Here is a 117,354-nt window from a genome sequence, read left to right as displayed (position 1 = left end):
GCTATTTATTCTTAATGTATTCATTCCTTTATTTCCAGTACATTACGTAAAGGGTGGCATATTGTCTTATCCAAAACATTTAGAGACAAAAGTTTTTTAGGGTATAAGGAAGTATTGCGTCAATAGGGTTGTTTTGTGCAATAGCTTTCGTCATATGCTTCCCACATGTTTATGCATCTATTCTGTCAGATATTACTTAATTTCTTCGTGATTTTATTTTTGTACCCTAACTGGTGAGAAAGTTTTCTTGTTTGAACTTAATGTGACCTAGTTTTTTAGTTGCTATGAGCTCAACTACAGATAGGTGCTGCCCTCTAGAGGAACCCGGGAGAGTTTCATTACCAGGAAGATTCGCTCAAAACAAACACCATCGATGTTTCTTTCACTGTAAGAAAGCAGGCTTTTGGTTCAGTAATGCTTAATTTCTAAAAGCCAAAACAACACGCGGTGTTTCCCAATCAAATAATGCGTGATTTTAATGAACATTATCATTACTCACATTATTTATTAACATTCATGGGTCATTTTTCAAAAGTAGCACACTACAACCTGTAGAGTTCGCAAAAACGAAAAAGACAGTCTATTTTCATTAATTAGTAGAACCAAGTAAATACAACTGAAATTACTCTCAAATATGCATTTTTATAGCAGTAGCAGTGCAAACATCATGCATTGTTACTTTTGCAGAGGTGAGCATGACTGTGTTTTGGTCCTGGAGATCGTCCAGCAGCTGCAACATCAGAGATCATATACAAAAACATCCACAATTCACCCCTTGAAATCCATACTGCATATGTGAATGCTTGTTAAATCATTCATACATATGATCTTTTATGCTAGCCATGTTGTGAGTGTTACATAATGAAAATGTTATGCTACAGGGATTAAAAAAATAAATAAAATGTACTACAGTTTATTACAGCATGTAAAAACCTTGGCATGCCTGGCTGGGACGAGGTTATGGGCGTAACAACATACAGATAGGACATCTAGCAGGTCTATGCCTGCTAACTCCATTACAAAGTCGTCTCTCAGAACAGCCGTGAGTTCCTTTCCTCCAGGTTGATTTTAGGGTGTGTGAGGAGAACAATTCTGTGCTGTACGGCATGAGAGTTTGTCTAAAGTATATTTGCAAGGAGTTCGGCTTTCACAAGTTCACGTCTTGCTCAGCACGTGTGCTCACTTCTGAAGTTCCTGAGGCGTGCTGAACGTTTCGTACACGTTGGCGGCGAACTCTTTTACCTGGTCTATCAATAAGAGATCCTAAAAACAACAAAGCAAGCAAACATTGGTGTGTGGGCTGATGTTATACCACGTCCAAGTCAAAATGAGTCAATGCATATGAAGGTTCTCACCTGGACAAAGTGACTGGGTATTTCGCTGCATATTGAATGTATCTGTCCGTTGATGATGGGAATGATTTTAGCTAGCGGGAGGCTTACATGTGATAGTCTAGAAGAAAAAGAATGTGAAAAACAGCAGTGATTGTCTTTCCATCACCAATATTGTTCATAAAAGTTGAACATGCAGGCCTTGGGAAGGTGATGAAATTGCTTAAAGGGATAGTTCACACAAAAATAAAATTTGGTCATTAATTACTCACCCTCATGTCGTTCCAAACCTGTAAGACCTTTGTTCATCTTCTGAACACAAAGTAAGATATTTTTGATATCTCGTCACTTCATAAAATTAGGGTTGAACCACTGATGTCACATGGACTATTTTAATGATGTCCTTACTACCTTTCTGGGCTTGAACATGGTAGTTGTTTTGCAGTCTATCCAGGTTCAAAAATTTATTTTATAAATAAAAACATAAATTTAATTTATGTTTTGAAGATGAACAAAGGTCTTACGGGTTTGGAATGACATGTGGGTGAGTATTTAATGACAGAAGTTTTATTTTTGGGCAAACTATCCCTTTAAAATGTGGCTTAATTAACTGTTCATATACTTTTTGGTGTCACTGTATGTACCTTCCTGAAAAAAAGAAATGCATGTACACTGACCGGTCAGGTGTGCTGGAGAGGTTGGAGTCTCCCTGCGGGGGACGGAAAAACTCTGACATGTTGTCTAGGAATCGGATAAAGCCTCGGCTCAAGCAAGTACGGAGTACAGTAATGAAGTCTGGACTGAAAAACAAAGTTTAGATGTAATTAGTACCCAGCTATCCATGTATGTTTTTAAATTCTATTATAAATGTTCTTTAAATCCAGAATTGTGTTTTTTATTAAATAACTGATAAAATAATAGATTTCCTTTAAAAAGGAACTAAATGTATTCAAGTATTGAGTTAAAAAAAAAAATAAATAAAGAGTTTATGTAGGTGCCTTGATTTCCCCTCACCTTTCAAGCATATCTCTGGTTTCATTCAGCAGCTTTATTGTTGTGACATCATTCTCTGTGAGACCACAAGCCTAAAAAATATTATATACGGGAAAAAAAGTTAATTTAGATGTAATTTTTTCTTATAAAATTTATAAAATTAATTTATATAATTTATATAATTTTATATAATTAAGTAATACAATTACAGTAATATATAAAAATTATAGTACTATAATTATTGTAAAATTTTGTAATAAAATTATATTCTTATAAATGTTTTAATAAATATGTTATTTTGTGGAAAATGTAATACATTTTTTTCAGGATTTTTTTAAAGAAGCAGTTCAATCCAGATCTAAAATTTCCTAATAATTGACTCACCCTTATGTCATCTAAGATGTTCATGTCTGTCTTTCTTCAGTCAAAAAGAAAATGTTTTTCAAGGTAAAAAATTTCAGGATTTTTCTACATATAGTGGACTTTAATTAGGGTCAACAGGATGAAGGTGCAAATTGCAGTTACAATGCAGCTTCAAAGGGCTTTTTTAGTCATTTTCAAAAAACAAAAACACAAAAAAACCCCTAAAAAATTGCCATACTTTTCAACCACATAGGCTCATCTTGCACTAGCTCTATGTCCACGACCTCACACATTATGTAGTCACGTTGGAAAGGTCAAAACGCCCTTTACAAAAAAGGTAAAACAACGTCGGACGGTTTTGAAGTTGGAGGAGAAAATGAGATGGAGTTTTTCACCCTACTCAAAATGTAAGAACTGGAGTACACAGACGAAGAACTAACCACACGTGACCTTTTCAACATGATTATGTAATGCATGAAGTCATAGATGCACATCGGTATATACATTTTTTTTTTTTTTAAGAAAATGACCAATTGTTTTGCTAGATAAGACCCTTATTCCTCAACTGGGATCACGTAGAGCCCTTTAAAGCTGCACTGAAACTGCAATTTGGACCTTCAACCCGTTGATCCCCACTGAAGTCTGCTATATGGAGAAAAATCCCTGAATGTTTTCCTCAAAAACCTTAATTTCTTTTCAACTGAAGAAAGAAAGACATGAACATCTTAAATGACATGGGGGTGGGTACATTATCAGAAAAGTACAACAAACCAACCTGTGAGGCTAGTGTGTTCTCTTCATCAGGCATCATGTACCAAGAAAGACTTTTGTGTTTAGAGGACGCACTTCCCTCCTCCACTAACTGTCTGATCTGATTCAACTGTTGCTCTAACTCTTGTAGAGACAAACTCTGTTTCAGAGACACCCTGAGGAGACATGGACAACAGTTAGCTTTCCTGCTAAACATACAGGAAGACTGACACAACACCATAGCTGTAATAGCAAATAAAGCCACAAGTATGCGATGAGTAGATTAAAATTCATTCATCATTTAATCAATCACTCAACGTACGGTCCAAGAACTTCCTGGACGGCTTTCTTCACCACTGTTATCAGTTCAATGAGCCCTGACAAGACAAAAAAACCCCGAAGATCGTTATCAACTATAGGGTATGTGCCCTCTTAAACAGAGGATTAAACTTTAATACAGATTAGACGCTCTTATACAGATCTGAAACTGTTCTCACCTTCTCCAAGAAGGTGTTGGATACTTGACAGGTACTGTTGTTGAACATCAGGAGGGGCCAAGGGGGTCTAAAATAAGCAGTATATGAGAAATGAGGTACATTTACATGCTGTAACACAGCAACTTTAAAACTCCATACCGTTCCATTCTTTGTCACAGAGTTGTCCAGGTACAAGTAGCCACCAATTATGTTGAGCTGAACTCTGAGTAACACCACCAGCATGCAGGTGCTGTAAACCGCAACAATGCTGCGGGTAAAACCTGGAGGGTAGAAATCATGGTTTGAGAACAGAAATAGATGAGAGTTTGATTAAAATCAACTTGAACCCATTTTACTTGCGTAATGTGACATATTGTGAACCAGGACAACTAAAAATTGTAGGGCAGGAATCAGTTTGATTGTGAAATGTGGGTGTTTTTGATTATTGTCACAACAATGCCTTATTAACTATTTATAATTGCTCAACATTTTCCAATAACCAACATGACATCAGCATAGGAGAAAATTTGTTATATTTCCTTTACATTTAAATACAGTTCAAAAGTTCAGGGTTGGTACATTTTTTTTATGTTTTTGAAAGAACACAGTATTAAGAGTAATATAACTAAAATATTAAATTTTAAAACAACTGTTTTCTATTTTTAAATATTTTAAAATACAATTTATTCTTGTGATGGAAAAGCTGTATTTTTAGCAGCCGTTCCTCCAGTCTTCAGTATAACATGATCCTTCAGAAATCCTTCTAATATGCTGATATGGTGCTCAAGAATAATTTCTCATCAATGTTGAAAACTATGATTTATTCTTTCCAGGATTTGAGGCTTCTTCGATTATTAAAAAAAAAAAAAAAAATTTCAAAAAGCACTTATTTGAAAGAAATATTTTGTAATAATGAAAAAAAAAAACATCTGTAATAATATAAAAGCCTTAATTTTCTGCCTTTACATCCTTGCTGAATAAAATGATCAATTTCTTAAAAAAAAAAAAAAACTAACCCCAAACTTTTGAAACTTTTGTTTTTTATAGGAAAAACCACAATGAATTGTCATTGATTTGAAACACAACAAAGACTATAAGAAGCAAAGAAAAATTGTGCAGATTGTTACAGCTTGCACAGACAAAATGTATCCTTTACAACTGATTGAAAGTTCACAGTAACACAAGGAATCTGCATTAAAGGGTTATTTCACCCAAAAAATAAAATTCTATCATTTCTCACCCTCATGTTATTCCAAACCTGTAAGACCTTCGTTCATATTCAGAACACAAATTAAAATATTTTTGATGAAATCCAAGAGATTTCTGACCCTGCATAGACAGCAACACAGCTAGGACAACGATAAAATAGTCCATGTGACATCAGAGTTTCAACCTTAATTTTATAAAACTACGAGAATACATTTTGTGCGCAAAGAAAACAAAAATAATGCAGCAGGCCTCTAAAATTAAGGTTAAACCATTGATGTCACATGGACTATTTTAACAAGGTCCTTACTAACTTTCTGAGCCTTGAATGTTGTCTATGCAGAGTCAGAAAGCTCTCGAATTTCATAAAAAATATCTTAATTTGCGTTACGAAGATGAACAAAGATCTTACGAGTTTGGAATGACATGACAGAATTTTTATTTTTGGGTGAACGTTCCCTTTAAGAAAGTAAATGGGGTAGATTTTGATTTCATGTTGACTTTAATGCAATAAATCTGTAAAACTACAACAAAAAAACTTATTCAACTCACTAATAATCTTTAGATCCTCCCAGATTTCAAGTTTATTAGCTGGCCTGTGTAGAAAGACATGATCACTTACATCAGTTATGTTCTTTTATTCTATATGCAGATAATCATCTATAATTTACATGAATGACTCACTTAGTCTTGAGCAAAGCGGTGAGGCTCTCTGAGTTCAGGTGATGTATGATCGCCTCTCGGAGAGTGGGGAGCATTGATAACACTACAAAAAAAGACACAATTACATCCATCCGGCAAAAGAAAACATAACTGACATTTATATTTTTTACCTGTCATGTTACATGTCCTCTGGTTGCTTTCAAAATGAAACTGTCTCCGAGCTTGAGCGATGTATTCGGCTGCTTCTCGCTCCTGCATCTCCTGAAGTTTTCTTTGTGCATATTTACCAAGTAGATAGACACCTAGGCATGAAGATTGTGGATATATTACAATATAAACATATACGTTAAGAAAACACACATGCTGCAATATGCCAAATATATTCAGTAACATAAAATCTTTATGCAAGCTAAAAATACCAGGGTAAAGTCCATATCAACTTTCTTTGACTGTGCCAATAGAAAACTAGGTGACAGGTGAACTGAGATTGATTAGTTGGATGTAGAAATAAGATCTAATGCTTGGCAACACTGTAATAACATGGTAAACTACATATTATAGCATATTAAAACGGCATGTATTTTTATTCAGCTATTAAAACGAATAGTTAATGCACAGTCACACGCAGCTAACAATCTCCAAACTATAAGCATGCAGGTGGTCTAACCCACGTTACCTCCAACAAAAACCCCGGCGAAGATGAATTTCCTCTTATGGCGTTTGATGAAATTCCATGTAGAACTCAACATTTTAAAAACAGACTTGACACCGCAAAAAAACGAGCAAAACTAGATGCAAAAGCGTGTTTCTCACTAGCTAGCACTATGCTACATGGCAATAACTTCTCGTGTTAGCAGCAGACAGGCGAACTACAGATAACAGATCGCGTCGATCGAACGATTACGCGGTCGATAAACCGCCCTTAACGGTCCATCCATGATTACGGTCCCCCGTAAACACGTGTGAATGTAAGCAAAACACTAGTGTTTTCTGCTTTGTGCAGCTTTATTTAAACGGTTATAGATTTGTTAATGATACCGATGGAGATGGAAGCAGAGAGTGTTAAACCTGAGAAGAGCAATTTTCTGCAGCCGTTAGATAGTGAGATACAAAGATGGATGTCAAAGGCGTTTGACATGGTAAAACTTCTTTTTTGTTTACTGTTTTACCAGTATTTACAACGGTAACTGCCATTTCCCGTCAGTTACTGCAGCACTGCATTATTTTTAGTCTGAAATCTCAATAAAATAACACGACATGGCGTTTGAAACAGTCGAAAACCCGAGTACGTGTTTATTTATAATAATTAATAGACCATTTCGCTAGATGTAAATAACACTGGTCCAGAAGCACTTCCTGTTTTTTTGTTTTTTGTGTTTTATTTTATTTCACATATACAAATACATCTTAAACGTGCTAATGTAACATTTTCATCCAGTCAAATGTTATGTTGGATGTATTTTTTTTTTTGTGATGTTTATGTAAAGTTAAAAAAAAAAAAAGAAACAGGAAGTGTATCGGGACCAGTATGTTTACATCTGACGAAATGGTCTATATCTAATTTCTTGTAAGAATTTTGGTTGTTATGGTTGTCGTAGTAAATGTGTATGCAGGTGTGTGCCTGCATGGTTAAAGTGTTTTGAGAAAATATTAAACGTATGAATTACTTTTAAGGCACTTGAAGCCCTTGAGAACGGTGAGGTTCCAGTTGGCTGTCTGATGGTTTACAACAATGAGATTATTGGAAAAGGAAGAAATGAGGTGAATGAAACCAAAAATGTAAGTAACTTCACAATGTGCCTAAGTAATTAACAATGATTCTCTTTGTTGTTGTTATAGAGGGTTTGCACTTAAGTCACGTTTTTGGTCAGTTACCCGGATGCGCGGCCATATTGGCGATACTAGGATGTAAACAATAGCATGGATTGCATAGTTAATGTACTACTGAATACATGTTCTGCTAATTTATGTTGTCTGAACCATGAAAAACGTGTTGAAGATGCTAAATCATATAGAGAGGACTTAGTAAGCAGGAATATTTTGACAAACTAACATTAATAGGTAGTAAAGATACTTCTGAGCAGTATTAATTAAGATATTAGCCTAATATTTCACCTGCCTGACTGAAAATGATCAGAACAAACACAAATGTTGTCAAGATTCTTGCCCTGAAAATCCCGGTTTAGTTTGGCCAACCACAAACGCCTTTTGTTTCTCAGACATTTTTTGGCTTTCTTCTCCTTGATTTGTTATAACGTTTGCCAGTCTATAGTATGCCAAATGTTTTTCCTGGTCTGACCGATTAGTACAGCCCAAAACATGACAATAATTGACCACTTTCAGCAAGTTTTGTTCAGTTTGGTGGCATTGTTTACATTCAGTGCTGCCAGTATGGCCAATGAAGCGTTTTAAAATAATTTCTCATTTTAATAGTCTCCGGCTTCTTCATCTGCCATTGACTCATATATTACAGTTCCTGTTATGTTAAGAATGATTAATGGTTCTTCCTAGTAAAGCACAGAGAAACTCTGGAATAGATGAAACAGTCTCACGTCTGTGCCTGCTTTGCCCAAGGCTACACGGCATGCGGAAATGGTGGCACTGGATCAAGTGCTTAATTGGTGCTGTTGCAGAGAGAAGGACCCGAAGGAGGTGTGTGAACAGACCGTACTTTATGTGACAGTGGAGCCGTGTATCATGTGTGCAGCTGCTCTGCGCCTGCTTCGTATCCTTGATGCCAAAATGTGAATCACTGTTAGTTTTCAAAAAGTTTACACATGCAGTACCATTAATGGTTTTGAAAGAAGCCACTTATGTCTACCAAAGCTGGATTTATTAGCTAGATTTATTTGATAAAAAATACAGTAAAACAGTAATATTGTGTGATATATATTATAATTTAAAATATTTTTTTCCCTTTCAATTTTAAATATTTAAATTTTCTGTGTACACTACTAGTCAAAAGTTTTTGAAGAAGTCTCATCTGCTCACCAAGCCTGCATTTTTTTTTTAATCAAAAGTACAGCAAAAACAGTCAAATTTTGAAATATTTTTACTGTTTAAAATAACTGTTTTCTATTTAAATATATTTTAAAATGTAATTTATTTCTGTGATCAAAGCTAAATTTTCAGCATCATTACTCCAGTCTTCAGTGTCACATGATCCTTCAGAAATCATTCTAATATGCTGACTTGCTGTTTAAGAAACATTTATTATTATTATTATTATAATTATCAATATTTATTTCAGGTTTTTTTGATAAATAGAAAGATCCAACTATCAGCATTTATCTGAAATGAAAAGCTTTTATGACATTATACACTATACCATTCAAAAGTCAGTAATTTTTTATTTATTTTTTTTTTAGGAAAAAAAAAGTTTTATTTAACAAGGATGCTTTAAATTGATCAAAAGTGAGGATAAAGACATTTTTAATGTTACAAAAGATTTCTCTTTCAGATAAATGCTGTTCTTCTGAACTTTCTATTCATCCTAAACCTTCAACACAATAATAATAACAATAATAATAATAATAATAATAATAACAAAGATAATAATATTTTTTTTAGGATCAAATCAGAATATAATTATATTTTAAAATATATTCAAATAGAAAACCGTTATTTTAAATAGTAAAAATATTTCAGAATTTTTCAGTTTTTACTGTACTTTGGATCAAATAAATGCAGGGTTGGTGAGCAGAAGAAACTTCTTTAAAAACATTAAAAATCTTACTGTTCAAAGACTGGTATTGTACTTAATTTGTACCAATTTAAATTTTAAAGTTTACCACTGAATATCACATATATTATATTATATCATATTATATTATATATTATATCACATATATATTAACATATATTACATATATATGTATGTATATTATCACATATATTATATATTATATTAGGGTTAGGATATAATTTTTTAGCAGCCATTACTCTAGTGTCAGGTGATCCTTCAGAAATCATTCCAATATACTGATTTGGTGCTCAAAAAACATTTATTATTATTATCAATGTTAAAAACAGTTGTGCTGCCTAATATTTTTGTGGAAACCATTATAATTTTGTTTTCCATAATTCTTTTTTTTTTTAACAGAACAGAACATTAAAAATCAGTGTTTATTGTAAATAGAAATACATTCTAACATTATAAAGTTTTTACTGTCAGTTTTTGATCAGTTTGATGCATCCTTGATGTATAAAAGTGTTCATTTCTTAATACTTGTCACCAAACATTAGTGTATCTTTTGTGTAATCACAGCTGTTCCTACTCAAGTTTTTCTTGCAAATAGTAGATTTTCAATGAATTATTGCATTTACCCCATGTTTTTACTGTCTTGTAGTATTAAAATAATAATGTCAGCATTAAAAAGATACCTTAACATTTAGACAGACATACCTCTTGTTGTATATGGGTGCAAAAATGAGCGGTTTGGAGGCTGTGGCTCTGTCCTGGACGTCTCATCAGATCATTTACCACACACTGGAACTTCATTTAAGGTAAAAGAATTTCCCTCCAATTCCTCCAGTTTAATTTAAATTCCAGCTCATGATCCAGAAGCCAGTTCCTTACATTCTAAACAATTCTGTGTGGCTAGAATATTTTTCTTGTAGAAACATCCACATTCTCTAAATTGTAGTCCAGACCACATTGCATATTTTAGCTGTTGCACATGCTTATTTGCTTATTGCAGTGCATCGCTGGCTATAGAGCAGAAGAGGCTGTTGAAATGCTCAAGATGTTTTATAAACAAGAAAACCCAAATGGTAAGGGAGACCTGTTTAACATATGCATGCTAATGTTTTCATTGATTTGTTTCTGAAACTGTTTTTTTTCATCTCCCATTTTTTAGCTCCCAAACCTAAAGTGAGGAAAGATTTGATCAGTCCACCAGATGGCGCTGTAGTCATTCAGGTAAAACGAGGACCACAAGATGAGGAGAGAGAAACAATTGCTCCTTTGAGTTGAAATGGAAAATATTTGAAAATCGAGACATTTACAAGACCTTGTCAGTGCCTGGATCTCAAAGACTTTTGATTTTGCCATCTTTTGAGATCAGGGATTTAATCTACTATTTGAGGAACCACATTTGCTCATTATCTGGACCACATTGCTCGTAAACCTCCTTTCCTCCTCTTCTCTGTGGCTGGAGGCTGTGAGTTGTCTGTTAACAGTGTGGAGAAGCAAAAGACTGGGCCTGTTCTGCATTAAAGCGCAGGTTCTTCTCCAGCTCTTGCTTTCTTTGTGTCCTCATACAACCCACAGAACTGGTTCTGAACTCTCAATGATCTCAGTCTTGGGCTCGTGAGCAGATGCAGGACAGACCCAGGTGGAGTTTCCACTTACTTCATAGCCAGACTTTTTAAAGGGATAGTTAAAAATTCATTTGTCATTACTTTTTCACCCTACGTTTTTTTTTTCATCAAAGGAGCGCAAAAGGTATATTTTATGAAGAGTTTTGTTTTTACTATACATGTATGTATGTATGTATGTATGTGTGTGTATATATATATATATATATATATATATATATATATACTATTTTTTAGATCATTAAAATGAATGAAGACAGAGGCTGTCAATCTCTATAGGAAAAAACAAAAACCATAAAAGTATCATAAAACGGACAAATGAAATTAGTCTTGATGCTTTGTGTTCTTTTCTTTGAAGTTTTTAAAGGTCTTTCCTTAGGATTGGCTGTTTGTTTTATTTTTTTTTAATTTTTAAATATCTTTAAATTTTTATTTGTTTATTTATTTATTCATTCATTCATTTATTTTTTTATTTTTTTGGCAGTCTCTGGAAAATACTTACAAATTTGTCATTACCACAAAAGGTACATTTGCACAAGTAAAAAGTTTTTCAAAAATATATATATCCCTTTTTTTTTTTTTTTTTTTTTTTTTTTTTTTTTTTTTTTTTTAATTTATTAGATAAAGTGAATGAAGATGGATGCTGTCACGGTCTATAATTGGAAAATGTGTTCTTTCTTGAAGGTCTTTCAAGGTTTTCCTGTTTTTTAAAAAAATTATTTTATCTTGTATTTTATTTATTTATTTATTTTTGGCAATATATCACATGAACTAACATGGAAGATACTTAAAAAATTGTCATTACTTTCTCACCCTACGTTTTTTTTTCTTCAGTGGAGCACAAAAGGTACATTTAGTTTTTCAAAAATATATATCCCAGTTTTTATATAATTAAAGTGAATGAAGATGGAGGCTGTCAAGCTCTATAATAGAAAAAAACATAAAAGTATCATAAAACAGACTAATAAAATTAGTCTTGATGCATTGTGTTATTTCCTTTGAAGTTTTTGAAGGTCTTTCCTTAGGTTTGCCTGTTTTAATTTTAATTTAATTTATTTTTAGTATATTATTATTATTATTATTATTATTACTATTATTTAAATTTTTATTTGTATTTTATTTATTAATTTATGTTTGGCAGTATCTCACATGTACTAATATGGAAAATACTTAAATTTATATTTTAATTTAAATTTATATTTTATTTATATACTGTTTTTTTAGATAATTAAAATGAATGAAGATGGATGCTGTCAATCTCTATAATAGGGGAAAAAACAAAAGTATCATAAAACAGACTGATAAAATTAGTCTTGAAGCTTTTGTGTTCTTTCCTTTGAAGTTATTGAAGGTCTTTCCTTAGGTTTGCCTGTTTTCTTTTCTTTTTTTTTTTTTAATTAATTTTATTTTTTTAAGTTTTTATTTGTATTTTAATTATTTATTCATTTTTTTTTTTTGTATTTTATTTTTTTATTCAATCATTTTTTTTATTTTATTTATTTATTTATTTTTGGCAATATCTCGCGCATACTAACATGGAAAATACTTTAAAAAAAATTGTCATTACTTTTTCACCCTATGTTTTTTTTCTTCAGTGGAGTTTTTCAAAAATATAAATCCCTTTTTTCTTTTTTTTTTCTTTTTTTTTTTAGACAATTAAAGTGAATGAAAATGGAGGCTGTCAAGCTCTATAATAGAAAAAAACAAAAGTATCATAAAACAGACTAATAAAATTAGTCTTGATGCATTGTGTTATTTTGTGTTATAGTTTTTTTTAAGTTCTTTCCTTAGGTTTGCCTGTTTTTTTTTATTTAATTTATTTTTAGTTTATTCTTATTATTAAAATGAATGAAGATGGATGCTGTCAGTCTCTATAATAGGGGAAAAAAACAAAAAGGGGAAAAAGTCTTGATGCTTTGTGTTCTTTCCTTTGAAGTTTTTGAAGGTCTTGCAAGCCTTTCCACGTTTTTTATTAATATTTTTAATCCTATTTGAATCAGATTATCAGTTTTCATTCTCAGTGATTTTGTTATGTGGTTCTGTAGTTTTAATCTTTTTTTATTTTTTAACTTTATCTCTGTTTTTCGTTTTTATTCATTTCCAGTCAGAAACCTAAACTTATTTCAGTTAGTGACCAAGGCAGCATTTCTAATTTTCATTTCGTTTAGTCTTAACATGTAATATTTATAATTTAGTTTTAGTTTTAGTTAACGATACTAATCGTGATCCGCGCACTTCCACTTGTCGTGCAAGTATTCATGTCATGTTGCGTTTCTGGTTATTAAAGTATAACGTAGCTCGTAATAGTTCCTAAACCTCACATTATTAAATTGCCATGTAATGTGTTATTAGTGGCTGGAAGTGGGTTTTCTGTGGGTGCGTATGAAAGAGAAATCAAGCGGTTTTGGAAGTAGATGTGAGGCGTCTGAGATGTTTAGGTCTGTCGTTTTTCAAGGCCTGTCGTCTTACATGGTTATGGCTTCTGCTGGCCATATCATATTTGAAAAATGTCCTCGGTCAGTTACTGCTCTGTTATTGTCATTGTAAGCAGAGAACCTATGCGTTTTATTGTTTCGTGATGAATGATCAGACATTGAGCGCTCACAGCTGGCTTTTTTAATAAGAGTCTTCTATCCTGATGTTGAAATGAAAGGAGCTGTCATTAATAAATAAAAATAATCATTTGGATTCATTGTGTAAATAGTACAGTCTTAGTAACCGGCTCAAAACAACAGAGAGATGATCGCACACCTGGTAAGCATTTGACAGGTGTTATGCCCTGGCAGCATTACGCCATGAGTCAGTGCGAATAAAGAACATCGTAAAACAAGCTGCAACCACCTACGCTGTCCCTGTTCGCATGGGCTGAGAAAAATATTTGGTCTCTAACTCTTTATCCATAGACGGTATTTCATAAAGCTTCATTCAGCTTTAATAGAGTGAATCGAAGTGTCGAATTCATGTGAGGGACTGGTATATTTCGTAATAGGTTTTCCAATGTTAATATTTTGTCTGAGGTGAAAATCGTTGGTTTGTATAATCCCCCAGAGGGCTTGGGAAAGCTCACAAAGATGGTTAGGACACAAGGTGTTTTATTCAAGTAAGCAAGTGGTTATTTTTAAACATGAGGAGGTGTGACTTCATTATTTACAGACGAAAAGTACATGAAAGTTTGAGGCTTCTAGTTTACTTCAGTCTGAAAGTCAACACGTATTTCTGTTTGTCACTTGTTTTGCTTCATCAGTAGGCTTTTGATTTGGGAAACAGGACACAAATGTTGGGAATTGACAGGATTGTGAAAAGCAAGTTTTGCATAATCAAATGTGAATTTGTTTAATAGCTAAATAGCTATTGGCTAATATTATTCAATTGTCTGCATGGCCCAGGTCACATTAATGGAAAAAAAAAAATCATTTCAGAGAAAAAGAAAGTCATTGCATTTTAATTCGATAAAGTTACTATAATTTAATTGTAATTAAATTAAGTATTGTTCATTAGTTCATGTTAACTAAAGAGCCTTTTTGAATTTGAAGATCAGGGTAAATTTAACTTATTTTGTCTTCTGGGGAACAGGTAAGTATCTTCTGCTTCTGAAGGGCAGTACTAAATGGAAAAAAAAGATGATATTTAGGCAAAATAAGAAAAAAATATGCATCTTCATTCTGTTCAAAAGTTTACACCACTGGCTTTTAATGCACTGTTTTTTTCCTTCTAAAGCATCAGTGAGTGTTTGAACCTTCTGTAATAGTTGCATATGAGTCCTTCAGTTGTCCTCAGTGGGAAAAGATGGTTCTGAAAATCATACAGTCATTGTTGGAAAGGGTTCAAATACACAAAAATGCAAAACCAAAGAATTTGTGGGACCTGAAGGATTTTTCTGAAAAAGGCAGGCAGTTTAACTGTTTAGGACAAACAAGGGGCTCATGAACAACTATCAAAAAAAAGTGTTACCAATTTATCATTCCAAGTCTTTTATGCTCACAAACGTTGCATTTATTTGACCAAAAATATGGTAAAAATAGTTATATTTGTGTCTGCGCCAGTAGCCTTGTGAGCAGTGTGCCGACATATGGTGCAGTTGCACCTCGGGTGTCCCAAGAACGAATCCCACTCCCACTCACTTCCTGTCTAATCTCCACTGTCCTGTCAAAGAAAAATGGAAAAATGTGCAAAAAAAAGTAGTATTTGTAGTTTTTTAAAAATATATATATATATTTTTTTCAGGATACTTTGTTGAATAGAAAGTTCAAAAGAACAACATTTTTATATGAAATAGAAATCTTTAGCAAAATCATAAGTGTCTTTACAATTATAAAAAGTTACTGACCCCCAGACCCCCAATGCTAATACGGTTTTAACATTTCAAGTGGTATAAAGGAAAGAAGTACACTCAAAAAAGAAAATCCTGTCATCATTTACTAACCAGTATGACTTTCTACTGTGAAACACAATAGATTTATTTTTTTTATTTATTTATTTTTTTTTGTTTAAATGTCTGTGTTTTTGTTCAGGCTAAGAAATGTCGTCTGCTGTTGTTTTAGACCCCTTCTGACATAGAAACAGTTGAAACATTCTTCACAATATATTCTTTTGTGCTCCACAGAATAAAGTCATACTAGTTTGGAACGACATGAGGGTGAGTAAATGATGACAGAATTGTTCCTTTAACAATGAACAATAAAAATACATACAAATAAAAATGTACAGTTTCTTAAAATTGTTGTTCATTGTATATTTAGGAAGAAGGGTCTTATATAGCAAAACGATCTGTCTTTTTTAAAAAAAATGTTATATACTTTTTAAGCCCAAAAGCTGGTGTAGCACAGGTTCTGGGATGCACGTTCACAACACTATGTACTATTGAATCACGTCAAAAGACCACGCGGAAGGCAGGAGGTACTAGAGACCCAGTGTTTACAAAGCGAACGGGCAAAGACTAAGAAAGTGCAAGTAAGTTTGTAAACGCTGTTTACAAACAAAAAGGTACAACCATGTCCTCCTCTTAAGTTGTAGGAGAAAATAAGATGCAGTTTTTCGCCATACTCAGTACACAGACGATGAACTTAGACGTGATTCGTAGTAGTGATGGGAAGTTCTGATCATTTTACCAACTCGGACCTTTGAGTCGGTCAGCTAAATCAGATCTTTTTTCAAGTCATTTCGTTCATTTTAGCAAAATATAATTAAAATGTTACGTGTTACTTCCCTAACACATCTACTGCTTACACAAACGTTGATCACACTACAAACAAGACAAAACTATAATGCTATATAAAAACAGAAAAGATTAATTCATTGTTTACCCGGGTCTTAAGTCTATGATTAGCTCACCTCACCTCTTATCTGACAAGTTTTCGGGTTTGAGTCGTTCGTTCATCATGCGACAGCCCCGAGACTCGACAAACCCGAAGACTCAAAACAGATGAACTAATTCCAGTACAGAACATAATAGGATGTTGCGCATGCGTGACTGAACGAATCACTCCCCGAGTCGACTCGTTCTTCCTGAATCACATTAAAGATTCGTTCAAAATGAAAGACTCGTTACTAATTCGTAGCATTGTGGATGCGCATCCCAGAGCCTGTGCCACACAAGCTTTTGCGCTTAAAAAGCATACAAATTTTTATTTTCCGAAAAAAAATGACAGATCATTTTGCTAGATAAGACCCTTCTTCCTCGGCTGGGATCGTTTAGAGCCCTTTGAAGCTGGATTTAAACTGCATTTTGGAAGTTCAAAATCGAGGCACCAATGAAGTCCATTATATGGAGTAAAATCCTGAAATGCTTTCCTCAAAAACCATAATTTCTTTACGAGGGAAGACAGAAAGACATGAACATATTGGATGTCAAGGGGGTGAGTAAATTATTTGTTGTTCTGGAAGTGGAGTTCTCCTTTAACTAATGTTAACAGATGAAACTACATTAAAAAGTGTTACCACAATAACACCAATAAATTGTTCACAAGACCAGGAATGTGCATTAATAAAGTAAATGAAGCTTAGATGATATGATCCAAAGTGTTAATAGGTGGCATGTAATCATTTATGGACTGTCATTGAGCTGTCCTTCAAATCTGCTATACTCACCTCATTTACATCTTTTTTATTTATTTATTTTTTTTTTTTTTTAGTAAAGTTCGTTAATACACATTAGGGAACCGTTAACTTTGGTACTTATACATGCAAGAGAGGCAGCGTTAATGAGGAAACTATGAAGTGTCGTTTTTGAAATTAACACTCTGACAGAGAATTTAAACACACACACACACACACACACACTTTCACTCGTTCTCAACATGCCTCCGAACACACAGCGCCCAGACTAAACTGTCAACAAAAGTATTGTCGTAATATTTATGAGAATTGAAATGAAATTCGATTGCCAGTCAGCGCTGAAGGTATCCTACATCTATTTTTCGACAATTCCTCTGAGAATAAAACGCATGATGAGGTGTGAACATGAAGCAGGAGAGTATTTTGACAGTTTTGTCTGAAATTTAGATGTGATAATACAAGGTTTCTCACTATCGGTTGTCTTTAAACAGCCCGAGAGGCTTTGCTCCTCAGGTTTCCGCTTTTATCGCATGGCATTTCGCTGTTGTGTTGTGCCAAATTCTTTTTCTTGGCTATTTGGGACACACATTCTGGACTTGGAGTTGAAAATTGGACTTTAAGAGGATGAGGCTCAGCAGAGCCTGGTTATTTGGACTTGTCCATCAAAAGGTGATTGCAATTCCTTGTTGAGCGAACTCCTTTTCCTCAGGCCTGAAATGTGTGTGTTTCTCATTAAAAGAATGTCCAGCTCTGCACAAAGGAATTGTTATGTTTGGGCAACATCTGTGTCTTAAAAGGCGAGGGCGAAAAGGCCAGAGAAAATATAGGACAAACATTAAATCATAAGTACAACAATTTTTCCTTGGTAATTGAACGGTTGGCTCTACATTTCCCACAGAATTGTGGTGCATCTGCGTATGTGCGAGCGTAACGAGAGAAAGAAAATCGCTGAGTGAAGACTGTAGGTTTCAGTTTGCTCTTCCTTCGGTCTGGGTTCCTTCGTAAAAAAAGACAATGAGAAAATGTTTTCGAACTTTATTAATAAAAGAAGAAAAAAACCCAACATATTAGTAAATTAAACCAAAAGGGCTAGACATATCCATAAGATAAGAAACATTACATCCCTTTGAGGAAAAAACAAACAAACATTTAAATACGAGGTAACACTTTAAAATAAAGTTCCATTTGTTAACATTAGTTTTATTTTAATATTTAATTAAATATTTTAAAATAAAAAGTAATTTAACATTAATGAACTAACAAAAATGAACAATTTTATTTACATTTACAAAGATTGATAAATGCTTTAAAAACTATTCTGATCATTGTTAGTTCATGTTAGGTAATGTTAACTTACGAGAACTTACTATAAAGTGTTACCAAATAGGGAAAGGTCAGTTTCTCTTCTGACAATGTTTGGATTTCTTGCGGCGATCTGCTTATCTTATAAACTTTTATGGCTTCGGAAAACACCATAAACAGCTCATCTAAGCAAATTATCTTGTGCTCATTGTCATTTGCCATATGCTACTGTGTTGCTTCTTTGTTTTACTGAGCAAAGAATGACAAATTCCCTCATAAATCATCCCTGTGTACATAAATAACACCTGATGTGAGTTATATATGTATTGTGGTTTGTTAAACTGGCTTTGGACACACGAATACAGCATGTGTGTAGTACACAGCATTCAATGCTCACAAAATGCTTGAGGTACTTTGTAACATTCATAACATAAATTAAAAACATTAATTATTTAATTTAATGTTCAAGCCAATACAGGTCTGTGCTTTATTTAATTAAGGGCCAGTAATGATGATAAGATGAATGTCTCAGGAGACCAAGATAAGTATATAATATTGGTTTGAACTCCAAAGTCCAAGTGATTTCAATTAAGAAGAAGAGAAATGAGGCGGGATAGCATTTGTGGTGGTCTTCAGTCGGTTTTGGTCTTGTCTGATTCCAGAGAGCCTAGAAGAAGAAAAAAAAAAGTATTTTTTAAATGTTGATTATGTGGATAGCATTAGGTATACACAATATACAGTGCCTTGCGAAAGTATTCATACCCCTTTATTTTTTCATGTTTATGCTGCAGCCTTATGTTAAACTGCTTTAAATTACTTTTTCCCCCACATCAATTTACACTCCATACACTATAATGACAAAGCACAAAACAGATTTGTATCAACTTTGCAAATTTATTAGAAATAACAAACTGAAATGATTCCATTGTGTAAGTATTCATACCCCTTCATTGTTTTATGTTGCAGCCTTATGTTAAATTGGTTTAAATTACTTTTTTCCGCATCAATCCACTCTCCATACACCATAATTACAAAGCACAAAACAGGTTTGTAACAACTTTGCAAATGTATTAAAAATAAAACACTGAAATAAATACACTGCATAAGTATTCATACCTTTAACTCAGTACTTAGTTGAAGCACCTTTACAGCCTCAAGTCTTTTTGGGTATGATGCAACAAGCTGCACATCTGCATTTGGCAGTTATCTGCCATTCTTCACCTCACCTGTTCAACTCTCAAGCTCTGTCAGCTTGGATGGGGGCTGGCAGATATTTTCAGGTTTCTCTAGAAATATTTGACTGCGTTCAAGCCAAGGCTCTGGCTGGGCCACTCAAGGACATTCACAGAGTTGTCTATAAGCCACTCTTGCTGTGTGCTTAGGGTCACTGTCATTGGAAGGTGAACCTTCTGCCCAGTCTGAGGTCCTGAATGCTCTGTACTAGGTTTTCATTCAGGTTATCTCTATATTATGCTGCGTTGAGCTTTCCTTTTACTCTGACGAGTCCCTCAAGCCCTGCCGGTGAAAAACAGCCGCATGTGATGAGCAGTGCCTGGTTCCCTTCAAACATGATGTTTGGAATTGAGGTTCATCAGACCAGAGAAAGTGGGTTTTTATGTGTCTTCACTGAGGAGAGGTTTGAGTTTGGTCCCACCGCCATAAAGACCGGACTGGTAGAGTGTTGCAGTGATGTGTGTCTTTCTGTAAGTTACTTCCATCTGCATACACTGCCCTCCAAAAGTTTGGAAACGCCTTAGAAAAGTGGGGTTTTGGACAATATTGGCATGAATCCTTTTTAATTTGTGATAATTTTGCACTGATAAGGGACAACACAAACTACGAAAACATATTTTATTACATTAACTGTTTATACATAGAAAAAGCTTACATTTTCGATTAATCAAAATATCCACCATTAGCAGCTATTTCAGCTTCAGCTTCTTGGTCACCAGTCAAACCAAAGCCCTTCTCCATCAATTGCTCAGTTTGGCCAGGAGGCCAGCTCTAGGAAGAGTCCTGTTCAAAGCATCTTCCATTATGGATAATGGAGGCTACATGCTTCTGTGAACCTTCAATGCAGCAGATTTTTTTCTGAACTCTTCCCCAGATGTGTGCCTTGACACAAGCATGTCTCTGACCTCAGGGCTAAGTTTTTGCTCTGATATGCATTTTCAGCTCTTAGACCTTTTATTGAGAGTCGTGTGCCTTTTAAAATCAGACTTATTCAGCCACAGTTTAACTCAACTCGAAGTGTAGTAACATCTACAAGTGCTCCTGAGCTCAATTTGAAGTGTCCCAGAAAAGGGTATGAATACTTATGCAATGGAATCATTTCAGTTTTTTATTTCTAATAAATTTGCAAAGTTGTTACAAACCTGTTTTGTGCTTTGTAATTATGCTGTACTGAGTGTGGACTGATGTGGAAAAAGTAATTTAAACCAATTTAACATAAGGCTGCAACATAAAACGTGAAAACAATGAAGGGGTATGAATACTTTCGCAAGGCGATATATTGGCTATAGATATTTAGTATATTTTGGTGATATTATGGATATTTTGGCTGATATGAATAATCAATTTTTTTTTGACCTAAACTGTTATTATGGATATTTCAGCAATATTACATAAGCAAAAGAGCTGGCTCATGCGATAAATCCCAGCCTCGTGTTCATATGCGTTCTGTTCGCGAATCATCAAGTAAACAACTCGCACACGTTGATATAACCACATTGTTACATGAAAATAAGACTTAAAATAGCATGAAAACATGATCTGTTGGAGTTTTTAGTGCGTAATCAGCTTGGTGACATTTAAAGTAAATCTCAGTGTCTGTGACCAGTATTTACTGAGCTTTGATGATTGCTCTGAAAAATTTGTAAATAGTTAAAAGTTAACTATAAAATAATAAAATGTATTGTTTAAATTGTTATTTTTTGGAATAAATGTAAAATTCATTTAAACATGAACTTGATAAGATTCATACTTTGCTTTAATAAATAGAATATTGATTACATTGTTAATGTAAAAATATAAAAAAAATAATTAAATTGTTTATTTATTTTTTTAATAGTGTAAGCAATGTTTATTTAATCAAAAAATCATTTCAGAACACCATTGCATATGACTGGTGTGTGGTTACATTCTTGTTTGCCACTTCAGCATAATTTGTCAGATGCTGATCATTTAAAAATATATTATGCATTCTGCAATATCAGTATTTTCCAGTTTCTTTAGTATTTTTCTTTGATATTTCCACATTCTGGATACTGCAGTGCCTGCATATTCAAGATCTGTGATCTCTTGGCAACTGATTGTGCATTTCAACAAGCTCTTCGAACCATGAGTCAGAGTGAAGAACAGCAAAGCATTAGTGACAAAAGTGTTCATGGTTTGTTTAGCTGGAGGGGTTGTCGGAGATTACAATAATGCTGCTTTGGACATAAGAGGGAGATCTTGTACTGAGGATGAAGGGACATAGATCAGCTCCATAGGAGAAAGCCCGAGGTGTGTGTGTGCTGCTTCAGTGATTTGCAGGTCAGTGTCAAACAGGTGGGAGGAAGAGAAGCCTTCGCCGTCTGCTGCTCTCAGACTGCTCACGGGCTCCGTTCCCATCTGCTGCGCGCTGCCTTTGGCGGCACTACACCCACGATGCACTGCTCCCAGTCTATAGCGCTAACAGGTGGAGGAGTGTGCGTGGGCGCATCAGGAAGCTAAGCGGGATGTATATGTACCTGAGGGGAAGCGTATAATGCCTGTAGCCGTTATCCCGGCGTGGGTTGGGGAGCAAGAAAATTTGTAGCTAGACATGATAAACATACAAACTCACTCATGTAGCCAGTCAATGGTGGATAATACACACAATCAGAAAAACAATCCCGAAAATCATTTATTTCAAACCTGTATGACTTTCTTTTATTGATATGTTTAAAGATATTCGTCAGGTTTTTGTCCTTAAAGGAGAAGTCCACTTCCAGAACAATAATTTACAGATAATGTACTCACCCCCTTGTCATCCAAGATGTTTATGTCTTTCTTTCTTCAGTCGTAATGAAATTATGTTTTTTGAGGAAAATGTTTCAGGTTTTTTCTTTATATAATGGACTAATATGGTGCCCCGAGTTTGAACTTACAAAATGCAGTTTAAATGTGGCTTCAAATGATTCCAAATGCGGTTGTAAACGATCCCAGCCGAGGAAGAAGCTTATCTAGCGAAACTATAGGTTATTTTCATTTTAAAAATGCAATTTCTAACACTCGGTTTTTCCTGCTTTGCCTACACTTTGTGTATTCTGGTTCAAGACAGTTGGGGTATCTCGGAAAACTGCCATTGTATTTTCTCCCTCAACTTCAAAAATCATTTCACAATCATCCTACATCGCTGCAACACGCAAAGAAGATCAAACACCCTTAACAAAAAAGGTAAAACAGTGATATAGGACAATTTTGAAGTTGAGGGAGAACATGAGATGGGAGTTTTTCGACATACTCTAACTGTCATGAACCAGAACAAAAACAGTCCAGGCAGAGTAAGATGAGCGTTTGACATTAAAAAGTATATAAATTGTTTTATTTAATGAAAATAACCTATCGTTTCATTAGATAAGACCCTTATTCCTCAGTTGGGATCGTTTACAACCGCATCTGGGATCATTTGAAGCTGCATTTAAACTGCATTTTGGAAATTCAAACTCAGGGCACCATATCAGTCCATTATATAGAGAAAAATCCTGAAATGTTTTCTTTAAAAAACATAATTTCTTTACGACTGAAGAACGAAAGACAAGAGCATCTTGGATTACAAGGGGTACATTATCTGTAAATTTTTGTTCTTTAAGTGGACTTCTCCTTTAAAATGGTCATGTGAGCAGGATTAATTTCTTACACATCTCACCCCACTCCTCCATTGCTAATTTCAAAACATCATTTGTGACCCTGGACCACAAAACTAGTCATAAGTAACACAGGTACGTTTGTAGCAATAGCCAAAAACACACTGTATGGGTCAAAATGATTGATTTTTCTGTTATGCCAAATATCATTAGGATATTAAGTAAAGATTGTGTTCCAAGATATTTAGTAAATTTCCTACCATAATTACATATATCAAAACTTATCAAAACATATTTGATTAGTAATATGCATTGCTAAGAACTTCATTTGGACAACTTTAAAGGCAATTTTCTCAATATTAAAATTTTTTTTGCACCAGATTACAGATTTTGAACTTGTAAAATGCAGTCTTCAAAGGGCTCTAAACGATCCTATCAGCAGAAGAAGGGTCTTATCTAGCAAACAATCCATCATTTATTTCAAAAAATAAAAATCTGTATACTTTTTGAGCACAAAAAATTGTGTAGCACTAGCTCTGGGATGCGCGTCCACGACGCTAAGTTCATCGTCTGTGTACTCCGGCTCAAAAAGGTAGGATATGGTGAAAAACTCCATCTCATTTTCTCCTACAACTTCAGAATCGTCGGACATTGTTGTACCTTTTTGTTTGTAAACAGCGTTTGACTTTTTACTTCCACTTCCTTAGTCTTTGCACGTTCGTTTTGTAAACACTGGGTCTGTAGGTCCGCTTACGTCGCGTGTGACCTTTCGACGTGTTCCGCAGTACGCAGCATCGTGGACGCGCATCCCAGAGCTTTGTGCTTAAAAAGTATACAAATTTTTATTTTTAGAAAAAAAAAAAAATTACAGATCATTTCGCTAGATTAGACCCTTCTTCCTCGGCTGGGATCGTTTAGAGCCCTCTGAAGCTGCATTTAAACTGCATTTTGCAAGTTCAAAATCGGGGCACCATCAAGTCCATTATATGAAAAAAACCCCATAATTTCTTTACGACTGAAGACAAAGACATGAACATCTTGGATGGAAAGGGGGTGAGTAAATTATTTGTGAATTGTTCTTCTGGAAGTGGACTTCCTCTTTAACAGAATTTTCATTTTTGAGTGAGCTATCCCTTTAAGAGGATATTTTCAACAATCCTGGTAACCGATTTTGGGTCCCATCGACTTCCATAGTGTTTTTCTCTGCACAAGTCAACGGGACTCAAACTGTTTAGTTACCAATGTTCTTTAAAACATCTTCTTTTGTGTTCCAGAGAAGAAAGAAACTCGTAGAGGTTTGGAAGGTCATGAGGGGGAGTAAATGATGACAGAATTTTCATTTTTGGCTGAACTACTACCCCTTGAACTTACTCTTTGAGGAATCCCAGATGTAGTTGTTCAGGATTTCTCCCAAGACGTAGTAGACGCTGATGAGAGCCGTGAGGCAGATGAAGAAGAGAATTCTGGCCGTGGGCCCGATGTGCTCCAGCAACGGATAAACCCACACCCCCGTCATGCTGTGCACCCAGCACATCCTATGAGAGCGAGACAGAGAAAATCTGTTACCTCTGCACCCGTGATCTGTCTAATGTGTTTGTCCTTCTGTCTGCTAAATCCAGCGTTTGAAAGGCTGCAGAAGCAGTCACCACACTGTCAATGTGTCTACCATTCACGTCTGTGAATGCGAGACACTGCTCTTTTTGTTACGATGCGGTGCTGCTTAAATTCTTTTTTGCTGGAGCAATTTTAATGCAGTCACATGGTTATAATCTACGGTCTGACAGTCCGTTTATGTAATGGATTGCGCCTGTTTAATCTACTCCCGCACACATAACCTTCGCTTTAATATTTGATGAATATTAAAGAAGGCCCATCTACCTACTTTTCAAACGGCTTGTTTTCTCTCACACTCGTGAGTGTCCTGTGAAATGGTGTGTATAAAAGCTGTCTCTGGAAGGTAATCCTCATGTAAAGCTGCCTATGGATTTAACAACTGCAGGCGCGTCTTATTCCCTGACTAAATAAAATGCGATGCCTAAATCAGCTTAATTTAGGGAAGGGAAATAAGACAGAGAGGTGTGTGCTGATAATCTTATACTTAAGGTGGTTTTGACAGAGGCCTCCTCCATGCTGTCAGGCTAGTTTAGTTTGGCTCCAAGGACTTTCTTCATTTTGCCAATTAATCTGTTATATGCAAGACTAAATAAATCCTTGGCTGATTATTTTGCAAAGGTTTCTGGGGCACCGAAACTGGGATTCTATCTTCAAAAGGCACTTTCCATGAACTGGGTACGTAACAGGGCTTGAAACTCTTAAAATGTCTGTTTTCCCCCAACAAATAGTGCTTGTCAACCTCGGGAGGTCAAACTAAATGTTATACGAGCTGTTTTATTTTCTATTTATTTTATATGAGGTTTGCAGTTTTCCAACGTTGTTGCCAATTTGAGACTAATTGGATCTAAATAGTCTGAAAACTCTTATTTGTGTAAATGTGTTATTTTCTAAAAAGTATTAAAATAAAAATTTATTTTAATCTCAATTATATGTAATAATTATAATAATTATTATTATTATTTGAGATTAATCAGATCTAAATAATTTTTGTGTAAATGTGTTGTTTTCTAAAAATGACTACCTATTATTATTATTATTATTATTATTAATCTCAATTATATTTAATAATAATAATAATAATAATAATAATTATTATTATTATTATTTGAGACTAACTGAATCTAAATAGTTTGAAAACTGTGTAAAAATTATTAACAATAATAATAATAGTTATTATTATTATTATTTGCGATGAATTGGATCTTAATAGTTTTTGTGTAAATGTGTTTTCTAAAAATGACTACCTACTATTATTATTAGTAGTAGTAGTGATCTCAATTATATATGTTAATAATAACAATAATAATAATAATTATTATTATTATTACTATTATTTGAGACTAATTTAATCTAAATTGTTTGAAAACTCTGTGTAAATGTTGTTTTCTAAAAATTATTAATAATAATTAATAATAATTACTATTATTAATAATAATTATTAGATTTACTACTACTACTACTACTACTACTAATAATTATTATTATTACTAATTTAAGAGTAATTGGGTCTAAATAGTTTGAAAACCCTTATTTGTGTTATTTTCTATTTTCTATTTAATATTAATAATAATAATAATGATGATGATGATGATGATGATGATGATTATATTATTATCATTTGAGACTAATTGGGTCTAAATGATTTGAAAACCCTTATTTGTGTAAATGTTTTTTTTCTAAAAATTATTACCAATAATAATTATTATTAATCTCAATTATTATATTTAATAATAATACCAATATTATTATTATTATTATTATTATTATTATTATTATAGACTAATTGGGTCTAAATAGTTTGAAAACCCTTATCTGTGTAAATGTTATTTTCTAAAAATTATTACCAATTATTATAATTATTCTAAATTATTGTATTTAAGAATAATAATAATAATAATGATAGTAATGGTGATGATTGTTGTTGTTCTTTATTATTATTATTGTTATTATTATTATTTGAGACTAACTGGATCTAAATAGTTTGAAAACTATTATTTGTGTAAATTTGTTATTTTCCAAAAATAATTGGCAATAATTATTATTAATCTCAATTGTTATATTTATCATCATCGTCATCATCATCATCATCATTATTATTATTATTATTATTTGAGGCTAATCTATTTTCAAGACTCTAATTTGTGTGAATGTTATTTTCTAAAAAAATTACCTATTATTATTTTTATTATTATTTAATCTCAATTATTATATTTCTTAATAATAATAATAATAATAATACATTTAAAAAACCTGATTTGTTGGTTTTTTTTTTTTTTTTTTTTGGTAGTGTTTATTAGCAAAAAGTAGTAGTAATAGGCATTATTATTATTATTTATTAGTTATTATAATGCAATATATTTAATAATCATTAAAATAATGATAATAGTAATTGTTTTGTTTTTTAACTACACCAGAATGTCTAACAGGCTCACAGATTGAGCTTAGTAGTTATTGCTAAACTTATATTTTTCTATAAAGTCTTCGTTTTAAAGTGAAGAACACATTTCTTGTGCTCAAAACTGCCTCCTTTCGCTAGGTTTGTTTCATGTTAGTCGATAGTTTACATGGGATTTTTGCCTCTAATGCTTTTACAATGTAATAGGAGACCAAAGTTTACCCTATTCGTGGAAAGTGCCAGAATGCAAGCTAATTAATTACAGCGCAGAAAGACACAAGGGAACGACTTGGAGGTCAGGACGATCAGGTGACCAGATGGAATCTGTCTTTTGACTGACACTGTGCAAGAACAATGCAAAGCCAATTTCCCCCGACCGGCATACCTACAGGGAGCCCTTTGTAAATGAGCCCAGTGTGATATTAAAAATGACTGTGCTGAAAAGAGACATTTACCACACAACATATCCCACAGCAAACATGCACACTGCGAAGAGTCCACAGGTCCTGCTGGGATATCGATGGTGTGTTGTTCTCATCTCAATTATGATGAAAGGAAGAACTGTTGTGTGCTGAAAAGAACAGAAATAGATCACAGTTAGCTTTACAAATGACTCTAAAGCATAAAAAGTTCGCCGCAGTGTCGCCAAATTTCAATGCGCTGCCTCTTGCAAAGCTGAATTTTCCAGGAAGTGTTCCGTTTACTGACTAAATGTGGTTTCACTGTTGATTGATGGGTCGTAAATCTGATATACTTTTACGCTACGCACTGTATCTCTATTTGTTGCAGAATTAAGCAAGTGATGTGTGGCAAAAAACTGGCCATGAATTGTGTGATATATGCAAAACAGATGTCAAACAGCTTGATTAACTCATCGTTCCACTCTTCTGACCACCTGCGTTAGGACCAAGAATAGAACGGTTACACAACTTCAAGCAAATTACTCATTAAACAAGAAACGGGTGTGGATTGAAGCCGAGTGTTTGACAAACAAGTTGACATAGTTTCATGCGCCTGAAAGGATGGAGGCTTTCTAGACTAGCCAGGCCTGGGCGGGGGACTCGTCTGTCATGTGAGTGACGAGAATGGGTGAGCTATCATTATTATAAACATTACTACCACTATGCAAGCCAATATAAACACTTCAGGTCATGGATAGTAATATAAAGATAGTTTACTGGGGGGTTTTAATGTAGAGCTGAACATCTGTTTCATTTTTATGAGAGTGCTACCATGTGCAGTGTGCATGAGAAAATATTTAGGCTGACGGTTTGTTAAAAGTTGCAGTGAACGATGACATAATGCACATTAGGTCAGTATTAAAGGCTAATAATTTTAAAGCAGACATTCATTGTGTACTTAAAGTCATCATTTACTCACCTTCATGCTGTTTCAAACCTGTTTGTCTGTCTGACTTCTGTAGAGCACGAAAGAAGATATTTTGAAGAATGCTGGTAACCAGTTTTGCGTCACGTGGACTTCCATTTTTGACCATAAAAGGCCTGTTTCTGCCTCCGAATAAATTTTTTAAAAAAGGTAACCGCAAGTTTTTATCTCGCCATTTTGACTTTTTTCTCACAATTGCAAGTTAATTTCTTGCTAAATTACAATTGCAAGTTATAAAGTCAGAATGGCAAAATAAAAACATTTGAATTATGACTTTTTATCTTGCAATTCTGACTTTTTCTCGCAATTCCAATTTTATATCTTGCGATTCTGACTTTTTTCTTGCAAATTCTCACTTTTTTTTTTTCTCAGAATTGCATAATATAAACTCATTCTGCGAAATGAAGTCAGAATAGTGAAATAGAAACTTGCAATTCTGACTTTTCCTCAGAATTTCATGATATAAACGGGCAATTGTGAGTTAAAGTCAGATTTGCGAGATAGAAACTTGCATTTGCGAGAAAAAAGTCAGACCTTTTAAAATACAAACTCGGAATTATGAGCAAATGTCAGAGTTGCGAATTTTTATCTCGCAATTCCAAGTTTATATCTTTTTCAGAACTGCATAATATAAACTCGCAATTCTGTGAAATGAAGTCAGAATTGCAAGATAGAAACGTGCAATTCTGACTTTTTCTCAGAATTAAATGAAAAAACTCGCAATTGTGAGTTATAAAGTAAGAATTCCAGGATATGCTCGCAATTCTGACTTTTTTTTTCTCAGAATTTGTCAGAAAAAAGTCAGAATTATGAATTTTTAACTCACTTCTGACTTTTTCTCAGAATTTCATGATATAAACTGGCAATTATGAGTTAAAGTCAGATTTGCGAGATACAGACCCACAATTGCAAGTTGTAAAGTCAGAATTATGATAGAAACTTGCATTTGCGAGAAAAAAAAATCAGACTCGGAATTACGAGAAAATGTCAGAGTTCCAGGTTTATATCTTGCAATTCTTACTTTTTTTGGATTTTTAATTCCAGGATATACTCGCAATTCTGAAAAATTATTATTATTTTATTTATTTATTTTTTTTTTTTGCAGAATTGAGATATAAACTCAGAATAAACTGTCAGAATTTTTTGTTTTCAATTCTGACTTTTTCTTGCAATGCCAAGTTTATATCTTGCAATTCTAACTTTTTTCCTCACAGTTCTGACTTTTTCTCAGAATTTCATGATATAAACTGGCAATTGCGAGTTAAAGTCAGATTTGTAAGATACAAACTCACAATTCTGAGAAATTAAGTCAGAATTGTCAGATATAAACTCGCATTCGTAAGAAAAAGTCAGAATTCTTAATTTTTATCTTGCAATTCCAAGTTTATATCTTGCAATATGTTCTTAGAATTGTGAGATGTAAATCGCAATTGTGAGTTACAAAGTCAGAACTGCGAAATATAAACTCACTATTGTGAGACATAAACTTGCAATTCAGACTTTTTTTTCTCAGAATTGCATGACAAACTCACAATTGCAAGTAAATAAAGTCAGCATTGTGAGATACTAACCCGCACTTGCAAGAAAAAGTCACAATTCTGAGTTCACTCTCGTAACTGACTTTTTTCTCTGAATTGTTAGATATAAACTCAGAATTGCGATTTAAAAAGTCCAGTTCTGAGGAGGAAAAATACCAATATGTTCTCAGAATTGCAAGTTTTATGTCTCACAATTCTGACATAATATCTTGCAATTGCATTAAATAAAGTCTGAATTGTGAAATATAAGCAATTCTGGAAAAAAGGCACAACTGTGTCTTTATTTCTCAATTCTTGACTTTATTTCTCAGAATTGTGACTTTCTTTCTCTGAATAGCTCATTTAAATCCTGGAATTCTGAGTTTTTTTTCTCACAACTGCAAGTTTATATGACGCAGTAGTGACTTTATAGTGAGTTTATATCACCATTCTGAGGAAAAAAGTCAGAATTGTGAGTTTGTATAACACAATTAATAGAAAATAAGTCACAATTACCTTTATTTTCCTCCCATTTTTGCTTTGGAAAAAAAAGGAAAATGCAACTTTAATCTTACTTTTTTTTTTCTTGCAATTCGGAGTGTACATCTCATAATTCTAGATTTTTTTGGGGCTATTCTGAGATATAAACTTTTTTCTTGCAATTCTGTCTTTTTTCGTCAGAACAAAAAATGAACAACGTTGTTGTGACTTTTCTGAATTTCTGAGAAAAAAAATCTGTAAAAAAGTGTGAATTGTGAAATATAAACTCAGAACTGCGAGGAAAAAGTCAAACTTATGAGATAAAGAGTATTAGCTTTACCTTTTCAATTTTTTAATACTGTGGTGGAAACACACTGTTTGGTATTTATGGACCAATGGAAGTCAATAGGAACCGAAATAGTTTGGTTACCAACATTCTTCAAAACGGCTTCTTTTGTGTCCCACACAAGAAACAAAGTCGTACGAGTTTAGAATGACCTGAGGGTGAGTAACTGGTGACAGTATTTGTTATTTTTTGGGAGGACAATCCCATGGGGCTCCTTTCATTGCATGTTCACTTCTTCTGTTAGTCACCAGATGGCACCCTTCTTACACAGAGACAGTCAAAAGTCTCATCCCCTGCTGATCTTGCCTCATTTGACCCCACGTCTGTGGTGGTAACGGCATCCAAAGGATGACTTATGAGCCTTACCGAAATTACATGACATGTTGATATTCTGATATGCTTTTAACATGCCACCACAGCTCTTACTGAAGCCCCTTTTGCAACACATAATCATATTTCCACACTAAATAAAAAACAGACCACGTTTACTGGGCTTTCCCTAGGTACGAGCGTGCCAACCCGCTCGAAGCTCGGATGCTGGGTGTTTAAGGCCGTCTCATCAGATCGGCAGGTCTGAACTTGTCTCTGACAAGTGAAGAGTGAGATGTACAGTCAGTGAGAAAGCAGCTCTCCGTGCATGTGTGTCATTCTGTGACTGAACCTATGATGTGCTAGTTACCATATGAGTCACGGTAATGCTAACTAAACAGATACTGTAATGTTCAAGAAAAGCGGTCAATGTCAATCAAAAGTCATAGAGGAAGGTTAATCAGCTCTGATTCACTCTGACCCAGTTTTCAGCACATACAGATATCCACATAGAGTATGATAAGCACCTCACTGTAAAAGTCAAAGCTGTGTGATGCACTGATGTGTTTTTGAGTCTTGATTACTAAATGTCCCATATACAGTCAATACATTCATGTGAGTGTCAATGTATGTAGTCAAAATAATCATCTATCACTTCCTCCTTGTAAACCTAAGGATTGTTTGGTGCCTGTCACCATCACTGAGGTTTGTGTGTAAAGCATTGCGGGCTGCATGCATTCAACTGAAACTTTTTCTGCAAGCAATGCCTTTGCCTTGCAATATGTTGTCTTCAAAGGTTCGCTTCAGATAAAAGCGTCTGCCAAATGCATAAATGAAAATGTAAATACTGCAGAGCTGTTTGTCATTTGTAAGAATGGTAAGGAAACATGCTTTACGAATGAATCATTTATAAAACAACAAATAGACACATAGTAATAACGGAATATGCTGAGGACAACAATTAAGACTTAAAATATGTATATGTAAAGACTCATTTATATATATATATATACTACAGTTCAAAAATGTATACTTTATTAATACTTTTTTCAACAAGGATGTATTAAATGATTAAATTAACCGAAATGTATTATTTCCAAAAAATGTTGCTTTTTGATTCATCAAAGAATTCTGAAAAGATTGCATCATGTTTTCTACTAAATTAATTAATTAATTAATAATTAATTCATTAAGAGCGACTCTTTTCGACATTTAGAATAAGAAATATTTATATATATTTTTATGAGATTCTGTATGTAACACACACACACACTAATAAGAATCTATTAAAAAAATAAATTATATAAATAATAAATATATAATATATAAATAATAAATACATTATAGTACACCTAAAAATACAATGCTAATAAAATAAACAAAATAGTGAATAAAGTCTGATACTATTATATTTTAAAATAAAAAGAGTATTAAATTAAAAAAATTGCATAAATAATCAATAAATAATATATAAATAATAATTAAATTATAGCACACTTAAAAATAAAATGCTAATAAATAATAAACTAAATCAAAATAATGAAAAAAGGGTGATAATACAATTATATTTTAAAATAAAAATGATATAAATAATTATAATAAATAAATACTATATAGAGTGCATTTAAAAAAAATACAATGCTAATAAATAATAATAATAAACAAAATAATGAATAAAGTATGATAATACAATTATATTTTTAAATAAAATTGAGAATTAAATAAATATAATAAATAAATACTATATAAATTAGAGTGCATTTAAAAAAATACAATGCTACAAAAAAAAAACAAAATAGTGAATAAAGTCTGTTACTGTTATATTTTAAAATAAAAAATGAGTATTAAAGAGTATTAACTTAAAAAAATTACATATAATAAATAAATAATATTTAAATAATGAATTATAGCACACTTAAAAATAAAATGCTAATAAATAATAATAAACAAAATAATGAAAAGGGTGATAATACAATTATATTTTAAAATAAAAATGAGAATTAAATAAATTATATAAATAATTATAATAAATAAATACTATATAAATTATAGTATATTTTAAAAAATACAATGCTAATAAATAATAATAAACAAAAATATAGCTGCAAGCAGCAATTGCGGGGCCAAGCACAAAAGAGGCAGAATGAGGAGTTAAGCACGGCAAGGAGCAGCAGACCGACTACAACAGTGAGTAACTTAAGCCATTTTAGGATAATATCAGTTGAAATGGCTGAAAAATCATAAATACAACCAATCGTAATAAAATTTAATGGCTTATCACTTTTGACCAACAGGTGGTGCTGTTTTCAAATTGATGTGACGTGTTCTGTGTGAAATGACAATGACACACACAAAGTTTGCCGTCATTATGTCAAAGCTTTGCAGAGATACAGCCTCAGATGTAGTTTGGCATCTTTCCAGCAAATTTGTTGATGCGCTAAACGAGAACGGTTTCGTATATCGACACGAAATTCATAACTTTTTGCCAGCATAGTCTGAAGATGATCTGAGTCAAATTTGGTGAAGATCGGACTAACAGTCTGGGAGGAGTTCGAAAAAGTAGGTTTTGTACATTAATCAAAATGGCGGACAGGAAGTTTGGCCAATTTCGGCATAATGGGTATCAATGTTCTCGACTTGGCCCAAGGAATCTATTGGCATCAGTTTCATTCCAATAGGCTAATGTAAACAGAAGTTATTAGCATTTTTGTAAATTTCATTATTAATGTTTAGTGAAGGGCATATTACTTCTGACCCATAGGTGGCACTGTTACCAAATTGATGTGGCTTGGTCAGAGTGTGGTGACAATAGCACATATAAAATTTGGTGTCAATATGTCAAAGCTTTGCAGAGATACAGACTCGGATGCAATTTGGCATCTTTCCAGTAAATTCGTTGATGCGCTAAACGAAAACGGTTTCGTGTATCGACACGAAATCCATAACTTTTGGTCAGCATGGTCTGAAGATGATCTGAGTCAAATTTGGTGAAAATTGGACTAACGGTCTAGGAGGAGTTCGAAAAAGTAGGTTTTCAACATGAATCAAAATGGCGGACAGGAAGTTCAGCCAAAATTGGCAAAATTGGTATCGGTGTTCTCAGCATGACCGAAGGAATCTATCAAAATCAGTTTCATTTCAATAGGCTAATGTACGCAAAAGTTATTAGCATTTTTTGAAATTTCGTTATAACTTTTGACCACAAGGTGGCGCTGGCCCCAAAATTTTTATGTACATTCCGGGCATGGTGCCGAACATTTTTGTAATTAATGTCGAAACGATACGCTAATCCGTTCTCAAGATACAGCATTTTAAAGCTAAATTAAAAATGGCCGACACCCAAAATGGCTGACATGGGAAAATTGGATATGGTTCGACTCGGCATGATTCACCGAATCTAAAGAGACTGGTTTCATGATTTTTGGCCCAACTATTCAGAAGTTATAAGCAAAAAGACCCATTTTTCATATCTCCTGACCACTAGGTGGCACTGTGCTGAAACACTGCAGGTAATCTCAGGTCATGCTTGTTATAAAACACACCAAGTTTGGCCTCAATATGACAAACCGTTGCGGAGATATAGCCTTACAACCATTTTTGCGTGCTTTTCGTAGAATTTATTCGCGCGTCATTCGAAAACGTTTTGACTAATCAACTTGAATTCCATAACTTTTTGCCAGCATGGTCTGAAGATGATCTGAGCCAATTTTGGTGAAAATCAGACAAACCGTCTAGGACGAGTTCGAAAAAGTAGGTTTTACAAATAAAAATTTATAGAAAAAAAACTAAACCTTACAATTTTTGAATTTTGGACTTCATTCGACTCGGCATGAGCCAAGGATTCAGAGGAAAAAAGAATTTTGATTCTGTGCCTTACGGTTCAAAAGTTATTAGCATGAAATTATTGAAAGTTTGGACAGGTGGTGGCGCTAGAGAGTTTGAGTTAGAGACTCCAAACTTGCTATGGTTAATGTTGGGACTGTCCTCTATCAGTGTGCAAAATTATACAACTTTCCCGCAAGCGGTTCTATGGGCTGCCATAGACTTGCGGCGGAAGAAGAAGAAGAAGAAGAAGAAGAAGAAGAAGAAGAAGCGGAATAATAATAACGCCAACGGATACAATAGGTGCCACCGCACCTTCGGTGCTTGGCCCCTAATAATGATAATACGTATGATAATACAATTATATTTTAAAATAAAATTGAGAATTAAATAAATAGAATAAATAAATAATATATCAATAAGTTAAAAATGTAATGCTAATAGAAAAGTGTGGTAATACTTTAAAATAAAAAAATAGTATTAAATAAATATATAAATAATAAATATATAATATATAAATAACAAATAAATTATAGTACACTTAAAAAAATACAATGCTAATAACGTCTTCACTTTTTTATTTTTATTTGAATTTTCAGCATTTTCATAACCTGAATGAAATGGAAATGAAAGTGAATGTTTTGTCAGTAAATGTTTTGCATTTTGCTTTGAAACTGGCAACACGTAACCTATTTTTATGCTTTTATTTTGAATGGAAATCTTATACAGTATTACAAATAGTCAATCTAAAACGGTGATTGTGCATTAACAGCTATCAACCATGTCGGTACACAAATGAACGGTCTGAACTTACTTACACAGCGCATTTTTTTTTTTATGTTGGTCTCTGTATATGTGTGTGTGTAAAATAGGGACAGAGAAATCCATATTGAAAATAGAAATCCATCTAGCTGAAATGTGTCTAAGTACACATCCAGACAGACATCTTTGCCTGTTGTCTCAGCACCATGAGTGGAGAGTTTTTTTAAGACTTGTTAAAAATGCCGAGATAAAAATGGTTTTAAAAACGTGTCGCGAGACCCCTGCATTCTGTTCCCCATCTAGCTATTTGTGAACACAAGAACACGTCCTGTGTGAATGAGTCCATGCTCCTGACTCATTCTGTGCTGTCTGCTCTCAGTAAGTGTGGTTTGGCACACTGCATTTAGTAGCTGCTAGTAGTCTACGCTGACTGCAGGCTGCAAAAACATTAGGCTGGTAAATGAAGTATTTATCGTAGTTGCTAATTTCTTTATCATGTTTTTGTTTCTCATTAATATGAATTATTAAAATGACTCCATCATCTAAATGAATGTTAATCTCATTTTACATTCAAAGTCCAATTATGCAGTATGAAACATAATTTTTTTTTTTTTTTAAACAGTGATCTCTGATCCTGTTCTTCTTGTGTGTGCATGTGCACATCTGTCTTCACCATAATGATTTTTCCCTAATCGTTGAGTGCCCTCAAATATTTACGAAACATGTTTGCGACAAGTTTGCGAGATTCAGGATACCTTTTCATCTCTTCCCAGAAGCAAGTCAGGGAGCCCGAGTTGGCACTCGGATAATAGACGGTTATTCTGTTCATTATGGTGATTACAGTCTAATTGCTGTAATGCCAAACCTCTACAGAAAAAAACAAAGAACGTATGCTTCTAGAGGTGTGGAGATGTGTCTCGGCACGCATGTAACACTGAAGTATTCTCCAAGGATCTCGCTCACCCACACACATTCCATCTAACAAATCACAGTGAGGAGGAATCATTAATGCCCCGCTATCGAAACCCCTCATGATCTGCTGAAATGACTCTCAAGCTCTCCAGACTGATCCTCAGAGACTCGTGGCTGTACTTGAGCACTTGTGCAGAGACTGGCGTGGGTTTTGAAGCTGCATACCAATAAGGGAATTGTAACTGGCAAAAAAACATTTACATTAACAAAGAAGGCCAAAAATACTGAATAGGACACAATTTGAGGCCTCATTTGGCAATTAGTTGGCCTTGCTTTTTAATGTTCTTTACACCAAGCTCACCAATGTTGATTTTATTTGATACAAATATAGTAAAAACACCAATATAGTGAAATACTACAATTTAAAATAACTTTTAGGTCACCCAAAAATTAAAATTACCCCATTAATTACTCACCCTAAAGCCATCCTACACTGTAAAAAAAACAATTTGTTGAGTCAACTTAAAATAGTTTGTAACCTGTCTGCCTTAAAATTTTAAGTTCAGTGAAGTTACTTACCCATCTGTTAAGTTTAGCAAACACAAATATCTAAGTTGTTACTTAGTACAACTTCACATTTCAAGTTAACTAAACTTATTTTAGTTGACTGAACTTAAAATTTTTAAGACAGCCAGGTTACAAATTATTTTAAGTTGACTCAACAAATTGTTTTTTACAGTGTAGGATGGCTTGAGGGTGAGTAATTAGAATAGAATTTTTTATTTTTTACAGTGTGGGTGTATATGACTTTTTGTCTTTCAGATGAATACAACTGGAGTTAAAATAAAAAAATGTCCTGACTCTTTCAAGCTTTATAATAGCAGTGAATGGCTGTTGAGATTCTAATAAAGTGCATCCATCCATCATAAAAGTGCTTTACACAGCTCATGTGGGTTAATAAAAGCCTTCTGAAGTGAATCGGTGCATTTGAGTAAAAAAAAAACCCATATCAAAACGTCATCCGCTGGAATGCAACTCTCTTGTGAACGTGTGTGACAGTTAGCGGAAGCTAGAGCTTTTTATAAAGTTTTCAGTATGGATATTTTTCATACACAAATGCATCGAATAACCCCCTGGAGCTGTGGAGTACTTTTTATTAGGGTTGGGATGATACGCTAATCTGACGATTCAATACTATCCCGATACTTGTGTGCCGATTCAATGTTATATAACTATTGCGATTCAATATTTCAATTTATTGTGATTTTTGTTTGTTTACTAAAGACTAGACAATGGAAAATACTTGATCATATCCCAAAAGAGACTGTATGATGAGTCATATTAACAAAATCAATGCATCACATCTTTCTGAACTTTTATTTCAGGAGCGTGCACATACATACAGTGTATATTTTAAAGTACTTTGAACCATGAAACTTTCCAGTACCCAAAACCCTGAACTTGCACATGAATATAATAGTTAAATGTTCAACAAAATGAGTAGAAAAATACTTTCTGAAATAAAATAAAGTGCTATGTTACTTTGCATACCGATCATGTTTTCCTGGAAAAATATATAAAAAGTATATTTTGGTCATCCCATTAAAAATAACATTCAAATTGGATGATTTTAGAGCTTTAAAGTGCTGGAAATAGTTGTGTGAAATGCCTAAAAGTCATTAAAAAGTGCTTGAATTTCTCTCTCAAAAGGTTGTACGAACCCTGAAATTAATAATGTATTATTATTTTTACCACAACACCATGGTTATAGTTAGCATTAACACTTATGGTTTTCTGACGTACGTCAGCGCGGTTTATAACAGAGAATTCTGGGCAGAATTTGAACGATTCTCACTAGTAGACCTCACAGCAACCGTATCATTGTGTGACAAATTCAAACACTTCTCACTGGACCTGTGCAGCAACAATGTCACAAAATCAACTTGGCTCCCGAGTAAAAGCTGTTTTGAGCTCGGGCAAGTTGTTTGCATTGCAGTCTGAGCTGATAAACGGTCTGCGCTGCACAGCTGAAATGTAGCACAGTTTTGTTTCGCTTTCGTTTCATTTGCCATTTGCAACAGAAATGGCAACACTTATGAGCGGAGCAACACAGTGGTCACGCCACCAAAACTACTCGCACCAGCAGAAAAAATGGTCACAGTCTGGAGCCCAGATGGCTTTGTATGCTTTCAAATTGCTTTCGCAGTACTTTGATGATCATCTGCGCAGTGCTGCACACATATATGTTTCGCTCTTTGTTGGAATAAAAGCGGTAACTTCTCCCCACCACCTATTAGGAAAAGTAAAATAATTAAATACAATTCAATCCTGATGTAAAACAATACATTTTAAAATCGGTTTAAAAAGAATCATGATAGTTAGGGGAATCGATTTTTTTGTCCCACCCCTACTTTTAATGATGGATGGATGCACTTTATTGGACTTCAAAATCTCAACAGTCATTCACTGCCATTATAAAGCTCGGAAGAGCCAGGACATTTTTTAGTACAGTATAACTCCAATTGTATTCGTGCAAAGAAAGAAAGTCATATATACCTAAGATGGCTTGAGGGTGAGTAAATCAGAGGGTAATTTTCATTTTTGGCTGAACTATCCCTTTAACTATCACTTTTGATCAGTTTAATGCATCCTTGCTGAATAAAAGTATTCATGTAAAAAAATAAAAGTATATTCTGGTATATGCTTAGAAATCCATTTATGTGCACTGAATGAACAGGTAATATTTAACTTTTTTATTCTGTACTATATTAAAATGTAAATGTCATTGACCCTACACGACCTCTGACACAAACCACACGACTATTGCTTCATTTTATTAGTTTCTTTCTGTTTGTCCTCATCCTAAAATATGTCTCAAACTCTCTTTCACAGACCGAGCACAGCCTTGCATCTGGGAATAGTGTTGGGTTTGACCCCAGGACCCTCTTTTTACATACATAGTGTCTGTTTCATTGGTAATGATAATAATCATAACCTCAAATGCAATTATGAGTTGTGGTTATGGACTCACAACTGCCAGATCTCGAAATAGACCAAATTTGGGAAAAGCGAGACTAAGAGAGATTATATCGGTGGGTGCAAAAAGCCAAGGCAACAAGAGCAGTCCTCTGCCTGGTGATCACACTTAATCCATTGTGATCAGTGATAAGCTATACTTTAATGCTCACTGACATTGATAGTTATTTCATGATATGGAGAGCTCTAGAGGAATAGGCTCATTGGCAGAAACTTTGCCCAAACATTCCAGCTCCTGGAGTCTGTTAAGCAGCGCTGTTTCTTGTTTTTGTCTTCTGACAGTGGTGAGACAGCGTATGTAAGGATTTCACAGCTGCGTCCCAGTTGGGATTCAACCCAACACTCTGTGGTCAAAGTGTCAAGGCTTCAGCTACTGCCACATTAGCGTTTGGCTGCAGTTTTGGCCACTCTATACTTGAAGGACACAGTTTACCATTAGGGGAATAAAAATATATCATGGTGCAGAAATCTGATCATAAAAATCAATGCATCCATTACGGAACTTAATAATCAATTATAATGACTATAATAATACACCATGTGTTACAGATGCCGATCTCAGATTGCTTAGTTTCTGAGTTTGGATTTCTGCATCAGTCATAATTGCCGGCATCCATTTGTTTTAGCTTTCATTCCCATTTATTTTAACAATATTTATTTGACAAGATTAACTTAATAATTTTCTCACCCCATGTCATCCAAGATGTCTTTCTTTTTTCACTTAAAAAGAAATGAAGATTTTTGAGGAAAATATTCCAGGATTTTGAGAAATATTCCAGCCATTGAAGCTGCACTGAAACTGCAATTTGGACTTTCAACTCGTTGATCCCCACTGAAGTCCACTTTATGGAGAAAAATCCTGGAATGTTTTCCTCAAAAACCTTAATTTCTTTTTGACTAAAGAAAGACATGAACAACTTGGATGACATGGGGGTCAGTAAATTATCAGGAATTTTTTATTCTGGAAGTGAACTAATCCTTTAAAGTGGCATTAATGTATAGTTGTTGTTGATTTTTATTGGATAAGCATATATTTATTATATAAAATTACAATATTGTTGAAAAGTCTGGGGTTGGAAAGTTTTTTTTTAAAGGAGAAGTCCACTTCCAAAACAAAAGATTCACATATAATGTACTCGCCCCCCTTGTTATCCAAGATGTTCATGTCTTTCTTTCTTCAGTTGTAAGAAATTATGTTTTTTGAGGAAAACATTTCAGGATTTAAACTGCATTTAGAAGTTCAAAATCGGGGCACCATATCAGTCCATTATATGGAGAAAAATGCTGAAATGTTTTCCTCAAAAAACAATTTCTTTACGACTGAAGAAAGAAAGACATGGACATCTTGGATGACAAGGGGGTGAGTACATTATTTGTAAACTGTTGTTCTGAAAGTGGAGTTATCCTTTAGATGTTTTTGAAAGTTTATTAGGCTCACCTGCATTTATTTTATTAAAAGTACAGTAAAACAGTAATATTGTACAATATTGTTACAATTTTCTATTTTAATATATTCTAAAATCTAATCTATGAATTTCCAGTAGTCAATACTCAGGTCTTCAGTGTCACATGATCTTTCGTAAATCATTCTAAAATTCTGATTTGGTGCTTAAGAAACATTTATTATTATTTATTATTCTTATTAATGCTGAATAACAGTTGTGCCACTTATTTTTTGTGGAAGCCATGATATGATTTTTCAGGATTATTTGATAAATAAAAAGTTAAAAATATTATATATTTGAAAATATAATAAATATTTTGTAACATTATAAATGTCTTTACAGTCACTTTTGGTGATTTTAAAGGATTAATTCACTTCCAGAACAAAAATGTACAGGAAATTTACTCACTCCATTGTCATCCAAGATGTTCATGTCTTTCTTTCTTCAGTTGTAAAGAAATTATGTTTTTTGAGGAAAACATTTCAGGAATATTCTGCATATAGTGGACTTACATGGTGTCCATGAATTTGAACTTCCAAAATGCAGTTTCAATGCAGCTTCAAAGGGCTCTAAAAAAAAAATCACAATTTATATACTTTTTATATACTTTTATATACTTTTTAACCTTAAAAGCTTGTCTTGTCTAGCTCTGCGTTGTGTATGTGTACTCTGTGCACTCCGGTTCAGTATAGTTAGGGCATGTCGAAAAACTCCCATCTCATTTTCTTCTCCAACTTCAAAATCATCCTACATCGCTGTTTTACCTTTTTTGTAAAGGGCGTTTGACCTTCTTTGCACGTTCACTTTGTAAACACTGGGTCGGTACTTCTGCAGTGATGTAGGATGATTTTGAAGTTGGAGGAGAAAATGAGCTGGGAGTTTATCGACATTCCCTAACTGTATTAAACCGGAGTGCACAGAGAACACATGCGCATTGCAGATGCAGATGACAAGGGGGTGAGTAAATTATCTTTTTATTTTTCTTCTGGAAGTGAACTAATCGTTTAATTTGAATAAAAGTATTAATTTCTGTTTTTAAAAATCATACTGTTTCCAAACTTTTAAACAGTAATATACATTTTTGTTGTATTATTTTGTCTACGTCTGCAGCATAATTTCTCTCTCTATTTACATTTATGTATTTTTGAAAATAATTACTGTTTCAAAATAATCAAATGGTACTGAATCAGACTGAATAATTATGCATAAGGCAAAAACTGTAAGATTTTTCAGAACTGTTTCAGAACAAATCGTTTTGTCCTGACTAGTCATACAAAATATGCCACAACAAATAGGCCAACAAAAGTGCTTTTCTTGGAAATCGATAGCGATTATTATCTGTGCAAAGAGAGCACAGTTGTTCTTTTTGAAAACGCAAAACAACTATGATTAATGGGATGTCATATGAATACACCTACTACAGCTTGTTCGGTACTGTGGATAGAGTTACTTGTGACAGATGAGCCAGTTGGTTAAAGGCCCACGATTCGGTCTTATCACAGTCCAGCCTGCCCCGACCTGTCAAAGCGGCAGAACCCTGTGGAATCCGAACAGGAGATATGCGTGCTAACCGCGCAGCGGGCCGCCTGATAGAAGGCTCACAGAGGGTATAGGGTGACAGAGAGAGTGCTCCCAAGGTCGGGTGTAGGGTTTCCCCGCTTAGCCTCCCCGGCTGCTTGTGACACACTCCCCACGGCTCCCAGTCAACAGGGGCTCACATGACCTCTTAGCCCTTTTCCCCTTGGCAGCCGTGAATCCCCACTAAATGGCACCCTGAGCTGCTCCGCAAACAGCCGCTACCACAAGGAGAGCCTGTTTAGGTCCCCGCTCAGCTGGATGGGTATCAGTAGATTTGGCCTGACTGTGCATTTTTCGCCACTGAGGCGAGCTTGAATGTGACCCAGACTTGTTTTATTTTAGCTTGTGTTTGTGGGCCCCTGTCTTAATTTAACATGGCAGCTCTCTTTCTCTGACCACCAGGCTGAGAAGCTCTTGGAGTCTTGTGGTTTTGGCCAGCGTGCCTGGACCGTCTGCGGAAAATCCCCTCCAACAAAACAGCACAACTCGCTCAGAGGACCCTGAACTATAAACAGGACAGGCCTTGTCAAACACTCCCAGGACTGACTTCATATCCTCTTGTTTCAAGGAAAGTGCCACTTACACTTCAGATTGATGCCATTCGAGTGTCAAAAACCCGCTCTGTGAGAGCAGAATGAAGGGTTTAAGAGATAGGATTACTTAAGGGCAGACTGACAGATGTAGCCTTTTTATGACCGATACGCAGAAACTGTAGAATAATAATAATAATCTTAGAAATAATAAACATAATCTTAGTGTTATAGTTTATTCAGTATCTTAGCAATAATCAGCACTGAAAACTGATAGGCAGAAACAATTTCAAATGTTAAGAAATTCTTAGAATGCCAAAAATCTGTGAGTTTATTATTAGTAGTAATCTACATAATCTGAGTGTCACTGTTATATATTTAGTGTTTTAATAATACAATTACTAATAATCATCAGTGATATTGAAAACAATTTATTATTGTTTTAATAAAATTATTAGAATGCAAAAATGTTTATCAACATGATCTGAGTGCTATTGCTAATTATTTAGTGTCGTAATAAAAAATGAATAATAATAATAATCATCATTTAAAATCAATATACAGAAGCAATACATATTTCTTTTTATAAATAAATGATTATTAGACTGCAAAAATGATTTATTATGAGTGTATAATTCTAATAATAATCTTATAAATAAATATCATAGTGTTATAGTTTAATATAGTGTCTTAATCAATAAACAATAATCATCATTGATAATGCAAAACTATTTATAATGGTTTTAATTATTTGTATTATTGTATTATTATAATAATAATCTTAGAAATAAATATCAGTGTTATAGTTTATTCAGTGTCTTAATAAATTAACAATAATCATCACTGATAATTGATATGCAGAAACAATTTCTAAATGTTTTTAGAAATTATTATAAGAATGCAAAAATATGTATTATTTATTATTAATAGTAATCAAAATAATATGAGCTTTATTTTTATATATTCAGTGTCTTTTTTTATTACTAATAATCATCACTGATATCACTATGCAAAAATTATTTATAATTGTTTTAAAGAAATTATTATTCAAATGCAAAAATGTGTTTATTATTTACCAACATAATCTGAGTGCAATAGTTATTTATTTAGTGTCCTAATAATAAAATGAATAATATTAATCATCTTCACTGATAATTAATATACTGAAACAGTATTATTGTGCAAAACAGTATTATTATTATTACTATATATTATAAATTAATCTCAGCATTTTTGTTATTTGTTATTTATGTAGTTGTAAAAATAAAAAAAATTAGTCATTATCATCATTGATAATCAATATGCAGAAACAATTTGTATTTGTTTTATTCGAGAAATGATAATTAGACTTCAAAACAAACAATTAGACATAAAAATTATGTATTTTGGATTATGTATTATGAGTTATGTATTAATAATCAGCGTTATTGACAGTTATTCAGCCTTATAATGAATAATAATAATAATTATTATTATTATTATTTATTCATAATGAATGATGTTTTTTGTTGGAATCCACTTACAAAATATTTTGAAAAGGACCAGCCACTAGGATGAATTTTATAAAGAACCTTATAAAAAAATTATAAATTAACATGCAGTGGATGTTTTCTCATTTTTGTTTTGGTGTATCAACATACTAAGATACATTTCTCACTTCAAATTTGTTGTTTTTAAGTATTTATACAAAAAAATACATTAGGTTATTTTACTCACATATACTGTTGTCAATACTTGCTCCGTGATAACAGAACGGATAGTGAGACAGAATTACTGGCCAGCAACGTATGAGCCCTCATGTTTTAGTGCAAGACCAAGTGCAGAAGATTCCAGCGTAATGCTTGAGACTTTCTGTGTGAAGCACATGACGAGATTTCACAAGCTCATTATGCACCGCTGATCGCACTTCACTGGCAGCCGCTATAGCAAAACTGGTGTGAACACAGATGTTTCTATGCGCAAATTAAAAGCAGGGCTTACTGCTTGCTCTACTGTCGAACACACTCCAAGAGATCTGAGCTAGAGACGTTTTCCAGCCCCGCCGATGTGAAAAGTTCTTTGCCAACTTTGTCAACAATGGGCAAGAACGCAAACTACGAAACGGCCATCTTTCACTGGGTTGAGATGGGTAAATATTTTCCCAGTTGTTAAGGATGAGCTAGCGAGCCAGCTATGCGCTCGTTTTAATGACGGGTTTGGATGGAGGAACTTCACCTAGTCACTTTTCCAGGCTCAACATGGCAACTCAATCATGAGCGCAAGCGTGACATCGTACACCGCCATACCGTGAAATATTAGCGTCTAGAAAAATGGACCTGCAATTATTGATCTTTATAAAGTAATCCCCCAGCACTTAAGAAAACCAGAGGAAATAGCTGAACAGAAAGCACTTCAAAAGATTATTTTCCCGTAGAGAATCAATATCATTGAACATAGTCGTTTTTTGCCTCTTCACACCAGTTGTGTAAGAATTTGGGTTTGTTCTGTGAAAACCCAATCTGTCTCTTGATCTTTGTGGAAAAGCACATCTGTTTCCTCTGTTTCACGTAAAACCAGCGCAGACCTCATAGAATCACACGGACTGACAGCTGAAACCTCCCGGTTCACCAAGATGATACGCACAAGCACGGCTCAATATCTGAAACAATTCACAGCGGACCAAAGTGTCTGTTTTTACTCAGACAGGGTCAATGTGAGGCCTCCATTGCTGATTTTATAGACACTTCATGATTTGTATTAGTGTAATAACTAGCTCAATCCAAGCCAAAAAAGTCAAATATTGTGGATATTTTTACTTTTATGCTTTAAAGGATTAGTTCACTCCAGAATTAGTTCAAATCCTGATTATTTACTCACCCCGTGTCATCCAAGATGTCAACCAAACACTTCATAGCCATTTAAATCTGCACTGAAACGGCAATTTAGACCTTTAACCCACTGATTGAAGTCCACTATATGGAGAAAAATCCTGGAATGTTTTCCTCAAAAACCTTCATTTCTTTTTGACTGAAGAAAGAAAGACATTAACATCCTTGCTTTAAACAAGGGAGGAAAAATTGCTAATGGGGTAAGAAAAATAAAGTTTTTACATTTTTGTTTCTTACCCTATTAGCGTTGTTTTTTCTTTTGTTTAAAGAAGAGATTCTCAAAGTGTGGTGTGAATACCACTAGTGGTACACAGATGAATGAGTAAATTAAATATAAATTAACGTTAAAACACAATACATTTTAATTGAATCTTTATTTGAATAAAGTTGTTTTTTTTTTACATTTAAGTACAGCACAGTTTTTATTTAACTTTAAGGTACAACATGTTTTAATTTAATCATTATTTGAGTGTTTTATTTACCTGTATGTAAGCACAGTGCAGTGTTAATATTCAAACTGTATTTACAGTGTTAAAGTGGCTGACAGCAAGAAATATTCTTATTAGGAATGAAACTGCCTCTTTTTTAGTTTCTCTCAAAACAATCAATTTTTTCTTTCTGTAAGCGTTTTGTTAGAGCATTTAATGTGTTGTCATAAATTGATTTATTCTCATTGCAACAAAAGATAAATTATGAAAATAATAATTATTTATTATTATCAGTAATAATTAGTTTAATAATAATAATTTAATAATTAATAATTAATAATTAGTAATAATTAATTTATGTTTACACTTATATTATATTATATTATATTATATTATATTATATATTATATTATATTATATTATATTATATTATATTATATTATATTATATTATATTATATCATAAAGTATGAATTTGTTGCCTAATGATTGCCTAATGATATTTTAAATAAACAGTGGAAAACTGATGATCCTATCTGAAATACATCAGCAGTCTGATCCAGCACAAAAAGTGGTGAACAATGTGACAAGGGTCCCGAAACATTGGTGAACATTTTCAATTTACCTGCTATTTTTACATGTCTCAATGGGATACACAAACTGCTGACAGAGATTTAAGATTCAAGATTTTTTTTATTTGTCACATACAGTTATATACAGAATACAACTTGCAGTGAAATGTAAACCTGGTCAGCTACTCAGACTGTGCATCAAATATATATAAATATTAAATAAAGATACGACAGTAATTAAAACATGCAAAAACAGAGACAACATCAGTGTTTTGTGCATACAGTGAGATACTATTATAGTTTTTAGTAATATTTTGAATGAGGTTGGTTTTTTTTAATGAGTTTTTGCCATATTTCTTTTTCTTTCTTTCTTTCGTTCTTTCTTTCTTTCTTAAATACTTCTCTTATGCTCATCAATTTACTTGATCAAAATACATTAAAACAGTAATATTGTGAAATATTATTACAGTTTAAAATAATAGTTTTCTATTTTAATATTTTTTAAAATAGAATTTATTTCTGTGATGTTCATCAGCCAGTACTCCAGTCTTAAGTGTCACACGATCCTTCAGAAATCATTCTAATATGCTGATTTATTACATTTATTATCAGTGTTGGAAACAGTTGTGCTGCTTTATATTTTTTGGAACCTGTGATCCTTTTTCAGGATTCTTTGATGAATTAAAAAGAACAGCATTTATTTAAAATATAAATCTTTTCTAACAATATAAGTCATTGCTATCACTTTTTTTTTATCAGGTTAACACATCCTTAGTGAATAAAAGTATTAATTTCTTTCCAAAAAAGAAAGAATAAACATTTACTGACCACAGACTTTTAAATGGTAGTTTATATTGTTACAAAAGATTTTTATCTTAAATAAATTCTGTTCTTTTAAACTTAAACCTAAACTTAAACTTAAGCACCACAACTGTTTTCAACATTGATAATAAATCGACATGTTAGAATGATTTCTGAAGGTTTATGTGACTGGAGTAATGATGCTGAAAATTCAGCTTTGCATCACAGGAATAAATTACATTTTAAAATATATTCACACAGAAAACAGTTATTTTACACTGAAATAATATTTCACAATATTACTGTTTTTTCTGAATTGTTGATCAAGTAAATGCAGCCTGTAGTGTATATAGTTCTTATGGATTTAGTATTAGTTAACTATAATAACCCTACATCCAGCTTTTTGTTTTCTTGTTGAAAATATGCAGTAGCATTAAATATGTCTATTAATTTGTCATTATTCATTCCAGATCCGCAGATAGATCTGGCAGGTAGCACAATTTGAAAATATAATCTTAATATGTTTTTTTATTTCCTGCCTGCTTGATAAGAGGCTGTTGTGTTTTTGCGTTTGAACACAAGCTCTGGATTCTGCTGGCAGTCTCTAGGGGAGATGATCTCTTGTTATGACAGGCTATTTTGGCTCAGAACGCCTGGCACAGCTGCAGGGATGCTCTCTGGCAAGCGTGGATACAGTACTGGCATGATGGGGCTTTTTATTTCCTTGTGCCAAGAAGTGTGTTGGTTTGGTAGCTGCTCTTTGGCCCGTCACATGACAGGATGTTGATCTAGGCTTAATTTGTCCCTCAACACGCTAATGCAGAGCGCTGATCCCGGTTTAATTTGCTCTCCATCCCAGCTCGCTTTAATTTAATCCATAACGCATTAGAACCTGACCATTGTAATCAGATATAATCAAATTGCATTTGCGAAAATCCAGCTTAAGATGTCAAAGCCCCTAGATGTGGTGTCTCGTCTTGGTTTTCGAACAAAATGTAACAGGTCTTTGATAAAACATCAGGATATTGTAGTTTGTTTGACTTCACCCGAGCCGGGTTACTTGCAACGAACCGTCACTGCATAAGACCGTAGTACATTATGTCCTCTGTAAGTGGCTGGAGGTTTGCCAGAAAAAACAAGCAGATCCCTCCTGTCAATCTGTAGCTTTAGTGAGCGAAGTGGTTGCCAAGCAAAAAGATAACGCTAACACCACAATGACAGGGAAAACAAGAGCAGACGCTCCGTAATGCGGTACGGCGGACGTGGTTCAATCAAATTCAGGAGAATTTACAGAGATGCTGTCATTTTAATAGAACGCTTTTTTAGTGTTCCAACATGCACTCTTGAACAATATAGCTCTTTGTATACAAAGATACAGTCTATTATTATTTGTATCTTATAGAAGCTTGTTTCCACAACGCAACAAAAACATTTTAAAAAGGTAATTGTGACTTTACATCTCATAATTCTGACTTTTTGTCACAAATCTGAGTTTATATCTCATCATTTTGACTTCATTTAAAAAAAAAAAATAGGATTGCGATATATAAACTTAGAATCATGAGATATAAATGCAGAATTGAGACAAACATGCAACTTTGAGAAAAAAGGCTGAATTTTGAGATACTATATATATATATAATATATTAACTATATATATTTAAAATTTTTATTTCATGGCAGAAACATACAAAAAAGAACTGCAAGATAAAAATTCAGAATTCTGAAGAAAAAAGTGTTAAATGTGAGATATAAACTCACAATTGCAAGAAAAAAAATCAGCGGGGAAAAAACAGAATTGCATTGTAAACTCAGAATTCAGAGAAAAAAGTCATAATTGTGAGACATAAGCATGAAATATGAAATAAGTCATAATTTGCATGAAATAAGTCATAATTTGGAGATAAAAAGTACTTACTTTTTAATTTTTTTTCCCTTTCTGTGGCAAAAAAAAAACAGGTTTGCTTGCTTGCTTGTTTATTTATTTATTTATTTATTTATTTATTGTCCCAATGCAGCAAAGATAAATTATGAAAGGATTAATTATTCTTTAGTATGACCAATAATAAAAAGTTTATTGTTTTACGATTAATTATTATATTGTTTTACATGATTCATTATTATATTATATTATATTATATTATTATCAGAATGTATGTATTTTTGTTGCCTAATAATTGTCTAATGATATATCATATTATCAAGTGGCATTTTTAAGTTAAAACAATTCATTTGTTATTTTTATATTATCTTAGTTTATGCAAACATGCAATTCTGAGAAGAAAAAGTCAGATTTTTGAGATATGTACAATTATGAGAAAAGTAGAATTATGAGATAAAAAGTCATTACCTATTTACATTTTTATTTCACAGCAGAAACATACAAAAAAAAAGAACTGCAAGATAAAAATTTGGAATTTTGATAAGAAAAGTCTTAAATGTGAGATATAAATGTGCAATTTTAATTGCAAAAGAAAAGTCAGAATTCGGAGAAAAAAATTGCAATTACCTTTTTTCTCAGCGGGAACAAAAAACAAAATTGCAGTGTAAACTCAGAATTCAGAGAAAAAAAGTCAGAATTGTGAGATATGAATTTAGAATAGCATGATATAAGAGAATTTTGAAATAAAAGTTGCAATTACCTTTTTATTTTTTTTTCTTCTTTGGCAGAAACAGGCTTGCTTGCTTGCTTATTTATTTATTTATTTATTTATTTTCTCAATGCAACAAAGATAAATTATGAAAGTAATAATTATTATTTATTATTTCCAGTAATTATTATTTTTTTAATAACATTTTATATATTATTTTATATTTCTTATTACATTATATTATATTATATTAGATTAGATTAGATTAGATTAGATTATCAGAATGTATGATTTTTGTTGCCTAATGATTGTGTAATGGCATGTCATCACAAATAAGTTAAAGTTAAGTTAATTTTAATTTTATTGAAACAATTAAATCTTTCTAGTTTCCTATTTAGTTGCACTATTTTTTCAGTATTTAGTTTTAATTGTAGTACTTGGCTTTAGTTTTTTTTAGGCCCGCCAAAGTTAACATATTATCTGGTATAATTTAAAAGTATTTAAAAGTGTAATCATGTTTATGTAAAGGTTTCAAATTTATAATATACTGTGTATCCAAACCTAACATTGAAATAATTTATTAGGTGTTTTTAAATCATAAAAATGTTTTTTGTTTTCTTTTCCAGTTAACAAAATGGTGTTCTTTCAGTTTCTGTTTTAGTGTTTTGTTAACAATAATAACACTGACCTCTCCCTTATGTTTACCAGTGCAACCGCTGACTGTACTACGCTCTCTGAAACAATACTGAGCCGCTTTGTGTTTCTCGGCCAGCCTGATATAAGATCAAAGCGCGCATCCTCCAGCGATGCATGAAAGAATCCGCGGGTAAATGTTCTATGGAAGATGACGGTGGCACTCCACTGTGGAAAATACCACAAAAATGATGATTTATTTTGCTTCACTCTACTCCACTGCACACGAGGAATGGCAAGCCACGGGACAAAAGATTTCGCAGGGAAACCTCAATGGCCATAATGAAGGGGAGCCTTGTTTTAACATGTCATTAAAATGATTCTGCATCTTGCAGCAATCTGGGGAATTACAGTCTGAGCTTGTACGCGACCAGTACCCAAGTTGGCAACGACCACCAGATGGCAATCTGTCAACAGCCTGACGTACTTTTGCGTTTATGGAGACTAATACTAATAATTCAATAATACGCATGAATCAGGGTCTGGCCACTGTAGGTGATTACTAGCCTGTGTAAATTGTAATTTCCAGTTGTCAGACAGACCTTTTGGTTTGTATACTTGGCCAGTATTATAATTGATGGGTAGTTTGCATTCAGCTTATGAATGCTGAGCCAGAATCATTTTGAATTTAGGTGTTTTTTTTTATCATCATTTACTCCACTGAATTGGTTTGGACAAAAACAGTTGAACATTTTCAGTTTCTTTTTTTCGTGTTTCACAGAAGAAAGCAAGTCTTAGAGGTTTAAAATTACATGAGGGAAAGTAAATGATGACAGAATTTCACTTTTGGGGTTAGTTTGCTTTGAAGGTGTGTATATATATATATATATTTATATATAATAATTGTTTATTAAAATGTATATAAAATAGTGTGTATATAATGTATGTATAATTTATAATAAATTTGATTATTATTTCTAATTATTATATTATTAATAATTAATATTCATAACCATTATATGTTATTTGTATTAATTATTGTTAATCATTTACAAAAGTTAAAAAGTTACAAAACTGTGTACAGTTTATATATTTTTTCGAGTGCCAATTTTTATTTTATATATTAGTTTTCTAGTTTCATATTTAGTTGTATCGTTTTTTAAATGTATTATTTTGTTTTGCACCAGCAGTGCATTAACTGCCATGCACTGGCAGCCATAAAGTAAATTAGATAAATAATTTTAACCTAGAAAATGAAAAAAAAAAACCCTAACTATATTATATTTTCATACAGTCTTATTCAATATTATTTTAAATGTGTATATCTATTAAAACTGCTACACTTTACATTTTTATTAGAAAAAAGTGCAATTAAAAAAAAAATATATATATATATATATATATATATAGAGAGAGAGAGAGAGAGAGAGAATGAGAGAGTTAATATATATTTAACATTTAATAATTATGTATATATATTTTTCTATTATTTTACATTAATTATTATATTATATTATATTATTTATATATTATAATATTATCAGAATGTATGATTTTTGTTTCCTAATTACTGTCTAATGATATATCATAGTATACAGTAGCATTTATAAGTCAAAATAATTTATTAGTTACTTTTATGTCATCAAAAACAAAACAAAAAAAAATAACTATGAGATAAAATTTCTGAATTCTGGAAATAAAAGTCTTAAATGTGAGATATATAATGATATATATATAATGTGAGATACTTGCAATTGCAAAAAATACATAAATAAAAAAAATAGCAATTGCCTTTTTTTCTCAGTGGGGGAAAAAACTGAATTGCAATGTAAACTCAGAATTCAGAGAAAAAAATTGTGAGATATAAATGTACAATTGCATGAAATAAGACAGAGTTTTGAGATAAAAAGTTGCAATTAAGTAAAGCCATAAAGTAAAATAAACATAATATATAATATATAAATATAATAATATATTATACTTTCATACATTCATATATAATAATATTTAAATGTGTGTATATTTATGAAACTGCTACACTTCATATTTTCATAAAAAAGTGCAATAAAAATAAATAAATTAATATATATATAAAATAAATATAATATTATATATATATATATATATATATATATATATATATTTTTTATTTATTTATTTTTATGAATGTAGAAAGTGAAGCAAAGCCTGTAAAAACTCTGATATCCTCTGACATCTGGTTCCTATCCTCGCGGTATCTTAAAGACGGTCCGGGTAACACCATTGGTTAAGCACAAGCTAGTCTGTCTGAGGTTCCTCTGACAGTTGCAAACCAAACATGTTATTAGATGCAGAGAAAACACCACCGGAGTGCATCAGCAGCCCGGATCGGTTTAGCACAGCCGTGGACGTTGACATTGATCGATTTCAGTCGCATGGATGTATTTCTCCTCTCGCTCGGAGGATGGATTCTTTTTACTGTAAATGGTGAAACACTTATCCCCACGCTCCGAACATACTGGTACTCGCAGCAGGAGCGTACAGTTAGAGACAATTTTCGGAGGAGAGCACTCTTCAAATTGGCCTGTGGGCACAGCTATTTTCTACTCTAAACAACATCCCACAAATCCAGCAGAAGAAATTGCAGAGAAATGCCACAGACAGGTTGAGAGACAATTTGAAAAAAGGCAAAGTCTGCTTCCTCTCAGTGTGAGTTTTTCTCCACAGGCCAAAAGAAGCTGACTGGAATTCATTACTGACCTACAGTGCTTGGTTAAACGGCATACTTGTGTAAAAATCGGCGACGGATGTTTTCGAAGGTTTTGAAACTGTAAGTCGGTCATAAATATTGATGTCATTGTCTTTGAACTTACTGCATGATTAATTAGCCGAACCGAGTGCGTTCAAGGTCACGCTGTGGAAAAGGAATTGCCATGTATCCTGTTTGTTTCCCCCCGAACAATTAGCAGTGTGAATAAAAGAGCGACGGAGAACTTGGGCTTGTTTACCACAGGTAATCATTCATAAAAGCCCCCGTGCACAATGACCCGTATCGTTTAAAAGCCTACCTGCTGAATTAAATATGAGGAAAGTTAAACGCTAAGAGCTCCAGCAATACGTCGGCTACTCCAGAAAATACCTTCACGTGGGAAGTCGGCCTCTCCGGGTCTTTTGTGCTTTTATTTTGAGTTGTGCAGCAGCGGTGTCTTTTCTAAGCAGGTGTAAGATGTTTATTTGTGGTACACGTTTGGAGCGAGGCGCTTTGAACATGGGGGCTGCTCAGCGGGAGGCCACTGGCATTAACATTAGAGCAGCGCGACTCTCTTCTGACAGGCCTCTCTTTGCAGTGGAGTAATTACAAAGCGGAGACGGGATTATTGTCACAGATACTTTGACGCAGGTAAACCGCCTCCCGATGATGCTCTGAAAGTTTAGTAGTGGCCTCTTAAGTCCTATTGAAATGGCTGTGTTTTGATTGTTATCACCGCATTATGAGTCCTGACAGGCTTGTGAAATACAACAATGCTGTTGACAGCTTCAAAACAGGGAAAACGTCCTTTCCCTTGTCACTTGGGGAAAATTGTATTTTTTCATCTCACTTCCTGTCTGCACTTAAACAGACAAAGTTTTCAAATTCCAGTGATGTGATTAATATTTGCAAATATTTGCATGTGTCTACATATATCTAGAGAGTCCCTGAAAGTTTCAAAGGACTTTCGTAGCCGTGAGCTGCATGCACCGTCACAACTATAAATATGTCTTGTGTATTCAAATGAAATGACTTGAAAGGAGCGGTTGTCCGGTGCTGTTATAGTTTGTTGTGGCCTAATTTCTAGGGAAGCTGCGAAAAGCTGCTTCTCTTTATTTCGGTGCATCAAGGTGTAAAGGATTCATAAATGCCCTGCTGTGGGTGTTTCACTGACAGGCACATGGTATAAAATAGAGATCTGACACTAAGCAGAACTGATTTGTTTCATTTCTGTTTTTGACACAATAGCTTGATCATTAGACTACAGCAATAAAAACATAATAATAATTGTAGTCCATTTAGTTAATATTATTTTAAATATAATAATATTTTTATTGTAACATTATTCTTTCATTATAAGAAAATAGAATAATAATAATTATAATAATCTAATAAATCTAAATGGTCCTTATGGTATTTTTCATATTTATTTTTTTTATATTGTAATGTAATTGTTGTAATTGATGTTAATTTATAAATTACCGTAATTATCATAGTTTTAAGACAATATTATAATTATTACAAAGTTGTTTTGCAGTCTAATTGGTCTTTATTTCATATTTTTCATATATTTTTTTTTATTTTGTTATTTTTAGAATTTATGTTAATTTATAAATTAATCTTTCATAGTTAAAAATATATTATTATTATTGGTATTACTATTATTATTAATCTTATTTGAATTATTTCTATTTATGGTATGGTTACTTTGCAGTCTAAATAGTCTTCAAGCAAATAGTCTCATGAATTTATTTATTTAATAGTCTCTAGAATTTATTTTAGTTAATAATAATAATAATAATATTATTATTATTACAAAGTTGTTTTGCAATCTAAATCTAAATAGTCTTTATTTCTTAAATGTATTTTTCAGATTTATTTTTTATATTAAAATGTTATCGTTATAATTTGTTAATTTATAAATTACTTTCATGTTTCATAGTTTTAAGAAAAATATTATTATTATTTCTATTTACTGTAGTTGCTTTGCATTCTAAATAGTCTTCAAGAAAATAGTCTATTTTTATATTATAATTTTTATTTAGTTAATAATTGCATAATTTTAAAGAAAATTACTATTATTATTATTACATTATTTCTATTATTTCTATTTATTGTAGTTGCTTTGCATTATAAATAGCAAACAGCAATTATTTTTTTATATTATAATTTTATCGTTATAATTTTTATTTTGTTAATAATTGCATATTTTTAAAGATTATTATTATTATTATTATTATTATTATTATAATTACTTTATTTATGGTAATTGCTTTGCAGTCTAATTAGTATTCAAGAAAAATTTTCTCATGTTTATTTTTTAATATTATACTTTTATTGTTAGAATTTATTTTATTTAATAATTGCATAATTTAAAATTATTATTATTATCATCATTATTTCTACTTATGGTAGTTATTTTGCAGTCTAAATAGTCTTTATTTCTTAAATATATTTTTCATATTTATTTTTTATATTCTAATGTTATTGTTACAATTTATGTTCATTTAAAAATTATTTTCATGTGTCATAGTTTTAAGAAAATTATTTTTATTATTATTATTATTATTATTATTATTATTATTATTATTATTATTATTATTTCTATTTATTGTAGTTGCTTTTCAGTCTAAATAGTCCTCAAGCAAATAGTATCATGTTTATTTTTTTCATATTAAAATTATAATTATAATAGTATAATTGTTATAATGTTTATTTAGTTAATTGCATAATTATAAAGAAAAGTATTATTATTATTATTATTATTATTATTTCTATTTATGGTAGTTGCTTTGCAGTTTAATTAGTTTTCAAACAAATAGTCTCATGTTTAATTTTTATTATAACAATTTTATTGTTAGAATTTATTTTGCACAATTAATGCATCATTTTAATAAAAAAATATTATTATTATAACTATTATTATTTATGAAAAGTTGCTTTGCATTTGAAATATTTATTTTTGTGTGAATACCTGCAGACATACCTGTCACGTAATCTCTGGTATAAATGCTCAGGCCACAGCTCCGACTCGACTTTGTGCCTAACAGTAACAAGCCTTAGTCACCGTTTCTTTGTCAGAGCAGCCAGTGAACAGAAGACAGTTGCCATAGCAGCACGGGTAAACAAACAAATGTGGTACCATGGAATGCTTCAAAATATTTACAGTGGAGTAACCCCTTTCAGTCACAGGCGGGATAATCTGGAACTTTTGCATAGCACAAATTGTTCTCAGCTGGAAGGTAGTTCTCTCCCATGGGTCAGTCCTCAGCAGCACAACTGTATTTAGATCACAAGACCTCTGTTCCTTCTCTGGCTGGAGAACACCATTGTCCAAAGCAGGAAAAAGCATTCTCTTCATTGGAAACCCTGAATTATGGTCGATCTACTGAATTTAGATTTTGAACGGCCTATAGTGAGAACATTTTTTGTTCTTGATATCCTTACAATAAGCAATCATAGTTTTTATTAAATGCATTGTTTTTTTCCTGCTCATACTCAGTTTTGGGTCACAATCAACCAGAAATTAAATGTACATTTTTAGCACTTACCTAAAAGCCAAACCTAGAAAATCATGTACAGTCTAATGTGTATTAATGACAAATGTTGAAAGGTTTAAAAACCCTGCGGAAAATCCAATTGCATGTGATTTCATAATGCCACTGCACATTAAAGATAGAGACAATTTCTGATTAGGCTCAAAGGTTACATTCATGTTGATTAATAACCGAGACATGTTTCCCTAGCAACCGCTACGTGTGTTGTCATTGGCCCCGGGCTATACCCAAGTCAACCAAATACATCCTGTGATTAGCGACGACTGAGACATCCAACCGCATTTCCAGTAATAGCCTCATTCTGAGTTGTATTTCCTATCAATCTATCAGAAGCCTCTAGGTCCCAAAACCTCTTTCGTCGAGGCCACTTCAGCAGATTAAAAAGGGATTCAATATGGAAGCGTTTGGGTTATTAAATATCTCTTGTAGAGACTAATTGCAGTGAAGTCGTTTCGGTTCTGCAGATACAATAATGCTGCATTCATGACAATATGTCAATGTAAACATTCTTTCTCACTGATGCCAGCAGAGTCACTTTAGCGATTTGCTACTGGAATTACACACCAGCTAAAAATGCCACCACACTTAACATCACAACAGTCACCTGTCATAAAAACAAGACCTGCCACTTGGACCCCACCTTGAAGCTTTTGTTCCACCGGATTGAAATGAACATTTGCACAAAGACTAGCATTTCACGTCTGACGTCAATGTGGCTCAAAAGTCTGAAAAGAACAAAATGTGCTATTTCTTTTGTTCCTCTCTGAGAGTGATCTATCTATCTATATATTGCTATAAGCTTATAATATCATTGTTCATTTAGAAAGACATTTGTATTTTCAGTGATTTCAAACTAGCAAACATATTTTACAGTCTTGTAGTTTCTAGAAAGAAAAGAAAGCCATTTTCTACTCACCATGCCATGGTTTAACCACTGAGGTATAAAGTTGTCCAGGAGTCTTGGATATACCAAATCTCTGTCATACACGTAAAGCGTCCAGAACATCGTCACCACAAACTGCAAACCAAAAACAAAGGAGAAACTGATAATGAATCATTCAATCACAAAAAAAAAACCTTCTGGCAGTAGTTTGACTTTATTTCATCAGCATATTGTATAATTGTTTTGCCTTGTACATCATTTTCAACTAAAACTGATTTTTTTTTATGCATTTTTGCCATTCATTTACACAACACCACCATTTTGGAAGTCTAAAATGTTAACTTTTGAGAACAGCTTTCAATGTGTTTTTGAAAATGCATGTAAACTACAAAAACTTAAATTTGTGATATGGTGACATCATGCACGCACATACTAAGTGATCAGTCCACGTTATGTATACAGGTGAGTTGTGTGTTACATCACCAACTACTGGCCTGGCCACACCACCCTATTTGTTTTTAGTACATTGTTGTCATGTAAACATACACCCATAGTGTGGGATAAACAGCAATACAGCAAAATCTCTATACTGTTGAAGCATTACTTCCTGAACTTACACTGAAGTGCTTTGAAGCACGCAGCATTATTTTATGTGTTTAAGTCATTTCAGCTGAAACAGGAAGACAGGGCAGGACATATCAAGCAGTCCCGCCTCCTTTTTTAAATGGCCAATAGCGTTTAGGTTATCTTATAGCTTGGGCCAGAGCCGTTGAGCTCGGTAAAGCCGCATCTGACAGCGTATGACAGCCACAATCTCATCCATTTTGCTATAAATTATAGCATTCTGTGTAGAATTCAATTGGGTCTGATACATTTTGTGGTCTGCGCAAACTCGTGCATAAGATCCGCTCCATGCTATTTTGTCTCTGAATCGTTCCCTATCCCCTATATAATGCACTACGTGCCATTCAACATACAGAAAATGCAAATTCTGTGAACAAGTGACCAATTTTAACCACAGCTTTAGTGTCTATTTATACTTGAGGGGACAGGACGTTTCGAATTCTAGACAGTATGTGATTGGACAGAAGTTTGATGTTAAGCTGAAGTGCAGAGTGATGTCATCAAAATTGTTGATCCATATCGGCGGAAGTTAAAGACTGTAAGTTTTGAATGCTTACGTCATGTAAATTTGAATTTTGTCTTTGATTTGGAGCACAATAGCTTATAGATAACCTTAAAGCTACCATATTCATATTAAAAGCCAGAAATCCACCCAGTGGATATCTTTATAAGTAATATCCCCTTTTTAAAATCAAGCCATTCTCAGCATCTTGTCTATGAGACGTCACACAGACCAAGGCCGCTCCCACGATAGTTGACTGACACGGCCGTCTTACCTTAGACCCACCCTGAGTGAGCTGTAAACAATCCGACCACCATTGTTTTGACTCCGGTGCAGAGGGAAGACAAGAATGTCTCCGATTGAGGTGTTTTGTTGTTGGATGTAATAATGAACATAGCAGTCGTCATTTACTCCCGACATCTGAGCGGCTGAAGACGCAGAGGATTAACGTTACTTTAGTTTTTGAAGGAAATGCGCCGATCCCCGATTTGTCTAAATGTTTGCGCGAATCATTCTAGAGTATAAGGGTTTTTTATGCATCTTTGCAAATTGCCTTTCCTAATAATGTGCTAGTTAGCAAGTTTTGGGGCTAAAGTAAACAGAACTGCTTGTCAGCCCACAGAAGAGAGGGGCGGGGTGAGCAGAGCTCATTAGCATTTAAAGGCAAATGCAACAAAACAGCTTTGAAAAGGGCTGATTTTTACAAGTTAAAAAGGGTGTTTTTTACACTACCACTGAGAACTTTCAACCAAAGTATGTTATAGACTTTTCATTAAGACCCTAACGAATCATATCAACTTGTGGAAAATGGGCATCCGATGACCCCTTTAATGGTCTAACTCCACAATTCAGAACTACATAGTTGACAGTCTTTGTAATGTGTTTTCAGCAATACATTTCTAACATGTTTAGAAACAATTCTTTGAATTGCCTTTACACTGACTTTAAAAGACATGTTTGTGATTATTTCTCAGCTTTATGGCTAAAAATCAACAACATTAAAGGGGTCATCAGATGGCCAAGTTGATATGATTCTTTAGGGTCTTAATGAAAAGTCTATACTTTGGTTAAAATTTCTCAATGGTAGTGTAAAACAACACCCTAGCTCTGTTCACAGCGACTCGCTTCGGTGCACGTTCCTTTAAATACTAATGAGCACTGCTCACCCCGCCCCTCTCTTCTGTGGGGTGACGAGCTGTTCTCGTGAGAGACTGTTTACTTTAGCCGCATTTAGCTGTGGAACTTGCTAACTACCACATTATTAGGAAAGGCGATTTGCAAAGATTCATTAAAAACCCTTATACTCACTTTTTCTGTAGGTAAAGCTGGATTACGAATGATTTGTGCGAACATAGATGCATTTGGGTAGATCGGGGGGGTACATTCCCTTCAAAAACAAAAGTAATCCTCTGCGTCTTCAGATGTCAGGAGTAAATGATGACTGCTATGATCATTATTACATCCAAAAACAGAACACCTCAATCGCTTAGAAATCACGACGAAACAATGGCGGACAGTTTACAGCTTATTCGGGGCGGAGCTAAGGTAAAATACCAGTGTCAATCAACAATTGTGGGAGGGGCCTGGGTCTGTGTGACATCACACAGCCAAGAATCTGAGAATGGCTCGATCTGAGAAAAGGGTTATGATTTTTGGGGATTTAAAAAAAAAAAACACTGAATGGATTTTTATCATTATAGGGTGGTTGTGTACACAAACTCCCAAGACACATTTCAGTTCAAACAAAATGTAAAAGTGAATTTTGCATCCGATGACCCCTTTAAAGCTCTTTCCCATGGTTAACATTATATAATTCAGCACAGAACAAGTATTAGAATAGTAAATGACTCTTGTATGTTATCAGGTGCCAGCCATCTCAATTATGGACTTTTCTGAAATGAGGGAACTACATTTTATCTTCAGAGAACTTCATAACTTTTTAAGACCTCTCACTCCCCGCAATGACTTTAAATTGAGCCCATTCCTCACCCCCAGATTCCCAGCAGGTCTTCCGTCAGACTGCCTCATGCGGGCACATCTCATTATGCCGAAAAGTCTAACTTGTCTAATATCCTCTTTGATTCCCTCATCTACAGGACACAATCTCTGCGCAAAACCACGACAAGCATTAAAACCAGCCATGAGCACAGCGAACCAACACGCAAAGCTCATATTCTCATATCAGCATACCATAATTAATCCCTGAGAGCTGACTTCTTTTTTTCTTGCTTTTATCCAACACTTACTTGGAGCTACAGATGCCTTCTGTGAAAAAGGACAGTGTTAAGATGATGAGGACATCACACACTCTGTGAAAAAAAACAGGCACGTTGGTGTGGGGCATGCAGGCCTCGTGAGAGAGCGTTTGAAGTCCCAGGCTCTCCGAGGAGGAATTTCACTTCCCGTGCTGTAATCCTGAACTGCTCAAACGTATTTGCATTAATGGGCCTCATTTATGGGCGTGACAGATTTCTGTTTGGTTTGGGTGTCTCCGATTATTTTGCAGGATTCTTGTTTCCAGTAAGAGCTTGGATGACGGTCGCCATATCCAAATAAACGGGCGGCACTATGAGGATAGACCATGTGAAAGGAAACTGTTGTGCTTTTGAAGCATAATTCAAGTAAACGTCAGGCTTCATCTTGAAAGCGCAAGTTAACTAAGTTGACTGTCGGACAGGTGGTTTATTTGGATTTGCCTGTTCCACACACTCTCATTGGGCACTGTGGATAAACCACATAACAAACTTCAAACCTTCTCTAGTATTCAGCCAAGCTAGCTGGAATGGGAGACTCCATCCCTAGGCATGACATACTGTTTCCACCCTATTTTAACATAAGTGCTTATGCGGCCATTTGTAACTTGAATGTGCAAGCCGTCCAGTATCCGCTTCCAGTACAAAAAACAGTCTATAATATAATTTTAATGTCTTATTATAATCATTAGCATAAGCATTGTGGATTATTGTGATGTTTTTATCAGCTGTCTGAAATTTCATTTTGATGACACCCAATCACTGGATCAGTTGGTGAGCAAGTGATGTAATGTTAAATTTCTCCAAATCTGTTCCTTCGTCTACATCTTAGTTGGCATGGAGTTGAGTAAATTTTCAGGAAAGTTTTATTTTTGGCTGAACTGTTTCTTTAAGCAGATGCTGCAGAATGTGGTCCCATTGCGTTTCAGTCTACAATGCAGAAGAGTGAATATCAGCGAGACACATACACCACTAATAGGTGCCAGGAAATGACCTGGGCTAAGGCTAACAAAGTATGCATATCACTCAAACACAGCAGAGCCTGCTTCCCAATATTAACGTCAGCACTAATGATGCTCATTGTGATGGGTGTAAGCTGAGCCTCATGCCCAGCTCTTAGACTGTGGGGCCAGGGCCAAGTCAAGCATCTATTTTGTGTTTGTACCATGGCTGTCTGGCTGCTAAGTTTTTTACAAGCTAACAAGGAAGCCTCCTCTGTCTGCCATCTCGTTAAGTCCCGCTGAGAATCTGCAGTCGCAAGTTCTACAAATACCCACAGATTGATGCAATGGTCAGAGCTGTAAGTATCTTTATGTATATTTAAAACATTATATTATACAGTACTGTATTTAATATTTATTCATTGATTCATTTTTAAATATGTTTTGCAGAATTTCTCCAAAAACAGTAAGTAAAATGGAGACAAAACATTAAGTGTAGGCCTAGGTTGGCCAAGGTTTGGCATAATTAAGATTTGTCTTTTATGCTCACCAAGACTGCATCTTCTTGTATCAACAATAAATTAAAAACAGAAATATTTTTACAATGTTAAATAATTTTTCCTTTAAAATATATTTTAAAATATAATTTATTCCTTCCTAGTTTTCAGTGTCACATGATCCTTCAGAAATCATTCTAATATCATCACAAAAACATTTTAAAAATATATATTCTAACTTTTGACCCATATTTTTTTTTGCACACTATAGAATTAATTTTGTATTTGTACAATTTGCTTAATTTACTATTTTGCTATTAAGAAAAAGGTTTTATTATTAGTGATTCCTTCCAATGTAAGTTTAATGCCTGTGTCTCTTTCATTAAAATGAAATGAGCAGAGTCAATTTTCTTTCCACTTAAGGTTTAAGTCACTTTGACACTGTCGTTTGACATCTTAAACTCCCTACTAACATTGTGCCATGCAATATTAAAGCGGCTTTAGCCAGCCAGAAACAAAGCAAGACATTTGTGATCAAAATTTAAATATTTTCCATGCAATTATCTGATGGTCATCACGGACACACACACTCACACAAAACAGAAACAACATAGTGTTTCCTTCTTCACTTCACAGACAGGATTTTATTGCATAGCTGGTTTTGTGGCAGTGCCAGATAGATGACTGGACATTTGCAAAACAAATAGGCTGTACGTTTAAGACAATGCGTATTGGTGTCTGTAGTCCCCTTATGCAAAGCAGCATGTGTGGATGTGGCTAGATATAGCGGTATGTGCTAAGAGAATACAGATGCTGTCTGACCAGACCTGCAGGCCCATGCCTTTTCCATCAGTTCACCTATTGTGCCTTTTAAAGAATCAGATGATTCAGTGCCTTGATGGTGTAAATACAGATCTAAAGTCACCTAGTGTTTATTCTGCCCTACAAAGACAAGACACAGCAACCGTTTGAACTGGATTGCACAATATAGACACATTCAATTGATCAAAAGTGACAGTAAAGACATTTATAATAGTACAAACAGATTTCTATTTCATACAAATGCAGTTCTTTTGAACTTTCTATTGCTGAAATAAAACATATCATGGTTTTCACCAAAATATTTTGTTTTTGACACTGATAATAAGAAGAAATGTTCCCTGAGAGGCAAATCTACGGTGGCCGAGTGAGCTCAAAGCGCTGCACATGAAAAAACACATGCAAAATTAAGAAAACATTTTCATTAGTTTGACATACGTGCTGCAAATACTCACAACACAACTAAATACAAAAACCTCTTACAAGTACTCACAACACTACCAAATACAGAAACGCACTGCAAATACTCATAACACAAACAAATACAGAAACGCACTGCAAATACAAAACCATCAAATACAGAAACCTGCTACAAATACTCACAACACAACCAAATACGGAAACGCACTGCAAATACTCACAATACTACCAAATACAGAAACCTGCTACAAATACTCACAACTCAACCAAATACAGAAACGCATTGCAAATACTCACAATACAACCAAATACAGAAACCTGCTACAAATACTCACAATACAACCAAATACAGAAATGCACTGCAAATACTCACAATTCTACCAAATACAGAAACGCATTGCAAATACTCATAACACAAACAAATACAGAAACGCACTGCAAATACAAAACCATCAAATACAGAAACCTGCTACAAATACTCACAACACAACCAAATACGGAAACGCACTGCAAACACTCACAATTCTACCAAATACAGAAACGCACTGCAAATACTCACAATTACAACCAAATACAGAAACGCACTGCAAATACTCACAATACAACCAAATACAGAAGCGCACTGCAAATACTCACAAAACCATCAAATACCAAAACCTGCTACAAATACTCACAACACAACCAAATGCAAAAACGCTCTGCAAATACTCACAACACAACCAAATACAGAAATGCACTGCAAAGGCACAACCCAAAGAAATACAGAAACACGCTGCAAATACTTGCAACACACCCAAATACAAAAATGCACTACAAACACTCGCAACACAACCAAGTACAGAAACGCACTACAAAACAAAACAACCAAATACAAAAACACGCAGCAAACTCAGAAACGTGGTGCAAATACTCACATCCCAACCAAATACAGAAATGCACTGCAAATACTTACAACACAACCAAATACAGAAACGTGGTGCAAATACTCACAACAAAACCAAATACAAAACCAAATACAGAAATGCACTACAAATACTCGCAACACAACCAAATACAGAAACACGCAGCAAACTCAGAAACGTGGTGCAAATACTCACAACAAAACCAAATACAGAAATCCACTACAAATACTTACAACACAACCAAATACAGAAACATGGTGCAAATACTCACGACAAAACCAAATACAGAAATGCACTACAAATACTCGTAACACAACCAAATACAGAAACACGCAGCAAATTCAGAAACGTGGTGCAAATACTCACAACACAACCAAATACAAAAACGCACTGCAAAGTCACAACCCAAACAAATACAGAAACACACTGCAAATACTGGCAACACACCCAAATACAGAAATGCGGTGCAAATACTTACAACAAAACCAAATACAAAAACGCACTACAAATACTCGCAACACAACCGAATACAGAAATGCGCCCCAAATGCTCACAAAACAACCAAATACAAAAACACGTAGCAAATTCAGAACGCGGTGCAAATACTCACAACACAACCAAATACAAAAACGCGCTGCAAATACTCACAACACACCCAAATACAGAAATGCACTGCAAATACTCGCAACACACCTAAATACAGAAGCGCACTGCAAATACTCACAAAACCATCAAATACCAAAACCTGCTACAAATACTCACAACACAACCAAATGCAAAAAAGCTCTGCAAATACTCACAACCCAAAGAAATACAGAAACACGCTGCAAATACTTGCAACACACCCAAATACAAAAATGCACTACAAACACTCGCAACACAACCAAGTACAGAAACGCACTACAAAACAAAACAACCAAATACAAAAACACGCAGCAAACTCAGAAACGTGGTGCAAATACTCACATCCCAACCAAATACAGAAATGCACTGCAAATACTTACAACACAACCAAATACAGAAATGTGGTGCAAATACTCACGACAAAACCAAATACAGAAATGCACTACAAATACTCGCAACACAACCAAATACAGAAACACGCAGCAAACTCAGAAACGTGGTGCAAATACTCACAACAAAACCAAATACAGAAATCCACTACAAATACTTACAACACAACCAAATACAGAAACATGGTGCAAATACTCACGACAAAACCAAATACAGAAATGCACTACAAATACTCGTAACACAACCAAATACAGAAACACGCAGCAAATTCAGAAACGTGGTGCAAATACTCACAACACAACCAAATACAAAAACGCACTGCAAAGTCACAACCCAAACAAATACAGAAACACACTGCAAATACTGGCAACACACCCAAATACAGAAATGCGGTGCAAATACTTACAACAAAACCAAATACAAAAACGCACTACAAATACTCGCAACACAACCGAATACAGAAATGCGCCCCAAATGCTCACAAAACAACCAAATACAAAAACACGTAGCAAATTCAGAACGCGGTGCAAATACTCACAACACAACCAAATACAAAAACGCGCTGCAAATACTCACAACACACCCAAATACAGAAATGCACTGCAAATACTCGCAACACACCTAAATACAGAAACGCGCTGCAAATGCTCGCAACACACCCGAATACAGAAATGCGGTGCAAATACTCACAAAACAACCAAATACAAAAACACGCAGCAAATTCAGAAATGCACTGCAAATACTCTTGTACTAATACTATTTGTAGCATGTTTCTGTATATGGCTGTGTTGTGAGAATTTTCTTTATTTGCTGGTGCTTTTGCATTTGCATGAGTTTTCATAAGTTGCAGCACTTCCAAATCAGCATATTAAAATGATTTCTGAAAGATCATGTGATACTGAAGACTGGAGTAATGGCTGCTGAAAATTCAGCTTTGCCATCATAGGAATAAATTACATATTAAAATATATTCAAATAGAAAACATTTATTTAAAATTGTAATAATTGTAATAATTTGATCAAATAAATTCAGCCTCATGAGTATAGACTTTTATACTATAGACTTTTCAAAAAGGTTAAAAAATCGTACCTATCGTAATATAGTGTACACTACTGATAAATGTCCACAAATGTATGAAACTGCAAAGTTGCAAAAATATTAAACCATTGGTCAGGCATATCCAGCAAGCAGTATTTTATCTTTGGCACCCCCTACAAATGTGCTCTATTCACAAACCTCCTTTCTTAGATTCACTGAATGATTGCTTGAAACAAGTTTTGAATAGTCGCCTCTGTTTTTCTGTGGTTTCAGACATCTTAATGTCAGTGACGTGTGGGAGTTGGAAGGGCAGCTTCAGACAAAGTATTGCATTCATGTTCCGTTACTGTACTGTTTTTTTTTCTTTCCCACACATTAACAATGGAACTTGATGGCTCAGAGAGTTTACGGTAGGTTCACACACTTTAAACTAACCGCACCGTAAGTCACCGCCAACAGCCAATGACTTTTGCTGATTTTCCGTATACAAAAAATGCAATGTTTGCATGTGTGAAGGCTTAAAAGCTGAAACTTTTCCAAACTTTACTCTGAATGCTAGTTTTCTATGCACGGTAATAATCTAGATCACTACATTATTTCGCTTTGAAAATTGCCCATATTGGTGTTTTTATTCAATTTCAATCCAATTTTCAATGTTGATTCTAAGCATTGATGTTATCTGAATATCAACATATCCTCATTGAGCCAGCAGCACTGCTTATAGACTCCAGATGTTGATCCAACTAACAAAAATAAAGAGTATTTTTATACATCTCAGTCAGTGAGTGTACATATGCAAAACAAGAAATCTGATTGGTGGTTTATACATACCGCACCAACGGGAAAGGCCAGAACAGCCATCATCCAGTCTCGTAAGCCAATCAGCTTCCTCAACTGTCTCTCTTGCTCCATACTGGCAGTGCCTTTTGTCAAAAGGCTTGAGAGGTCAGTAAGGACACACACTCCAAAGAACACCGCCTGAATGACCTGACATGGGGAATCATAACATACTGGTTAGAGAAAGGTAATGTACTACACCCTGAAGAAATGGGACACATGTCCCATCAGATTTGTAAATGCAACACTAAGAACAATGATGTGACCTTTTGACCTTTACATTTTGACAAAGACTTTGTTATATAAATGAAAAGTTATTTTAAATTGTAAGAAAATTTCACAATATAATTAGGGGCCAAGCACCTAGGTTTACTTTTACTTTACTTTAATTATTATCGTTATTATTGTTGTTATTATCTAATTGTTCCTTCTTCTTCTTCTTCTGCTCTTGGAGTCTATGGCAACCCATATAACCGCTCGCTGGACAGTTATGAAATTTGGCACACTGAGGTCAGTCTCAATATTAATCATAGAAAATTTGGAGTCTCTCTCTCAAACTGTCTAGTGCCACCATTAGGCCAAATTTGTACCTACTGGTCAAAAGATGTACAAATCATTTTTATTTTTGATTATTAATAATTTCTGAACAGTATGACCAAAATCATAAGAGCGATCTTGTTAGATTCAGAGCAGCATACCAAATCAAACAATAACAGTTTTGCTATGTCAGCCATTTTGAGCATGGACTATTTCAAATTTTGTAGTAAAATGCTGTATTTTTCAAACACTTTAGTGTATTGTTATGAATCTTATAGAACCGCTTGCAGAAAAGTTATGAGATTTGGCACACAGATAAAGGACAGTCTCATCATTAACCACACCAAATTTGGAGTCTCTACCTCAAACTCTCTAGCGCCACCAACAGGCCAATTTTTTCCCCTTTTAATTCCTTGACTCATACCAAGTCAAATACATAAATTTACATTTCAAATTACAAAATGTACATTTCTACGAGTGAGGATCTTTTGCAATTTGGAATTTTCAAAGAAACTATTTTTTTCTAACTCGTTCTAGACAGGTTGTCAAATTTTCACCAATTTTGACCAAAATTGGCTCAGATCATCTTTAGAGCAAAATTATTAAAAGCGTTTTAATATACCAAACAATTTTCAAAAAGCGTGTTAATGAATTTGACAAAGTTTGTGCAAAAATGAACATGAGGCTATATTTTCACAACGCTTTAGCATATTCTGACCAAACTTGGTATGTGTTAAAACAAGCATGACGTAAGTGCTCTTGAACGGTTTTGGCACAGCGCCACCTACTGGTCAAAAAATTTACATTTCTGCTTATAACTTCTGACCAGTTTGGCCAAAAAAATATGTATGTTTTCGATACAGAGTGCAAATGGCTGTGCATTTATTTGTGTTGTTAACTCAAAGGGAGCGAAATGAAACTGTCTGAACCCGAAGTTGACTCTCTCCCCTCTTCCCCCTCCGCTCCGCAGCGCAACACGCTTACTTTTGCAGCATTTTTTAAAACTGTGGTGAGAACTAACCAGTGCTGAAACAGGGGGTTTCATGATCCTTTAACAGGGGTCTCCAATCCTGCTTAGCTCTTCATTTTACCTCTGTTGTGTTTGGCCCCTTAATTTCTGCTTGCATTTATTTATTTATTTTTATGATATGATACACCTTTTCAACAGTAGTGTATTTATTTATTTACAAAATTACATATATACACACGTTTTTAAACTATATATTAGCCATCAGAGATCAAAAAGCTGAATGCCAGAATGTAGTATATACAATTGATAATTGGGTTGTGTGGATTATTATGAACTCTGTTTGAACTCTCATTCTGACGGCACCCATTCACTACAGAGGATCCATTGGTGATCAAATGATATAATGGTAAATTACTCCAAATCTATTCTGATGAAGAAACAAACCCATCTACATCTTGGATTGTTGGGTTAAATATTCCTTTAAGCCCTAACTAAAAACAGCAGGCAAAGATGACTGGGTTTGGTCCATTTTTGTTATAAATAAATGAAGTAATATTTCCATTTTTTATTTTTTTTGGAAGACCTTTCATTGACATGCAAATCAAAGCTGTCTTATAAAAGGAACACAAGGGGAAGTTGAAGGGAGACTTGATGAAAGCCATGCATTCATCTTTAGTTGTCTCAAAATAGAATATGAGTATTTCTAAGTGCCATCATTTTCCAAGAGCAAACAAACTCACATCACAGGAAACAGAACAATATACAGATACAGTTGACAAGCTTTAAAATGTTACAATGCACGACAGGCTGCAAGAACACTGGCACTGGAATAATTTAATACACAACCTTTCCTCCATAACCTATTCCTCGTCTTAAGCTAATATGTCTTTTTTTTAGCCCATTTTCCATTAGCGAACATTCGTGATGAGAGTGTTAGGAGATTGCTTTGACATTAATTTAAGATGGAAAGACATTATGGAATTATGAGGGTTTCTTTATTATATCTCCTCCGCAGATATCCAACATGCAAAAAAGTCTCCCATTAATGCACTCTTTAATATTTCATTCCTCATTATCTTTCTGCTCCTAAATTTGTTTCCTGCTGTCTGAAGACAGGAGAAGCCCTGCTAAGGCTTCATATAAATGTTCGATTTGTCCAAAACCAATCTTTTATTGGAAAAGTCTTAAATCCCTATTACCAGCTGCCTAAAATCATCTATTTTTCTTACTCTACCCTCACTACTGCTTTTGATCTTAGCTAAAAATGGACGTTCATTCTTTTCTCACATTAGTTGAGAGTTAAAAAACAGCTATGGTGCAAGGACATGAAGCCAATAGAGGCATAAAATCATTTATTAGCTATACAAAGTCTTATTTTGTGCTTATAAACAACCACAAGGATTGCTGGACTGAGACTCAAGTCTCCATGAAATCTAGTGAATTGCTTGTTTGAGGCTGGGAATAATAATAATTGGGCTAGGAAACCTCAGTTCTTATCAAACAACAGACCGCTACAGTATACTGCGAAAAGAGAGAGAAAAAAAAACATAATAACATTTAGCATTCATGATAAAATAAAAATCATAAAACAATGTGCAATTGTACTAGTTTAAAAGCTATGCATTTAAATGCACCATTTCAGTCTTAAAATATTAGACTGGAACAGACTTTTTCTAACCCTATTTGTCTAAAAAAGATTTTATAATTAGAGTTGCAACATAGCAAGTGCTCTCACAAAAATACAGGCTGCCTTTCATCACAGTAATGATACACTCAGAAAACCTGTGCATCTGTGCTAATTAAACTCTGCTAATTAATCCACGGGTATCTCATTGTCAGATCACTGAAAGCTTTCGGCCACACTTGACCAGGCACTTTATGTATGACACTGAGAGACCGATTCAATGCCAGGCTGCTCAAGTGTCCTATTGTGAGAACGGAAAGCCAAATCTGAGCCCTATATTTAATCATTAATGAGGCCTGATGAAAACATAAATGGCTAAAATCACAGTTAACACAATGGTAGTTACTTAGAGTGTTAATAAAAGTACAATGCTACAGTGGAGTAGATCAGTTGTGGAGAGTCAGTGCAAGTATTTGATCCAGACGTACTTGCATTTCTCATGCCAAGATGAGATAATCTGCCTCTCTGAACGTGACGTGTTTATTGTCAGTTCTAATATTAGTTTCACACAAGCCTCATCATCCAGGTTCATTACAGCAATGCAATGAGAGCTGTCAGAGGTCCTTAAATGCTGTCATAATTAATCATTATACTGTACTGTACTATCATACAAAGCAGCACAAATAAATCACTTCCCTGGCTCTCTATGGTTGAGGTGAAAGAAAGTTTTTCTGTGCTTGTGGATGATGAAAGAGTTTATGAATAAATATATTTTTATTTACATATATATAGAGAGAGAATAGTTTAATTTAAAACAGTAATATTTTGTTGATTAAAACCAGTACTTTATTTCTAACTTTTGAACAATAGTTATATGTTTATTGTAGTCCAGTGTTTAAAGTGCTAGAATATCAAATAAGCGCTAAGGATTTTAGGAGAAAACAGCATGTTATGAAACAGCGTAAGGTTTGAAAATCTCAATCCGCAATAATCCGAACACATCTGCACAGAACATATCTGTACATGCGATTATTCCCCCCCAAAAAATGAGAGAAAAAAAGCAAACAGTGCACTGGAACAGATGTGTAAATGTGAAGTGTAACAAAACAACTTTTATTGCTATTAAAAATCACTGTTCGAAAAAGGGGGAGAAATGGGCTGTTTATGTGGAAAACATGACTCATTGGCTCACAGACTGTCATAACAGTCAATGCGTATGTGCGTGCGTGCAGTTGCTGGCGCCTAATGTGACCTGCATTTACTCAAACAGACTGGTCCCTTATGGTGCCAGAACAAAAGAAAAGGATGCTTCAGTTTATCTATAAAAACTGTAAATGCACCCTTAATTTGTCCTCCTCTGAACTGCTCCTAATTCAGCACAACCTTTCAGAATAAGATTTATTATTAATGAGGATGTGAGATATGAACAGCATGACATCATCATTAGAGATTTAAAAAGTCATTACGTCATGTGATTAACGTTTAATGCTCAGTAAATATGACGTAAGACTATTTGTGTTGGCGTTTGGACTCCTTTTTTTAGAAACCTGCATATGTAACAGGGGTTTGTCTATATAATGCATTATGGAGATGTCATAAAAAATTATATATAAATATATATATCAGGCACTGCATGGGAACGATACACATGCACTTACCAAATCTATGAACGTAAGAAACTTCCAGCTACCGCCGTATGTTTGATGCGCGGGCATGTCTATGGCTTTGTAATTGCAGAGGATGGAAAAATAAGAGAGGAGTATCGCTACTCTGAGGATCTGTGATGGGATGAGCGCCATTTTCCTTCCCCCGTCGTATTTCCGTCTCAGGAAATATCCTGTTGACAGAGGGATGCTGTTATGCGGTGGGGAGGAGGAGAGGACGTTGGTGGAGGCGGCGGATGTGCGCGAGAGGTTGTTGCTATAGTAACAAGCATCGCTGCTTGTGCAGAGCAGCTAGTGTGTCACTGTTCTTTGTGTCCGCGCATGCTCATTGCACCAGTACCGAGTTTTGGGGATTCGCTTTGTTTTTTCCTTTCATTTGTCTTTCAGCAGGCTAATCATTTTCCGGATTTGTTTACTGTCCTAATATAGCACAAACTGTATAAATGAAACATTTAGACTCTATTCTAGGTCATTGTGTTGTCACATTTTGTAGTCTGTTTACTATTTCTCAGAGGTGGTTTATTTTTGGAAGTCAGTTTGTGTATTTTCATATACCAAGAAAAGTTACAAAAATGATTACAATTTTTTACCGTCATCGACTGTGGGAAAACTAGATACAGTAATAGATAACTAGAAACAGTTAATTTCCCAGCTAACAAAAATATGTTCCAAGATTGTTCAAATGTCCAGTTTATATTTGTTTATATTTTTTGTTTATATAGTCTACAGGAAACATCTTTAAAAAAAAAAGTGTCTTTTTCTACAAATTTTGTATGTATGCATGTATAATATTCAGGGTACACATTTCTAGTAATTGTGCAGTTAATTCTTATATTGTATTTTCAGAAAGTTTTAAAATGTTTGTCCTCTCCCCAAATTTGTCACTACTGATACACAGTAATATATCATTTAATGAGAAGGGTTATAATGACCTATTAAGATTTTGCTTACATCTACCTTGTAAATATATATATATATTTTTTGCTATTTTATTTAAACATTTTCAGAGGTTAATCAATAACAATTACAATTTTAACAATATTCCAGGTGTCATTTATGAGATTTGTTGTTTTATGAATTCAACTTTTCTTTGTAAAAGGCAAAAAGTTCATTATACTAATTTCAAAGTTAAGGATTCATTAGTTTAAATATAAACTGAACCAAAAACTATCATACCATCTTAGTTGATAATTCAATATACTTCATTTTTGACAAAACATCACATTTTGGTCATGACAGCACATGTTTGGTAGTGTCAGTAATGTTTTGCCAGCGACCATGTCACATTACAGAATTTTAACTAACATACACTCTTAAAAATAAAGGTGCTTCATGATGCCATAGATCATTGTTTAAATGGTTCCATAAAGAACCTTTAACATTCGGTTTCACAAAAGGTTCTTTGTGGCGAAAGAAGGTTCTTCAGATTATAAAAAGGTAAGAAAGAGATGGTTCTTTAAAGAACCTTTAACAGAATGGTTCTTTGTGGAAACAAAAATAGCTCTTCTATGCCATCGCTGTGAAGAACCTTTTAAAGCTCTTTTATTTTTAGGAGTGTACTAAACACTTCTGAAACATACTAAAGTACAAAAGATTTTTCATACCTGTTTTAAATAAAATTTTGTTGATTTCCCCCAAATAATAACATGACATGTTACGGTAGTCCCAATTTTAAACACTTTCGAGCCCAGCTCAAAGATGCTAATCAGCACATGGTTAACTAGCACAGTTCTGAACAGCTGACAGTCAACATTTGTTTTTAAATTAATTATATAGAATTCTAAGCAACACAAAACTGCTCATCCCCACAGCCATGTACAGAGGGAAAGTGCTTTATTTTGATGTCAAAAACAGGTTTTTCCTACCATTTAAAATACAATAATGTATTCATAGTTATCATATATATGTTGTAATAACATAATTAACTAAATGCTGAATAAATATTATAAAATATATAATAAAAGGTATGGTCCCCTGGAGTTGTGTTACTGGTGTTACCGTTTAACCAAAATAGTTTATTTTAAAATAAAAATCACACTGACGACATCACTTGAGTTCCTTCTTCCAAGAAATGTTCTCATTTATCTCAGGATTTCATATGAAGCTTTTAGCTGAAGTCACTGGTGTGACCTACTTTATTGTTAGGGAATTGTAAAAAACTAGAATAAATGGATTAAACTACTTAATTTAGTGTGTATACAATGACTGACAACGTGTGGTTTGATACCTTGCAGCAGCCATTTTGTAAAATGCATTTTTCATGAAAATTGTCACTGATGTCACTGTCACTGGTGTTACCTTTCTTATGGGTAACAACAGCAAAGATCAGTATTTCAGGTCTTATATGACACTAGGGATTCATTGTGTCACTGGTGTTACTGTGTATTTTTATTGTCACATTAAATAAATGAAACATCTCCTTATTTCTTGCATTTTCATTATTTTTCGGTAACTCTGACGACATGTGCTGAAAAAAAAATTGAGAAATAAAATTTCATAAAAACCTTTAATATTGCCAAAGTGACAAAAAAATAGTACATGTGGTCTTTAAATAATTGCACAAAAAAGATCATTAAAACATCATTAAGCTGTAATTTATATGTATTCATAAAGTCAAAAGGTAATCCAATAATGTGCTCTAAGTTTAAATGTTAGAAAAAGAAATACATTTTAAGACATCTTGTGACACCACAAGTGGACATTTCTGTAGAATGACCCAAAAACTAGATTTTGTGGAATAAAATCGGTAGTGACAATTTTCAGATACTTTTGTGCCCAGCTCGGAGATGCTAATCAGCACATGGTTAGCTAGCACAGTTCTGAACAGCTGTACACACATAAAAACTAAATGTTATGGATTAACTCCCAAAAAAGTGTTAACTGCAAAAAAAAAAAAAAAAAAAGTGTGCTTAATTGAAAAAAAAAAAAAAAAAAAAAAATGTTTGGTGGTGACGTTCCTTACAATTATACACATATGTTTGGTCTTTTGAACACATTTTTACCTCAAAATGATGGGGCCTACACTGTAAAAAATAAAAAACGCAATTTGTTGAGTCAGCTTAAAATAATTTGTTACCCTGCTGCCTTAAAATTTTAGGTTCAGTCAACTAAAATAAGTTTAGTCAACTTGAAATGTTAAGTTGTACTAAGTAACAACTTAGATATTTGTGTTTGCGAAACTTAACAGATGGGTAAGTAACCCAGCTGCCTTCAAATTTTAAGTTGATTTAACTCAAATATCTAAGTTGTCACTTAGTATAATTTAACATTTCAAGTTGAATAAACTTTTTTTTGAGTTGACTGGACTTAAAATTTTAAGGCAGCCAGGTTACAAATTATTTTAAATTGACTCAACAAATTGTTTTTTGCAGTGTATCTACTCACACCTTGTAGCTATGAGAAAGAGGGACACATAAATATTTCCTGATCATAAATTTAAGTGTGTAGTTAAAATTTGTTCCAGTCAATAGACTACAGACACGAAAATGCGTGACACATTTTTTTTACATAAAGTTTCATAATTTACAAAGAAAATATTAAAAACATTTTTAAAATATATATTTTAAAAACAACAATTCAATAAAATGCAAAAAATATTTCAATATAATTTTGATTTTCATAAATTTTATAATTTAGCGGTTGGGGTTCGGGACAGCCACCTCCCAACTGAAAGTACCAAATAATTATATTTTATATATATTAAGCTTACTGATATTTTAAATAGTATCGTGTGTTCCAATAGATAATAGAAGGATTTTAGTAAACATCTAAGATTTAAATATAAATGCTTTTTAAATGTGTTTTTTGGTTGTGGGACAGCAGTTTGCACCAGTTCTATAGAATGGCCCATATATCAAGAATAAGGGAAACATCCATTTTATCATTTATCATTTTTATCATCATGGGAAAGTTACTTTTTAGGTTCTCTGAAAGTTCTTAAAAAATGGTAACATCCAACAACAACAAACATAAAATTTAAATATTTCAGAAAAAAATGCATTCCATAAATTATTATATTACTTACTTACGTAACTTATAATTGGCCATTTGAGTCCATCACTGTTTGAGGGATGTCAGACAGTAGCAGACAAAAAATGTTTGTCCCTGTAAAACCTACATTATGATACAACACGGCAGCCAAAGAGGTTTACAGTGGAAAATCCCTTGCCACAGGCACACAAATGGTTCCCAGAACTAGCCATTTAAGAGGATCGAGGAATGAGGATTAAAAAACTATGCCTGCCTCCACTTAAAGCAGCGTTGCAGGGGCTGGTGTGATTCCTGTGACCTGAACTTTCTCTGTATTACCTAAGACAGGGTGATTTCTTTTTTTTATCTTCCAGATCAAGGGATAATATTCATAATATACACAATTTTAGCTGTCACATCTCAAGTAGCGTTATGAAACTGGACGCTTTTATGTTTGGACTTACTGTCACTCACATGCCATATTATCTCAGCCAAATCCACTTATTACCAGCATGTTATTGCTTTTTTTCTATCTTAAACAAATCAGGTCACTGAAACTGATGTGTGTAAAATCCTTTTTTTTCTCTGAAATATTCAAAACCTTATATTTATCTAACTCAACCTAAGCCCCATGAGCAAAATGAGAAAATGCAAAGAAAATATAAGGCAAGCTGACTGCTGTGCAGGCTCTTCACCTACTGTGGGGTTTGATGGGGTCTGCCAGAGTGCAGGAGTGCTCCACAGTTTGTGGTTAGCTGTGGGGAGTGTGCATAAGTTTCCAAAGCTGAGGTAGGCTTGTTCACAGTACTGTAAGTGCAGTTGAGTGAGATGCATGTGCGTGTGGTTCTAGATGCGTGGGTCCACCAGTAACCCAAAACTTCATCTCATTCAACTGGCCCCAGGCTCTTTGACATGCAAAGCTCTGATTTCATGTCCAATATATGTGCAAGAGTAGATCTCAGTGTGTTTATTAGCATGATACAGTGCCAAAAGTCTTGGAAACACCGATTAGGCGCCCCATCTCACACTTGAAATACATGCTTGCTAGGCCAAACACACTGTTTTATTTTGGTTTTGGTTTTCTTAGGGTTTATTTTGTGATAATGTCCAGTTGACTGTACATTATCCCACTTAATTGTTAGATGGCTACATCTCAAGTCAGTAAATACGCAAACATCAAATGCAATTTCAACCAAGGGGGGCCTGAGCCAATATGCTGTTTAGGAGGCCCAGAAACCACAGCGGCATTCCTGGAAAGTAGCACCAGTTTAGTTATTGTAATATTAGTGGTTATGCAGCAAGAACCCATTATTCCAGAAACATACTTTGCCCAAATACGCAAGTCTTGGTATACGGTCGTATTTGCTGTTAATCATTACATTTTAGCAATGCAAGATTGTCTTTACAAAATGTGTTGACATACTATTGTAACTGAATGCAAGTACAGTACTTGTGGCCAAATGCTTGCGGATACACTCTCACACTTGTGTTAAGTATAGGGCTTTGCAAACTTGAAATAGTTAACCCTGAGTCATTCTCAACATTGCATAAATGGCATCCTGGGTTATTTTGTTTCATGCTTCCCACTGCTCATAATTTATCTAGGGTTAGCAATTAATTCTGGGTATTCATAAGATGACATTTCACTCTCATTTCATTTTTTTTTTTTTTTTTTTACTCGTTTGGAAGGACATATCTGTCTCGGGGAGTGGGGGGATTTTATTGTGATAGGACAGTAGAGAGATGACAGGAAGGAGCTGGGAGGAGAGAGGGGAGTGGGACTGGCAAAGGACCTCGAGACAGGAATCGAACTTGGATCGCCGTGAGCGCAGTTGCACTATACATCGACGCACTATCCACAAGGCTATTGGCGCCGACCACTTCACTCTAATTTTCTTAACCCTGGGTTATTGTCAGTGTTGCCAAGTCTGCTGTTTTCCTGTGGAAGTGGGCTACTTTAACACTGCTGCAACCGGTTGTTTTCATGTCCACAGGTTGAAGCGACCCCAATAACGTGATATTTGGGCAATACACGATAGAGGGTTTGCACTTACAATCGCGCTTTGGTCAGTTACCCGGATGCGGAGCCATATTGGTGATATTCAGATGTAAACAACAGCTTAGATTGCACAGTTAATGTACTACTGAATACGTTGTTCTGCTAATTTATGCAGTCAAAACCATGGAAAAATATATGGAAGCGTCTAATAATATAAAGAAGGACTTAGTAAGCAGGAAGGGGTGCAATATTTTGACAAACTAAAGTTAATAGGTGGTAAAGATACATACGAGCAGTATTAATTAAAATATTAGCCTAATATTTCACCTGCCTGACTGGAAATGATAAGAACAAACACGAATGATGTCAAGATTCTTGCCCTGGAAATCCTGGTTCAGTTTGGCCAACCACAAACGCCTTTTGTTCCTCAGACAGCTTCTTGCACTCTTCTCCTTGATTTGTTATAACATTTGGCAGTGTATAGTACTCTAAATGTTTTTCCCGGTCCGAACGATTAATACAGCCCAAAATATGACAATAATTTACCATTTTCAGCAGCAATACAGTAGCCAAAAATGCAAGTTCGTTCAGTTCCGTGGCGCCAATATGGCCCATTGATGACCCGTCATGAAAACACTCTATTGGACTAGTTTTGGGTCAGTTCTGAGTAGCAATTGGACGTTTTTTTTTTTTTTGTGAAAACCTGGCAACCCTGGTTATTGTTCTTCTTTGAATATTTGCTGTGTCAGTGTCACTGATTGGACTAACACAGCAATGTTTACATAAAGGCTCTATCACTGTGCATTCTTATATTATAGACTACCGACTGTACTATCAAGTTCTCCTGAATTGACTTTTTAGACCATAAAGGTAAGAAAGAAACGGTCTCTTCATCACTCCAACTGACGCGTTTTCCGTCACCATTTGACATGTTTCCCCTCAAACACTGAAATGACTGTTTATACAACGCGCAGTGTTTCCATTACTGTCCTAATCACGTGAGTATGAGGCAAGCGAGTGGGTGTCTGCTGGTAAGCATTAGCCGTAACGTTCAACACCACATTACTTTAAACTTTACATGTTTGGCATCGCAACCTGGACTTTACACCTCAAACCGGTGATAACCCTGCTCTGGAGCAGCTATCTCCGCTTCTAAAATACAGGTGTGAAACATTCTTCTACCAGGGGTTAAAAGCAGGACGATAATCTGGAGTTTGGAAGCCCGTATGTTCCTGGCTTTATAATCAATGACGCTGTCTACAATAGATGGACAAACGGACCAGAATAGAATTCTAATGACGTGATGTTTCTGGAACGCTCTCACACTGAACATTCCAATTAATCATTCAGAATCACGTACACCAGAGAGCCACATAAAACTTTTGTGTTATTCAAGTTTATCAAGTAATGCAAGAACAAACATGTGTATAATGAATTAACAAAGAAATACTGCCTTTTGTTAATGCAGTAGGAAAAAGCAGTGACTGGAGAAGCCTGCTGAGGTGATGGACTTGTGGCTTGTGTGGTTGGTCTGCTCTGCTTTTCTATATGTCTCTTTCGATTTTCTGTTAACTTAAGAAAGTTCATAGCCTAGCTTATTGCCAATAAATGTGCAATGGCAACCATCATTCAACCACATTTGAAAAGAGAGTTGAACCGCAAGTCTTAATGCAGTTCACAGACGGCGCGTAGAGCAATATATCTGTCTTTTGGATACATTTATCATCATGTGGGGAAAGTCACACTAATCCCTTTCCCCCTTATCAATCTCTAGTCGGATCTGCAACAAGATCCCATGTAATTAGGTTGAGTTGCCCTTGCGTACGCATACCAGCATAACATTGTAGCAGAGTGGTCTGTAGCAGCCTATAAATAGTCTATCAGTGTCTCATTAAAATGCTGTTTTGTTTACAACAGCGTAATGCTATGGACCAAACACCGGTGCGGGTACTGATGTTTAGACTTGTTTGCTGACATCAAAGTCTGCCCAATCAATCTAATGAAGAGAGCGAACGCACACATCTGCCCGCTCGCCCGCCTCCTGCTTACCTTTGTCCTGGTTCTGCCAATTAGATGTCCCTTCTCAGAAACCTCCCACTCTAATCCCGTAGATAATGAGGAAATATTATTCATTCATTACAATTGCCTTCAGATTCAAATTTGGTTTCATAACTGTCTTACGGTTAATCAAAAAACGTCAACATAGATTACGAGCTTTTTGGATGGAGGTTGGCAGGACCGCAGGAGCTTCACCGGTCATATTGTGCTCATGGAGAGCACAGGTCTTCAGTTTGTGTGCCCTTAAAAATCCATTTCAGTTCTTGCATTTGCATTCAGAATTTAAATTTGATTATATATAGTAATAAAATGAAGTGAAATTAATATGATCAGCACATCTGTTTTCAGCACTAAATGTTTCCTGAGAACCAAATCAGCAGAATGACTTTTGAAGGATCACAAGACACTGAAGACTAAAGTAATAACTGCTAAAAATTCAGCTTTGTCATCACAAAAATAAATGCGTTTTTGAATGTATTAAAATAGAAAACAGTTTTTTTTTAATTGTAATAATATTATTTTTACTTGTATTTTTGATCAGTAAGTGTTTTATTCAATTCAGATTCACATGCATGATTTGACAGGTAGCTGTTTCTTCAAATATTTATTTTTTCAAAACCCTGCAAGTCTGCATCCTGTATCCTTCCTCTTTCTCATGGCCCATTTGCTTGAGAATGAATGATGCATGTGGTGAGGTTTATAATTGTCCCTGTGGACTTCGAGATTTGAGTGGTGTTTACTGTGTCGGCGGCTTTCATCATCATCTTGACAAGCAATAAATGATACGGTGTGTATATAAAATGCTCTCCGGTGGGGTTTCCATAGTCACACCACACATTCCATATCATTACCATTTATGGTCTGTGGTCACAGTCTGTTCAAATATACATCACACACACACACACCTGGAGAGATATTTAAAGCACAAGGTGTGTGTATCCATAATGGAGAGGTGTGAAAAGACAGATGGCCGATGAGAGGTGTGTAAACACTGTACTTTCACTGGTTTGCAGATAGAGAAAGTGTGTGTAGAAAGCGCAAACATCCACCATGACAGCATAAGAGCTGGGCAAACAGAATTATGAGCAATAATAACATGCAGATGCTTTTGAATGTTACGACTGAATAAGAGTAACTCACCTCCTCATGCTGAAGTATTTCCATTACCTGTTCGCAACTGGTCACTCACCAGATTCTTGTTTAGAATTAAAGCACAAAACCTTTTTTGTATGTATTTATTGGCTTTTATTTTAGACTGTGAATCAGTCATTCAGGCTGTTAAAGAGCAAATAAATTAATCATCTACTGAATTAAAGGAATAGTTCACCCGAAAATGAAAATTTGCTGCAAATGTGCTCACCCTCAAGTTGTCCAAGATGTAGGGGAGTTTGGAGAAGATTTGGAGAAATTTAGCGTCACTTGCTCACCAATGGATCCTCTGCAGTGAATGGGTGCCGTCAAAATTAGATGTCTGAATTAGGAGAGAAATATACGCAATCGAAGCTCAATTTAAACAGTTCTAAACGAATAGGCCTATGTCGGAGGACAACAGGGGATGGACTTTTTCACTGGAGGAAGCATTATTATAGATTATGAACTGGATTATATTTCTGACGGCACCCACCCACCCAAGATCCGATGGTGAGCAAATTAAATGCTAAATTTCTCTAAATCTATTCCAGTGAAGAAACAAACTTAGTTCCATCTTGAATGGCCTGAGGGTGAGTACATTTTAAGCAAATGTTTATTTTTGGGTGTACTGTTCCTTTAAATTTGGGTTGTGTGGAGGGAGATGTCATGTTGTGATCTTAGAAACTCTTGTGTGGTCCTGTGATTGTCTTGTTTTATATCAGGCGCACAGATACGCTGTTTTCATTGAATTAATTTAGTGTTCAGCCAAGAGTGTTATTTTTATTCATTGGTTTAGACTTTTAGACTATATCAGCAGTCATGCTTCACTACGACTGTGTTGTTTTCTATTAAGAGACTTTATTTAGATAACAAGCTTTTTTCATTGACTATATTCAGTGAAAGTAACTGCATTCGACAGAAAGGCAAAAGTCAAAAACGGGCCAGTGGCTGTTAAAACAAATGTTTTGATTGTGAGAATGATGTCCTTCCTGATCTGTGGGAAAGCGTGAGGACAGAATACATGTGTGCCAAGTACATTGTGGAAAACCTGCACTCTGCCAGTCATCAGTGTTTTACCGCTCTCTATCAGTTGTCAACTTCAAACGCAGCACTTCGGTCTCACGAGACAGAGGAGTCCGCAATCACTGCGCTTTTATCTCATGAAAACACGTTAACCGCCTTTATGCGGCAGCCTCTGTGTGGTCTCCGGGGTCCTGGAAAATGAGATAGACATTCTGGTGGATGAGGAAGCGCACACTGAAAGTCATATTGACCATGAAAAAGAAAGTAATTAAAAGGCAGCAGTGTACTCCACAGCTAGAGGTTGACCACACAGTTAGAGGTCAAACTAAACGCTAATGCATATGGCATGATACCAAGTGGCATATTATATTAGTAAGTGTTATATTATACAATGTTATTAAATATTTTCATTTTATTATTTTTATATACAAAACTGTTCAAAAGTTTTGGGGCGGTGAGTTTATTTATTTATTTATTTATCTTTTTATTAAGAATTTTTTTATTCTCACTAAATTATTTATTTAATTTATTTAATGTTTTTTGTTTAAATATAGTGTAATTTATTCTTGTAATGGCAAAGCTGAACTTTCAGCAGCTATTACTCCAAATTTTGCAGTGTCACATGATCCTTTAGAAAGCATCAAATATTTCTTATCAAAGTTGAAGACATTTGTACTGCTTAATGTTTTGGTCAAAACTGGGAAACGTTTTTCTTCAGGATTGTCTGATGAATAGAAAGTTCAAATGTACAGTATTTTTTTTTTAATAGAATTTTTTGACATTATAAATGTCTTTAATCGATCACTTTTGATCAATTTATTGTGCAATTGCTGATTAAAATAATATATATATATTTAAATCCTACTGACCCATAATTATATAACAGTAGTCATGGCTTTTAAATTTTAAATTATTGTTATTATTATTATTATTTTTTAAATTATGTTTGAAACATTTGATCTGATGATATTGCAATATCATTCTCAGCCAGCAGAGGTCTTGATCTTACAGTATGACCGCCATTGAAAATCACCTTTGACACCCAATTCCAAACAGCTATATTATAATATTTCAAAAAGATAAAATCTTAGTGTCTGAATAAAATTAAATGTTAAAGATTAATTTAATGATTCTGGTTAAGTTCTTTCAACAGCTATTAATTGAAGAAGTATGTGATTCATTAAAGCTCTCAGGTAACCACTTCTAATTGAACAAATGAATGAATCACAGTGGTATTTTTTTTTTTTTTATAGTCAGCAGACCCAACAACGGAGTATTAGAAATGGTATGGACTCTGAGACTTTAGGTGTGTCCACTCGCCAGGCCTTTGTCAGTTTTACAGGGTGGTTTTACAGCTTAGGTACACAAGATGAAAGGAGTTCTTTGGCAAGGATTCACACATTTGTGCCCTGCCTTATCGCAGAGACAACCTGACCTTTGTCAAGTGTAACATATTCTTATGTAATTTCCTGGCAGTGCCATAAGAGCAGAAAGAAAGCGCTGGGATTCCTGAGAATGACGTGTTGCTGAGTATGAGGTTAATCACGGGGATGTGAAAGCCGCACAATAGTCGCAGATTACCGGGGGTAAAACTGGGAGTGGAAAAGGGAGAGGCACAGCCCTCTGTGTAAGCTCTGGCAGGGTGACTGCTGTCGAAGCAATATTATACCTTTTCTACTGGAGAAACAGATACAGCCTTGGGCTATATTCCTGTGTCATATATATGTGAAAGTGTGTACGTGACTTTTCGAAGATTATTGAAGTGTGAAGAGAAGTGGGACACTGTGTCTCAAAGAAAACATGAGGAAGTTGCTGTCTGCTTGTTTTGACATCTTAATCATGAACAATGTGACTTTGGATTAGCTATTTTCTAATAAAGAATTCCTGCTTTATTTAAGAAAGGAACAGCAGGTAAATTATATAATTATATAATTAGAAATTATAGAAATGAATACTTTTATTTAACAAAGGTGCTTTAAATTGATCAAAAGTGATGTTAAAGACTTATAATGTTACAAAAGATTCTGTTTTAGATAAATGCTGTTCTTCTGAACTTTCTGTTCATCAAAGAATCCTAAAAAATTCTACTCAGCTGATTTGAACAAAAATAACAACAACAAGTTATGACAAACATGTTTTTTTTTTTTTTGTTTTTTTGAGCAGCAAATCAGGATATTAGAATGATGTGACTGGAGTCATGTGACTGGAGTAATGATGCTAAAAATTCAGCTTTGAAATCACAGGAATAAATTCCATTTTGTAATATATTCAAATGAAAAACTGTTATTTTAAATTGTAAAAATATTTCAAAAGTTTTTACTGACTTCTAAAACACATTAGAAATCTTACTGTTCAAAAACTTTTGACTGTTAGTGTGTGTGTGTGTATATATATATATATATATATATATATATAAACAATTATTATATAAAATCGTATATATATAGAGTTATGTACACATATATGTATGCATATACATGCAAACACAAACACGCACACATATAAATATTTAAGTGTGACAAGGTAGGCTGATATGTAAACATTTTGGATTGACTCAGTCATGCTCTTGCTAATACCAGCACTTACTTCTGATTAAATACAAACACACACACACATGCAAACATGTACTGAGAGCTGTGGCATAACAGCACGTACAAATATAAAAGTCCTTCTTTTATTGCCTTGCTTTTAAACAATAAACAATAAAGTAAGCTACTACATCTGTATTAATGTAACATTTTTCAGACATGAATAGGATGATGTGTAGGAGGTGAAGGATGAAAAATATGTTTCAGTAACCACAGTCATGGGAATTAGGATTTGCCTCTAGGAATGTCTAGCGGTGATCACTTCTGGGAAACAAAAGTGCATTGTGATTCACGACATTCTAACATTTATAATGGTGTGGAGTAATGTTTTTTATCTGGTCCACCGATAATTAACTGAGAACCGCTTTGTGCTGCTGGGAACACCCTCGGTGTCCTTGAGCAAATGACTTTGCGCGTTGAATACATGCAGACACCTGCATGGGCACTGGCGAGCAAACGTCAACCAGTGCAACAAGAAGACTTGATAAATGTTGATGAAACAAGCCCTTTGGGTCAAGTGCAGACATTTCCATTTCCTCTTTATTTCCTGCGGGAAAAAGCCATTGACCGTGATGTCTAAGCTCGTCCGGCAATGTTGATTTATGTCTGCATGCCATCAATTATGCTTGAGTGACTCAGATGCCACTGCTTCTTTGGGGATGCCCTTGCTGTGGATTACAGAGGAGATCCCTACTGCCAATGTGATGGGAACTCCGGGTCACAGCTGATGTGATCACAAGCTCCTTAAAGGAAACATAAGCCACTCTAACCTAGCCAGTAATCCATTTAACACAATACAGAACAGATGCACCACTCCTGACAATCACGGACAGGACTTTCCCTTGATTTTATAACGAGCTAGTAATATTTTTTTATCACACCATTAAAATGAAGCCTCAAACACGCCTTTCTGCATTCTGGTTTTGCACAATGTAGGGTTTACTGTCCTTATGAGGATATTTGGTCTTCACAACGTAGGCAAAACCTCATGAACACACACACTGAACAGCAAGAATTTCTCAGTTTACTTTAACAATCTCTCTTTATTTGGGGCCAAACAAAACCTATACACGTGAACATTGACAATGTTTACATGTATTGAAATTTCCATTCGGTTAAGACTTTACTCTGAAAAAGACTGCATTTTGGAGCATTTAAGTAATATTGGAGATCGAGAGTAATCAACTTATTGTCATTCATGCATATATTTACATAAACACATCTAATTTATAGAGTGATTCCACTTACGTCACGATTTAGTTACCTGGATGCACAGCCATATGGAAAAACCATGTGGAAGCTGCTGAAACATATAGAGAAGGACTTAGTAAGCAGGAAAGGGTGCAATATTTTGACAAACTAAAGTTAACAGGTGGTAAAGATACATACAAGCAGTATTAATTATAATATTAGCCTAATATTTCACCTACACTGTAAAAAACTATTTGTTGAGTCAACTTAAAACAATTTGTAACCCGGCTGCCTTCAAATTTTAAATTATACTAAGTGACAACTTAGATATTTGAGTTGAATCAACTTAAAATTTGAAGGCAGCTGGGTTACTTACCAATCTGTTAAGTTTAGCAAACACAAATATCTAAGTTGTTACTTAGTACAACCTAACATTTCAAGTTGTCTAAACTTATTTTAGTTGACTGAATAAGTTTTTAACAAATTGTGTTTTTTATTTTTTTACAGTGTACCTGACCAGAAAAGAATGTTGTCAAAATTCTTGCCCTGGAAACCCTAGTTCAGCGAATGTCAAACATAATGCGTTTACATGACACTTATATAATCAAAATATGACCAAATTCTCATTAATATCAGAATAGACCGCATGTAAACACTGTCAATGATGCTGTCAATGATTTTCAGCTTTATATTTGGTAAATATTTTTTTTTCTCAGGGTTTTATTTTTTGTATTGATTTCTCGAACACTGTAAAAAAACACAATTTGAGTCAACTTAAAATAATTTGTTACCCTGCAGACTTAACATTTTAAGTTCAGTCAACTCAAATAAGTTTAGTCAACTTGAAATGTTAAGTTGTACTAAGTGAAATCTTAGATATTTGAGCTGACTAAACAAACAGTTTGGTTTGTTAAACTTAAAAGCTGGGCTTGTTACCCAGCTGCCTTAAAATTTTAAGTTGAATGAACTCACATATCTAAGTTGTCATAGTACAACTTAACATTTCAAGTTGACTGAACTTAAAATTTTAAGGCAGCTGGGTAACAAATTATTTTACGTTGAATCAACAAATTGTTTTTTAAAGTGAAGTTACAACATACAGAGCCCCTAAAATAAATAAATAAACAACAACAGGCCTTCACAGGCATTACAATTTCTAGTTTTATATAACCTGTTTCCTTTGTGCATCACTGCCATCTTACTATGAATAAAACAAGAGCATGGATGCACATGAATAAACAGAGATCTACTTGCTTAAAATTTGGCTTGTCTTATGGTAGTACCTCTAATATCAAGCCCTAATATCTAATACACATCCTCTGTGGCGGCACAGAAACCGTGACACAAAATGGGCTAATAGCATAAAATTTGTTCGAGGGTTTATAAAAAAATGGGTACTGTAAAAAATGTATTTAAAATTTGGCTTTCATTAGGGCAGTATGCCATATTTCAAGGCCTTGGGTCTCTTTAACGCATACTTTGTGGAGGCCAAGAAACCTCACCGTGAAATGGGCTGATGGCACAACAGGTGGCTCAGTGCGCATTGTCCTATGCTATGTTTAATGGTTTCTTGTGTGCACATAAAAGTCTGTATATTTTTAATTTTTGCAAAGGTCCTTGAGGCACCTTGAATTCATTCAGTCGTGTTTTGACTTTTGACTTCGACTTCTTATGCAGTAAACTTATTTTCAATAAGTTATTATTGCTTTCATTTTCCCATACTTTTTCAGACCTGGAAAATGCTTAAATCAAATTCCATACTTTTCCAAACCCCGTAGGAAGCCTGTATTTCGACATTTACCACCTACAGTTTTTCTTTCCTAAACAATATGCGTCATGCATGGAGGGAAAACTGGTCACTGCCATTTTAGAGTAGAAAATAGAAAAATTTGATGCTTGAAAGAAGTCACATATTGTGCAGTAGCTTGTGGATGACTACCTATCTTGGTACACATAATAAATCTAAGTATGGTCTAACATTATAAAAAGTGAATTTCAAAATAAAATCTTACTCCATTACTCTAGTATTGCAGCGATGTGCAAGTCAAGTAGACCTAATGGCACTGCGCGTTCTCGCCCTGCCCTAATGCATCAAATTTGCTCGAACACAAGACATCTGTCGCGGTTTGGAGTCAGAGGAGCTCGTTCTGGAGAAATTTCATCAAGGGAGTTCCCTCCTCCTATCAAGACAAGGAAGAGGCCGGGCGGGTAGTCTCGGTCAACCCCATTCCCTCCCCGCCCCCCCCCCTGCAGCTCCACGGGGACGCGCGCTGGGGGATCCGATGACGTCACAATCACACTGACACACACGCGCGCAGATTCTCTCTCTACTTCTCCCTCTCTCGCTTTTCTATTCTGGGAAGCGACGCTAGGAATAACCCCGTCTGTCCCCCCCAAGCCGGTCGCGAAGACCCAGCCGAAGCGGACTAACTCACTTTCATCTCTTCCTGAAGCAAAGACGCGCTACATTGTACTCCAACACCTGGCGTCTGCAGCGTTGTCGTTGCGTCACAACTCGAGTCGAACTGATATTTTGTGTCAGTCACAACTAGAAGCGACAGTGGCGTTTGCATGAGGCGTTTGACACTCTTTTGGAATGCTGTGGGAGGATTTGAAAACGTTTTACCGGTAAGTTCTAGTGTTGTACACCTTGTTCATAGAATGTCAGGGAGTGACATTCTTTTGAAAGCGCGATTAAATCAAAATGAGTTCCGGATGGGTCTTCTCCGCTTATTGGGACATGTGGGGAATACCCCGTTTGCTTGGTTGGAGATAGTGGATATTGCGTAATATCCTAAGGAATTTGCACGGCTGCTGCGAAAAGCGACGTAAATGACTATCTAAAGAGCGACTGTCACTAATATTGAAGGGTCTGTGCCGTTTGTGTTGTTGTAGATGGTTCGTTTTTTCAGCATGGGTAATGTTGTGATCTGTATTTTCATGTACACACCGCCTGTGAGCCTGTATGTGTGTGAGCAGGAGAGAAGGTGGGTGGGACTTTGGCTCGTTCCGGGAATGTTCCATGACGCGCTCTCAGTCAGTGAAGGGCCCCTTTAGGGAGACTTTCGACACGCGATTGTTGCTCAAGTCGGATGGCACCTGCTATTTACAGCTTTCCAAATTGACAGATCTAATACTGTATTTCAGCTTTTAGTTATTTTGCATATAATTTTTTATGCAAAGCATACCTTTGAGCATACACACATTTAAATTTGTATGTAATTCTTGTTGCAACCAGTTACGTAATAAAGCTGAATTGCCAAAAGTATGTTCATTAAATATTTATCTACAAATCCTAGGTCATATATAGCTTTGCAGAGGACATTTCCAAAATACAGGGAGCAGCATTTTAATGCTTTATATTGATGTCATTTTGTCATTTACATCTATGCAGACACTTTTATCCAAAGCAACCTCATTGTATTGAAGGTACACATTTATATATATATATTAAATCAGTTCTTGCTTCCGCTGAAAATCATACCTATGACCTTGGAGTTAATAGCATCTTGCTCTACTGTCTGAGCTCCTGGAAAGCATTTTTGTAAAAACTGAATAATATAAGATACTATATATTGTATGCCCAATAGGAATAGTCAGTAGGGTTATGTAACAAGCAAGCACACCAGCAGAGACAGGGTCAAGGGTGTAGCCAAGTATTTACAACCCATCAGGCAAATTAGTTTATTTGACTATGCCAAATACATGAGCCAGTGCCCTTTGCACTGCAGTCACGGCTTGATATATATGTCCAGTGCGATGCATAAACACACCCACAGTATCTCTTCCTGACAGTGACATATGATACATAAACATCATTTTGTTTTCCATCACCTGGGTTCTATCCATCAAGAAGCAACAGACAGAGTTGGAGGTTTGACAAATGTCCTTACGCATTTTTTCCACAACAGAATCAATCACATTGATTCCGTGTTGAGCTTTGACACATCTAGGCTTTCTGGCAATTTATTTGTAATTGTTTCTGATGGAAAGTCGCTTTTGAAGGTAAACTGACCCACCTTATGTTCTCACTTTAAACACACGCACACATTTATGATTCACCTCTCGAAATGGCTTTCATTCGGTAATGCCAACATAAACAAATGGGTTCCTGGAATTAGGGAAGCATATTCAAAGGCTTCGAATTCTTAAGTGCCACTTTGATGGAAATTTCAACAAGCTTTCTTTGTGACAGCCTGTTCTGCGGTGCAAAGCGAACCATTAAATGCAGAGACCCCTCAGCACAAATTTAGGAAGGCAAAGGTCAATCTCCAGTACTTAGTCAAACCACGCTGTCATTTGCTACAGAGGGCACTGGCTCCAAGTCTTTCAGACCTCATGCCTTTTTAATTGGATCAAGGTCTCTGGTACATATTTTTTACACTGGCACTGTGCGCTTTACAAGAAAATACTACTTCTAACTGATTATTGTTTCCACACCTAATTTTGTAAGATAGTGCAACCTGAAATTCCATTTGCATTTATCCATTTAGTGTATGCTTTCATCCAAAGCAGCTTTTGGATTCAAGGTATACATTTAATTGCTTGACCTCTGACCTTGGGGTTGCTTGTGGCATGCTTTGCTGTTTAAGGTACAGGAAAACTGACATGCACCAGTTGTGGTTAAATACTAAACTGCAGTATGCGACTGTTGTTTTTGTGTGCATGATGAGGGGAAGGATTTGTTCTCATGGTGCTGGTATGGAAGGAAACAGTTGAGGCGTATCAACGCTTACACAGTGTGACAGAATGGATGCCAGCATCTGGGTTGTGCTTTTCCACCTGTTGCTTCAGGTTACATAATTGGATTTCTGCTCGAGAATACAAGGTTAAGAAAGAAAATAGGGATCTGGAGTAGCCACACATTTAAGGCAGATTCCTTTTTCGAAGACAATCAGAGCGACTGGAGGAGGTGTTGAATTTTCTAATAACATTTTGTACAGCTTTTTCAGCCAATACTGAAAATTTCATCGCAGTGTTAAACTGAAACCGGGAGGAATCTGCATGTGTGTTGTAATCCTGAGGCCGTCTTGAGAGTGTCAAGATGAGCCGGCGTCTGTGTTGACACCCCGCCAGAGTGTGAGTGCTGCGCGTGACGTCCTCGCTCGCTTCAGCTGCACAACAGGAAATACTCACGGCCTCCCCTCCTTCCTGCTTTGAAAAAGAGGTAGTCTCTCTCTCGCACTCACTCTCCTGCCCTTCTTTTCTTTCGTTTTCTGCAGCAGCAGGGCAAGGCGAGACCTATTTTAATGCCTGCAGCCATCGCCGTGGCTGACGCCTCCTTCGGACCGTCCGGCCAATCAGAGAGCAGCTGCTTACGCCGAAGAAACATGATCGTTTTTTTCACTCTTTTGCTCCTTTCTCTGAGCAAGTGAAGGTAGCAGGAGTGGGAGCAACCAAAGAAAGAGTGTGTGCGGGAGGGAGGGAGGAGGGAGAGAGAGAGAGAGAGAGAAAGTGAGGGAGAGAGAGAAGGCTGCAGACAGCGGTAGGGAAATAGCTTCTCGCGCAGAACGTGAGCGAATGGTGATTGTACGGGCTTACGCGACTGCCACAGCAGAGAGGAAGGAGGTTTAGAGCCCCTGAGGAGCAGAAGGATGCCATGTCAGGTGAGCAACTGACCCAGGCAGGGAGAGATAGTAGGGGGGCAGTGAAAAAGAAAGAGAATGAAAGTAAAGAAATGCTGGTTGTGGTTTCTTGCTGCTTTGCTGCTTGTTTTTAAGTCCCGTGTGGAGTCAGGCTGAAGTGACAGCTGGTTAGCGGACATTGACAAGAGATCTGACCTGAAGTTTAATAGCTTACGTGAACAAGTTTGACATACCTTTGCTGATCATGTGTAGCGATTAAATACAGACACCTTGTCCGATTCTAGATAAGTTGTGCACTCGATGACTTGGTGTAATGAATGCTGCTGCACATTTTTTGTTGGTGTGTATGTGCTTTAATAAAACCAGTGTTGCATGCACTAATGACATTATCTTTTCTTTTTCTGAACAGGGTGTGTGAGGAGGGTGTGTACCTGGATTAGATTCCCGGGACCGTCAGGACAAGAAAACCAAACACTGGGTACAGTATGTTTAAGATGTGTTTGAGATACACCGTGCCAAAATCTTGTCGGTTTGCATAAATTTGTCCAGGTGTTTATGTTATGCTCGCAGCTGCATCAATCAGAAGTTCGCAAGGCGGTGACGTAATCGGTTTCTGTGTATTTGGCAAAGCATCTCCAGAAACGTTTGCGCGAGGGTGTGTTACTCGAAACCTATCGCGCTTTTTTTAAACTGCAGTTTCCGAGCTTTGTTAATAGGGCTGAATAATTAATAAGCAGGTAATTGAGTTGGGCTAATTATTCATTATAGAAATGATGAATATCATCACCGATTTTGGAAGTATTTCTCGCCTCTCATTACTTTCAGTCGCTTTTGATGAACTTGCAGTCAACTTTGTTCAGGATTGAGTTCGAGATAACACAGAGAACGAATATGTGGGACTCGAATCGAAAAGATGAAGTGAAAATAGTAAAAGTAGAACAAACTTTCTGATCTATTTTAGAATATAGTCATCTTCAGTGAATGCATTGTTTTGATGGAGGTTTTTGAGGTAGCCCTGATGTACTGTATATGTCCACTCATTTCGTAGGCCAGACCTCTTCTGTTTTTCTTTCTTTCGGTCTCCCTCGGCCATATGCTTGGGATACAAAGAGCTGTTTGTGTCTGTACATAGTTTGCGGCGTAAAAATAGATATATAAAACGTTGATAACCATCAGGCACCGCACAAGCCAGCCAGTGGATCAACAAAATTGAGGCACCAGCAAATTGTATAAAAGTACGTGTGTTGGTTGATTCAGGGTGTGGTACCGTGTTTGTCAATGTGGAGTTTGGTGGTTAGCGTTGGGCTGTAGGTAGAGTGTGAACTGTTGTGTCTGTCTGGACTAGAGTATTGTGGGTGGCGAATGTTGATCCTTGCCTGAAGCCGTCTGGTGATGTAACCACAGTTTGCTCGAGGTGATAAAACAGGCAAGCCATTGAACTTTTCTGTTTGTGTTTAGTCTGTAAAGTCCAGGTAATGTTGAGCAACACGTTTTAATAGCTGGGTTTTTGATGTGGAAGCCCGAGAGGGTTTGTCGTGCCAATGTGTATCACAGTGGGTCAAATGGCATTTGATTGCTCTTGACTCCAATTGGCTACGAGTGTTGTGATGCTCCTCGCTGATTTAAGGTGACAGTAAAGTGCCTTCTGGTTATCAAACACTGTGCTAATTGGAAAAACATGCAGCCCCTGGAAGACAGACAGCTGTACGACAGTCAGGCGGTCGTTGCCCTCTTCTGAGTGGCATGCATTTGCCCTTGTTTACCTCAGGGAGTGTGAGCGTGGTGGGCACGGAGAGGTCAAAAGGTCATTCTGTCAATTATTTTCTATCAAGTGGTGTGTTATAAGTGGGTCAAAATGACAAAGGTGATGAGAGGAGCTTATCATGTCAAACTAATGCCATGATAACCTGAAAATTAGTGTGCAGAGTATAGCTAGATATTGATACATATCTCCTGATTCTAAGCTGTCAGATTTTTGATTAAGATTCTGATTCATACGAGTATATTTCAGTGAAACATCCAAACAAACTCTCTCTTTGCTAATGTAGGGCCCTATGAAATTGAAACCGTTTTAGTTTTTCAGGATTCTGTTTTTTCCATTTTAATATTTCCAGATTCTGTTTTAATGGTTAAATTAAAAAATATGAATCAAAAAGCATGGCTAAATAATTTGAATCATGAAACTTACAATTTAACAGCAATTGATTAAAAGTCTAACAGAAATTAATATTTTAAGGCCCTTTGAAAGATGTTTTATTTTTTTCTCAAATTCATTTTTATTTTTAACAAATTCTGTTTTCCTTTAATTTTCTGGTTTTCATTTCTAATTAAATTTGAATAACCAAAAACATATCCAATACATTTATTTTAATAAGAATTAATGTATTATTATTATTTATTTTATTTTTTCAGAAATACTGTGTTGTGTATTTACATTTGTCTGGTAAATATTCCTTAACAATAATTTTTTAATAATAATTTTATTGTTAGTAGTACTAACATTATATTAGGTAATATATCTCTGTCAGAGTTTCTTCAAGTTAAACCAAACTTTTATTTTGACGGCTTGCTGACCAATTAGTAGTAGATGTCACAGTTAAATCACTTGCAGCTGTGCGTGCATAGTGGTGGTGGAAATAGACTGGTAACAAGTGAAAGGAAACTGGTAAAATTCATTGAATAAGAGGAAAAGAATGCCTTTTGAGTTATGCTACAGTTGCTACATGCTACAGTTACAGCATGACATAATATTTAAACCTATTACTATTACCATTTTACATAACATTTATTTATTTTATCTCACAATTCCGAATTTAATTACTTAATTAAATGACTTAATAACTTGATTTAACTCAAGTGAGTTTGTCAATTCTCAGGGGGAAAAAGCCAAAGCTGAGGGGGAAAAAAAAGAAAGACAAGATGTCATTCAATATACAAGATTTTTGTTTTTTTCTCATCAGAATTTAATCTCGGAATTGTGAGAATAAAGTCAGAATTTTGAAATGCAAACTCAAATTTACCTTTTTTTAATTCTTTTATTCCAGTCCTTTTATTTTTTATATCCTTTTATAAACTGCTACTTGAGAACCGTCACTTTCTGCAACCAGATAAGCTCCGCCCACAAAAAATGTCATCACTGTTTGCATACACTGAATTGGTCCATATGATGTCACGATAGTTTTTCTCAAAAGAATCGGTAAACTGCTCATGAGCTCTAGAGATTACGCTTATGTTTTCATGTCCTCGTATATTAAGGCAGCAGAGGCTGAAAACACCACAAGCGTCACACGAGCTTCAGTATCTGTGTAGTAAATGAAACTGCGCGTCTGGGCCATTCATTCACACAGAAACATGCAGAACATGCAGGATTCATATTTAAATAGTATTTTTGTGGCTTAGACACTAGTCCATATCATGTTTTGATTGAGTACTGACCTACTTTTGATCTATTCATCCCATAACGGGAACATTCTGTGATATTCCGCGTTATACAGTAAATTTCATTTTTATGACTAGATTTTTTCATAGTTTTCACAGTAATCACAGGGCCCTACTGATGCTATTAATTATACAGGGCAGTGTTTCAGATGGATTCAACTCTGAACTAAAGAACTAAAATCTTTCTGAACTAAAGAACCTGCTTAATTCGCCGTGCTGATGTAGCTTATGACAATTATTTGTTTGTAAATAGGATACGCTGGTTACACTGTATACTTTTGTTTCACTGATTTGATTCACTAAAAATCAGCAGCTTATAAAAGTCATTTGTTCATTAATCGTTCTACATTAGTCAGTACACACTCTACATCACATAACAAATTTTGACTGATGTTTCAGCCTGTTATTATCATCAGTATGTCAGCTTTGGCATTTTTTTTTGTGCATGTTACTAAAATTACTTTTGGCTGAGTAAATAATGCTGAGGCATTTTGAAAAATATTTTGAAACATTCTTTCGAAATCACATTCTTGTGACGTTAGTGCCACCCGTGAATACCAGTTGAACTTTTGACCAGCATGAGCATGCACAACAGTCCAGTAATGACAAGTCAGCCATTATGACTAATACTTACAGGCAGTCTGTGCACCTGTTTAGTTTTTTTCAGCTCAATGTGGTAATGGAGGATTTTTGTTATGGATTTCCTTTCACAAAGTGGTCACGGTCAGGGCATCTCCTGACCTCTGTGTGTATATGAAGGTGTTTGTCCCTATAGTGCATGACACTATTCACCCTCTCAAGGGGCTGTCAGGTCACACATCTTCCATTCAAGGCAAAAAGGTCAGAGCTGCCAATGCAGTGACCACAGCTCTCTGGAGAGAGACGTGCTTCCTGCCATACAGCTCTTTAATGTTTAAAGTCTACAATTAGTCTGTGACATAAAAAAAACCCTGATTGCAGCCAACTTACTGTTTGAAATCTCTCTGAATAGTCGTCAGGTGCACATTCTGTCTCAAATACAGAGAAAGCTATGAACTGCTTGTTCAAGGAAAGTGAGGGATTGAACTATTTGACACTTTTTCATCTTTTTTTCTGTACAAGTCTGCAAGCTCTTCTTCCATGTTCCTTAAAATGCTTGTGATTAGCTGTGTGCATGCAACGTGACTGCAAACATTAAAAGTGTCTATTAAGGACATTGTATTTCAGCTTAATCAACAGCATTTGTGGGATAATGTTGATTTAAAGCGGCAAATAATTTACATTAAGAAAGAAATAAATCAAGGTTACAGAAAATGCAAATGAGGAACTGTTTTGGAGGATTTAAAAGCAGAAATGTATAGCTTATAATGTAAAAAACGTTCTAGCATTCTGTATTATTTGAGCTGTAAAGTTGATTTGATTTGATTATTAGAATTTTTAGAACACTAAAATCTTATATATATATATATATATATATATATATATATGTGTGTGTGTGTATATGTATATATATATATCTTATATAATATATAATATATAATATCTTATAAAATCTTAATATATAAATATATAAAATAATATTTTTTTAAAGTAATAATAATGTTCTTTTATTTTACATTGAAATTACAATAGTAGTAATTTCTATTTTGTTTTTATTAAAACTTTGTTTTAATATTTTTTTTAAATATAATAATAATAATAATACTAATAATGGCAATATTTTTTTTATTTTACAGTGAAATTACAAATAGTAATATTTCCTACTTTTTGACTCAGTCTGTTTTAATAAATATTTTTATAATAATATTAATAATAATAATAATAATAATAATAATAATAGTGATAATTTACAGTGAAATTACAATAGTAAATTTTTTTTCCTTCGTTTTTTTTATTGAATCTTTGTTTTAATATATATATTTTTAAATATAAAATAATAATAATAATAATAATAATAATAATATTTTTTATTTTACAGTGAAATTACAAATAGTAATATTTCCTAACTTGGTTTTGACTCAATCAGTTTTATTTTTATAATAATAATAATAATAATAATAATAATAATAGTAATAATAATAGTAATAATAATAATTATTTTATTTTACAGTAGAAAAACTTAGTTTTTATTCAATCTTTGTTTTAATATTTTAAATAAAATAATAATAATAATAATAATAATAACAATAATAATAATAATAATAATAATAATAACAATATTTTTTTTATTTTACAGTGAAATTATAAATAGTATTATTTCCTACTTTTGACTCAGTCTGTTTTAATAAATATTTTAATAATAATAATAATAATAATAATTTTTATTTTACAGTGAAATTACAATAGTAATATTTTTCTACATCTGTTTTAATATGTTTTTAAATATAATAATAATAATAATAAAAAATAATAATAATAATAATATTAATACTAATACTAATAACAGTAGTTTTTAATTTACAGTAAAATTACAAATAGTAATATTTCCTACTTTGTTGTGACTCAATCTAAATATTTGTATAATAATAATAATAATAATAATAATTTAATTTTACAGTGAAATTACAATAGTAATATATGCTTTTATATATATATATATATATATATATAATATACTTTGTTTTTACTCAATCTTAGTTTTTACAAAATATTTAAAATAATAATAATAATTAAAAATATACAGATTACTAAAAAAAACTAAGTAGGAAATATTACTATGTAATTTCACTGTAAAAAAAAAAACTTGATTATAATGGTTTTATTACTTGTCATTTCTTCATTTTCAAATGTTAAACAATGAAACATAATATCGATTTAAATGTGTGCAGGGAGATGTTAATTTGTACAGTGTGCACTATCAAACTCCATCTCTCCAGTCATAGTGTGTAGGTAGTACAACATAATTTACCCAGATGCACTGCCTGTTTACAGTTCCTTTATGCCATCTGATATCACTTAAACCCTTCCTTGATACATTTAGTCGTCCATTAGCCCTTAAGTGGAGGAGGCGGTCTAATACGAGCGATCGACTTGGTAAAACACACGCCGCAGCAAAAACACTACGCATGATGATTATACGAATCTTTCCCTGTCAGCAGTTGCGCGTATCATGCTAATGGAGGATCTCGCTCATCAGAAGAGCGCGACCTCCCTGATATACAATGCTGAGAGGACTGCTTATGATCTGAACCACGGCAGGGCTTCCAGGTCGCGGCGACGGCTCGAGGTTGAGGGAAACGAGAGCTACCGGTCAGCCCGCAGCTTTTGCAAGAACCCCGCCGAAGAAGACAATGCACAAAAGCCCCCTAAAGCAGCAACACATACTCTGTTACTATGGGAACCTATCAGAACTGTGCTGTGTCCTTGACGGAATCAGATGGATAGAGAAGCTGTATTAGTGGAGCTTAGAAGAGAGAGAAACAGACACAGAGAGAGAAGAATAAAAGCAGGAAGCAGCATGAATGGAGATACAGTACGTCTGCTCTCGAGCGAATTTTAACACGGCGGGAGACTCTTGACCCTCAACCCTTGCTCTGATTGATCTGTCTGTATCGATTCAGGACATTAAGAATTTATTATGTCACTAGATTACATGAGCGCTTTGTTGACTAATTAGGTAACAGCAAAAAAGACAACAGTGTATTGGGTCGAAGAAACAAAGGTACACACATAAAGAATGAAGCACATGGCGCACGGGGACCAAAAACTAGTCTCATCTTTCCCAAGCAGAACAATAGTATGTGCAGGTGTTTCATCTGATCAGAAATAGAGCACCCACCCACCCACACACACATACAGTTATACAAAGACACACGGAAACTCGTACGTACGCACCAACGAGCACACACATACCTCCTCATTCACCTAAACCGCTTACGAGCAACCACGCATGCAGCGCACCTTTCTCTAACAAACAGTGCTGCGTTAGATACAGTGTCTGTGGGTCGGAAAATAAGTTAACGGAGTTGTTACCCAAATATGAAAATTCTGTCATCATTTACTCACCCTCGTGTAGTTCCAAACCTTTATGACTTTCTGTCTTCCATGGAACACAAAAGGAGATATTTTGACTAATGTCTGGGTCACTGTCTGTGCAATTGAAATGAATGGGAACTGGAGCTTTCAAGCTTTAAAAAACACACAAAAGCACCAGTATCATCCATACAAGTGGTCCATACAACTTGTGTGCTATATTCAAGAGTCTAGAGTCTTTGAAACGTACATTTGTTATTAATCATTGATGCAATTCTTCCAATTCTATTGGAGCAAGTGGGAGCACAAAAATTGTATTACGTTTACCACAATAGAAGTTTACACATTTGTAGCTGTGTTTCCATCAAGCTGTTTTTATGCACAATGTGAAGTATCTCATCATCTCAACAAGTGATGGAAACGTCAATATTTGAAAATGTTTTTGCGCCTGCTTGAGGTGTTTTTTTGATTTGTGCGAAAAAAGGACAATGTAATTAATGGGAGATGTAAACGTGCCTGCCGAATAAATTTCTCAATCAAAAATCAAAAAAGTCATGTGACTTTGCATGATGGGACGGGGTAACCTGACTAACCAGTGGCCTGATCTCATTGCACAGCAGCTGAAATGTTGTTAGTGTCTTTCTTAAATGCCCGAGAAAAGTCTGTCGTCAAAGTCTTACACGACTGTTTCCAAACAGAAGGCATCCACCTCCGAAAGCAATGACTGCATTTATTGTGCTTAGTCTGCTCGCTCTGCAACGCAAACAATTCATTATATATGAATATTATTATATTTGGTGGCTTCTCCTACTTTTCTTAATGACATTTAGTGCCAGTTTATTAGGAAGTGACAATTTTGTTCTCTTTGACTCGTTGGATGGAAACGGTACTTATTGGCAAATGCTAGTTGCGATATTCCAATTTTGCGCTTAAGTTACATTCGCAACTTTGGATGGAAACCCAGCTTCTGATGACTTCTTCTTCTGGGAGCCACTGAATCAGTAAATTAAACTTAAAGAACCAGATCAGTCTGATTCATGATCCAATCTGGGTTTGTTTACTGACTCCATGGATTCATTGAAAAGATTTGATTCAGAGGAATCATTAATTGAGTCAGGCATCATTTCTCTCATAAACAAACATAGTTTGGGCATATGTGAAGTTTTTTTAGTGAATAACAACATTCAGTTGTTCTCCATACCAATTGCTGTGTTTGTAATGTAGTGCATTAGCCGTATGGACCTTTTTGGACCCCATTCACTTTATAAATTTTGAAATAATGTTCTTAAAAAAACTGAAATTTATTAAAACACCTTTTGTGTTCCACTGAACAAAGGAAGTTATAGAGGAAGACCTTATAGGGTGAGTAGATGATGACAGGTTTTTGATTTTGAAGGAACCAGATCAGTCTGTTTCGCTTTACTAATATTGATTTGTTTACTGGCTCCACCAATTCATTGAAAAGATTTGATTCAAAAAGAATAATTTGTTATGAATCAAGGATCGCTTCTTTAATAAATTCTCTTGAACATGCAGAGTTTTCAGTTTTTGGGGTGATTCTCCCTTTAAATAACTGTATTTTAGGGTCTGTTTTACTGCCAGGCTGTACCACCAAGTTGCGTCAACGACTCGAGGTCGAGGGAAACGAGAGCTATTGGTCAGCCCAGATTTTTTGTATGAAGACCACCAAAGAAGCTTATGCACAAAAGACCCCTAAAGCAACAAAACATACAACTTATGTGCTATTTCTGAGAATCTGGAGTCTTTGAGACTTAAATTTACTGTTTTCATTCACTGATTTTTCTTCCAAACCAATTGGAGCAAATGGGAACACAAAAATTGCATTATGTTTACCACAATAGACGTTTACTCAACTATGATGACTTCTGCTTCTGGGAATGCTGAAAATGTGAAAAGGGTCCTTTGAGTCAGTAAACTGATTTTAAAGAACCAAATCAGTCTGATTCAAGAACCAGTATGGATTTGTTTACTGGCTCCACCAATTCATTGAAGAGATTTGATTCAAAAGAATAATTTGTTAAAGAATCGGACATCGCTTCTCTCATAAACTCTCATGAATATAGCAAATATGAAGGTTTTTAGGAAATAACAACAATCGATTGTTCTTCAAACTAATTGCTATACTGGTAATATAGTGCATTAGTCGTATGGACCATTTTGGACCCCAATCACTTTATGCATATTGAAAGAATGTTCTTAAAAATTCCAACTCATTAAAACACCTTTTGTGTTCCACCAAAGAAAGTTACAGAGGATGATACAGAGATATCATTTTTTTTGGCTAAATTCTCCCTTTAAGTAACTGTATTTTGGGGCCTGTTGTACTGCCAGGCTGTACAGTAGAAACTCAGCACAGCCCCTCAGCTGTTCTATTCTTCCTCATGCCACTTCCAGATAACAGAGCATTTGAATTTGAATAGTCCAGGATTGGACAACAAGCGTGCGCGCTGTTGTTTCCTGTAGCCGGCCAGAGGCGAGGCGAGCGGTGTGTGTCCGTAGGCAAAGCACATGGAAAGCAGCGAGAGAGCGAGCAGGAACTGTCCTGCCTCGCTCTCCCACACATCGCGCCGCACAGGGCGTGCAGGCAGAGTGCTGCAATACGCCCTCCTTTCATTTCCTTCTCTTTGTCAATGCAAATCGCACACCGTCCAAAAGCTGCACCGCTGCAACGGAGCACGTTTCCTGTTTGACAAGGTGCATGCATGAGCTTCTGCAGAGGTGGAGGGATGCGTGCTGGAGTTGAAGCCGGGCCTGTGGCTTTCATGCCCACTCAGTTGCCACATGCAAACGGGTGTGCGGGCGCTCAGCTGTCTCGATAAGGTCAGATGGTGATGGCTGTTTCTGGCGTGGTATTGCATCACAGCAAGAGACCCATTACATTTGCGGCTAGAACCGGGTTCTAGTGATGCGTATCTCCATATCTTGCAGACTCTCCTGTGCACCGCTATCTCTCTCCCCGGATGTCAAAGGCGGACAAAGCAGCGCTTATGTGACACCTCTTTAACTTAATCCTCTGTTTAGTCATATCTTAATCTATTAACCCAGATGACCAGCAGAATGCGTCGCTAATTTGCATGAAAATCCACCTTATTAGATTACTAACATCATTACATTACTAATACCCAGTATGCAGATTACTAGATAGATGTAAAACAGCACCAGATGGCTTTGAAATCAAGACTGTCATCAGTTTAAATTTAAGATGATTGTTTTATTTGTTTACACAATCTGTTTTAAGTCACTTACGGACTTTTGGTTCTTTTAATGTACCCAGTTTTCCAAAAATTTCCCATTTTTTGTCTATTGTCTCAGATCTTTGTTGTTGATCACATATTCCTGGACGGAGGAATATGTTTATATTGAATTACCAGCTAATACGTGAATCGGCTGTAATTGCTCATCATAATGACTTTTTGGCAGTGGTTTGTCAGAAAGCTGGGGAAAATAGGAAACCCTGATTGGGGGTTATTCAAGGAGAGCTCTGTTTTTGCTCTGTGTAGAACAGGTGGTGAGCTGAGCTCGGTAGGATTGGTTGGCAGAGGCTGCTCGTTGAGTTGGTGAGGTGGCAGCTGCGTTGAGCACTGAGCAAAAAGTAGCGCTTCCCTCCCTCCCCGCCTCACTTTCAGCACACCCACGTGCCACCCGCATGCCGAAAAGAGCTGCTCTCGCCCCACTCTCGCTGGGGGATGAGGGTGAAGCGAGGGGGCGGATGGGGGGAGTGTGTTGCAATCAGTGCAACGGAGAGATGAGGAAAGATTTCAGTGTAGATCAGTTTGAGTGTTAGTTTTGTCAGTCAGTGTTCGTTAACAATTTTCTTTTTTTGTAAAAGTGCACGTAAATTACACACCTTAAATTAAAACATAATGTTGGCAAAATATATATGAGAAAAAATATACTAAAAATGCTAGATATTAACAATGTGCTAACAAAGTTTCATTTGTTAAAATATGCGAAATGTTTGTATATTTAGCTTTTTCTTGTAAACTAAAATGTTGCTTTTCTATTTTAATGAGATGCCGTTTAGTATTATTTATATTATTTAGTATTATATAATAATAGTATTATCTAGTAATATTATTAACAGTATTATTGTTTAGTATTATTTATATATTAATTTGTATTTATATATTAATTTGTCATTTTTGTTTTAGTAATTTTATGTGTTTTTAATCCGTTTTTTAAATATTTCTATCTGGCTTAAATTTATTTTTGTTTTAGTAATTAGTAGTATTATTTAGTAATATTATTAACAGTATTATTATTTATTTTAAATTGTTTTAGTAATTTATGTGCTTTTGTCATTTTAGCAGTGTTTTTGTATATATTTCTATCCAGCTTTGCTTTATTTTTGTTTTATTGAGTAATTTCAATACTTAAACCTATTTCAGTTAGTTGCCAGGTTTTTCATTTTAATTTTTTAAGTTAGTTTCTCATCTGTATTCATTTATATATTATTTAATTCCAAACTCATTTCAATTAAAATGTATTTTTAATAGTTTTAGTAAACAGTAACAACACTGATTTGATGCCTTTTTAGTCAGTAAAAAAATCATTGTTATGAAATATTGACTGAATTCTAAGATAAAAACTATGAAAAAATTATCACTGGTCAGTACAGGCATTTTATCCTGTGCTGAGGGGTCATTTTCACATTTTTTTCAGTCTTCATATCCAAGATTTACTTGCTCTCTATATGCTTGATTTTTTTTGTTCACTGCTACAACAGCAGTCTCACCTATCTCCTCTTTTTGAAGGTGACCTACTTCTAAGTAGGCATGGAGTATTTTCCCTATTGTGTGGTATGAAGCAGGTAATCCCTACTGTATGTCATCTGTCATCCAACACTCTTGCATATGGAGGATTTGGCCGCTGATGAGGGGTATAGAGGGGGTAGGCCACCCCCCTGCCCGCACGATGAGTGCCCTGCTGGGAATGGAGCACCTCCGACACTGGCCTGTTGGCTCATCTTCCCAGGTCATTAATCCAACATTCTGTCATTAACGGTCCCACGCTGTTCCTCAGCAGCTGTCCTTCACACTTGATAGCAGTACATTCAAGTGCTTATTAAACAGAGCACAGGCTGGACAGTGTGCTTCTGTTGACACAAATGAGCGGCGGATGACACTCGGCCTCTCTGCAATCAGGAAGGGTGCTTGCGATTAATTAGCGGTGGCCTCTCCAGCTAAAGATGCAGCCAAGAGGTGCCTTAAGATGTTTGTACTCTGGTTGGGAGACTAACAACAGCACACATGGGGATCAGGAAGTGGCTACTTAATTCTATGTCAAACAAAATTAGGTTGCAGGGAGATTAACAGCATCTGAAATCCTTAGGAGCATCAAACTGGCATCAGACAATAACAGTGTATGCTTGACCAATTAGCATAAGTTAGGTCATGCCAGGTCATGCCTTTGACAATTGACCCTTTGCTAAAGGTCAATTAGCTGAACAATTACCCCCATGGTAATTGTTGTTCTCTCAGTTAAGCTTTATAAAATGTCCCGTAGGAATGAACTGGAGATTTCCAAGCATGTTAAAGATAATGGTTTGAATCAAGTATTATGTCGCAATGCATTTTTTAAATTAATTTGTATTAAAGTAATTGTTTAACACAGCAATTTATTAAAAGAGACTTATTTTAAAGCAATTTCAAGTGATTTTTTTTGGCAAATCAACAAATGACTCTTATGAATCAGTTCTTTTTGCAAATCAAAAGCACACATTGGAACCAGTATATTCTAATTTGTAAACAAATTATTCTAATAAAATGATTACAGAATGAACGAATCAGACGGTTCTCTACAGTGAAGCAAAACCATGCAGTGAAGTCAATGTGGTTCAGTTTTCAGATAAATGACTCTAATGAGCTGCTTCTTTTTACTGAATCAAAAACATACAGCACAAGCCAGTGTAGTTGGATTGTGGAACGAATGACTCTGAATCAGAGTGAATTAAAAGCCTAAAGTGCAGTCAGTGTGGTTCTGTTTCCTAATGAATGACTCTAATGAGCTAGTTCTTGTTAATGAATCAAAAACAAACAGCACAAACCTGCATAGTCAGATTATAGAACGAATGACTCTGAATCGGTTCCTTATAGTGAATCTGAGTCATTCGTTCTATAATCCGACTACATAGGTTTGTGCTGTATGTTTTTGATTCATTAAAACGAACCAGCTTATTAGAGTCATTCATCAGGAAAATGAACCACACTGGCTTTGCTGTATGCTTTTGATTCACTATAAAGAACCAATTCAGAGTCATTTGTTTTATAATCCGACTACATAGGTTTGTTCTGTATGTTTGTGATTCATTAAAGAGAACCAGCTCATTAGAGTCATTCATCAAGAAATTGAATCACACTGACTGGGCTGCATGCTTTGATTCACTATAAAGAACCGATTCAGAGTCATTTGTTTTATAATCCGACTACATAGGTTTGTGCTGTATGTTTGTGATTCATTAAACAGAACCAGATCATTAGAGTCATTCATCAGGAAAATGAACCACACTGGCTTCGCTGTATGCTTTTGATTCACTATAAAGAACCGATTCAGAGTCATTCATTCTATAATCAAATTACATAGTTTTGTGCTGTATGCTTTTGATTCATTAAAGAGTGCCAGCTTATTACAGTCATTCATCAAGAAACTGAATCACACTGGCTTTGCTGTATGCTTTTGATTCAGTATAAAGAACCGGTTCAAAAGCATGCAGTGCAGCCTGGAGAATGACTCTGAGCTAATTCTTTTTAATGAATCAAAAACATACAGAACTAACCTATGTAGTTGGATTATAGAATAAATGACTCTGAACCGGTTCTTTATAATGAATCAAAAACAGTACAGCCACTGTTGTTCCTGATGAATGATTCTGAGTCGGTTATTTTTAGTGAATCAAATGCATAGAGCTTACAACTTTAATCAGTCACTGATTGGTAGTTCACATTGTGGTGTGTAGGTAAAGATACATTGTGCATTTTATCACCAGCATTTTATAAATATTAATGAATCAAATATGTCCACTTGCTTTTGTTTTAGTATTAAATTCACATATAACCACATTATGCATTTATGCCACCACTAAAAGACTGTAAGAAGTCATTAACTGCTTTTGCAAGACATGTTCTAGAGTCTTAACGTTTTTTTCCAGACAGTCATTCCCTAAAGTACAAAATAAGCACTTAGGAAACCATTAAAGACAGAATCGTTAAGAAATCGGAACTGGAATCACTGCATTCTTTACGATTTCTGTGCCTATTTATTCTACCCTGTTTACTGGAATCTCAATATGAGTCACCAAGCTTTCTAGACAGCTGTAAAAAAAAAACAAAAAAAAAAAAAAAACACATTGTTTGGCCACTAAAGGACATCTGTAATCTGCCAGTGGATTGAATTACGGTAATCAAGTTTTATGAGGTGAGAGACAGAAAAAAGCTTCAATCCAATTCTGAATGCACAGAGTTGGATGCACAGAACACATGTGGTTCTGATCTTTTGGCATTTGTGATGGAGGACAAGATTTGAATCTGCATCTGCTTTAATAATCCCTCTCTTGCCCTCCTTGTATCTTTGGCCTGATCCATCGATGCGGGACTGCCAACATTTCATATACTCAGGAGTGTTCATTTCTTTTCCTAATGAGACATTTTGTCATGACACGGCCAGAGTGGCTTTTATAATTTGTTGTTCTTCCTTGCTAAATAAGAAAACTCGGCTTTGGCCTATCCAATAGACTGCCTGGAATGTTTTTATTAAAACTGCCATCTTCACATAGTCTAGTGATGAATGGCCTGTTAAATCTTTCCCTTGCTCCAATTTACTGCAGGGATTAATAGAAGCCAAAGTTTAATTACGGCATGTGAGCGGAGACACATATTAAAGCTCTTTGTTCTCCCTGTACATGAAAGGTGATTACAGGTGTAGTACAGCTCTATGTATCACTTCAAAATACACCTCGGTGAGCCACCTTTACTAGTACTCAAAAGTGGTTTTGCTCCAAAATGCCTATTTTGGGTCTGATTAGATTTTAAATGCATGGAATTTAATTTAATGTGTTACTGTAATTTTATAACTTCCACTCATATAGAGATGGCAACTTGTCAAATCAAATCTTGAGGTATAACCTCAACCTTTGTTTTCTATCTATGCTGTTATTTCACAGCTATTGGATTACAAAGCTTTTTTTAACACCTGTTGAGGTTCGATTAAGGTTCTGACTAAGGAAAATCTTACTATATATCACACCGCTGACACAGGGAGTTACAGACGTTATGAATCAAAGCTAGAAAAGTGCTGACAAAACCCACAGCGTATATTACTCACCTGATGTCTCTGTCACAGAAGTTCTTTTTCCACCTTAACAGTCCCTCCAGACAAGTTGGAAAGAGATCTCGGAAACAACAGTATCATGGGATTGGGTTTTTCTGATGTGCTTCACAAATTAGCTCGATAGGCCTATTTGTCTCTAGCAAAGTAATATTTCATATGTATATTCTAAATTAGGGATGTAACCACTATAGACAGCAACTAGACTCCATTGTGCATTGCTGTGTTTGTTTTTTGGATGATGAAAAGTTTTCAAATGTACATTTTTAGGCTGGTCTGCCTCAGCAGTCTAACATTTGGCGGTGTCAAAATGATTGAGATGGCTAATCAAACAAAAGACGGTGGGCTTTAATGTTTTCAGAAACCAAGCAGCTTGATTTATAGCTTGATGTTTCAGTTTTAATGGGGGGGAGTGCAAGGTAAAATGTAATATTTAATTTTTAAATATTAAATATTTGACAGTTGTGTAGTGATAGAAATGTTAAAAAAAAACAAGAGACAGTAATATACAGCAATGCAAAACTTCTTTCTGTCAAAACTTTTTTGTCAAGTTTTGCTGTTTTGAATTGGAAATATTAGAGCTCGATTAAAAAAAAAACTGATTTCTTTATTTTAATCGATTCTGATTTTTTAACGAAATGATATTGATTCTTAAATCCCAAAAATCGATTAGTCTAGTCTGATTTTAGTTAATGAACGGAACATTTTAGCTTGCCTGCTATCCAATAAATCGCAGTAAGCTTTGTGCTTTGTTACTTTTGATATGAAACAGTCTCAGATTTCAAATTCTGTCCATTTTATTGTAGTATTCAAATAGTAAATGCCGTTTTGGTGCTGTTTAATGTGGAGTGACAGATCGCTAGTGTCTCAGTTCAAGAGAAGTGATACATGAACCGATCATTTCCTCCACTTTAATACCAGTTATAGCCCAAAATAAACATGAATAAACATCAGAAGGTATGTAAAAAGAAAGAGTATCATGTAATCACTCAATCAGTGTTTCAACCGCGGAAAGACGTCAATATAACAGCTTGCAAACCAGAAGTCGCATAAAGTCACATTTACCTCAGGAAAAAAAACATATTTGGTGACCATAAACTCCTTAGTCAGCTAAAGAAATAAACTCTAGAGAGGAGCATTTTGCTAAATATATGCACCATATAACATAGTAATTATAATTTTTACTGTTCTTCAGTGTTTATGTTTGAATATATCCGTCAAGTTTTTATGACAGCCACCATTTGCATGTTTATATTTAAAAAAAAAATGAATTGGAGTAGAAATATAATTATGTAATTGTAACTTTACTATTATAAAAACTTAATTGCGTGTAATTTAAGCGTTTACATGCAAATCAGTAAATTTTAATCTTCAGTATTATAGTAAGGTAGCACCAATTGACTCTCATGTATATTTTATAGTAGTTTTTTTCCCTGAGAAAATTTGGCATGTACTGTACCTGATATATATCCAAAATAATCTGTATTGAACTCAAACAAATCGCAAGCTTGTGAATCTGAATCGAACCATAGAATTTGTTTCAAAACCCAACCCTTCTTTTTTCCTCCTTAAATCTTGTTTAAATCCTTTAATTATTAAATTGCTTTAAATGAAGGAGTCATCAGATGCAAACTTCACTTTTACATGTTGTTTGAACATTGGCAGTGTTGGCAGTGTACGTACAAATCTACCCTATAATGGGTAGTTTTTAATTAATCTGTAAAAATAATATCCCCCATTTCAAATCGAGTCATTCTCAGATGCCTGTCGGTGTGGCGTCACACTGACAGAGGCCGCTCCCACGATAGTTGATTGACATGAGCGTCTTACCTCAGATCAGCTGTAACAGTCCGACCTCCATTGTTTTGATGCCGGAGCAGGGATGTAAGTTAGACAAGAATATCTCAGATTGAGCGATTGAGGTGTTGTGTTGCTGGATGTAATAATGAACATAGTGGTCGTCATTTACTCCCGACATCTGAGTTGCTGAAGATGCAGTGGATTACGTTTGTTTGTGAAGGGAATGCACCTCCTGATCTACATAATTGTGTCTATGTTTGCACAAATCACTCGTGATCCAGCTTCACTTACAGCAGAAGTGAGTATAAGGGTTTTTTAAATGAATCTCTCCAATCACCTTTCCTAATAACGTGCTAGTTTGCAAGTTTAGCGGCTAAACGCGCTAAATGCGGCTAAAGTAAACAATCTCTCAGAGCAGCACGTCACTCCACAGAGAGAAGAGAGGGGCGGGGCGAACAGAGCTCATTTGCATTTAAAGAAACAATCCCTCAGAATAGGATGGTTTTTGCAGAGCTCATTTTGACAAGGTAAAAAGGGTGTTGTTTTACACAACCATTGAGAATTTTTAACCAAAGTATATTTATAGACTTTTCATTAAGACCCTAAAGAATCATATCAGCTTGTGGAAAATAGGCATCCGATGACCCCTTTAAATAAACCGAACCCAAATGGTCAAGACATGGTTACGACCTTCTTCTAAATCACTTTATATTCTGACAATTTAAACAAACTTGAAGTATCAAAACTTTTGGAGTGCTGCCCAGCATGTTTCTGAGGCATTTTGATGCATGTGCCTTTGAGTCTTTGCATTTGATTTGTGTTAAGCTCCTCTTCATCACAAGAGGATGGAAGAAGGAAGGAAAGGGCCGCCACTCCTCCTCCTTTGAGTCCGGATCCCTTGATCAGCAGCCTGCGCCTCCAAACGCCGTGTCATAGGTTCTGACGAGTGCAACCGCTCGCCATATCTGCGGCGCACGCCGCTTCAAAGACCCGAGCTGTCTGTCTCGGCGCAGTCTCTCTGAAAAAAAGAAAGAAAACACTGACAATATTAGCAAAAGAGATGAGCCCTGGAGTTGACGTGTGTTGAAACATGCCCTGCTTTGAGAGCCCACCGAGCAAGCTGGGAGTCTTTTGAATAAGACGAGGGAGGGGGGCAACTACGCTTCATGACATGCTTTTTTAAATGCTTTTGGCTGTGAATGACTGTTTCTTCGTGCGGTGGAAGAAACGGTGGCATTTTGTTTTGCTCGAGCGCTATGATCAACCAGCTTGCCTGGGCAGCCGTGTGACAGGAAGCATTGCTAACAGAGACGTTATTATTACACTGACAGCCAAAAAAAACATCAGAGATGTGAAGTGTGTGATGAGATAAAATAGACCTGCGCTAGCAGTATTTTGCCATTATTTGAGTGTGTTTACTTTGTTTCATCCATCTGGTTGTCTTCACAGCTGACCCCGTTAGCATGGTTTGTTTCAAGAGAGACAGCGTTATGCCAGCCTAGTCTTTCATAGCCAGACTTTTGACTGTGATATAAAGTCTGGTCCTCATCGCAGCTTATCCTGGCCAAGAACTGCCCACTTAAACAGGAAGAGACCATCTGACCAACCACATTTTGTTTTGTTCTTTAAGTGCTGCCAAAAGTTTTGGGTCAGTGCGATTTTTTTTTTTTTTTTTTTTTTTTTTTTTTTTAGAAATTAATACTTTTGTTCAGGAATAAATGTGTGACAGTAAAGACTATTCTTTAGTAAAGACAAAAACATGGTTTCCATAAAATCTGGTTTCAACATTGATAATAATAAGGAATGTTTATTTAATTGGTCTAACTTGCTGACTTGGTGCTTGAGAAATGATTCATTATTTTATTATCAATGTTGACAAAGTTTTTTTTTCCCCTGCTTAATATTTTTGTGGAAACTGCGATTCATTGCTTTTCAGAAGAATAAAAACAACAAAAAGAGAAACTAATTCTTTTATTAAAGCATGGAGGCATCAAATTGATCAAAATTGACAGCAAAGATATTAATATTACAAAAGATTTCTGTTTCAAATAAATATTGCTGAATTCAACAATGAATGCATCACTGTTTTCTCAAAAAATAATTATTGCTGACAGTTGAACACCAAAACATTAGAATATTGTATTCTGATGAATATCGAAGTAATCGCCATCACAACGTTACAAATTAAAAGACAGTGATAATATGAATGTTTCAAAGCATTCATGATCAAATACATTGACAAAAATCTTACCAATCTTGCCAAACTTTTGAGCAGTAGTATGTACATATATTTTATTTGAATATATTTGTACTGTATTTAATATATATATTTTTTTTACTGTATTTTTGATACAATAAATTTGACAAAAACATCACAAAAATCCCACCAATCTTACCAAACTTTTGAGCAGTAGTATGTAAATATAACATATTTTATATTTTAATATATTTATACTGTATTTGATATATTTTTACTGTATTTTTGATCAAATAAATTGACAAAAACATTACAAAATTTTTTTACCCATCTTACCAAACTTTTAAGCAGTGGTATGTATATATAATATTTAATATTTTAATATATTTATACTGTATTTAATTTTTTTCCACTGTATTTTTGATCAGATAAATTGACAAAAACATTACAAGAGCAGTAGTATGTATAACATATTTTATATTTTAATGTTTTTAGACTGTATTTAATATATTTTTACTGTATTTTTATCATATAAATTGACAAACATTACAAAAATCTTACCCATCTTACCAAACTTTTTAGCAGTATGTATATATAATGTTTTATATTTTAATATATTTATACTGTTTAATATTTTGACTATTTTTGATAGTAGTAGTATGTATAATATATTGTATATTTTCAATATATTTTCATATATTATATTTATATCAAATAAATTGACAAAAACATTACTAAAATCTTCAAACTTTTGGGCTGTATATATATATATATACATACACACACACACACACACACACACACACACACATATTTTACATATTTTATATCAAACTTTTGAGCAGTATGTATATATAATATTATATATTTATACTGTAATTAATATATTTTTCTGTATTTTTGATTAAATTAATTGACAACAACTGCAAATATATATATATATATATATATATATATATTAATATAACATTTCATGTTTTATATAATATAAAAAATATATTTACATGTACAAAAAATATATTAAAAACTAAAACTATACTAAAAAATATTTACATATTTACATGTGTGTGTTTGTATATGTTATATATATATATATATATATATATATATCATTTATTTAAATATTTAATAATGTCTTCTTTGACAGAGAAATTGTATGTATGTTGTATGGTAGAGATGAGACACTCATAGTCAAAACACAAAACCCGATGCTAAAAATCAGTATTTGATCACTTTCCAAGCTTCGAAATGTTTTCTTCTTTTTTTTTTTTTTTGGTTGTGAGATAGATGGAAGATTAGACTGTCGTTTAGCGAAGCACACTCATTTAGCTCGACGACTCTCTTATCTTGGTTTCCTCTTCGGAGAGGGGTAGCCACCTGCTCAGTGTGATGTCAGCGATGTCTGCTTTCCCCTGCTCAACATGTGGTGTGATGCAGGGTGCTTGAGTGAGAGGAGGTGTTGCTGGTGCACGCGCGCACACACACGCGTTCTCACACATACACACACAACGTACTGGGAAGGCTAAGGAAGTGTGAGCTGCCACAGTGTCAGGTCTCTGGTGCTCCCAGCAGCCCATGCTGAATACACTCAGCTTCCTGCCTGAGCTGACAATCTGCTCTCTGCTGACTGCTTGCGCGAGCATGTGTGTGCGCTTGTGCGTGCAAGTGCAAACACTGTGAAATTCTGTTCCTTTGAAATGTCAGGTGCGCAGGCCTAATGCAAAACCGCGTTAGTCACAAGGCGTCCCTGAAAAGATTTTCCTAGCCTTGAAAGCTTTGGAGGAACGATGCAAGAAAGCATCTTGTACATTGCGATCTGCACGTATGACGTCCGTTCGAAAGATTTCGGAACCGAAATATCCCAACCCCTTGCTCACTTTCTCCCTCCAGTCACCCTGTGGCCAAAACAAATTGTGTGGCAAAGCAGGAACATTTTAAGTGAGACTCGAGGCGCTGTTCCTGGAGGATTGGATCTTGGCAGGGCTGCACCGGTAGCGTGGCAGGAGGGGGGTTTCACTTTATCTCAATTCTGTCGGTTTCCTCATCCCATCTGTGAGCTTGGCAGCCTTGTTAAACTGACATTGCTAGTCTCCTATCTCACCTTCTAATTTTTGCCCTGCAGCCCATCCAAGAATCGCAAGTGCATCCGTTCTCCCGTGCTGCTGGTTTCCATGGTGTTGAGGAACTGTGGTCTGTGGTGGCATGCCAGTTTGGTGGATACTGTGCTTCAGTGGTCCTCTTTACTGGGCAAAATGTTTCTGTTGCTCACCATTTCTATTATCGATTGCTCAACATCGTGTTGATACAAACCTGCATGTAAAAAAAAAAATAATGACCAATAAATTTTTCCATTTGTGTGTCACAGCATGCAGGTGAATAAATAATAGAAACCTATTTAGAAACCTAGGAATTATTTATTTGATTTTATTTTTAAGTTTATTATAAGTTAATTGCAAATTGTATATTAAATTGAGTTAAAATAAGACTAATTATATATGGGTAAATAATAGTAAGTAACATTATTTTTGTTGCATTTTTTATTTTATATTTTATTTTATTTTATTTTATTTTAGTTGCTTTAAAATATAATAAAGTACATTGAATTGAATTAAATTAAATTAAAGCATTAAATGAGGGCTAATTATATACAAGTAAATAATGTAAACTTTTTTGATTGTAGTTATGCCACTGCAGAATCATTTTACTTCATGGTGTAATTATTTTATTTTATTTTATTTTATTTTATTTTATTTTATTTGCTTTAAATTAAATACAATTATTAATTATTTAAAGTAGCAATATATAATGAATAAATTAAATACAGTAAATATTTTTTTTAAATTGTAGTCATGCTAGTGGAATAATTTTATTGCTTAGTGTTTTTCTTTTCTTTTCTTTCTTTTTCATTTAATTTAATTTAATTTAATTTTAATTAAATTTTAATTTTATTGCTTAGTGCTTATTTTAGTTTATTTTATTTGTTTTATTTTTTTAATTCAATAAAATGGTAAATTGTTTAAAATAGCAATGTAAATTAAATTAAGTTAAATTCAATTCAATTCAATTAAATAAAAAAAAAGCATTAAAGGTGGGCTAATTATATGTGCGTAAATAATATAAACCTATAAATATAGGCTTTTAAAATTGTAGTTATGCCGGTGGAATCATTTTATTGTTTGGTGTTTTTTTATTTTATTCTATTTTATTTTATAAAATTCAATAAAATTAAAAATTGTTTAAAATAGCAATATTAAATTGAATTAAATGAAATGAAATTACATTAAATTAAAGCAAAGGCTAATTATATATGCGTAAATAATATAAATTATATATATATATATATATATATATATATATATAAATAATCAAAAGTAAGTAATATATAACCTATAAATACCTTTAAATTTGATTTAAAATAGCAATATAAATTAAAATTATATCATCAAAGCATTAAAGGAGGGGCTAATTGTATATGAGTAAATAATACAAACCTAAAAATATAGGCTTTTTTGATTGTAGTTGTGCCACTGCTGAATCATTTAATTGCATGGTGTAATTTTATTTTATTTCATTTAAGTTTGTAAAATGTATTTATTTATTTATTTTTGTTTAGATGTACACCCACTAGGTCTGAGTTTATGGCCTAGGTATTTAATCTAAGATTTTTAAGTTTTTTGGCTGGGGGAATTTAATGATGAGTCCCAAAAGGCTACTTTGGTTTGTTGGGGTATATAAATACTGAAGCAGCAAATTTCGGGGCTCAAGACTATAATCCTGTCAATGATTGTTGCATTTTTGCTGAGTTTCCTTTTTGTCTATTTATGTGGGGGCCGTCTGAAGGTTCCTTATCCGACATTCAACACTGTCACAGACCGCCGGTTTACAGTTTACAGCACAGTGAGTAATGTTTAAAAGATCCAGAGAGGGATGAGTGAAAAGTTTAGGATGCAGAAATCTTTGCTGTGTTTACCACGTCTAAATGCAGTCATGTGACTCCCAATGAACCCCTCAGAGAGCACAAGAAGCCTAACTGTGTAAATTAGTCTTGAATAGGTACGACGGTGTTCTGCCCAAACCACTTTGGGATTGTAGGGACTGGGCATACTCCCATTTGAGAGGGGAACTCCCAATTACTATGCAGAGCCTTGCATGTTGACGTGTGAAATCTTCCAGTCTTGCTTTACATATATTCAGTCACAGCCAGAGTAAAAGAAGAGAATAGCAGTCTGGCTTTTTACAAATATCCTGCTGAGGGAAGCACTTTATTGGCTTAGACTATCTTCTTTGTGTAAATACACAGCACTGGAAGCCCTGGCAGTGGCGGGGTGAATTGATTTCCGCTGGTGGGACAGACCCAGGATCCATGTGCGGAGGAGTGAGACAGCTGCCGTGTACTTTTCTGTCTCTCCCTCTCCGTCAATGTGCTGCATCAAGGCCAGTTTCAACCCTATTTCTACCCCCCTTTACTGTTTACTACTCCCTCTCCTCACACTCTCTCTCTGCCTACACTTCATCATTTTTTTTCCTTCTGACACTCAGTTTTTTTCCCCTCTATCTCTGAATATATTGTCGTGTCTGGCTGTGAGTGTGCTTTAAGCACATGCTGCAACCTTGATAGATGTTCTTTCCCTCTATCTCTCTCTCTTTCCCTCCCTCCCTGCCTTCTTGTCCTCCTCTATTCCTGTGTGCTGGAGCTGCAGGTCTGTATTTCTCTCCCCCCAATGAGCTCAGGATCTTTCCCCTGTGTGATGTCAGATGCGGATCTGGGTGAGGGAATGGGCATCCGTTCATGTATCTCTCGTGCTGTGGATGGGCTCTGGGAGAAGCCTAAATTTAGCAGATCTGTGCTCTCTCTGTTGTATTTTCTGTGCATGGCTTAATTAGCTGTTGCACACAGCATGGCAGAGTACGTCTTGGATGCATTATATAATGCGTTATATAATTGGATGCATATTTCATGTT

At 34.6% G+C, this 117,354-nt stretch overlaps 4 protein-coding genes across 7 annotated transcripts in view; 2 read left to right on the top strand and 2 right to left on the bottom strand.

Annotated features, from left to right (window-relative positions):
* Positions 1-1,144: 1,144 nt before the first annotated feature.
* Positions 1,145-6,667, bottom strand: pex3 (peroxisomal biogenesis factor 3). Its single transcript, XM_051092118.1, has 12 exons — positions 6,459-6,667; positions 5,953-6,084; positions 5,804-5,885; positions 5,672-5,715; positions 4,073-4,194; positions 3,935-4,001; positions 3,760-3,814; positions 3,463-3,613; positions 2,346-2,416; positions 2,009-2,131; positions 1,356-1,452; positions 1,145-1,263 (listed from the first exon to the last, which is right to left on the bottom strand). Exons 1-12 carry the CDS (start codon positions 6,529-6,531, stop codon positions 1,180-1,182), a joined length of 1,101 nt encoding a protein of 366 aa, XP_050948075.1. The 5' UTR covers positions 6,532-6,667; the 3' UTR covers positions 1,145-1,179.
* Positions 6,668-6,673: 6 nt separating this feature from the next.
* Positions 6,674-11,647, top strand: adat2 (adenosine deaminase tRNA specific 2). Of its 2 annotated transcripts, none has more exons than XM_051092120.1 (6): positions 6,674-6,750; positions 7,457-7,561; positions 8,357-8,507; positions 10,182-10,288; positions 10,483-10,555; positions 10,642-11,647. In XM_051092120.1, the coding sequence occupies exons 2-6, from the start codon at positions 7,502-7,504 to the stop codon at positions 10,755-10,757; spliced, it is 507 nt and encodes a 168-aa protein (XP_050948077.1). In that variant the 5' UTR covers positions 6,674-6,750; positions 7,457-7,501; the 3' UTR covers positions 10,758-11,647. The 2 variants fall into 2 exon arrangements, with proteins under 2 accessions (XP_050948077.1, XP_050948076.1); XM_051092119.1 differs by having other exon boundaries at positions 6,699-6,921; positions 10,642-11,643.
* Positions 11,648-18,177: 6,530 nt separating this feature from the next.
* Positions 18,178-73,341, bottom strand: aig1 (androgen-induced 1 (H. sapiens)). Of its 2 annotated transcripts, none has more exons than XM_051139334.1 (6): positions 73,114-73,338; positions 68,319-68,474; positions 58,511-58,612; positions 27,751-27,866; positions 24,658-24,821; positions 18,178-19,124 (listed from the first exon to the last, which is right to left on the bottom strand). In XM_051139334.1, exons 1-6 carry the CDS (start codon positions 73,252-73,254, stop codon positions 19,090-19,092), a joined length of 714 nt encoding a protein of 237 aa, XP_050995291.1. In that variant the 5' UTR covers positions 73,255-73,338; the 3' UTR covers positions 18,178-19,089. The 2 variants fall into 2 exon arrangements, with proteins under 2 accessions (XP_050995291.1, XP_050995292.1); XM_051139335.1 differs by lacking the exon at positions 18,178-19,124 and adding an exon at positions 20,904-22,188 and having other exon boundaries at positions 73,114-73,341.
* A 16,050-nt stretch (positions 73,342-89,391) lies between these two features.
* The window catches only part of hivep2a (HIVEP zinc finger 2a), a 90,173-nt gene continuing 62,210 nt past the window's right edge, over positions 89,392-117,354 (top strand). The window contains exons 1-2 of one of the 2 annotated variants that reach the window (XM_051137835.1): positions 89,392-89,706; positions 93,073-93,141. The gene's annotated coding sequence lies outside the window, so the exon portion shown is untranslated. Of the gene's footprint in view, positions 89,707-92,266; positions 92,685-93,072; positions 93,142-117,354 lie in introns of those variants that run through there. The other variant, XM_051137832.1, reaches the window with a different exon arrangement.

This window comes from Labeo rohita, chromosome 20 (assembly GCF_022985175.1).
Source record: "Labeo rohita strain BAU-BD-2019 chromosome 20, IGBB_LRoh.1.0, whole genome shotgun sequence".
Lineage (NCBI taxonomy): Eukaryota > Metazoa > Chordata > Actinopteri > Cypriniformes > Cyprinidae > Labeo > Labeo rohita.
The sequence above is the reverse complement of the archived record's forward strand: the minus strand, read 5'-3'. Positions and strand labels throughout refer to the sequence as shown.

Excerpts from the sequence above, each read along its gene's own strand:
- pex3 (XM_051092118.1), bottom strand. The coding sequence starts at position 6,531 with ATGTTGAGTTCTACATGGAATTTCATCAAACGCCATAAGAGGAAATTC. Across the intron at positions 2,417-3,462 it reads AGAACACACTAGCCTCACAG|GCTTGTGGTCTCACAGAGAA; the intron begins GTTGGTTTGTTG and ends AATATTTTTTAG. Across the intron at positions 1,453-2,008 it reads CTCTCCAGCACACCTGACCG|ACTATCACATGTAAGCCTCC; the intron begins GTCAGTGTACAT and ends TTTTTCTTCTAG.
- adat2 (XM_051092119.1), top strand. The coding sequence starts at position 6,814 with ATGATACCGATGGAGATGGAAGCAGAGAGTGTTAAACCTGAGAAGAGC. Across the intron at positions 8,508-10,181 it reads AGCTGCTCTGCGCCTGCTTC|ACATACCTCTTGTTGTATAT; the intron begins GTATCCTTGATG and ends ACATTTAGACAG. Across the intron at positions 10,289-10,482 it reads ACACTGGAACTTCATTTAAG|TGCATCGCTGGCTATAGAGC; the intron begins GTAAAAGAATTT and ends TGCTTATTGCAG.
- aig1 (XM_051139334.1), bottom strand. The coding sequence starts at position 73,254 with ATGGCGCTCATCCCATCACAGATCCTCAGAGTAGCGATACTCCTCTCT. Across the intron at positions 58,613-68,318 it reads TGGCCTTTCCCGTTGGTGCG|TTTGTGGTGACGATGTTCTG; the intron begins GTATGTATAAAC and ends TTTGGTTTGCAG. Across the intron at positions 27,867-58,510 it reads AGTGGTTAAACCATGGCATG|CACACAACAGTTCTTCCTTT; the intron begins GTGAGTAGAAAA and ends TGTTCTTTTCAG.